At 52.0% G+C, this 120,455-nt stretch overlaps 6 protein-coding genes, 1 long non-coding RNA gene and 1 pseudogene across 8 annotated transcripts; 7 read left to right on the plus strand and 1 right to left on the minus strand.

Moving 5' to 3' along the window:
- Positions 1-14,284: 14,284 nt before the first annotated feature.
- On the plus strand, positions 14,285-26,753 carry LOC132216567 (sialic acid-binding Ig-like lectin 14). The gene is made up of 7 exons (XM_059665844.1): positions 14,285-14,672; positions 14,749-15,168; positions 15,395-15,664; positions 15,887-15,934; positions 16,300-16,554; positions 26,075-26,210; positions 26,405-26,753. Exons 1-7 carry the CDS (start codon positions 14,636-14,638, stop codon positions 26,481-26,483), a joined length of 1,245 nt encoding a protein of 414 aa, XP_059521827.1. The 5' UTR covers positions 14,285-14,635; the 3' UTR covers positions 26,484-26,753.
- Positions 26,754-32,326: 5,573 nt separating this feature from the next.
- Positions 32,327-41,986, plus strand: LOC132216576 (sialic acid-binding Ig-like lectin 5). The gene is made up of 9 exons (XM_059665855.1): positions 32,327-32,442; positions 32,520-32,936; positions 33,153-33,428; positions 33,698-33,745; positions 34,009-34,263; positions 34,349-34,633; positions 34,846-34,945; positions 36,008-36,089; positions 36,604-41,986. Exons 1-9 carry the CDS (start codon positions 32,406-32,408, stop codon positions 36,793-36,795), a joined length of 1,692 nt encoding a protein of 563 aa, XP_059521838.1. The 5' UTR covers positions 32,327-32,405; the 3' UTR covers positions 36,796-41,986.
- Positions 41,987-44,031: 2,045 nt separating this feature from the next.
- LOC132216570 (cytoplasmic tRNA 2-thiolation protein 1-like) lies at positions 44,032-48,520 on the minus strand. The gene is made up of 3 exons (XM_059665849.1): positions 48,434-48,520; positions 46,296-46,844; positions 44,032-44,664 (listed from the first exon to the last, which is right to left on the minus strand). Exons 2-3 carry the CDS (start codon positions 46,801-46,803, stop codon positions 44,108-44,110), a joined length of 1,065 nt encoding a protein of 354 aa, XP_059521832.1. The 5' UTR covers positions 46,804-46,844; positions 48,434-48,520; the 3' UTR covers positions 44,032-44,107.
- A 361-nt stretch (positions 48,521-48,881) lies between these two features.
- LOC132216581 (uncharacterized) lies at positions 48,882-52,674 on the plus strand. Its single transcript, XR_009448769.1, has 3 exons — positions 48,882-49,077; positions 51,409-51,688; positions 52,446-52,674. It is a non-coding gene; the product is annotated as an uncharacterized LOC132216581 (long non-coding RNA).
- A 723-nt stretch (positions 52,675-53,397) lies between these two features.
- LOC132217266 (beta-1,4-galactosyltransferase 3-like) lies at positions 53,398-56,285 on the plus strand (annotated as a pseudogene).
- A 6,965-nt stretch (positions 56,286-63,250) lies between these two features.
- LOC132216562 (sialic acid-binding Ig-like lectin 10) lies at positions 63,251-90,581 on the plus strand. Of its 2 annotated transcripts, XM_059665835.1 has the most exons (11): positions 63,251-63,432; positions 67,923-68,015; positions 68,094-68,465; positions 68,618-68,899; positions 69,087-69,134; positions 69,599-69,853; positions 69,939-70,223; positions 72,075-72,359; positions 87,034-87,139; positions 87,224-87,380; positions 89,238-90,581. In XM_059665835.1, exons 2-11 carry the CDS (start codon positions 67,970-67,972, stop codon positions 89,451-89,453), a joined length of 2,052 nt encoding a protein of 683 aa, XP_059521818.1. In that variant the 5' UTR covers positions 63,251-63,432; positions 67,923-67,969; the 3' UTR covers positions 89,454-90,581. The 2 variants fall into 2 exon arrangements, with proteins under 2 accessions (XP_059521818.1, XP_059521817.1); XM_059665834.1 differs by lacking the exons at positions 63,251-63,432; positions 67,923-68,015; positions 68,094-68,465; ... (3 more) ...; positions 69,939-70,223; positions 72,075-72,359 and adding exons at positions 82,783-83,467; positions 83,587-83,871; positions 84,140-84,187; ... (2 more) ...; positions 86,120-86,377; positions 86,467-86,751 and having other exon boundaries at positions 89,238-90,578.
- Positions 90,582-105,061: 14,480 nt separating this feature from the next.
- On the plus strand, positions 105,062-107,455 carry C15H19orf84 (chromosome 15 C19orf84 homolog). Its single transcript, XM_059665853.1, has 2 exons — positions 105,062-105,186; positions 106,376-107,455. Exons 1-2 carry the CDS (start codon positions 105,152-105,154, stop codon positions 106,905-106,907), a joined length of 567 nt encoding a protein of 188 aa, XP_059521836.1. The 5' UTR covers positions 105,062-105,151; the 3' UTR covers positions 106,908-107,455.
- Positions 107,456-107,716: 261 nt separating this feature from the next.
- LIM2 (lens intrinsic membrane protein 2) lies at positions 107,717-113,587 on the plus strand. Its single transcript, XM_059665854.1, has 5 exons — positions 107,717-107,873; positions 108,342-108,522; positions 111,067-111,216; positions 112,862-112,996; positions 113,221-113,587. Exons 2-5 carry the CDS (start codon positions 108,348-108,350, stop codon positions 113,280-113,282), a joined length of 522 nt encoding a protein of 173 aa, XP_059521837.1. The 5' UTR covers positions 107,717-107,873; positions 108,342-108,347; the 3' UTR covers positions 113,283-113,587.
- Positions 113,588-120,455: the final 6,868 nt, after the last annotated feature.

The following is a 120,455-nucleotide window of genomic DNA, read 5'->3' on the forward strand; positions in this document are numbered from 1 at the left end:
GACTCAGGGGGACCCACCCTCCGGCTGTAACCATTGTGTAAAAGGGTAATTTTAAAATTTCTTCACATCACTCAAATGCTGGAAAGAAGGAATTTAGACTCAACTCTCATGGAGGGTGGAACGCAGGGGAAAAGCTGACGCCTTTTGGGGCACATGAGAAGCACAAATGTGGGTCTCCCAGGGTCTGAGGGACAGCGACAGCGCACAGGCCCCGTCAGAACGGGATGTGTGAAGGCAGATCGCACCCCTTCAGGGGGAGCCTCAGAGGTTGGATCTCCTCACGACAGCAAATTTGCCACCTTACAGCTCAGGAAGCTCCACCTTCAGGGCCCCTCACCTGCTCAGTCCCTTTTCAAAGCCCAGCAGGGGCTCCAGTGATGTGTGGACATAACCTGCAATCCTACTGCTCTTTTATGAAAGAAAGAAACTTGACCAATGGTTTCCCAAATGTGACAATGATGTGAAACCCTTCAGACATTCCCAGTAACAAGTTGTGCAATTGAAACAAGTTCCTCAAACTGTACAGAAGAAAAAAAAATTTCTCTCCACCACGCTGAGGACACACAGAAATCTCTTTCTATTCTCTATACTATATACATATACTATTATAACAATTAATAACGTTTCTTAGTATGATATTAACACATATTAGTATATGACAGGATTATTGTCCTATAAAGAGTCCATCAAATGTATGTCAAAAAATGTGGGGAGAGTGTTATGCAGGTGTTGTAGAAAGGTATGCCATACTACTAATAAAAAAGGTCTATAATTTTTCGGAATTGTCTTATTTTTGGTTCTCAGAATTGTAGCTTTTATGACATGATGTGTATTCTCATTTCAGAAAAATTCATGTGTGCCACATGGTGTATTAGTTTTGAAATAGTGATCTCAACATTTGTACAACTATCAAGCCCCACAAAACCAGGTCTTTCCCTGCCTCAGGTGCAGACAAAGAAGAGGTAACCAGCTCCACCCACCCGTGTATTACAATGACCACCCACCGAGACTCCTCACGTATTACAATGAAGATTGTCCAGTGCAAACAGCGGACTAAAGAAAGCACGATTTCCATGGCTGTGCCCACAATTCCTATCACTGAACCATGTAGCAAATCTCAAGCTGGGATACAAAAAAGACAAGAAGTAAGTGTTGGCAAGAATGTTCAGAAAGAGAACCCCCTTGCACTGTGGGAATGTAAATTGGGGCAGCCACTATGTACTAGTACATCAGTATGGCAGTTCCTCAAAAATTATAAATAGAGCTGCCACAGGACCCAGCAACACCCCTTCTGGGTAATTATTTGGGAGAAATAAAAACACTAACTTGAGGAGATGTATGTACGCCCATGTTCACTTTGGCATCTTCTGCAATGGCCAAGATGCGGAAGCGTCCTCAGTGCCCATCCATAAATGAGTGGGTGAAGAAATGGTACATGTACAATGGGATATTATTCTGTCATAAAAAAGGAAAACCTGTCATTTGCAACAACATGGATGACCATGAAGGCATTATAAGTGAAGTAAATCAGACAGAGAAAGACAAATACCGTATGATCTCACTTAGGTGTGGAAAGTTTGAAAAAATCAAACTCATAGATACAGAGAATACTCTGGTGGCTGCCAGAGGCAGAGGGGCTTGGGGTAGGAAAAGGCCAACATTTTCAGTTATAAGATAATTAATTCATGAGGACATAGTATGTGGGGAGCCGATATAGGGTTGAGCCTCAGACTGACCTGTTGGCAAAGTCACAAACAGGTCTTCTGAGTCTGAAACAACCCAATCCGAGAGGTGGCCACTGATTTACACGCGCTATCATTTAAAAAATAAAAAAGGGGGAATTTGCCGGAAGCCAGTCCATCCTTGCTGCTTGACACAGTCGCTGCAGGGAAGAAACATCTGCACAGCATATGTTTCAAGGGACCTGGCGTATATGGCATACTGTTCTTAATATGTACGCTCCCCTTCTTAGCGCTATGTGTTTTAACCAAGGTCACCTCTCTGAGAAAGGTTGTTTCCCCAGGTGGGTATTTTTCCCTATTGTTAGGGATTAACAGGACTAAGGAAGGGAATCAGTAAAACCCCTTAACTAAGTGCCAGGCGGGTAATTAATCACTTTAACTACGAATAATCACGCTTAAGCTACATAATCTTTACTTAGGATAATCTCCTTCAGTGACTTCCTTGTAGCTTAACGGAACAATAGAGTAGTGACCTTGGAATGGAGATAACAAACGCCCTAATAGAATGGATAGGATTAAAATCAACTGGTATAAATACAGATGTAACAGGACAATAAAGACTGAACCTGGCTAGAACCTGGCTGGAGAAACTGGCTAGAATCTGGTTAGAGAACCTGGCTAGGCTGCTGATCAACTGAACGCTGTCTCCATGTCATTCCTTCTTCACCGACTCCGTCCACACCTTTGGGAACCCTTGGACCTGCTGGGGCTGGATCCCAACAATATTATACAGCATGGTGACTGTAGCTAATAATAGTATGTGTTGATATTATGAACTATAGTAATATAGTTAATAATACTGTGTTGAATATCTGAAAATTGCTAAGAGAAAAATTGTTACAAGTTCTCATCATAAGGGGAAAAAGGTGTGTAACACTATGTGGTGGTGGAAATTAACAAGAATTTTAACATTTTGTGGTGGGCCCTTCACAATTTGGAACTAGCAAAAAGTTATAGGTCAATTCTATCTCAATTATCCTATATAATAAATGCCCAGCGACTGAACAGTGGAATGACCAGAATGACTGTGGATCCTTGCCCTGGCTGAACCAGCCCCCCAGTGGTTCCCCCAGAACTGATCTGGGGGTGGAGCCAGCTGGAAAATGGCCTGCAGCTCCTCACCTTGGTTGGTCCCACCACCAGTCGGCCCCCATCAGGGCCGGCCAGATGGACCCCACCAGTGCACGAATTCGTGCACCGGACCTCTAATATACTCATCCTACTCAGGCTGGGTACTTTGATTAGAGTTAGGACATCCAAACTGCGTCCCTTTCTGCTCCATTTGTGTTCCAACACGGGCACAACAAACTCCTTACATTAAATTCCCGCTGCTGAAATACATAGTGGGGTTTCTCTAGTTTCCCGCTGGCCCTTAACTGATTAAATCTCAACAAGTAAAACAATGAGGACTGGGTGATTTCAAATGCCTTCATGATAAAACTCACAGCCCTCTACACAGAATTTCTCTAATGAGATAGAGGGTGTCTTCAGCAAATGCCACACCTAATGCAGTAGCATTGGGTCATAGAAAGGCAATAAGAATATAGCTTTGAAAATTGAAAACAGATGAAACCGGTTTGGCTCAGTGGATAGAGCGTCGGCCTGCGGACTGAAGTGTCCCAGGTTCGATTCCGGTTAAGGGCATGTACCTGGGTTGCGGGCACATACCCAGTGGGAGATGTGCAGGAGGCGGCTGGTCGATGTTTCTCTCTCATCAATGTTTCTAACTCTCTACCTCTCTCCCTTCTTCTCTGTAAAAAATCAATAAAATATATTTTAAAAAAAGAAAAAAGAAAATTGAAAACAAAGTGTTTTTTTTCATAAATGATTTCATATATAGAAAAATCCCCAAGTATATAATGGATATATTTGGGAAGTTAATAAGGGAGTTAGCAAGGTTGCTAGACACAAAATCAAATTAGAAAAAAATCAAATGCATGCCTATGTCACAGCAATAAACAAAAATTAGGATGTTGTAAAAGATGCCATTGACAATAGCATGGATAATTATTAGATACCTGGAATATATCTATTCAGGCATGGACTCTGTCATCAACGTGTTTAAGAAAATAGATGCTAAAATAGGGGCTGTCACTGTCAACATGTAACACATAAAAAAAGAACCAGGCAGAATGGAATGACTAACCCTCCTGCCGTGAACAACTATCAATCCAGATACAACATGGTTGACAATTGGCTCCGCCTTGCTCCAGGTGCAGCTCTTCCTCCAATCCCCTTCCGTGATGACCAACACCAACACCAAGCCCCCCCCCCCCCCCCCCCAGCCACTGGGCTGTGTGCCCACCGAGGCAACAGCTTCCCCCAGGATTTTCTGTGAGCTTCCCCTTTCGACTCCCACGTTGGGGGCTGGACATCTTGGCTTTTCACATTTTCACAAATAAATGCTGGCTTCAGCACATCCGAAGGCACTGTCATCAAGTGACTCATGCATTTCTGTTTCTCAATTTCCCATTGTGTACAGCAGGGACCATGCAGCCTACTCAGAGCTGGTCGTGAGCGTTGAAGAAGTTAACACACGCAAATGAACCAACAGAGGTCACGTGGTGAGTGCCCAGGGCTGGCTGGTCTCCCTTATTTTTATTTTTAAACAGGAAGGTCCTGCTGGCAAGTTCTCCTCAAGCCGGAAGTGAGCAGGCCCAGTGGAGAGGGGGACGCTTGTTGGTGTCATTTTCCATCCCAGACTCTTCAAAGCCTCCCGACCTGGCGTTCGGCTCATGATGAGGCACCTTATCGTCTCTCCGCGGTCATCTCGCCTCACTTTACCTGTTCATTCTCCCAGCACCTCCTGCCCGTCAGCCCTTCTCTGTCCCACTGAAGGGCCCACAGGAATCTTCCCAACAGCCCATGCGCCGTAACCAGAGCTGACCACGTATTTCATCTCCAAAAAGGACTTATTCAGGGAAGAAGAAAAGGTTGCGACGCCCTCCACAGTTATGGGGAGCCACCTGCATGCACACCGCTGGGAAGAAGCAGGAAGGAAGCCCGTTTTACCGAGGGGAAGCGGAACTTAAGGGGCGGGGCTGAAAGGATCATAGAGCTCTGCTGTAACCATAGAGTGTTTCCTGTAGGGCTCTCAGCGCTGCAGGGGGTGCGAGAGCGCCTCCCACAGGCCCTCCCGATTCCTGTCTGGGTGGCCCATTAGGACAAGCCAGAGAGCTGACCCTGACTCTCTCCTACACACACCCCTTCCCGACTCCCTGACTTTATTATTTTTTTCTTTTAATTTTGTTTTATTGCTTAAAATATTACAAAGAGTACTACATCTCCTTTCCCCCCTACCGCCCCCCCCCCGACCTCCCCCCGGCCTCCCCTACCCCCCAGTGTCTTATGTCCATTGGTTATGCTTATATGCACGCATACAAGTCCTTCGGTTGAGCTCTTACCCCCGGCCCTCCCCCCCAACACTCCCCAGCCTTCCCGCTGTAGTTTGACAGTCTGTTCGATGCTGCTCTGCCTCTGTATCTATTTTTGTTCATCAGTTTATAATGGTCTTTATTATCCATAAATGAGTGAGCTCATGTGGTATTTTTCTTTCTCTAACTGATTTATTTCGCTTAGCATAATGCTCTCCAGGTCCATCCATGCTGTTGCAAATGGTAAGAATTCCTTCTTTTTTACAGCAGCATAGTATTCCATCGTGTAGATGTACCACAGTTTTCTAATCCACTCATCTGCTGGTGGGCACCTGACTCCCAGGCTGTAGACAATACATCACAGGCACCTTCCCCTGGCATTGATCTACTCACTCACCCTTTCCTCGTGGCTTTTGTTCCTTCAGTCTTCCATGAAAGTCTTTGCAATATCAGATCACTCTCCTGGAGCGCATGCGTCCTTGCTTTCATCTGGCGAACACCATTCTGTCCTTCAAACTTGAGTTCTTGGAGGGACGTGGGTTGAGAGAGGGTGGACTGAAGAAAAAGCGCATACAACACAACAGCCAAAAACTCAGTGCTACGGCACAGGTGCCAAAGAATAAGCTCTTTATCATAAGTGGGTGACGCTAAGCTATGGGTGGTCTGGGCTTCCATGTCAAAGGCATCCATCCAGAGGAAGAGCCAGGCTGTCCCACCCATGAAGTTCCCTTTTAGAAAGTCGTGGGTGACCTACATAACTGACTGCTTGCACTAGCCTGCTTTTCCTTCCTTGAACTTTAATTCCCGCTCTTCTGCTTTAAATTCACCAAGAGAGAACCTGCAAAATCCTGGGCACCCCACTTTCCTCCCCAATAGAGGCTGAAAATTAGGTCCTCTCTGTTTCTCTACCTGTGACCTTGCTGAGTGGGCCTCGGTGTGTTGTGTGTCCTCCAGGACTTGTAAGTACAATTGTCCCCCTTCTTCATGGGAGGTATGTCCCAAGACCCCCGGTGGATGTTTTAAACCCCAGATAGTACCAAACCTTATATATAGTACTAGAGGCCCCCGCGATGCACTAAAATTCGTGCAAGAGTAGGCCTTCCTTCCCCCAGTTGCCAGCTCCGGCTTCCCTCTGGCACCTGGGACCCAGGCTGGCTTCCCTCAGGCCACCTGCAGGCACGCGGGACCTGGGCTGGCTTCCCCCAGGTCACCCGCAGGCACCTGGGACCTGGTTGGCTTTCCTCCAGCTGGGCTTCATCAGGAAGGACATCCAGAAGGACGTCCGAATGATGTCTGGTCTAATTAGTATATTACCCTTTTATTATTATAGATGATTTTTTCCCCATACACACCAAGGATAAATTTTGATGTATAAATTAGAGATGAACAATAATAACGAATATTATAATAGAAGAATTATAACATATATACTGTACTGAAGGTTATGTGAATGTGGTCTCTCCCTCTCTCAAAATATCCCCTGATACTCTACTCACCTCCTTCCTGCTCTGATGTGAGATGACACCCAGTGCCTCCGTGATGGGCTGAAGGGCGGTGAATGGCATAGGCCTTGTGATGCAGCCTTAAGCTCCTATAGTTGTGACTTCAACACAAGCACCACGGCACCAGGACAGTTGATTTGACCTAGACGGCTTCTAACTGACTAACAAGTGGGTAGTGTATACAGTGTGGAGACACTGGGCAAAGTAGGCACGGTTCACCTTTCGGCAGGACAGACTGGCACAGTGTGAGATTCATCATACTATTCAGAACACTGAGAAATTTAAAACTTATGAATTGTTTATTTCTGGCATTTTTCATTTTCAGACCTGACCATGGGTAACAGAAACTGTGGAAATCACACCTGCAGAAAAGGGCTGTGGGAGCCACTGTGAGAAACCTGTTTTTTCCAAGTTCCCATGTGGTTGTTGATGACATGTGTCCTATAATCACAGCAAGAACCACAAAGGCTGGTCCAGCCACAACACTGGCTCTGGTGGCCCCAAGCAGTATGGGCCCAGGTTACTGCCCCAGTGAACAAAACAAACACCAAACCCAGATACGTTATTTCCTAAATGTTAGAAAGTGGCCCTGAGGAAAGAAGTGGACATTCACAGTGTGGGACTAGAAGGGCATTGGCCCCCCATCCACTACACAAACCCCATTCTCAGTGTTGTAGAAGTTGATTTGTGACTCTGCTTTTGGTGGTAACAGGTTACATCATTCCATTCCAGACTTTTGCTGGAAATAGCAAAACCCTTGGGAGGGTATGTGAATATAAAAAATAAAATCCCTTATTATAAATGTATAAAATAAGGGAAAGTAAAATTAAATGGAACCTTATTAGGTTAGAATTTTAGAAAAAGCTTGAATCCAGAAATTAGGCAGAATATCTAAACCAAAAAAGCACACACCAAAATTCCCACTGGCATTTGCCCAGACTAATCATGAGAGCTTTGGGTCTGTGGCCTTTGTGGCCTGGAAATGAAACCAAAACTGGTTTGTTCAAGGTGGGGAGTTTCAAAGGAAACCACTCCCACAGTGAGGTTGTATGAGGAACAGAGTAACTCAAAGAAAACCAAAGACAAGGAGGACTTCTGAACATCAACCAGAGAGAAAAAGACTGATTACATTAAAAAGAAGAGCAGTGTAATTTAATGATCAGTAGTGATGATGAAAATCAGAAGAAAGCAAATACTATCTTTAAATATCACTGTATAATTTTTGTGCAGTAGAGATAATGCAAAAATAAGAAAGTAATAGAGATATTTTGGAACAAGTAACTGGGGCAGTCTGGTGATAGCCAGAGGGAAAGGGGAATGGGGGCTAGGTGGAGGTGGGCAAATAAGGGGGAAATGGCGATTGAAAGAGATTTTTGCTTGGGGTGACGGTCACGTGATGCAGTGTGCAGATGATGTTTTGTTGAATTACACACTTGAAACCTGTATGGTTTTACGAACTAATGTCACCCCAATAAATTCAATAAAAATGTGTTAAATAACAAAAATGCAACTGAGTAAATTTGAAGATCTGATTGGCTTTTCAAAAAGGAAAAAAAAACAACAACCCACATTTCCTCTAGAAAAAAAAAAGTTTTTAAATTCTTGACCATAATAACAGCTAAGCCCAAAGTGGTTGTATGGGGGAAATGGATTTAACATTTCCTAATATTGACATATTCCCTGTGAGCTGTTCTGGAAAATTAATAAACCCAAAGGGGAGGAGATCTTGGAAACCTCTGACTTATAGCCTGTTGGTCAGAAGCACAGGTGGATAACCTGGACTTGAGATTAGCACCTGACATGGGATTAAGGAGGAGAGCAGGTTAAGAATTTAGCCTTAAACATGTGGCAGCTGATGCTACATTCGGGTAGATAGTGTCAAAATTGAGTAGTTGAATTGCTTGATGGTGTGGGAGAAATTCCTCATGCCACCCGCAATGGAATTGGTCTCAGAATACCAAAATAGATATTTTACATTCATTTTCTTGTGGTAAGTCCTCAAAGTTCAGTGTGTGTTTTACCTTTATGACTCATCATCTAGCCCCTTACAGCCACCCTTCAAGGGGTCACCTGCCCCAAGTGGCCATTGGCTCCCATGTAGTGTGGCTTTGATCCAGGATGGAAGTGTAGGAGCGGAATTGCTGGGTATGGTGTGACTGTCCTCAGTGTAGTAGAAGATGCTAGTTTTCTCTGAAGCACTGGTACCAACTTACATTTCAACAACCGTCGGCCCACACTGTCACTGGCACTGGGTGCTTTCAGACACTATAATGTTCGTCCACTTGGAGCCAGTGTAATACTATCTTATTGTGGTTTTAACGAGCGCTTTCCCGTTGCTAATGACCTGGGGCTGCTTTTCATTTGTTTACCAGCTGGTTGTTTTCTCTTTAATGAGGTGCAGCTCAAGTGAGCCCATTTTTCTGTATTTTGTTTTCTCATGTATTTGTAGAAATTCTTCTTGGAATTCTGGAGACCGACACTTTGATGCTTGCACGTGTTGTAAAATTCTTCTCTCACCTGATGGCTGATGATTTAGCACTACCTATGGAGTCTTTTATGAAGAGTCCTGAATTGTAACATAGTCCAGATTGTCCGTGCTTCTCTTTATAAATAGTGCTATTTATGTCTTCTTCAGGAATCCCTCCCTACGTTTAGTTCTTGGAGATATTCTGTGATGTTACTTTCTAGGAACTCTAATGTCTTGTCTTTGGTAAAACAGTAGCTCTTCTCCATCTGCCCTGGGTTTCAGTGCCTTGTAGGAGCTGGGGGTGCAATCTCATCCCACTGCATTCAGATCCCTCGCTGCCCACACACATTATTGAAGTTTATCTTCTCGTCACTTCTGTGCATCAACCCCTCTATCATGCATGACGTTTCCTGTGGTTTAGGTCTATGGTATTGCTAGGTGCTCTGTTCTGTTCCGTGGTCTAGTGGTCTAACCCTGTGTTAGTACAGCACCGTCTTGTTTTCTATAACATTTTAATGTCTTGACGTCTTATGGAGCCAGTTCTCATACATTGTTCTTCATGATTGCCTTGGCTGAACTTGGAAAAATTTACTTCAATATAAATTTACAATAGCAATACCAAGTTCCACAAAAGTCACTTGGAGATTGGTGACATGTTGCTTTAACTCTGCAGATTAATTTGGGTATGCTAGACTTTTATACAATACTAGAGGCCCGGTGCACAAATTCGTGCATGGTGGGGTCCACCTGCCTGCCCCGATGGGGGCCAATCAGGGCCGGGCTGGCGTGGGGGAGGGGATGTGGGAGGTTGGCCGCCAGCCCCATCCCCAATCAGGGTGGGGGGCCAATTGGGGACAGGGCTGGCCAGGGGGAGGGGCTATGGGAGGTTTGGGGGGCCAATTGGGGCCCCCATCAGGCCGGTTGGCCCCTTTAGTGAGCCTCATAGCGACCGATTGTTCCAATTGTTCTGGTTGTTCTACTGTTCTGGTCACTTGGCTTTTATATATATAGATTGTTGTCATACCCATTAACATGCATATTGTCTATTTATTTGCATCTTTAATGTCCTCCTAAACAGATTTATAATTTCCTCCATCGAGAAAGGGCATATTATATTTCTATGTAAATCTCTCTTAGCAATATACTCTCTTAGCAATTTTCAAATATACAACACAGTACTATTAACTGCATCATTATAGCTAATAGTATTAATATGCACTATTATTATAAAAATATGTTTATTTATTTCAAAGAGGAAGTGAGAGGGAGAGATAGAAACATCAGTGATGAGAATCATTGATCGGCTGCCTCCTGCAAGCCCCCTACTGGGGATCGAGCCCACAACCTGGGCATGTGTCCTGACCGGGAATGGAACTATGACCTCCTAGTTCATAGGTTGATGCTTAACCTATGAACCACACCAGTGGGGCAGTACCCACTATTATTAACTACAGTCACCATGCTGTACATCACATCCTCATGATTTAATCATTTTATAACTGGAAGTTTGTACCATTGACCACACTCATTCATTTTGCCCAACCCACAGGCTCTGCCTCCAGTAACGATCAATCAGTTCCCTGTATCTCTGAGTTTGATTTTTTCAATGTTTCTACATATAAGTGAGATCATACTGTACTTGTCTTTCTCTTTCTGATTTACTTCACTTAGTACAATGCCCTCATGGTCCATCCATGTTGACCCAAATGGCATGAAGTCCTTTTTATAGCACAATAACATTCCACTGTATATAGAGCACACTTTCTTTGTCCATTCATGGATTGATGGGTACTTAGGTTGCTTCCACATATTGTAGATGCTGCTGCAATGAACATAGAGATGCATGTGTCTTTTCAAGTTAATGTTTTTATTTCCTCTTAAAAAATACCCAGAAGTGGTGTTGCTGGGTCATGTGGCAGCTTTATTTATAATTTTTGAGGAACTGCCATACTGATGTACATAGTGGCTGCCCCAATTTACATTCCCAGCAACAGTGCAAGAGGGTTCCCCTTTCTGAACATTCTTGCCAACACTTATTATTTCTTGTCTTTTCTTTTCTTTTTTTTTTTTTTACATTTTATTTTATTGATTATTTTTACAGAGAGGAAGGGAGAAGGATAGAGAGTTAGAAACATCGATGAGAGAGAAACATCAATCAGCTGCCTCCTGCACACCCCCTACTGGGTATGTGCCTGCAACCAAGGTACATGCCCTTGACCGGAATCTAACCTAGGACCCTTCAGTCCACAGGCTGACGCTCTATCCACTGAGCCAAACCGGTTAGGGCTATTATTTCTTGTCTGTTTTATTTCTCAGCTTGAGATTTGCTAGACCTCTCAGTGATAGGAATTGTGGGGGTACAACCATGGAAATCGTGCTTTTCTTTAGGTCTCTGCTTGCACTAGCCCAATGGTCAGCAAACCGCGGCTCGTGAGCCACATGCGGCTCTTTGGCCCCTTGAGTGTGGCTCTTCCACAAAATACCACGTGTGGGCGCGCACATACAGTGCGATTGAAACTTTGTGGCCCATGCGCAGTAGTCGTTTTCGGCCTGGGCGAGTCTACTTTGAAGAAGTGGCATTAGAAGAAGTGGGGGGTGTTGGTCGGTTGGTCGAGTGACGGGAGACACAGCGCCTGGGGAAACGCAGCCCCGTGGGGGAAGCACGTGCGATTCAAGCATGAGTTGAGGATGGGAGAGTTGGAAGGGGTCGACCTCAGCGAACGTGCTTCAATCAGATTGAGGACGTTTTTAGCAAAAGCCAGCTTAGGGGTACCCTAATTAAGTTAATAACAATGTACCTATCTATATAGTTGAAGTTTAAAAAATTTGGCTCTCAAAAGAAATCTCTATCGTTGTACTGTTGATATTTGACTCTGTTGACTAATGAGTTTGCCGACCACTGCACTAGACAATCTTCATTGTAATATGCGAGGAGTCCAGATAGGTGGTGGGGGGAGCTGGTTCCTTCCTTTCCACCTGCACCCAAGGCAGGGGCAAACTCAGGTTTGTGGAGCCTGATATTGACATAGATGTCAAGATTATTGCTTCAAAAAAATACAAAATCTGCTACACATGGATTTTTCTAACACGAGAAAACATGTTACATCAAGTCACAAAGGCAAAAATGTTTAAGCCCAAAATATAAGACAAATGAAAAAAAGTACAGACTATTTTTTTTAGCCGTACGACATACCTGCCCGGCACACTGGCATAAGGTGTGTTCTCTACAATTTTTTAAATCCTCAATTGAGGACATGTTTATTGATTTTAGAGAGTAAGGAAGGGAGGAGAGAGAGAGAGAGAGAGAGAAAGAGAGAGAGAGAGCGCTATGTGAGAGAGAAACATCAATCGGTTGCCTCCTGCATGCCCATATAGGGGATGGGACCTACAACCTAGGTATGTGCTGTGACTGGGAATTAAATCCACAACTTTCTGGTGTAAAGGATGACGCTCCATCCTGAGCCACCTGGCCAGGCTCCACAGTTTTTAACTGATACTTTTTTATTGACTCTTTATAGGAGATTAATTCTGTCTCATAGTAATAAATGTTAATATTGTATTAAGTATTAATTACTAGAAAATTATATTTATACTAGAGGCTCAGCACACAAAATTCATTCATGGGTAGGGTCCCTAGGCCTGGCGGGGCTCAGGGCTAATTAGGGTGTTCCAGCTGCCAGCTGGGGCCTTCCTTCATTCCACATTACCCCTGGTGGTCAGCACACATCATTGCGGGCAATCAAACTCCCAATCTCCCCATCAAACTCCTGAGGGGACACTTTGCATATTAGCCTTTTATATATATAGATGATATAGAGAATAGAGAGAGAATTCAGTGTTCCCTTCAGCATGGATGTTTGACATTTTTTTTTTCTCCTGTACAATTAAAGAAACGTTTCTTTCTTTCTTCTTTTTTTTTTAATTTTCTTTTTTTTTTATTATTGCTTAAAGTATTACAAAGGGTATTACATATGTATCCATTTTATCCCCCCGCCCTAGACAGTCCCCTAGCCTCCCCTATCACCCAGTGTCTTATGTCCATTGGTTATGCTTATATGCATGCATACAAGTCCTTTAGTTGATCTCTTACCCCCCTACCTCCTGCCCCCCAACCCTCCCCGGCCTTCCCGCTGCAGTTTGACAATCTGTTTGAGGCAGCTCTGCCTCTGTATCTATTATTGTTCAAAAGTTTATAATGGTCTCTATTGTCCATGAATGAGTGAGGTCATGTGGTATTTTTCCTTTATTGACTGGCTTATTTCACTTAGCATAATGCTCTCCAGTTCCATCCATGACGTTGCAAATGGTAAGAGTTCCTTCCTTTTTACAGCAGCATAGTATTCCATCGTGTAGATGTACCACAGTTTTCTAATCCATTCATCTACTGATGGGCACTTAGGCTGTTTCCAGATCTTAGCTATGGTGAATTGTGCTGCTATGAACATAGGGGTGCATATATCCTTTCTGATTGGTGTTTCTGGTTTCTTGGGATATATCCCTAGAAGTGGGATCACAGGGTCAAATGGGAGTTCCATTTTCAGTTTTTTAAGGAAACTCCATACTGTCTTCCATAGTGGCTGCACCAGTCTGCATTCCCACCAGCAGTGCACAAGTGTTCCTTTTTCTCCACATCCTCTCCAGCACTTGTCGAAGAAACGTTTCTTTCAATCACACAATTTGTTACTGGGAATGTCTGAAGTTTCACATCACTGCCATATTTGGGAAAACATTGATCAAGTTTCTTTCTTTCATAAAAGAGCAGTAGGATTGCAGGTTGTGTCCACACATCACTCGAGCCCCTGCTGGGCTTTAAAAAGGGACGGAGCACATGAGGGGACTGAAGGTGGAGCTTCCTGAGCTGTAGGTGGCGAATTTGCTGATGTGCTGAGGGTCCACCTCTGGGTCCCTCCGAATGGGGTGAGATCTCTCTTCACACATCGTCTTCTGATGGGGCCTGTGTGCTGTCACTGTCCCAGGTCCCTCAGACCCTGGAAGACCCACATGTGTGCTTCCCATGTCCCCACAAAGCTCTCAGGCAAAGGGCTTCAATGCTCAAGTTTACGCAGGGGATCCACCCCACAACTGGAGTTGAGTCTAAATTCCTTTTCCTCTTGCCAGCACTGGAGTTGTCTAAAGAAAATTTAAAGTTATCCTTTTCCAGACACATCAGTGGTTACAGCTCAAGGTTGTATCTCCCCCAGAGTCCAGCTCTGACCCCAGTGGCCCCCTGGGTGACCTCCCTCTCCACTTACACATCATCTGCAGGGTGATTACTTTCAGATTCACATCTGGACACACCTCTCAACCTCTGGGGGCCTCAGCATGTCCACCGGCAGGGTTGAGTGGGAGGGGGGAGGGAGACAGGATGAGTTCTCAGACAACACCCACCACCCACCGGCCACGTCCTGTGGAGGCCAAGTTCCCCTCCAGCCTGGCCACAGTCTCTCCCTCAGGGCTTCCTGTTGAGGCATCATAGCCCTCATCACAGAGCTGGGCACTTACCTCCCTGACACAGGGACCTGGACCTGCTCCGCCCTGCCAGAGGCAGACATGGTGCCCCTGCTGCTGCTGCCCCTGCTGTGGGGGGGTGAGTGACTGAGGGAGGGGGGCTGGGCAGGTGGGGGATCAGCAGGGGCAGCCACTGAGCCTCTGTCCCCTCCCAGGGTCCCTGCAGCAGCTGCCAGGCTATGAGCTCCAAGTGCAGGAATCGGTGACAGTGTTTGAGGGTCTGTGTGTCCACGTGCCCTGCTCCTTCTCCTACCCGAGGAGTTCGTGGTCTTCCTCTAGCAAATTCTATACCTACTGGTACCGGGACGGGGACAACACAGCCTATGATGCTCCTGTGGCCTCGAGCAACTATAATAAACCAGTGAAGAGAGAGACCAAAGTCCGATTTCTCCTCCCGGACCCCAGGACCAACGACTGTTCCCTGCACATCAGAGACGCCAGGAGGAGTGACACAGGACGCTACTTCTTCCGAGTGGAGATAGAATATCCTGAATATAATTACCAAGGACATTTCCAAGGATATAAGTCCCAAGGATATAGTTACCAAGATAAAATGTTGGATTTGCAGGTGGCAGGTACGGCAGGGGCCCAGGAAAGGACCCAGGGACATGGTACCCCGTCTTAGAGCAGGAACAGGACACTGGACACTCCCTGTCCAGGCCTTGGGCCCTGGGTGGTGGGAAGATCACAGGGCCTGGGGAGGTAAGGGGCCCTGAGGCATGAATCCCACTCAGAATCACACTTTGGGTCCCCACACCCTGGAGCCCAAGCACCTGCCTTTCTCCCCCGCATCCCTGACAGAGAAACCGCACATCCGTATTCGGGAGCCGTTGGAGTCCGGCCGCCCCACACTTCTCACCTGCAGCCTGCCAGGGGCCTGCGAAGGGGGCCGACCTCTCAGCTTCTCCTGGGCGGGAGCCGCTGTGGACTCGCTGGACCCCCAGACGCTCCGCTCCTCAGTGCTCACCTTCACCCCGAGGCCCCGGGACCATGGCACCAACCTCACCTGTCAGGTGAAACGGGAATGGCCTCAGTTGACCACACAGAGAACCATCCGACTCAATGTCTCCTGTGAGTGTTGGAGGGGTGGCTATGTCCATGGGGACAGTGGGAGCGATGTGTGTGTGTGTGTGTGTGTGCAGGAGGCTGAGCTAACCTGAGAACACCCGGGCATGGATCTGCGTAGGTGGGGAGGGGGCCAGAAGGAAAGAACCCATCCTTCCAGGTTCCCACCACCCTCCTTGGGGTTGGGGTGACGTCCATCTGAAGGGGGGCCCTGTCTTTCTATCCCAGTTGCCCCTCAGAACCTCACCATAGGCATCTCCTTCAGAAACGACCCAGGTAGGAAAGAACCCCTCCTCTCTGGGCTGGGAACTGCCATGGGGCCTGGGTGGGGCAGAGGGGGGAGCAGGAGGTTGAATGCGATGAGACATGGGAAGGGCAAGGATGAAAGTCATCACCCCAGTCCCTCACCTCTGGTGGGTAGGTGCCTGCACACATCTCTCTCTTCTCTCTCTCTCTCTCTCTCTCTCTCTCTCTCTCTCTCTCTCTCTCTCTCTCTCTCTCTCTCTCTCTCTCTCTCTCTCTCTCTCTCTCTCTCTCTCTCTCTCCTCTCTCTCTCTCTCTCTCTCTCTCTCTCTCTCTCTCTCTCTCTCTCTCTCTCTCTCTCTCTCTCTCTCTCTCTCTCTCCATTTCTCTACCCAAAGCCTTCAAGAATCTACAAACCACATCCCTTCTCATTCTGGAGGGAGAGGCCCTGAGGCTTCGCTGTGAGGCTGACAGCAACCCCCCTGCCGAGCTGAGCTGGTTCCGGGGGTCCCCAGGCCTGAACGCCACCCCCCTCTCCAGCACCGCGATCCTGGAGCTGCCTGGCGTGGGGCCTGCACAGGAAGGAGAGTTCACCTGCCAAGCTCAGCATCCGCTGGGCTCCCAAAGTGTCTCTCTCAACCTCTCCATGTTCTGTGAGTGGGGAGTGGACTGAGATGGGTGGCGATGGGGCAGGGGGGCGGGCACACTTGAGAGTAGGTCGCCTCAGTGCCTGGAGATGTTAGAGGCACCGCTGACCCTTCTCCTTGCTCCGCACAGACCCCCCGCAGCTTCTGGGACCCTCCTGCTCCTGGCAGGACCAAGCTCTGCTCTGCAGCTGCTCCTCCAGGGCCCAAGGGGTCCCTTCCCTGCGCTGGCGGCTGAGGGTGGGGCTGCTGGAGGGGAACCATGGCAACGCCTCCCACCCGCAGTTACCTCCTGTTCAGACGGGCCATGGACTGACAGCTCCCTGAGCCGGGGTATGGGGCTCAGTGAGGGACTCAGATCCAGCTGTAAGGTCAGGAATGTCCATGGAGCCCAGGGTGCTTCTGTCCTGCTGCTGCCAGGTCAGGGCCTGCTGGGGGCAGAGGCCATGGAGAAAGGAGTGGGTCAGAAAGAAGGTGGGGCTGGGGGTGGGGGCTGTGTAGGGACAGGGGTATTGCTAGGACAGGGCCCTCCATCTCCTGCCTGAACAGAACTGACAGCGGGTTCTGGGAGGAGGTGGGAAGAGGAGAGACTGAGTCCTGGGAGTGGGTGGTGTCCCCTGAGCTGGTGCTGGAGGAACCCCTGCCCTGAGCCCCTCCAGCCCTCAGCACCAGGGCTCCTGGAGCTGCGCCATGTGGGGCTGGAGGCGGAGGGCACCCGCTGGGCTCCCAGCACGTCTCCTTCAGCCTCTCTGTGCAGAGTGAGGTGCAGGACAAGTGTGGGGGGCCGCCTGGTTAGGTGTCGGGCTGTGGGTGGACTGACAGCTGGACAACACGTCACCCTTCTCCCGTCATCCCCAGGCAGCCCGCACTCCTGCAGATGTGTGACCGAGGAGCAGCAGGGCTTCTGGCCCCTGGTCTTCACCCTGATCAGAGGGGCCCTCATGGGGGCTGGCTTCCTCCTCACCTTACTACACCAGGTGAGCAGGCCTGTCTCTCCCGGGGAAGGTCAGGGATTGGCCCTGAGGTCCAGGTGGGGCTGTGGTGTCCGGCTCTGCCTGGACTTAGAGCGAAAGAGGCCGAGTCTCTGAGCTGACACCTGTGTGGGTCCTGCAGGTGTGGAGGCCCCCGGAACAGGAGGCAGAGCTCCTGATGGATCCTCCCTTCCTCTCAGGATGGGACTGAGGAGTGGAGACCAGGCTAGAGGGACCGTCCTGGGACGTCAATGTCACCTTCTCCCTGGAAGCTCTTGACTCACCTGCCTCCAATGTGCCACTACAGTTTCAATTAGTGGAAGTGACTGAGTGACGGCAAGGGGAGTTAATGCCATGGAGAGAAGACTTTTACTCCTTTCACCTCCTGAGAGGAGGGGCCGCTCTGCTGGCGGAATCCCTGGATTTCCTCAGGAAGCAGATGCAGGTGCAGGGCCGCCTAGTGAAAGCCTTTATTTGGCTTCCCATGGGAAACGCAAGGCAGGGCAGGGTGAGCAGTTCAGGACCAGCTGGTGTGTGTCAGTCTGGGGGAGTTGGATCAGTGGGCGTGGTCTTTATTTGTCTTGTCCCAGGATCTCAGTGTTTTGGGGCAGGTTGGGGAGGCTGGGAATATGGGCTTAGGGTGGGCTGGTTTGTATCTGGAAGGCTGTACCTGGCAGAGTTCTTTGCTGTCTCTGAGAATGGGCCAGCCCTGGGAGGCCCCGTCTCTCCTTGCCCCCCAAGCTGTTAAATGGCTCAAAACATCATAAGATACAGAAATAAACAAGTAATGCACACCCACTGACTGTCCCCTTGTTTCTGCCTGTTTTTCTCTCTCTTGGTTCTGTCCACTCATTCTCCAACCCTCTGCTCCTCTCTCTCCATTCTCAGGCCCAGAGAGGGACTGAATTTGGCACCTTATCCTCCCCTTGCCCGGAAGTTACCTGGTCACCACCTGAGTTTCTGGTCTCCCAAACTGCCCTTCGATGTAGATATCCATACACAGTAGAGTTAGGAGCACAGCTCTTCTCTCCCTATTCATAGGTGCTTACCTCATAATTATTATTATAAAACATCCCAACATTTAATCATAAATGAAAACATTTCTGTGATATCACATAAAAGTTGATTTTACTATTTAGTGTCTGTGGGAGTTTCTTGAGTCAAATTATATCTAGATCTCCTCCTTTTATTGTTGCTATTGTTGAACCTGTTTCAAGTAAGGGGTTTTGTTTATTTCTTGTAATTATTTTTCAATTGGTATTTATATTTATATTTTTTCTTATTTTAAGAAATATTTTTATTGATTTCTTAGAGGAAGGAAGAGGGAGAGATAGAAACATTACTGATGAGAGAGAAGTATTGATTGGCTGTCTCCTGAACCTCCCTTACTAGGGATCAAGCCCATAATAAGGTTGATTAACACTTGGATGATATTCCAATAGCGAACAAACTTTGAAACAATGACTATTTTTGAAACAATGACTATTTAAAAAATTAGCCTTGGAGTTATGTTTCTTTCATGCAGACCTAGGTTTCCATAACAAAATCACTTTCCTCTATGCAAAAATTAACTCAAAATGTGTTAAAGACCTAAAACTAATACCCAAAACTATAAAACTTTTAGAGAAAAACACAGGGAGAGAGTCCATGACATTGGATTTTAGAATGATTTCCTTGATATTCACATCAAAAGCACAGACAAGAAAGCAAACATAGACAAGTGGGACTGTACCAACTTCAAAACCTGTACCCAAAAGGATACTGTCACCAGACTCCAGATGCCAGCTACAGGATGGGAGAGAAAATGATCTGATGAGGGGTTAATATTCAGAATATATTACAAACTCATAAGAGGCAACATAAGAAACCCAAATAACACAACTGAAGAATTGGGCGAAAAACTTGAGTCGATATTTCTCCAAAGATGATATTCCAATAGTGAACAAACTTTGAAAAGATATTCAACACCAGTAACTCTAAAGAACTGTAAATCAAAGCCCTTGTTGGGTAGCTCAGTTGGTTAGAGTGTCTTCCAGTTGGCTGGTTTGGTCCTTTCCAGGGAACATACAACAATCCACCAATCAATGCATACATCAAAACTATAATGAGGTATCACCTCACATCCTTTAGGACGGCCACTATAAAGTAAGACCAACAGCCCAGCTGGTGGCTCAATGTTTAAGCATGGACCTATGAACCAGGAGATCATGCTTGGATTCTCAGTCAGGGCACATGCCCAGATAGCAGGATCGATCCCGGTAGGGGGTGTGAGGAAGGAATCCAAATAATGATTCTCTCGCATCATCGAAGTTTCTATCTCTCTCTACCTCTCCCTTCTCCTCTGAAATAAAAATAAATATATTTTTTAGAAATCAGCAGGAGATAATAACAAGTGCAGGTGAGGATGTGCAATAATTGAAACCATTTTGCACATTTGGTGGGATTGTAAAAGGATGTATCGGCTATGGAAAACAATATGGCAGTCCCTCAAAAAAAAAAAATAGAACTACCATGATATGTAACAACTCCTCTTGAGGTTATACATCCAAAAGAACTGAAAGCAGGACCTCAAAAAGATATCTGCTACCTATACATATAGTGACATTATTGAATACACAATAGTCAAGAGGATTCAGCAATCCAAATGCCCATTGATGGATAAATGCATTTAAAAGGGTCATATGTCTTAGGCTGTTCTGGATGTTTCCACAAAAGACCATAGAGTGGTGGTTTATAAGTAGCAGGAATTTATTGCTCAAAGACCTGGAGACTGGAAGTCCAAGATCAGGGTGCTTGCACGGTTGGGTTCTGGCGAGTGTCCTCTTGCACAGTACTGGTGACCTACTTTTAGTTGAAACATCACATGGTGGAAGGGGAGAGGGAGCTCTCTCAGGTCCTACCTGCTAATATCATCCCTTTGGGTGTAGGGAGTGGCCATAGGGTTTAAGCCTCGGACTGACCTGTGGCAGGGCCACAAACAAGTCCCAGCTTGGAGGGCAGAGCCCTCCCAGCATAATTAAGCTTGACCTTATAGCCCTCCCTAGTTCCTTCCTAGGTAGCTAATGGGCTGTGGGAGGTGCAGCAAGTGCTACCAAAACAAGGTGAAACTCACAAGAACCTTGTAAACATGTTGACCACTACATTGTTGTGATCTGACTATAAAATAAAGCCTCGGCTTGCAGGCTGGGTCTATCTGTGTCCTCATCCAGGTAGAGGAGATCCACCGAGCCCCAGCTGTATTCTCTTGTCTGTCTTCTTTAGTCCTTCATCACCCCTCCACATGTTCACCCTTGGCCGTGCTGGCATGGCACACTTGGGGTTAAGATTTCAAAATTTTTATTTCAGGAGGGACTTCAACATTCAGTCTATAGCATTCCACCATTGATCCCACAAAGTTCAATCTATTGCACATACAATTATTGTATTATTCAGTCCTTAAAAGAAAGAAAACCCCATTAGGTGCTGTGACATTGGTGAACCTTGAGAGCACTGTACTTAGTGAAATAAGCTGGTCACAGAAATACAGCTACTGGATGACTCCCTTTCTGTGAGGTATCTACAGCTGTGAAATTCTTAGGAACAGAAAGTAGAATGGTGGGTACCAGGGATTGGGGGGAGGGACAGATGAAGAGTCATTGTTAAATGGCTAAAGTGTTTCAGTTTTGAGGATGATAATGTCCTGGAGAATGTTTGCACAACAATGTCAATATTCTTAACACTACTGAACTGTAAACTTAAGAATAGTTAAGATGGCAAATTTTATGATATATATGTATATATGTATATGTATATATGTACATATATATCTATCTCCAATATTATAAACTTAATCAATAAACAAACAAAAAGCCTTGCCATTTCTCTTTACCTGAAGAACTTACTTTAGTATTTGTATAGGAAAAGTCTACAGGAATCAAGTCCGTTTGCTTATTTTATACTCAAATATGATTTAATTTAATTTATTTAAATCATCACCTGAGAGTTTCAGTCAAGATGGTGGCATAGGTAAACTCGCCTCCTCCCACAACAACAGAGAAATTACAACTAAAATACAGAACAATCATCATCCAGAACCACCTGACATCTAGCTGAAAGGAATTCCTACAACTAGGGGATTGAAGAAGATGCACATTGAGACTGGTAGGAGGGGAAGAGATGCAGGGCAGACTCTCAGGACCAGCTGGTCTCACACCCACGTGTGTTGGTTTAAAATCAGGAGGGATGTCCTGACTGTGGAGGTTTCCTTGAGGAGCAAGGGTATCAAGTCTGCACAACTTCTGGCTCAAAAAACCAGCGGGGATTGTGGCTGAGTGACACAGAGGCTGCTGGAGCCCCAGGCAGCTCCTTTTAAAGGGCCTGAGCATGGTCTTACTCAGACTCACTCCCTCTGAGCCCTGGCACTTGAGTCACTGCCTAAAAGGAAACTGGCACATTTAGGGAGGAACTAACTTATGTGGAATCTAGGAGAGAGCTGTAGGGGCAGCTTTCTCCCAGACAGAAGTGCTGATAGAGGCCATTGTTCCATAGGCGAGCCCTGAGAGAGAGAGCTATGTGAGAGAGGAACATCAATCAGTTGCCTCCTACATGCCCATACAGGGGATGGGACCTGCAACCTAGGTATGTGCCGTGACCAGGAATTTAACATACAAGTTTCTTGTGTAAGGCATGATGCTCCAGCCAACTGTGTCACCTGGCCAGGCTCCAGAGTTTAGCTGATACCCTTTGATTCCCTCTTTATAGGAGATTAATTCTGTCACATAGCAATAAATGTTAATATTACATTAGGTATTATTTACTAGAATATTATATTTATACTAGAGACACCGTACACGAAATTTGGCCACATGTAGGGTCCCAAGGCCTGGCGGTGATCAGGGCCAATTGGGGCCTTCCAGCTGCCAGCCAGGGCCTTCCTTTGTTCCACACCTCTCCCTGGTGGTCAGTGCACGTCCCAGTGAGCAATCAAACTCCCAATCTCCTGGTCAACTTCCAAGGGATCACCTTGCATATTAGCCTTTTATATATATAGATAATACAGAGAACAGAGAGAGAACTCAGTGTTCCCTTTAGCATGGATGATTGACATTTCTTTTTCTCCTGTACAATTAAAGGAACGTTTCTTTCAACCACACAATTTGTTACTGGGAATGTCTGGAGTTTCACTGCCATATTTGGGAAAACATTGATCAAGTTTCTTTCATAAAAGAGCAGTAGGATTGCAGGTTATGTCCACACATCACTCGAGCCCCTGCTGGGCTTTGAAAAGGGATGGAGCACGAGAGGGGCCTGAAGGTGGAGCTTCCTGAGCTGTAGGTGGTGAATTTGCTGCTCTGCTGAGGCCCCGCCTCTGGGCCCCTCCAAATGGGGCTCTCAGAGCAAAGGGCTTGAATGCTCAAGTTTTTGCTGGGGTTCCATCCCCCAACTGGAGTTGAGTCTAAATTGCTTTTTCTCTTGCCAGCACTTGAGTTGTCTAAAGAAAATGTAAAGCTATCCTTTTCCAGACACATCAGTGATTTCAGTTCATGGGTAGGTCTCCCCAGAGTCCAGCTCTGACCCCAGTGGCCCCCTGGGTGACCTCCTCTCCACTTTTACACATCATCTGCAGGGTGATTACTTTCAGATTCACATCTGGACACGCCTCTCAACCTTGGGGGCCTCAGCATATCCACCGGCAGGGTTGGGTGGGAGGGGGGAGGGAGACAGGATGATTTCTGACAACACCTCCACCCCCCTCCCATGTCCTGTGGAGGCCAAGTTCCCCTCCAGCCTGGCCACAGTCTCTCCCCCAGAGCTTCCTGTTGGGGTGTCCTAGGCCCCACCCCAGAGCTGGGCACTTCCCTCCCTGACACAGGGACCCGGACCCACTCTGCCCTGCCAGAGGCAGACATGGTGCCCCTGCTGCTGCTGCCCCTGCTGTGGGGGGGTGAGTGGGCTGAGGGAGGGGGACAGGGCAGGTGGGGAATCAGCAGGGGCTGCCACTGAGCCTCTGTCCCCATCCCAGGGTCCTTGCAGCAGCAGCCTGGCTATGAGCTCCAAGTGCAGGAATCGGTGACGGTGCAGGAGGGTCTGTGTGTCCACGTGCCCTGCTCCTTCTACCCATGGAGTTCGTGGTCTTCCTCTAGCAAACTCTACACCTACTGGTACCGGGACAGAGACGACACAAATCTTAATGCTCCTGTGGCCTCGAGCAATCAGAATAAACAAGTGAAGAGAGAGACTGAAGGCCGATTCTTCCTCACGAACCCCAGGACCAACGACTGTTCCCTGCAAATCAGAGACGCCAGGAGGAGTGACTCAGGACGCTACTTCTTTCGAGTGGAGAAAGAATATCCTGAATATATCCTAGGATACTTCCAAGGATATAAGACCCAAGGATATAATTATCAAGATAAGATGCTGCATTTGCAGGTGACAGGTACGGCAAGGGCCCCGGAGAGGACCCAGGGAAATGGGACCCCGTCTTAGAGCAAGAACAAGACACTGGACACTTCCTGTCCAGGCCTTGGGCCCTGGGTGGTTGGAAGATCACAGGGCCTGGGGAGCTCAGAGGCCCTGAGGCACGAGTCCCACTCAGGATCACACTTTGGGTCCCTACCCCTGGAGCCCAGGCACCTGCCTTTCTCCTCCGCAGCCCTGACAGAGAAACCCCACATCCGTGTACGGGAGCCTCTGGAGTCTGGCCGCCCCACACAGCTGGCCTGCAGCCTGCCAGGGGCCTGCGAAGGGGGACGACCTCTCACCTTCTCCTGGGAGGGAGCTGCTGTGGACTCGAACCCCCAGACCCTCCGCTCCTCGGTGCTCACCTTCACCCCGAAGCCCCGGGACCATGGCACCAACCTTACCTGTCAGGTCCAAGTCAAAGGATCTTTGGTGGCCACACAGAGAACCATCCAGCTCAATGTCTCCTGTGAGTGTTGGAGGGGTGGCTGTGTCCATGGGGACAGTGGGAGTGATGTCTGTGTGTGTGTGTGTGTGTGTGTGTGTGTGTGTGTGTGTGTGGCAGAGGCTGAGCTAACCTGAGAACACTTCGGAATGGATCTGCATGTAGGTGGGGAGGGGGCCAGAAAGAGAGAACACCACTTTCCTGGTTCCCACCGCCCCTCCTTCCTTGGGATGGGGTGACTCCCATCTGAAGGGGGCCCTGTCTTTCTATCCCAGATGCCCCAGGGAACCTCACCATAGGCGTCTCCTTCAGAAACGACCCAGGTAGGAAAGAACCCCTCCTCTCTGGGCTGGGAACTGCCATGGGGCCTGGGTGGGGCAAAGGGGGGAGCAGGAGGTTGAATGGGATGAGACATGGGAAGGGCAAGGATGAAAGTCATCACCCCAGTCCCTCACCTCTGGTGGGTAGGTGCCTGCACACATCTCTCTCTTCTCTCCCTTCTCTCTCTCTCTCTCTCTCTCTCTCTCTCTCTCTCTCTGCATTTCTCTACCCAAAGCCTTCAAGAATCTACAAACCACAGCCCTTTCCATCCTGGAGGGAGAGGCCCTGAGGCTTCGCTGTGAGGCTGACAGCAACCCCCCTGCCGAGCTGAGCTGGTTCCGGGGGTCCCCAGGCCTGAACGCCACGCCCCTCTCCAGCACCGCGATCCTGGAGCTGCCTCGCGTGGGGCCTGCACAGGAAGGACAGTTCACCTGCCAAGCTCAGCACCCGCTGGGCTCCCACAGCGTCTCTCTCAGCCTCTCCGTGGTCTGTGAGTGGGGAGTGGACTGAGACGGGTGGGGTTGGGGCAGGGGGGAGGGCACACTTGAGAGTAGGTCACCTGAGTGCTTGGAGATGTTAGAGGCACTGCTGACCCTTCTCCTTGCTCCCCACAGAACCACCACAGCTGCTGGGGACCTCCTGCTCCTGGCAGGACCAGGCTCAGCTCTGCAGCTGCTCCTCCAGGGCCCAAGGGTTCCCCTCCCTGCGCTGGCGGCTGGGGGTGGGGCTGCTCGAGGGGAACAATGGCAATGCCTCCCACGTGGTCACCTCCAGCTCAGAGGGGCCCTGGACCAACAGCTCCCTGAGCCGGGGTGTGGGGCTCAGTGAGGGACTCAGATCCAGCTGTAAGGTCAGGAATGTCCATGGAGCCCATGGTGCTTATGTCCAGCTGCTGTCAGGTCAGGGCCTGCTGGGGGCAGAGGCCATGGAGAAAGGAGTGGGCCAGAAAGAAGGTGGGGCTGGGGGTGGGGGCTGTGTAGGGACAGGGGTATTGCTAGGACAGGGCCCTCCATCTCCTGCCTGAACAGAACCGACAGCGGGTTCTGGGAGGAGGTGGGAAGAGGAGAGACTGAGTCCTGGGAGTGGGTGGTGTCCCCTGAGCTGGTGCTGGAGGAACAAGACCTGAGCCCCTCCAGCCCTCAGCACCAGGGCTCCTGGAGCTGCGCCATGTGGGGCTGGTGGCGGAGGGGAGTTCACCTGCCGGGCTCAGCACCCGCTGGGCTCCCAGCACGTCCCATTCAGCCTCTCTGTGCAGAGTGAGGTGCAGGACAAGAGTGGGGGGCCCCCTGTCAGGTGTCGTGCTGTGGGTGGACTGATAGCTGGACAACACGTCACCCTTCTCCTGCATCTCCAGGCAGCCCACACTCCAGCAGATGTGTGACCGAGGAGCAGCAGGGCTCCTGGCCCCTGGTCCTCACCCTGATCAGAGGGGCCCTCATGGGGGCTGGCTTCGTCCTCACCTATGTCCTCACCTGGCTCTACTACACCAGGTGAGCAGGCCTGTCTCTCCCGGGGAAGGTCAGGGATTGGCCCTGAGGTCCAGGAGGGGCCGAGCTGTCCGGCTCTGCCTGGAGTTAGAGCGAAAGAGGCCGAGTCTCTGAGCTGACACCTGTGTGGGCCCCGCAGGTGTGGAGGCCCCCGGAGCAGGAGGCAGAGCTCCTGATGGATCCTCCCTTCCTCCCAGGATGGGACTGAGGAGTGGAGACCAGGCTACAGGGACCGTCCTGGGACGTCAATGTCACCTTCTCCCTGGAAGCTCTTGACTCACCTGACCCCAATGTGCCCCTGGGGTTTCAGTCTGTGGAAGTGACTGAGTGATACCAATGGGAGTTAATGCCATGGAGAGAAGACTTTTACTCCTTTCACCTCCTGAGAGGAGGGGCCGCTGTGCCGGCGGAATCCCTGGATTTCCTCTGGAAGCAGATGCAGGTGCAGGGCCGCCTAGTGAAAGCCTTTATTTGGCTTCCCATGGGAAACGCAAGGCAGGGCAGGGTGAGCAGTTCAGGACCAGCTGGTGTGTGTCAGTCTGGGGGAGTTGGATCAGTGGGCGTGGTCTTTATTTGTCTTGTCCCAGGATCTCAGTGTTTTGGGGCAGGTTGGGGAGGCTGGGAATATGGGCTTAGGGTGGGCTGGTTTGTATCTGGAAGGCTGTACCTGGCAGAGTTCTTTGCTGTCTCTGAGAATGGGCCAGCCCTGGGAGGCCCCGTCTCTCCTTGCCCCCCAAGCTGTTAAATGGCTCAAAACATCATAAGATACAGAAATAAACAAGTAATGCACACCCACTGACTGTCCCCTTGTTTCTGCCTGTTTTTCTCTCTCTTGGTTCTGTCCACTCATTCTCCAACCCTCTGCTCCTCTCTCTCCATTCTCAGGCCCAGAGAGGGACTGAATTTGGCACCTTATCCTCCCCTTGCCTGGAAGTTACCTGGTTACCACCTGAGTTTCTGGTCTCCCAAACTGCCCTTCGATGTAGATATCCATACACAGTAGAGTTAGGAACACAGCTCTTCTCTCCCTATTCATAGGTGCTTACCTTGTAATTATTATTATAAAACATCCCAACATTTAATCATAAATGAATACATTTCTGTGATATCACATAAAAGTTGATTTTACTATTTAGTGTCTGTGAGAGTTTCTTGGGTCAAATTATATCTAGATCTCCTCCTTTTATTGTTGCTGTTGTTGAAACTGTTTCAAGTAAGGGATTTTGTTTATTTCTTGTAATTATTTTTCAATTGGTATTTATATTTATATTTTTTCTTATTTTAAGAAATATTTTTATTGATTTCTTAGAGGAAGGAAGAGGGAGAGATAGAAACATTACTGATGAGAGAGAAGTATTGATTGGCTGTCTCCTGAACCTCCCTTACTAGGGATCAAGCCCATAATAAGGTTGATTAACACTTGGATGATATTCCAATAGCGAACAAACTTTGAAACAATGACTATTTAAAAAATTAGCCTTGGAGTTATGTTTCTTTCATGCAGACCTAGGTTTCCATAACAAAATCACTTTCCTCTATGCAAAAATTAACTCAAAATGTGTTAAAGACCTAAAACTAATACCCAAAACTATAAAAATTTTAGAGAAAAACACAGGGAGAGAGTCCATGACATTGGATTTTAGAATGATTTCCTGGATATTTACATCAAAAGCACAGACAAGAAAGCAAACATAGATAAGTGGGATGTAACAACTTCAAAACCTGTACCCAAAAGGATACTGTCACCAGACTCCAGAGGCCACCTTCAGGATGGGAGAGAAAATGATCTGATGAGGGGTTAATATTCAGAATATATTACAAACTCATAAGAGGCAACATAAGAAACCCAAATAACACAACTGAAGAATTGGGCGAAAAACTTGAGTCGATATTTCTCCAAAGATGATATTCCAATAGTGAACAAACTTTGAAAAGATATTCAACATCAGTAATTCTAAAGAACTGCAAATCAAAGCCCTTGTTGGGTAGCTCAGTTGGTTAGAATGTCTTCCAGTTGGCTGGTTTGGTCCTTTCCAGGGAACATACAACAATCCACCAATCAATGCATACATCAAAACTATAATGAGGTATCACCTCACATCCTTTAGGACAGCCACTATAAAGTAAGACCAACAGCCCAGCTGGTGGCTCAATGTTTAAGCATGGACCTATGAACCAGGAGATCATGCTTGGATTCTCAGTCAGGGCACATGCCCAGATAGCAGGATCGATCCCGGTAGGGGGTGTGAGGAAGGAATCCAAATAATGATTCTCTCGCATCATCGAAGTTTCTATCTCTCTCTACCTCTCCCTTCTCCTCTGAAATAAAAATAAATATATTTTTTAGAAATCAGCAGGAGATAATAACAAGTGCAGGTGAGGATGTGCAATAATTGAAACCATTTTGCACATTTGGTGGGATTGTAAAAGGATGTATCGGCTATGGAAAACAATATGGCAGTCCCTCAAAAAAAAAAAAATAGAACTACCATGATATGTAACAACTCCTCTTGAGGTTATACATCCAAAAGAACTGAAAGCAGGACCTCAAAAAGATATCTGCTACCTATACGTATAGTGACATTATTGAATACACAATAGTCAAGAGGATTCAGCAATCCAAATGCCCATTGATGGATAAATGCATTTAAAAGGGTCATATGTCTTAGGCTGTTCTGGATGTTTCCACAAAAGACCATAGAGTGGTGGTTTATAAGTAGCAGGAATTTATTGCTCAAAGACCTGGAGACTGGAAGTCCAAGATCAGGGTGCTTGCACGGTTGGGTTCTGGCGAGTGCCCTCTTGCACAGTACTGGTGACCTACTTTTAGTTGAAACATCACATGGTGGAAGGGGAGAGGGAGCTCTCTCAGGTCCTACCTGCTAATATCATCCCTTTGGGTGTAGGGAGCGGCCATAGGGTTTAAGCCTCGGACTGACCTGTGGCAGGGCCACAAACAAGTCCCAGCTTGGAGGGCAGAGCCCTCCCAGCATAATTAAGCTTGACCTTATAGCCCTCCCTAGTTCCTTCCTAGGTAGCTAATGGGCTGTGGGAGGTGCAGCAAGGGCTGCCAAAACAAGGTGAAACTCACAAGAACCTTGTAAACATGTTGACCACTACATTGTTGTGATCTGACTATAAAATAAAGCTTCGGCTTTCAGGCTGGGTCTATCTGTGTCCTCATCCAGGTAGAGGAGATCCACAAAGCCCCAGCTGTATTCTCTTGTCTGTCTTTAATCCTTCATCGCCCCTCCACATGTTCACCCTTGGCCGTGCTGGCATGGCACACTTGGGGTTAAGATTTCAAAATTTTTATTTCAGGAGGGACGTCAACATTCAGTTTATAGCATTCCACCATTGATCCCACAAAGTTCAATCTATTGCACATACAATTATTGTATTATTCAGTCCTTAAAAGAAAGAAAACCCCATTAGGTGCTGTGACATTGGTGAACCTTGAGAGCACTGTACTTAGTGAAATAAGCTGGTCACAAAAATACAGCTACTGGATGACTCCCTTTCTGTGAGGTATCTAAAGCAGTCAAATTCTTAGGAACAGAAAGTAGAATGGTGGGTACCAGGATTGGGGGGAGGGACAGATGAAGAGTCATTGTTAAATGGCTAAAGTGTTTCAGTTTTGAGGATGATAATGTCCTGGAGAATGTTTGCATAACAATGTCAATATTCTTAACACTACTGAACTGTAAACTTAAGAATAGTTAAGATGGCAAATTTTATGATATATATGTATATGTGTATATGTATATATGTACATATATATCTATCTCCAATATTATAAACTTAATCAATAAACAAACAAAAAGCCTTGCCATTTCTCTTTACCTGAAGAACTTACTTTAGTATTTGTATAGGAAAAGTCTACAGGAATCAAGTCTGTTTGCTTATTTTATACTCAAATATGATTTAATTTAATTTATTTAAATCATCACCTGAGAGTTTCAGTCAAGATGGTGGCATAGGTAAACTCGCCTCCTCCCACAACAACAGAGAAATTACAACTGAAATACAGAACAGCCGAGACCGGTTTGGCTCAGTGGATAGAGCGTCGGCCTACGGACTGAAGGGTCCCGGGTTCGATTCCGGTCAAGGGCATGTACCTTGGTTGCGGGCACATCCCCAGTGGGGAGTGTGCGGGAGGCAGCTGGTCGATGTTTCTCTCTCATCGATGTTTCTAACTCTCTATCTCTCTCCTTTCCTCTCTGTAAAAACTCAATACAATATATTTAAAAATAAAATACAGAACAATCATCATCCAGAACCACCTGAAATCCAGCTGAAAGGAATTCCTACAACTAGGGGATTGAAGAAGATGCCCATTGAGACTGGTAGGAGGGGAAGAGATGCAGACTCTCAGGACCAGCTGGTCTCACACTCACATGTGTTGGTTTAAAATCAGGAGGGATATCTTGACTGTGGAGGTTTCCTTGAGGAGCAAGGGTATCAAGTCTGCACAACTTCTGGCTCAGAAAACCAGCCGGGATTGTGGCTGAGTGTCACAGAGGCTGCTGGAGCCCCAGGCAGCTCCTCATAAAGGGCCTGAGCATGGTCTTACTCAGACTCACTCCCTCTGAGCCCTAGCACTTGGGTCACTGCCTAAAAGGAAACTGGGACATTTAGGGAGGAACTAACTTATGTGGAATCTAGGAGAGAGCTGTAGGGGCAGCTTTCTCCCAGACAGAAGTGCTGATAGAGGCCATTGTTCCATAGGCGAGCCCTGAGAGAGAGAGCTATGTGAGAGAGGAACATCAATCAGTTGCCTCCTACATGCCCATACAGGGGATGGGACCTGCAACCTAGGTATGTGCCGTGACCAGGAATTTAACATACAAGTTTCTTGTGTAAGGCATGATGCTCCAGCCAACTGTGTCACCTGGCCAGGCTCCAGAGTTTAGCTGATACCCTTTGATTCCCTCTTTATAGGAGATTAATTCTGTCACATAGCAATAAATGTTAATATTACATTCGGTATTATTTACTAGAATATCATATTTATACTAGAGACACCGTACACGAAATTTGGCCACATGTAGGGTCCCAAGGCCTGGCGGTGATCAGGGCCAATTGGGGCCTTCCAGCTGCCAGCCAGGGCCTTCCTTTGTTCCACACCTCCCCCTGGTGGTCAGTGCACGTCCCAGTGAGCAATCAAACTCCCAATCTCCTGGTCAACTTCCAAGGGATCACCTTGCATATTAGCCTTTTATATATATAGATAATACAGAGAACAGAGAGAGAACTCAGTGTTCCCTTTAGCATGGATGATTGACATTTCTTTTTCTCCTGTACAATTAAAGGAACGTTTCTTTCAACCACACAATTTGTTACTGGTAATGTCTGGAGTTTCACTGCCATATTTGGGAAAACATTGATCAAGTTTCTTTCATAAAAGAGCAGTAGGATTGCAGGTTATGTCCACACATCACTCGAGCCCCTGCTGGGCTTTGAACAGGGAGGGAGCACGTGAGGGGCCTGAAGGTGGAGCTTCCTGAGCTGTAGGTGGTGAATTTGCTGCTCTGCTGAGGCCCCGCTTCTGGGCCCCTCCAAATGGGGCCAGATCTCCCTTCACACATCGCCTTCTGATGGGGCCTGTGTGCTGTCACTGTCCCAGGTCTCTCAGACCCTGGAAGACCCACACGTGTGCCTCCCATGTCCCCACAAAGCTCTCAGAGCAAAGGGCTTGAATGCTCAACTTTTTGCTGGGGTTCCATCCCCCAACTGGAGTTGAGTCTAAATTGCTTTTTCTCTTGCCAGCACTTGAGTTGTCTAAAGAAAATGTAAAGTTATCCTTTTCCAGACACATCAGTGATTTCAGTTCATGGGTAGGTCTCCCCAGAGTCCAGCTCTGACCCCAGTGACCCCCTGGGTGAACTCCTCTCCACTTTTACACATCATCTGCAGGGTGATTACTTTCAGATTCACATCTGGACACGCCTCTCAACCTCTGGGGGCCTCAGCATATCCACCGGCAGGGTTGGGTGGGCGGGGGGAGGGAGACAGGATGATTTCTGACAACACCGCCACCCCCCTCCCATGTCCTGTGGAGGCCAAGTTCCCCTCCAGGCTGGCCACAGTCTCTCCCCCAGAGCTTCCTGTTTGGGTGTCCTAGGCCCCACCCCAGAGCTGGGCACTTCCCTCCCTGACACAGGGACCCGGACCCACTCTGCCCTGCCAGAGGCAGACATGGTGCCCCTGCTGCTGCTGCCCCTGCTGTGGGGGGGTGAGTGGGCTGAGGGAGGGGGACAGGGCAGGTGGGGAATCAGCAGGGGCTGCCACTGAGCCTCTGTCCCCTCCCAGGGTCCCTGCAGCAGCAGCCGGGCTATGAGCTCCAAGTGCAGGAATCGGTGACGGTGCAGGAGGGTCTGTGTGTCCACGTGCCCTGCTCCTTCTACCCGTGGAGTTTGTGGTCTTCCTCTAGCAAACTCTACACCTACTGGTACCGGGACAGAGACGACACAAATCATAATGCTCCTGTGGCCTCGAGCAATCAGAATAAACCAGCGAAGAGAGAGACTGAAGGCCGATTCTTCCTCACAAACCCCAGGACCAACGACTGTTCCCTGCAAATCAGAGACGCCAGGAGGAGTGACTCAGGACGCTACTTCTTTCGAGTGGAGAAAGAATATCCTAAATATAATTACCAAGGACATTTCCAAGGATATAAGACCCAAGGATATAATTATCAAGATAAGATGCTGCATTTGCAGGTGGCAGGTACGGCAGGGGCCCCGGAGAGGACCCAGGGAAATGGGACCCCGTCTTAGAGCAGGAACAAGACACTGGACACTCCCTGTCCAGGCCTTGGGCCCTGGGTGGTGGGAAGATCACAGGGCCTTGGGAGCTCAGAGGCCCTGAGGCACGAGTCCCACTCAGGATCACACTTTGGGTCCCCACCCCTGGAGCCCAGGCACCTGCCTTTCTCCTCCGCAGCCCTGACAGAGAAACCCTACATCCGTATTCGGGAGCTGTTGGAGTCTGGCCGCCCCACACAGCTGGCCTGCAGCCTGCCAGGGGCCTGCGAAGGGGGACGACCTCTCACCTTCTCCTGGGCGGGAGCTGCTGTGGACTCGAACCCCCAGACCCTCCGCTCCTCGGTGCTCACCTTCACCCCGAAGCCCCGGGACCATGGCACCAACCTTACCTGTCAGGTCCAAGTCAAAGGATCTTTGGTGGCCACACAGACAACCATCCAGCTCAATGTCTCCTGTGAGTGTTGGAGGGGTGGCTGTGTCCATGGGGACAGTGGAGTGATGCCTCTGTGTGTGTGTGTGTGTGTGTGTGTGTGTGTGTGTGTGTGTGTGTGTTTGTGTGTGTGGAGGAGGCTGAGCTAACCTGAGAACACTTCGGCATGGATCTGCATGTAGGTGGGGAGGGGGCCAGAAAGAGAGAACCCCACTTTCCTGGTTCCCACCGCCCCTCCTTCCTTGGGATGGGGTGACTTCCATCTGAAGGGGGGCCCTGTCTTTCTATCCCAGATGCCCCTCAGAACCTCACCATAGGCGTCTCCTTCAGAAACGACCCAGGTAGGAAAGAACCCCTCCTCTCTGGGCTGGGACATGCCCCGGGCCCTGGTGGGGCAGAGGGGGGAGCAGGAGTTTGAATGGGATCAGACATGGGAAGGGCAAGGATGAAAGTTATCACCCCAGTCCCTCACCTCTGGTGGGTGGGTGCCTGTGTCTGTGTTACACACACACATAACTCTCTCTCTCTCTCTCTCTCTCTCTCTCTCTCTCTCTCTCTCTCTCTCTCTCTCTCTCTCTCCCTCTCTGCATTTCTCTACCCAAAGCCTTCAAGAATCTACAAACCACTTCCCTTTCCATCCTGGAGGGAGAGGCCCTGAGGCTGCGCTGTGGAGCTGACAGCAACCCCCCTGCCGAGCTGAGCTGGTTCCGGGGGTCCCCAGGCCTGAACGCCACCCCCCTCTCCAGCACCGCGATCCTGGAGCTGCCTCGCGTGGGGCCTGCACAGGAAGGAGAGGTCACCTGCCAAGCTCGGCACCCGCTGGGCAACCAAAGGGTCTCTCTCAACCTCTCCGTGGTCTGTGAGTGGGGAGACCCCGGGGGGCAGGACAGCTGGGTTCTGGGGAGATTGGAGGCACCGCTGACCCTTCTCCTCGCTCCCCACAGACCCCCCGCAGCTGCTGGGACCCTCCTGCTCCTGGGAGGACCAGGGTCTGCACTGCAGCTGCTCCTCCAGGGCCCAGCCGGCCCCCTCCCTGCGCTGGCGGCTGGGGGCGGGGCTGCTGGAGGGGAACCATGGTAATGCGTCCCACGTGGTCACCTCCAGCTCAGAGGGGCCCTGGACCAACAGCTCCCTGAGACTCCAACAGGGGCTCAGTGAGGGACTCAGACTCAGCTGCGAAGCCGGAAATGCGCACGGGGCCCAGAGCGCCTCTGTCCTGCTGCTGCCAGGTCAGGCCTGCTGGGGGCAGAGGCCACGGAGAAAGGAGTGGGTCAGAGAGAGGGTGGGGCTGGCGGAGGGGGCTGTGGCCTGGACAGGGGTGATTGCTAGGACAGGGCCCTCCATCTCCTGGCTGAACAGACCTACAGTGCATTCTGGGAGGAGTGGGAAGAGGAGAGACTGAGTCCCGGGTGTAGGTGTCTCACTCCCCTCTCCTCTGCAGGGAAGGCGGTGCCCCAGGCAGGAGTGGTTCCTGCGGCTCTCGGAGGTGCTGGAGCCATGGCCCTGCTGTCCTTGTGCTTGTGTCTTATCTTCTTTTGCATGTGAGCCTCTGGGGCAGGGAGGTGCAGGGCTGAGTACATCAAGATGGGACTGTTTTGAGAGGGCTGGAGGAGGTTGCAGCTTTATTGAGGTAAAATTCCCACATATTTAAAGTGTACAATTCAATGGCTTTTCGTTCAGTCACACAGCTGTGCACCCATCACCACTGTCAATTTTAAAACGTTTCATTTGCTTGAAATAAAAACAAAACAAAACAACAACAACAACAAGCAAAAGAAAACCACATCCCCTGTTAGTTTGTTTCATCCGCTCCCAGCCCTAGGCAGCCACTAACTGCTTCCTGTCCGTTCTGGACATTTCATATAAATGGAATCACACAACACATGGTCCCTTGTGATTGATTTCTTTCACTTAGCACGATATTTTCTTTATTATAATAATTATTTTGTTTGTTAATCCTCATCCAAGAATATTTTCCCACACATTTTTAGAGAGAGTGGATGGGAGGGAGGGAGAATGAGAGAGACGGACACAGAGAGAGAGAGGGATGGAGAGAGAGAGAAACATCGATGTCAAAAAGACACATTTATAGGGTCCCTCCCTACCAGCCCAGACCAGAGATGGGGGTTGAAACTGCAACCAGGATCGAACTTGGTCCTAGACAAAGAATTGAACCTGTGAATTTCAGTGTGCAGGCCAACACTCTGACCACTGAGCCACTGGCCAGAGGCATGACATTTTCAAGGTTCATGTGTCAGCACTGTATTGCTTTTTATTTACAAATATATTCCATGGTTTGGATGGGGCACATTTGATTTGTCCGTTCCTTCATTGACGGACATTGGGTTGCTTGGACGTTTTGGCTGCCATGAATCACACTGATGATGGCTCATATACAAGGCTCTGCGTGTGAGAGGCGCCTCGGTGATGAACATTCAGTCCTGGCCAAACCCCTGGGCATCCAGGGGGACAGGGTCCTCACCTGCATGTCAGGAGGGTCCGAGTCTGGCCTCAGGGTCTGGAAGCCTCCGTTGTCCATCAGGGAGTGGGGGCAGCTGCCCATGTGTGCCTGAGCCATTCTATCTGCTGACTTCTCCCCTTAGAGTGAAAGCCCGCAGGAGGCAAGCAGCCGGGAGACCAAAGGTCACGAATGATGAAGAGCCTGCCATGGGCACAGTCACCTGGGTGAGTGACGGGGTGTCTTCTCATGCCGTGTGGGGGCTGGGCATGTCCATTACGGAGCCCACACTGAGCTCCCCGGTGGTCAGCTGGACAGACAGCTGGGAGTTGACTTCTCGTCTTCATTTCCTGGAACCCATGGTCAGCCTCCTGCCCCAGGCACACTGACCACTGAGCCCACCTCACCTCTCTGATAGGCACAGGCCACCAGAACCATCTCCCCAAAACGACTACTTTCTACCCATTTTGGGCAAGTTGCTTCACCTCTCCTCACCTCAGTTTCCCCATCTGTAAATGGGGATAATGAGTGTCATTCATGCTGGGTTTCTGTGAGGATGAAACGTGATTAGTAGGCCTTCAGTATAATATTACAGAATGTTAAATGCATGTGGCAACAGTTGAGTTCGTAAAACGTGTGTGTGGAATGAGGAAGAATGAAAACTGTTCCATCAGCCCAACTTCCCCTTGGGACCATGTCTGCCTTATTCCTCTCTGACTCCCTTCTCGCCCCTCCACTCAGGGTTCCCAGGAAAGGCTAGGGCCAGGCAGGCCTCCAGACCAAGCGCCCCCCGCCGAGGATGCCCCTCCCTCCGGGGAGCAACAAGAGGTCTACGCCAACCTCAGCTTTTATGAGATGAGGACACAGGAGCCTCGAGACCCAGAGGCCACCAGCAGCCCCGAGTACTCAGAGATCAAGCGTGCAGGCAAATGAGGACTCGCTCCGAGCAGTTTAATTGGCTTTTCAGGAGCAACCATGGAAAGCAGAAGAAAGCAGATACGATCTTTAAATGTCACTTTATAATTTATACTCAGCAGAGAGAATTCAAAAATGAGGAAGTTATACAGATGTTTTGGAACAAATAAATGGGGAAATTATTGCCTGTGGAATAAAAATATAGATTTAAATTCCTGACACTAGTAACGGCTAAGCCCAAAGTAGCTGTGGTGGGGTAAATGGATTTTACATTTCCTAATATGTACATACTAGAGGCCTGTTGCATGAAGTGATTCATGCAATAGGCCTCCCCCTCCCCTGGCTGCTGGCACTGGTTTTCCTCTGGCACCCGGGACCCAGGCCTTCGCTCTGGCCACAGCTGAGAAGCCCAGCCTCTTCATTCTTCAGTCGTCTTCAGTTTTTGCTCCGTCAGAGCCTTCAGTCTTTGCTCTGTGCCTGCATAGGCAAATTAACCGCCATCTTTGTTGGGTTAATTTGCATACTCATCCTGATTAGCTGGTGGGCATAGTGGAGTGACACCAATTTGCATGTTTCTCTTTTATTAGTGTAGATTACCTAGGAGGAGAGAGAAGTGTTCATTTACTAAAACTTGGGTAAGTTAATTATGATGCCGTAATTTTTATGGTAGTGACTGTACATAATAAAATAAGAATGTATAAGTTACAAACTAGAAGTAGTTTTAAATATATATAATTTAGTTCAGAGAGGAAGGGAGAGGAAGGGAGAAATATCAATGATGAGAGAGAATCATCATGGCACAACCTGTCTTGCCCTGAAATAGTGAGGGGAGGTGTGGCTTGGGTTGAGTAAATGATGAAGAGACATTAGTCCTGGCAGAAATGGGGCCATGCAGGTCCCCAAAGCTCCTCCCTATCCTCACAACAGCCCTGAGGTCACCTCAGAGTAATGGTGTTCTGTCCCATTATACAGATGAAGAAACTGAGGCTCCCAGAATGTCCTGGTTCACTCTGAAGGCAGTGTCAAATCTGCTTTGCTCCCTTTTTAAAGTTGATTTTTAGAGAGAGAGAGAGGGAGAGGAAGGGAAAGAGAAACATCAGGGTGAGAGAGAAACATCGATTGGCTGCCTCCTGCATCCACCCTGACTGGGAGGTCCACAATGTAGGTAAGTGCCCTGACAGGGAATAGAACCCACAACCTTTTTGTGTATGGGACGACGCTCCAATGAACTGAGCCACCCGCCCAGGGTTGCTCTGTTCACTTTTGAATCTCTAGCACGTAGCACAGTGCATAGCCATGGCAAATGTTCAACTTTATTTATGAACATATCAAGTAGCTCACTGTCCCCACAATATTTATGGTGTGAGGTGAATTCCTATATTTCTAGTGCCAGTAAGAAAATATGCAAACAGCTAACAGTCTTTCCAGCCGGTGGGCAGTAAACACACTTGATCAATATTTCTTCTTGTCGTTAGCAGTGTCTGCACATTCTTCCTCCTCAGGCCCAGCTCCCTCCCCAGACCCCTGCTGGACCAACGTCCTCCTAAAACTACCCTCTGTGAAGGCCAAACTGACATCTTGATTCTTAATGGTGGCCGTAGTAGATTGGTAGGTCCCCTAAGACATGTAGCAATTCATTGGGGGAACTTCCTCTCTTTTGCGACATTTTGGTGGCAAATGCTAAGTGGAATCTTAGCATTTTGCTGGCATAAGCTCAAAAGAATAAGGCAACCAGAGGGGTAAGAGGAAAAGCACAGAGATGAGCCCAGCCCACTCCCACCGCTTCTCCTGATTTTTCCTTCCCAAGAGGAACCCAGCCTTTCCAAAGCCCCTCGGGGTTAGGTGTCCTGCTGGCCTAAGGCTGGGGACCTTGGCCTTGTGAGTTGGGGTCCTTTGCAGAGCTGAGCCCAGGTGTGCTCCAGAACCACGGACAGCGCCAACCCTCTGGCCAGGAGCTCCCCAGCTGGATGGATGGTCCCCTGGAGGCTGAACCTTGCCCTGTCTCATGTGGAGGTAAGGCTGGGGAGTGAGGCTGTTAACATTCTGTCCGACAGGACAGAGCTGCAGCCAAACTCCTCCTCAGTCTCCCCTGGAACCGCCCTCATCCTAGGGAAGAAGAGACGGCTTCAGAGACACAATGCATTTCTGAGAGGTCACTGGGCCCCTTGGCCCTCAGGGCTGAGCCTGCTCGCACCCCCTCCAGAAAACCTGTCAGACTACTGCCCTGCCCCTACTTCCACCCCATCATTTTGCTTTTGCTTTAAACCCATTTCTTGTACTGCCAGGGAGCTCTGGGCAACAAAAAACATGATCTGAGATCTTTTTCTTTGCCTGACACTGTGCCAAGTCCACTTCTTCAGCTCAGATGAGTGGGGTAAGCAGAGGGAGATTAAATAGAGACAATAAAAAAGGAGAGGCCTAAATGTACTATTCGTTGTAATATTTTAAGCAATAAAAAAGAAGTTAAAAAAAGGACAGGCCTTTTGTGGCTGAAAGAACTGTTTTTTAGACGTTAGAAGGCGTGAGTGCAGGGCTCATGGTGTGCTGGGCTGCATATCTGGCGCTTCGGCCAGACGGGTGTTCTGTGCTTTCTGTTCCTAAAACACATAGATAGGAATGTGCTGAGATCAGGCCAGGCCTTGAGATATGGTCTCATGGCCCCTTCCCAGCATGCTGTACTCTCTGTTCCTAGAACACATAGATAGGAAGGTAATCACTGTAATGATGCTGTACTGTGTCAGGAACTAAGGTTTTGTAACTTTGTGGTTTTTGCAAATAAAAAAGCTGTAACTCCTGCAGTTAGCACTGCAGTTCAGCCTCTGCTTCGGCAGGGTGCTGTAACTGTAGTCCCTGGCCAGCTTAATAAAGGCTCCTAAATTTTGATCTGAGTCCTGGTGGTCATCTCCGCGGGTCACCCCATTACAATGGGAACCATGAGAATGGACTGACAACCACACCCAAGTTCAGTAGCTTTCTAAAGTGAAATTGACACCAGAAACTCACAAACCAGCACACTCGCATCTGCAGCTGAAGCATCTGCAGCTGGATCAGGGCCACTGTTCTGTTCTAGCCTTTGCCCATCAGGGGCCCCTTGGGATGAGTATGAGTTCAGCCATCGCTTCATGAGGCTTCTTGTGTGACAGTAACTGGACTCTGGGCCTGAACAGAGAGAGGATTCAGTGTCAGGTAGGTCCTGGCTTCCAGGCCCTCCTGCTCCCAGAGAGATGTCCCAAGAATTCTGGGAAAGCAGAAAGAGACCACATTCCATCCATTCTCTGAGGGTGCATGAGGATGAACAGTTGGGACAGGTGACAGGAGGGGGGAGTGGGGTGGAAAGTGGCCATCATGACAGGTTGTCACCATACCTGGGGTGAGAAGCTCAGCCTTTACTTCCTGGTTGTCACTGGGGAGAAGAAAGCTCCTGAGAGGGGGAGGTGTTGGGGGGAAGCCCAACCCAGAAAGAGCCATTGATGTCTGCTGCTCTGCCATCTCCCCTGGTCGTCAGAGAGAAAGGACTGATCCGTGATGTCAGCGGTCCTTCCAAGCCCAAGCTGTTGCTGTTGCCCCTGCTGTGTGTGTGTGTGTGTGTGTGTGTGTGTGTGTGTGTGTGTGTGTGTGTAGGATAACAGGGCTGTGGGACTTGGTCCTTGGTCTTCATTGGGGTACAACTTAGAGAAGGACGTAGAGTTGAAGCTGCAAGTATTGAGGATTGGGGACACAGTGTAGGACATAGTGCCTGTGTATCCACATGCTCTGACCTTCTCTCATCCTGAAATTTATGGGTTTACTGTAGAATCATCTACATCTTCTCATTTATGGAAGAGGCCAACACATTCCACAGTCCTCCTATGCCCTGAAGACCAGGCCAAACCTTCAGGAGATGACTGAGGACCTTGGGCTGGAAATAGATGAGACCCCCATAGGGACGGCAGCCGGGTTTTGAATTCCCTCAGTCCTTGATTGGATCGCAGTGACCCACCTGCTACAGGCCACAGTAACTATGCCTGGAAGAGGAGAATCCTACCCAGGGTCTACATTGTAGTCTGTATAATTTGTCATTGTGCATCAGATGCGGTGCGATCCCGGAGACAGCCACCCAGAGAACTATGGGAAGACGGGATTTATTAGAAAACCCAGACCTTAGACCATGTGCCAGGAGCCAGGAAGTGCTATTCTGGAGGGCACAGGAGGGTGAGAGATAGTGTCACGGAGCAGCTCACCTGAAACACAGGAGTGGTGGACATGAGAGAACCGGCCGAGACTATGAAAAGCCAAGGTGTCCAGCTGCCAATGTGGAAGTCGAAAGGGGAAGCTCACAGAAAGTTCTCGGGGAAGCCGTTGCCTCTGTGGGCACACAGCTGGGTGGCTGGTGGGTGTTGGTGTTGGTCATCACGGTAGGCGATTGGGAGGAAGAGCTATATCTGGAGCAAGGCGGGGTGAGTTGCCAAGCATGTTATATCTGGTTTGATAGGTGTTCACAGCAGGAGGGTAAGTCTGGTGCCAGTCATTCCATTCTGCCTGGTTCTTCTTTTAAGTGTTCCAGTTTGACAGTGAAAGCCCCCATTTTAGCATCTGGGCTTTTGTTTAGCATCTATTTTCTTGAACACGTTGATGATCAAGTCCATGCCTGAAACTCCTACATCTGGTTCACCTGTGACCATGTCGATGCTTTGTTTTCCTCCTGGTGTGCAGCCCTTCCGTCCCAATAGGCTTGTAAAGTTTTTACTGAATTGTAGAGATTTTCTGAGGCTCTGGAAAATGTGCCCTCTGGATTCTAGAACAGTCTAAAACAGTGCTGCACAATGGCATTTGGTGATGGGAATGGTCTGTACCTGTGCTCTTCAATGCGGTAGCCACTGGCCGAATGTGGCTACGGAGCACTTGAAATGTGTTTAGTAAGACCGGTGAATGGTGCTTTAAACGTAATTTTAACCAATTTAAATGGAAATAGGACTGTGGCTCGGGCTCCCCTACTTTTGCTTCCTAGCAAGCAGATAGAGTAGGGATCATATTAATCCCTGTGGACCCTGGCCGGTGTGATTGATCATCATCCTGTCTACTGAAAGGTCAATGGTTTAATTTCTGATCGGGACACATGGCTAGGTTGTGGGTTCAATCTCTGGTCAGGGTGAGTGTGGGAGGCAGCCGATTGATGTTTCTCTCTCACATCAATGTTTCTCTCCCTCCCTTTCAAATCAATAAGAACATTTTTTTTTTTTTAAATCCAGTGTGGGATTGAGTTTGAAAGTGGGTTCTGGTCTTCTTGTGGATGAGTCTACTTGCCCGTGACCCTTACTCTAACTTGTAAATCTATTTGGGTCCCAAGCGAGGTATTTACGGGACCCGTCCTTCTGAGGAGACCCTGAACATCGTTTTGTTTTCCTGGAGGAAAAGAGGAGCACAATGCTGGCTCACCCCAATGTTCTTCCCTTGTCCCCAGGATTTTGGCCTCTCGAGTCCTCACTGCCTCAGTAGCTCCAGACTCCATTTCTGTCTCCCGCCCCACGATGCTGCTGAACTCAGCTCCGACTCCCAGCCTCATAGCCTAAGCTTTCTGCCTGCTTCCTTAGCCTTCTGGCCCCTCCTGCAGAATAAGCTGCCCTTTGCTCTGCGATTCTGGCTGCTCTTTGATGTATTCAAATAGACTGCTTTATATCTCTGTGTTGGGTGTGCATTGTTTCCAGTTGGTCTCAGTACAAAGATTGTTCTGACATGAGATAGTCCATCATGGCTGGAAGCCTCCCTTGCTTTGTCTCTACCTAAGTCACCTCCTCAAAGAAGCCCTGATCTCCCAAACTAAAATAGGTCCCTTCACAGCCTTTCCCCTCATATTCTTCCATTTCCTTCTTTAAAAAAAAAAAAAATCCTCACCTGAGGATATTCTTTCCATTTATTTTATTTAGTTTTTTAGAGAGAGTGGAGGGAAGGGAAAAGGGAGAGAGAGACATCAATGTGAGAGAGACACATGGATTGGTTGGTTGCCTCCCCCAACCAGGGCCGGGGATAGAGCAATCGACCCACGACCCTTCAGTTCATGGGCCGATGCCCTCACCACTGAGCCAAACTGGCCACGGCCCTTCATTCCTATTCACAGCACTCATCATCAGACCTCAGAGTACGCATGTACTTCTCTGTTGTCTCTCTCCCATAGACTGTAAGCTCCACAAGTGAGAGGTTTGTCTTTTATTTTATTTATTTATATTTTTACCGCCCCTGTATACATTAGGGGCTCAGTAAATGTTGGATGAATGATGCTGTGCTATCTGGAGGGGAAGGATTTTTGGTCTCTGCCCTCAAAGCTCAGTCCAATTAGGAAAAATGAGACCCAGAGCATGTATGGCCACAGGTGAGGGTCAGCCCAGGGGGTGGGGTGTGGGCGGGGTGGATGACTCTGAGGCTCCCAGGTGGACCCTGGAGGATTTGCACAGGAAGATGGGAAAGGGAGGGGCGTTCCTGACCAGGGACCAGCCCAGCAAAGCTTGGGGGTGGGACTGAATTACCAAGCCCCACCCCCTACCCCACCTCCACGCCCCCCTAAGGCAGGAAGCCTCTGGGCCTCACATCTATGTGGACCCTCAAGCCAGCAACCCTGACCGCCAGAGCTCCCTGGTGGCCAAACCTTAATGTGAACGTCGACACCATTCATGAAGCCCGTTATCCAATCTTCACGGTATTGCTCTGAGTCCATTTTCAGCGGAGGCAACTGAAGCCCAGAGACGTTAAGTCGCGGATCCAGGCTCCCTCAGTTTTGCCTCTGGAACCTGAGGTCTGGGGAGCCCACCCAGCTGCTCCCCACCCATCACCGACACCAGGAGGGATTCAGGTGTGAGAGGGTGGGGAGCAATTCCACCGTCTTGAAGCCCAGTTCCTTTGCTCTCCAGCCTGGGGACCTCAGGCCACAGCTAATGAGATTATGCAAATGAATGAAGGGGGCGGGCCTGCAGGGTGCGCAGGGCTCAGAGAAGCACCGTGATTACTGAGCCGTGTGCCTGTCAAGTCAGGCGGCTTTATTTACCTCTACAGACAAACAGGAAACGCCTGCGCACAGTAGGTGCTCAGGAAGGGCTGGGGCTGTCTGAGAACCTGTCAGAGGTAGTAAAAGCCCCACCCCACCCTCACACCCACACCCAATTCCCACTCGCTCAGGAGTGGAAAGTTGTTCAGCCCCCTCCCCCCTCAGACCCTGGAGCCCAGGCCCCCAGCTCCTGCAGGGTCAGAGGTAACCGGTCGTGTCCCCCTCCCAGAAGCCATGGGCAAAAGTCACTCGGGTTTATTCACAGTGTCATTTACAGGCGCTCCTTGGTCGGGTCCCAGCGGAGAACTGGGGTCCCTAGAAGGTGGGGACAGCGGGAACGGCTTCGCGGGCTGGGGGCTGGACCTGCTCCCGCTCCTGCGAAGTCCCCGCCGCTGGCCCCACCTCGTCCCGCCCCCGGCGGCCCTGGCCGATGGCCAGGCGGGGCCGGCCGCGGTCCAGGCCGTCCAGGAGGGCGCAGGCCTGGCAGAGCGCGCGGCTGGCCAGCGCCCCGCAGCGGGAGCAGGCGCCGGCGGGCGGGGGCCGGGCGGCCGGGGCCAGCGCCAGGCGCTCGGCCGAGTGCACCAGGTCCAGCACCGCCGACGGCCGCGCCGCCTCCAGCAGCTTGAGCAGGTGGCGCGCGTGGCCGCGGAAGGCCTCGGGCGCGTACACGCACTCCTCGGAGAAGTAGTCCAGGCGGCGGAAGTGCGCGTACAGCACCACCTCCTTCTGCGAGGCCAGCTGCAGCGGGCGGCAGCGCGGCAGGGCGCCCCCCTCGCCCGGGGAGCCCAGGCCCCCGCCCCGGGCCAGCCGGCCCGCGTCGCCCCGCAGGAAGTTCATGAGCACCGTCTCCGCCATGTCGTCCGCGTTGTGGCCTGGGGGAGAGACGGGGAGCCGGTCAGAGAGGGCGCAGGGGGCGCTGCTGGTCATGGGGACCCGGGGGCGCAGGGGGTGGGGGGCAGAAGGTGGACACAGTGAGAAAGGGAGAAGACAGGCCCCCGTGGAGCCACCTGGCACCCACCTACCGGGCCGGGCAGGCCCTGTGCTAGATGCGCCCTGACGGAGGGAGTAACAGTGCTTTCAGCTGCAGATGTCATTCCAGCCTCAGTGTCAAGTGCACTCGGGCCGCGCAGCGAAAGTCCTTTGACTTTATGGAGATTCGCAGCAAGCTGCTGAGACAGTGCCCCTGGGGCTGCAGATCGCGGGGAAAGTGACTGCATGACAGTCACCAGAAACTTTAAGCTAAAGCCTATTGACTCTGCATTTGTCTTGGGCTTTTCTATACAGTGAAACCCGGGTCTTCTTAGGGCGTCTCCATCGGCCCACATCCTCTCCGCAGGGCGTTTGCACGAGCTGTTTCCTTTGCTCAGAACACCTCTCCCAACCTCCATTCGTCCTTCACCTGGTTACCCACGCAGCCTTCAGGCCTCTGCTCGCTCCCAAACGCTCCCTTAACCCCGCCTTTCTCCCTCCTCTAGGTCCCCCTGTTGCAAACTCGCAAAGCGTACTTTTCCTTAGCAGCGCCTCTCAGGTTGTAATTATGTTATGTGAGAGCCGGGCAGGAGCAGGCTGACTTGTGCACCATAACCCAAACCTCTGTATCAGGGTCACTGCTTCTCGGCCTCTGGTCTAAGCGCTTCACACATAACTCACCTAACTCTCAGCATCTCCGGGACCCAGGCGTTATTAATATCCCCAATTTAAAAAGAGGAAACCGAGGCTAGGTGCTCAGCTGGAGGCTACATGGCTTGCATCTGGCGCACAGTAAATGGTCAATAATTACTTGTTGAAGGGATGACTGGGAGGGGGTAAGAGAGAATGAGAGAAGCAAACCGAGAGAGAAAAGAAGTTAAAAAAGACATAGTTGCATTGCAGACTACAGAAGGGAGACACCCCTGCACACTCCTCCTTTTGTGAGGGGAAACCTCTCTGGAATGTCATCATCATTATTATTATTAAATAGATTTTTATTGATTTCAGAGAGGCAGGGAGAGAGAGATAGAAACATCAATGATGAGAGAGAATCATTGATCGGCTGTCTCCTACACGCCCCCTACTGGGGATTGAGCCCACAACCCAGGCATGTGCCCTTGACGGGAATCGAATCCAGGACCCTTCAGTCTGAAGGCCAGCACTCTATCCACTGAGCCAAACCAGCCAGGGCTAGAATGTCATTTTTAAAATGCAGAGAACCACGGCTCTAGGCCCTAAAGGTACCCCTCCAGCCCTCTATCTGCCACTGTGTGTGCACCAAGGTGATGGCAGTGACTCAAAAGCTCGCCACGCCTGCCCTGCCCCCCTGCAGGGGCGCGCACATACCAGGCCCCTGAGCCTTTTGGGGGTGGGGGTGTGGGGGTGAGGGCACTCACAGCCCTTTTACTGAGCTCCTCCCGGGTCTCCTTTTCACTTCCCAGGCATGCGCCTCAGTTCCTGTCAGGGCCGCCCTCGCCCGCGCATGCGCCCCTTCCTCCCACAGAGTCCCTCCTGCCGCCGCGCATGCGCTCACCCGTCACGACGTGCGTGGCTCCCACGAGGCGCGCCCCTTCCTCCAGCGCCCGCCGCCGCAGCACCCCGCAGAAGGTGCAGCAGGAGCGGCTGCGGCCCGAGCCGGCCGTGCTGCGGGCCACGGCGTCCATCGTCCAGCCCCCGAAGAGGTCGGCGTAGGCCACGACGGTGAGCGGCAGGTCCCAGCGCGCCGCCTGGCGCCGCACGGCCGCCAGCGCCGCGTCCCGGTAGCCGCCGATGCCCTCGTCCACGGCCACCAGCTGCAGCGAGATGCCCAGGCGCGGCGCCAGCTCGCGCAGCACGTGCGCCAGCACCGTGGAGTCCTTGCCGCCCGAGGCCCCCACGGCCACCACGGCGCCGGGCGGCAGCAGGCGGCCCGCGACCACCGTGTGCAGCACCTCGGCCTCGAAGGCGGCGCAGAAGCAGGCGCTGCACAGCGCTTGGCCGGAGCGCGGGCGGCGGAGGGCGGCGCGGGCCTTGTGGCAGGAGGCGCACTGCGGGGCGGGCATCGCGGGGTCCGGGCGGGTGCGAAGGGTCCGCTTTTCCTGGTCTAGAAGAGAAGGGAGGCGGGTTACAGGTGGATTCTGGATTGCGGGGTTGTTGCCTCCAGGGAGGCTGCCTGGGTAGCGCCCAGAGTAAACCCAGTGCCTGGAACACTTCCCTCAGCGCTGTGCAGGCCAAGCACCTTCAAATCTCAGATGAAGCTTTCACTCATTCATCCATCCATCCCTCCATCCATTCATCCATCCATCCATCCATCCATCCATCCATCCATTCATTCATCCATCCATTCATTCAACAAATACCAACTCAGTGGATCCTGGGCACTGGGGTCACCGCAGAGAACAAACAGGAAAGGTTGCAGGAACTCAGTTCTAGTGGAGGAACCAACACACGGATAAGCAGAAATAACCTCCATACTTTAAAAATAATGAGGAGTGACATGAAGGGATTGTCATGTGAGAGGAAGCCAGAAGGACAAAAAGGAGTCAGGCATTTGGTCAGGATGGAAGAATGTTCTAGAGTTAATAACAAATGCAAAGGACCTGAAGGGTCCTGCCTGTCTGTGTGCAGTTGGTTGGAGGGTGTGTTGTGGCTGAACAGGAGAGGGTCAGGGCCTTGGAGATTGTCACGATGAGAAGCTTGGATTTTCTCTGAATGAGATAGGGACCATTGGATGGTTTTAAGCTGTAGAGTGATTATATATTTATATATAATATTTTTAAATAGATTTCAGAGAGGGAGGGGGAGAGTTAGAAACATCAATGGTGAGAGAGAATAGTTGATTGGCTGCCTCCTGCATGCCCCCTGCTGGGGATGGAGCCCACACATGGGCACAGGTCCTGCCCAGAATCTAACTGAACTCCTGGTTCATAGGTCCCACTGAGCCCAGGCCGACTGGAGTGATTTATATTTTAACAAGATCCCTCAGGCTGCTGTGTGTGAAGACAGGGTGGAGAGGGGCCAGCCCGGATCAGAGAGGAGCCTCCTGCAATGATCCAGGTGGGCAACAATGGTGGCTCAGAGCAGAGGGGAGACAGTGCAAGTAGAGAGAAGTGGTCGGCTTCTGGATCTCTTCTGGAAATAGAGCAGATGGGACTCACAAGACATGGTTGGGGAAGAGGAGTGGATGAGAGACACACAGGACTCGGGGCAAGTCCAAGGGTTTTGGCTTGAACAATTGGAAGGACCATTTAGTAGGTAAGAGGTGAGGGATGGGGAAGAATGGGGAAAAACTGTGAGAGGGTTAGGTTTAAGCCAGAGAATCTGGAATCTCATTTGACCATAGGAGAGTTGAGGTCCTTTGCTCTGCAGTCTTTCTTGAACCCTGGGCTGGGTCTGGCGCCTCCTCTAGGCTCAAACGGCCGCCATGACCCCTAAGCCATCCCTGACCCCTCTAGGCGGTAAGGGAACAGAGGAGCGTGCGCTTGCACTGCACCCAGCTTGGGTGGTGGGAAGCAGGAGTCAGACCCAGCTGCTGAGTCTAAAGCGGGTCGCCGGGAGACAGGCATTGGGGGATCACGGAGAGGAGAGCGATCTCTGCAGGTATGGCTACCGGAATGCGTGGGAGACAAACATGGAGAACACCAGCTTCTACGTGACAGAGAAACAAAGGGCCGAGTCCAGCCCGCCACTCACCTGAGCAGAACCCGCGCTGGTAGGTACAGGCTCCCAGAAAACGCGGAAGTGGATAAACAGACTACGACTCCCAGAAGGCTTTCAGGTCTACCCGCCTACGACTCCCAGGTGCCCGCGGTAGGAAGCGCGGGCTTTTCTCGGACAGACTACAACTCCCTGTGAGCTTCGCGCGCTGACGTCACGCGCCCCGCCCACCGGCCTCAGAAGCCTGGGGGCCGCTCAGATCCACTTTGCGCCTGCGCCGGGAGCTGGAGCGGCGCCTGGTTTCTGTGTTCTGTTGCGCGCTGTGTACTGTGCAGTTTATTCCAAAGATGGAGAGGATATTTTTCAGATTTCGTGCTTTCTTGGGAGTATGATAGAGCTTTCGATGGGGAGGCTGCGGGGTGGGGGAGGAATGGGTGGGTTGCGAAAGGCAGAGGTAGCGCTGGCGCTGGACAGCTTCCGAGGGGACACTGGGTGCGCACCCGGCGGGGTGGCGGTTGGGTGCGTGCGGGGAGCGGATAGGGTCGGGTTTACGGTTCTCTGCACGAGCTGCGGGCTCGGGGCGTGGATCCCGTTAGCGGTGATGCGCAGGTGTGGTCCGTAACCAATGCGCCCGCCTTCTGCCTGGTGGCGTTGAAGGCAGAGCTCGGGATGGAGGACAGGTGAGACCCGTGAAACGGAGGGTTCCCGGGGGCACAGGCCCCCAAAACAATAACAAAACAACGGAGGGCCTCCCCAGATCCAAGCCCCCTCTCCTGTGTGTTATTGTCTGAGTTCCTCTTGTGTCTAACCCAGTGAGGTCCTTGATCGGGAAGATTGAGAGTGACGGATGATGGGGTCTCCTATTGTAAGGCTTAAACCCTGGTCATTAGACTCATTCATTTGTTCATCATTTCCTGAGGCTTCCTTCGTGCCAGGCCCGTCTTGTGAGACACGGCTGCATCCGGACTGGTTGGGGAGATAGGGATGATAAAGCCCAGAGGTTGTAAGTGCTGCTGACAGGACTTGGGGGGCGGGGGTGGGGGACGGTGGAAGCGGGGGAGCAGCACTGACTGAGCAGTCCGCCTGTGCCAGACACCGCTCGGCACTTCCCACGCACCATCTCAGATTCCTGCGCTGTAAAGAGGGGGTGACGATAATAGTACCCACTCAATGAGTTAACCGGGAAAGTTACTGTGTATTGACCGAACAGTAAGCTTTCATTATCTTCATCTCATTTAATTCTCATAATCCGGGAAGGCTTTCTTTTCTGGGCCTGGCATTGCTATTCAGTGTGTTGCCCACTGGCCACACATGGCTAATGGGTATTTGGACGGCAGCTAGTCTGAATTGGGCTGTAATGTAAGTGCAAAATACGTACCAGGTTAGAAGGTTTTATGTGAGAAAAGGATGTAAAATCCCTCACTAGTTTTATCTTGATTGCATGTTGAAACAAAATTTTTTATGTATTGGGTTATTGTCACATTAAAATGAATTGTGCCCGTTTCTTTTCACTTTATAAATGAGGCCAATAGAAAATTTAAAATTAACATCCATGATCTATTCGGCCCTGCTCCAGACCACAGTCTCAGCAAATAGTAGCATCACCCGGCCACCCTCCCCTTTTCACTTATAGGTTTTTATCACTCTCTGAAGTTATCTATTTTCTTGCTTGTCTTTTCCACCAGAAAGTAGGTTTCATGGAGGCAGAGGTTTTTGTTGATTTTGTTTCCAGTTGTTTCCTTGGTTCACACCATAATGCCTGGATGCTTAATAACTATAGGTGGCTAAATAAGTGGGTGCTCAACTTTTTTTTATGGGTGATGATGGGGGCCCACAGATGGGTCATGCCCAAGGCCTACCCTCTCATGGCTCCCAGGCTGGTGAGGGAGAGAAACTAGATACATATCATTCCAGTTTGGTGACCAGAGCTGTGACAGCAGAGATACCAGGGACCAGGAGAGCCCAGAGTGTAGATGAGAATAAAGGACTTAGACAAGACAAGGAGCATTTGTGCTGGCTCTTGAAGGATGAGTAGGAGTCTGTCAGGTGGAGAAGAGATCTATCTGCATTCATTCATTCATTCATTCCTCCATCCATCCAATCATCATCCATTTCCTGGGGCCTCCTGTGCTGAGAAATGCTGAGGACCCAGAGATGAGTCCGTCCTGAACCTCCTCTCCTCAAACCCCTAGTCTGATGGGGAGGTTGACATGGACAGTCACAATCCACAATGATCAGAGTGGGTGAAGGGAATACTGAGGCTGTGGAAGCCCCTAGTGGCAACTTGGTGCTTGTGGCATGAAAGGGAAGAGCACCCAGAATGAGCAGGAGTAGGGCTGGTCCCTTCTATGCAAAATGCTGGAGATAGCTCTAGCAGGTTTGGCTCAGTGGATAGAGCGTCGGACTGTGGACTGAAGGGTCCCAGGTTCGATTCCCGTCAAGGACACATGCCTGGGTTGCAGGCTGGTTCCCCGGTAGGGGGCGTGCAGGAGGCAGCCAATCAATGATTCTCTCTCATCATTGATGTTTCTATCTCTCCCTCTCCCTTCCTCTCTGACATCAATAAAAACATTTTAAAAATGTTGGAGATAAGAGAGAACCTGGGCCATTCCTGGAATGACGCTGAGTTCCTGTCGCACCCTGACACAAGCACGTTGCCTGTCTTGGCCCGATGAGCCTGACCCAGCAATAAACCTCATTTGACAGACAAGGACGCCAAGTGTCAGGGAGGTTGAGCTGCCCGGCCAAGGGAGCAGTCCGGCTGGCACCCAGTGTGACCGGAGTGTTGAACCGGGCTGACGAGACGAGGCTGCAGACGTTCACAAGACAGGTGTTCCGCACAGATGGTGTGGCCTTGAGTGGCCTTGGGAAGTGTCTCACTCTGGTCTCCCCGCTGGGGAGTGTGCAGAGCCCGTCAGGGAGGAATGGCTGCAGGAGCCTGGGCCTGAGACCCATGGTGCAAAAGCGAGGGGTTTGCAAAATGGGAGGAATGACCTTCTGCTTTTCCCCAGAATGGAACAGCAGAGGGGGCTCCTGTTATTACTTCTGGGCTTACAGCTGCTGCTGATGGGGCATTACTCTGCCCAAACCACCACCTCCATGGCTTCACCTCCTCCCTGCGCTTCCTCACACAAGACAAGCCGGAGCGGGGAGAGGAGCTGCCCTTGGTGGTCCAGGTCTCCTCGCAAGGAATCCCTCACCAGGATGTGTACTCAAACATCAGCCAGATCCACCGTGTGGACATCAGAAGGGAGGATTTGCCCAGCTGCCCCATTGTCTCACCCTACATCAGTAAGCTTGTGGGAGGCCTCCTATGCCCCCACCCCCACTTCGGGCTTTGGGGAGCTGGCTTAAGGGGGTGGGGGTCAGAACCTGGAAGCAGAAGCTGTGGGCTGGGAGCTGGGGGTGATGGGGAGAGAGTTGGTTATCTATTACTGAATCATAAGGAATCATCCCAAGACTTAGTGTCTTTAAACATTCATTGACTCTCCAAGTTTATGAGGGCCAGGAGTATTGGGAAGGGCTCAGGTGAGTAGTGGTCCATGTTTTTTTTTCTTCTTAATCATCACCCGAGGGATCTTTTTTCCATTGCTTTTTAGAGAGAGTGGAAGGGAGGGAGGGAGGGAGGGAGGAAGGGAAGGAAGAAGGGAGGGAGAGAGGGAGAGAGAGACTGATTGATTGCCCCCTGCACGCGCCCTGACTGGGACTAGGGATCAAACATATGATCCAGGTACATGCCCTTGACCTGGAATTGAATCCGTGACCCTTCCGTGTGTGGGCCAATGCTCTAACCATTGAGAAGCTCTGGCCAGGGCCACAAGGCCTTCTAATAAGGACACCAGCCATTGGCTTCAGGGTCAAACCTAATCCAGTAGAACCACATTTTAACCAATTGTGTCTGTGAGGACCCTATTTCCAAATAAGGTCACATTCTGAAATTCTGAGTGGATAGGAAATTTGGGGGTGGCGAATAATTCAACCCAGTAAAACTGGGGTGTGGGGTTTCTGGGGTAGGTTCCTGATCATCTCTAGCCTCTCCCTCTCTTAGGTGGCCCCTTGAAGATGATGATCCCAGAGAACTTGACAATGGAGCAAGTGGTGGAAAAGAACCCACTGGTGGAGCTGGGAGGCCAATACCAGCCACCCAACTGCTGGACACGGCACCACACAGCAATAGTGGTACCTTACTATGGGCAAGCCCAGCACCTGCAGCACCTGCTCTCCCACCTGCACCCCTTCCTGCAGCGCCAGCAACTACATTATGCCATCTATGTGGTGAATCAGGTGTGGCAGGAATGGGGAGGATCAAGGACAAGAGGGCAGAGGGCTTTTAGCATGAGTTTGAACAGTCAGAGCTGAAGTTGTCGCTGTGAGCGGAGAGTGTCTGGGTCACAGAATATCTGGGGGGCTGGATTTATGAGTGCAGATCTTGAACTGGTAGCAATCAGAGCCAAGGACTATAGGTTTGGTCTTAACTAGTTGAGTTTGGGATCAGCTTGAATGGCTGCCTGTGGGAAAGGCTCCGTCTGATTCATGAAGTCGAGGCCTCTCTGAGACCGGGGCTGACCAGACTGGGCAATAAAGATAAGGGGTGAATTAAAGGGGTTTGGGATCAGTTAGATGCTTGTTTGAATCCTGGTCTGGTCCATTACTACATGTGTTATCTGAGTGTGGGACCATGTGTCCATCCATCCATCCATCCATCCATCCCACTGTTATCGAATAACTATGTATAATAAACTTGGGGAACTTACCTCTTTGCCATGGTTTTCTCCCCATGAGACAAAAATGATAATAACACCTGCATTATTGGGTCGTGGGAAAAACTAATCGACTTAGTGAATGTATAGCAGTGAGGCCAATGCCTGGCACATAGTAGGCTCTCAATAAATGATATGATGATGATGATGGTGATTTTGATGATGGTAATGACTGTTTTGATGGTGATGATTCTGGTAATTACGGTGACAGTTAAGATGCTGTTGCTAACAGTGGTGACGATGATGGTGACAGTGGCGACAGTGATAATTGTGCTCATGGTGATGATGATGGTGATGCTAATAGTGATAATGGAGTTAATGTGATTATGTTGAGGTAATGAAGATAGTGGTGATGGTAATGATGATGGACATGATGATAATAAGTGATGATGTAACAATTAAGCTGGCGGTGATGAAGAAGATGATGATGATGATGGAGGAAGAGGAGGAGGAGGAGAGGCAAATCCTGTCATGGTTCCTGGGCATCAGACCCAGTCATTGGTCAGAACAGAAACAGACCCAGTGGTCCCTGATTACTCCTAAACGCCGCCTCCCTCAGATGACCTCTTGAAGGTGATGATCCTTGAGAGCCTTGAAGATGGCTGAGGAGGGAGAGCTGAGAGGCTGAAGTTACTGACTCTGCCTAGGATGGTGGGGGGTGGGGATCCGAGAAAAGTTTCCCAGGGGAAGTAACCTTTACATTGTACCTTTCTGGGCAAGTGTGGGTTTTCCAGCTCCACAGTGGGAATAAGAAGGGGTTCCAGGCAGGAGAACAGGACTTGAATAGGTGAGAAGGATGGGCCTGGCAGGTGAGAGAACACTACTGCACTGAGCATCTCTGTCCACCCAGGTGAACAACACCGCCTTCAACCGGGGCCAGCTTCGCAATGTGGGGTTCTGGGAGGCCATGCAAGAAGGGGACTGGGACTGCGTCTTCTTCCACGATGTGAACCTCCTGCCAGAGGACAACCGCAACCTCTACATCTGTGACATCTTCCCTGCCCACGTGTCCGTGGCCATCGACAAGTTCAACTACAAGTAGGTTTGCCGGGAGTCGGTCCATCCTTGCTGTTTCAAGGGACCTGGCATATATAGCATACTGTTCTTAATATGTTTGCTCCCCTTAGCGCTGTGTGTTTTAACCAAGGTCACCTCTCCGAGAAAGGTTGTTTCCCCAGGGAGGGATTTTTCCCTTAAGTTAGGGAGGGAATAAAACCCCTTAACTAAGTGCCAGGCGGGTAGTTAATCACTTTAACTACGAACAATCACGCTTAAGCTACATAATCTTTACTCCCTGGAATGGAGATAAGAAATGCCCTAACCTTTGTAATAGAGATTGATAGGATTGAATCAACTGGTATAAATACAGATGTAACAAGACAGAAAGAGAGAGAGCTAAGAAGACAGAACCAAGAAGACAGAACCTAAACAGAACCTAGAGACAGAAGAACTTCGCTAGAGAAAACATGGCAAAAGATCCTGGACAGAAACTGGCAACAGAACCTAGAGACAGAACCTAGCGAGAGAACATGGCAAAAGATCCTGGACTGAACCTGACTACAGAAATTGGCAAGAGAACCTGACTAGAACCTGGTAACTGAACCTGGCTGGAGAACCTGGACAGAACCTGGCTGGAGAACCTAGCGAGGGAACATGGCTACAGAACCTGGCTGGAGAACCTGGAGAACCTGGCTGGAGAACCTAGCAAGAGAGCATGGACACAGAACCTGGTTGGAGATCCTAAGCAGAACCTCTCTGGAGATCCAGACCAGAACTTGGCTGGAGATCCTGGCTAGGCTGCTGATCAACTGAACACTGTCTCCGTGTCCTTCCTTCTTTGCCGACTCCGTCTACGCCTTTGGGAACCCCTGGACCTACTGGGGTTGGACCCCGGCATAGGTGGAGGGAGGGGGCCTGTTGGCCAGGCCCTGCTCTTCCCTGAATCATGCCCGGTTCATATGTATGATCCAGACCCTGATCCCTGGGGTTGAGGCAGGGAGGGGACGACGGGGCTTGAGCAAAGACCTCATAGACAGTGAAGAATCTTCCTCGTGGATGTGGATGCCAAGTAGGGATGGAATTGGTTATTAATATGGGAGTCAGGATGCACCTAATAAAGTGGTAGGCAAACAGGTTTTTAACTGAGGTTAGAGGATGGGAATGAGTGATAGGAGGGGCCAAGTAAGGGTCAGGAAGGGGGCCATCATTGGGGTCACAAGATGGGCTTGTCAGATGATTCAGGGAGTGGGTATGGGTCGGAGGAGAGGTGATCACAGGGGTGAGTGGAGAAGGGCTAACCCAGAAATTAACCTTGGAGATCCTGTCCAGGAAAGGATCAGGGCCTATTACCTGAACTAATTTGTGTTTCCAACTCTCTCTGCCATCTCTAGGCTGCCCTACTGAGGCTACCTTGGAGGGGTGTTTGCCCTGCGTCCAGTTCACTACCTCAAGATAAATGGCTTTCCCAACACATATTGGGACTGGGATCGTGAGGACAATGACATCGCTGCCAGGTGGGGAGGCCTTGCTCTAGGGACCTAGCACAGGGCTGCAGATTCCCCCGTGGTGTGGGAAGTACAAGCTGCCCTAGACAGAGGGGGGCATGGGCCACCCTGGCCCGAGAGGGTGCGCTGTGGCCTGGGGATCCTATCAGGGGAGACAGGCATTTAGCCTCTGCCCTCTTCCCTCTAAGGCTGGAACTAAACGGGGTGCTCCTCTCACGACCCCATTTGCTCTTTGGCCGCTACCACATGCTGGAGGAGGGGCTGGACCCCAGCCATGAGCAGAGTCCCAAGAGGTGAGTCAGGGTTGGAATGGGGTGGCTGGTTCTGGGTCATCCCTGAGCCCTGGGCTCACATGGCTATTGCTCCCCCCAGTCCTGGCTTCCTGGCTGAGATCCAAAGCAGGTGGCAACAAGATGGCGCGAACTCACTGGGCTACACGCTGCTCTACAAGGAGCTGCAGCCTCTCTACACCAACCTCACTGTGGACATCACCATCCCAGCCCCAGGAGCCCCAGTGCCAAGCTGAGGGTTATCTGGAGGCTGGAACAGAATCCCTAAGATGGGCTGCGGGGAAGCCCTCTGACCTGCCTCACCTGGTTTCTTATTAAAGGAGAGTTTATTTTACTGGATTCTTCTGACATCCCTAATCCTCCATCCATCTATCCATCCATGCATTGTCCCACTCAGATTCACCAAGCGCTGATTCTCCCCACACAGTTCCAAGTGCTTAACACACACACACACACACACACACACACACACACACACACACACACACACACACTTCTCATGCAAACTCATGGGGTAAGCACTATTATAATCTTCCTCTTGAAAACCAGGACAGATGAATTAAATGACTTGCCCAGTTGATGTAGAATTAAATACAGGAACCTGGATCCTGGGCCTGTCCACTTAAAGATGATGCTATTCTGCTTTTTGTAGTGAACTGGAAAAAAAAAGGGAGAGGGGGAGAATGAATAAAAAATGTGAGGATGGTTGGATAAATTATAGCATGTCCACATGATAGAATACCATGCAGATATTGGATAGCTGTATTGTGTGAAAAGAACAAGTACACATGTGTATGGTATGATTTGGTATTTATAAAACAGGAAAGAGTTCCTATGTTGATGTATGATTATGAGCATACTAGTGAGTGTATGTGGATAACAAATGTTGGCAAACTTCTTCTGTAGAGGGCCAGAGAGTATATATTTTTGGCTTGTAGATAACATGGTCATTAACACAATCAACTCTGCCACTGGAGCACAAAAGCAGCCCCAGACAATAAACAAGTGAATATGAATGTGTTCCAATAAAACTTTATTTTAAAAAACAGATGGCAAAGCAGATTTAGCTGATGGCCAGTTTGCTGACTCCTGGTGTGTATGTTTAGGAGCCTGTATAAACATATGAAAGAGTCCATAACCAGTCCATACACTGGTTATCTATGAGAGGCTCATCACTGCTTTCTGAACCTGGTGATATTTAAATCACTGCCCAAGATATTCAATATAAAATATCAGAATTGTGTGGAAAAACTTATCTGTAACTCTCCAATGCAGCTTAACAATGTTGCTTAAAAAAAAAGTCCAATTGATTTCCAAATCCAAGCATATATTTATGTCTACTATCCCCATTTTTTCCTGCTCCTTTGTTTAATTTAAAGTTGCTTCATGGACCACTTACAACTGCTAAGCCCATAAAATTGCCTTCCAATGTCACTGTACTTCTAAGGTGACACCACTTTTTCTGACCTTCAAAAGCAGTCATTCACTATGCCCCCTATTTTGATACTTATATTTTGAATAGCTTTCCATTAAATAGACACGAGGACTTCTGTGAGGATCAAATGAGATGAGGCACATGAAAACGCTTCACAAACATTTGGTTAAATTGTAAAATGTGTGTACCTGGCTATAAAGCAAGTCGTCTTCCTGGGCTGAAGAAACTCCAAGGAGGCTAGTTGCTAGGGAGAGGAAGCCAGGTGTTGCTCTGTGATGTCATTACCCGGCGCCCACAGCAAACGTTTCTGGGCTGGGCTAGGCTGTGGGCCACATTTTGTGCCATGGGGTCTTGGCAGCATTGGCTGTGATTTGGTGGGGTGTCGCTCTGGGATGGTGGCAGGGCCTGTGTCCCACTTGGGGGAAGCCGAGTGTTGGTTTGTTGGCGCCAGGTCTGCGGTGCCGTTTATTTTTAAATGGCCAATGCGCATCATGGCAGCTCCTGCATTCAGCATCTGCCCCCTGGTGGTCAGTGCACATCATAGCTACCGGTCGGATGGACACTTAGCCTTTTATATGTATAGATAGATTATACATTATCTATCTATCTATCTATATATATGTCTATATAGTAGGTATTAAAGAATAGATGAAAACAATGAAATAGAGGATGAATAATAAAACTATTCAGTACATTTTAAAATTGATAGTATGTGGCCATGATGATAATGTCACTGAAATAGCTATATTTTTGCATAACTGTATTTTGTACCAAAATATTTTTCATTTAAAAAGTAACAAAATCTCAATATTTGTGGTAATAAAATCTTAAATAACCTAATATGTGAATTGTCCCCTTGACCAGGAGTTGGACCAGGGGGTTGTACCCGCCAACCGCCCAGGGCCCCTCGCCCTGGCTGGCCCCACCTCCAATCAGCCTGTGGCCCCTCCCCCCAGCTGACCTCGCCCCGATGGTCCCCTCCCACTCCAATCTGGGGTGGGGCTGGACGGCCAACCTCCCACATCCCCTCCCGGAAGCCAGCCTAGCCCAATCTGCTCTGACTGGGGCAGCTGGCCAGATCCCAACCGTGTATGAACTCGGTATTGTGTGTTCAGCTCTCCAAGTCAAGTCTCCTTCCATTACCATTTATCTCCCCCCTATACTCTCTTCTGCCTCCCTGCACCCTATAATCATTATTGTACCCATTGTGTGGCTAAGGAACCTGAGACCGAATTGTGTTTCATAATTTGCCTTAAGGTCACTCAGTCTGCAAAGGGACTCAATCCTGTGACTGCCTCATTCTAAACTGAACAAAGTTGCCACTATCCAGTGTGGTCCCCTACAAGGACAGAGTCCCCAAAAACATCCTTTTTGACCTCAAGAAACCCCCAATGAGCAGACCACAGGACTACCAGAAGGTCACGAAATGCCTCTCAGCCACTGACATAGGCTCTTTAAATCATTACTACCTTCATCGTCAATAAATGTGTCTCAGAGAGTGTGGTTTCCACAGGGCCTGAAATAACTCCCAACATGGGATTCCAAATAACGCCCCCAATGGGAAACCATCACCTATCTGCTCAGCTGCCAATCACTGACCCTTACCCTGTCCACAGGCACAGCAAGGAGAAACCAACACTGACCCTACCATCCATCCCCAAAGGACCCCAACACTCAGTGCCAGAGAGCAATGCAGTCAACTGGTTCCCATATGCTACCCTTAGCACCCCGCTCTACCCATTTCATTAGGTCCCCAATCACTGCCCCCCCAGCGGAGTGTGTCACAGTGTGACCCTCAAAATCCTCCAATCACAGAGGCTCCCGCTCCCCATCAATCACTGCCTCCTTCAGCGCCTCACTTCCCCAAATGTCCTCAAGGGACATCAACTTAAGGCCCCTTAAGTTGCGCCTCAAATGATCAAGTTTTATGGGACAATATAAAATCTATTAAAGTACACTTGGAATTTGTTACAAAAAAAATACTTATATCCATACAGAAAATACACAAGGAATGAAAATTAACGAGCCAATCTTCCACCTTCAATTCGAAACCCCCTCTGACCGCGCAGAATCCCCACTGCTAACCTTCCACAGCACCTCCGCGACCCTCAAGCAACCGATGGTTAGATGCAGTTGGTGACGTCAGCAAAAATGTTCTAGTGAGCATGCGCACAGTTCACCCCAAGCCGGAAGCGGGTGAACTGTGGACCGGAAGTGGGTGAACTGTGAACCGGAAGTGGGTGGACTGTGCACACGCTCACTAGACCGTTTGAAGCCACAGCCTGCCAATGGTCATCATGGAGAATTACGGTGTCTCTCCATCCCATGGTTCATTTCTTCCTGGGACTGTCATTTCTTTCTGGGACTGTCTGGGCGAACGATATGGCCGCGCCCACTGGGATTATGACACTGGAGGCCGCCATTTTCCAAGAACTTTCATTCCATACAGCCAAAGTCTTGGGGGTAGTCCTTCCACGTTGGCAGGAGACCTATTAAAAAACCGGGATATATTCATTTCTAGGAGAAACTGGCATTGTATATTCTGAAAAAATACCTTTTCTCTGTATTGCCACACTGACGTAAGGCTCCGCTCTCAGAATCCAGGAATCCGGCCCCTCTTCTCTCCCACCACTCTTTGCACAGAGAAGCTAATGGAGACGTGTTGGGAGCCCCGTGGGTGTTGAGCTTGGCAGAACTCCCCTCCATCGCCAGCTTCCATTGCGGGGCAGCTGCAGGACGGAGGCTCTGAGCTTGGCTCTCCAGGGTCCAGCTCGCTCTAGCAAGGAGGTTGCTGTCAATCTCACACACCAAACACAGGGACTGGTCCTCATCCAGTGCCCTGCAGGTGGGAGAAGAACATGGTAGAGACAGGGAAAAGGGGAGACAAGGACGCACAGAGATTCTGCAGCTGACTGCCAGGGGTTGAAGCCAGATGTTCACGTTTCAGCAAGTTAGTTAACCAATCTGTACTTCAATTTTCTGTTTCATAAGGTTGTGAGGATGGAATAATTAAACAAATGATCTCGTGCAAAATGTTTAAACAGCCCTCATTGGTTTGGCTCAGTGGTTAGAGCGTCACCCTTGGACTGAAGGGTTTCTGCTTGGATTCCCATCTAGGTCACAAACCTCGGTTGCAGACTTGATCCTGCACCCCCACTTGGGGCGCCTGCGGCAAGCAACCAATCAATGTGTCCCTCCCAGATCAATGTTTCTCTCTGTGTGTCTCTTCCCTCTCCCTTCCATTCTCAAACTCAATGGAAAAAATATCCTCCATGAGGATTAACCAAAAAAATAAATATTTAAGCAATGCTGTTACATAATTAGAATGAGCTGTTACATGAGAAAAATAAGATTTATTCTATTTCACCTATTCAACAAGTATTTGTTAGGATTCTATGATGTGCTTAGGGAAAAAAATTACTTAAGGTCAATGTTTGCAAAAGTGTGAAGATTTCAACATTTCCCCTCCAAAACCATTAGTAAATGCTTTGACATTCAGTTTGTTCTTTTTTGAATCATCATGTCATCATTCTTGTTGATTTTGTTATAGTAATAGGTCTAACTCTTCTGGATCCTTCCAAATACATGGCGTTGGCAAATTTTCCAAACATCACTTTTCATCCTTGATCTCATGAAATCTTGCATCTCTTGAGAAAGGTGCAACATTACCTGTTATTCTTTGCACTGTATTCACATTGCATTGTAGGAGGTTTTCATCATTGGACAGAGAGACTGAGATAGATATTTTTAATATTATGATTTATCATAAGAAATACAATACAAGATATTTAGTCTTCATCCCTGTTCCTGGCAGAGCTCCCCAAATCCTTGGAATTTCCCAAGTGATGTAAGCTATAAATGTGTCTTCTTAAAAAGTTGATCGAGTGACTTTGGGAAAGCACCTAAGGATGGGGGCTGGTTGCCTGGGGAGCAAACTATGTGATTAGAGGGTTGGAACTTTCAGTCCCACACCACCTCTCCCCCAACTCTGAGAGGTGAGCAGCTGGAGGTAGAATCAGTTGACAATGGCAGTGATGCAATCAATCATGTCTATGTTATGAAGCCTCCGTAAAAACCCAAAAGGACAGGGTTTGGATAGTTTCCAGGCTGGTGAACATGGGGAGATTGGGGAGCGTGGTGCACCGGATTGGAAAGAGCATGGAAGTCTGGCGCCCTTTCCCCATACCTTGCCCTATGCATCTCTTTCATCCAGCTGTTTCTGAGTCTTACCACATTCCCTGGCTCAGGAAGCTCATATAATCAGAAGGGAACTTGTGGCTTCATGTAACACAAGCCAGATGGTTTTCAGTGAGGCAGCTTAGCAGGCCCGGAGTCTACTGTGTCAAGAGGATGAGGAAGGGGACTTTCATGGTCTCAATGGATGGAGTCTCGGAGGGTGAGGAGCTGGATGACCTGAGAAAAGGCTGAATCTTCAGGACCTGATACAAGAGCCCATGAGACTATAAAATCTGAGAAAGAAGAGGTGTGAGGAGGAGGCAGAGGAGGGGTTTGGGGTAGTGAGAGCAGCAGATGGTAAGGCTATCTTGGTCCTCTCTGGGAGAGGAAAACCACATCACAAAGGCAGAGCTTGTGGGGAAACCCAAGGAGGGTGTGTGTGTGTGTGTGTGTGTGTGTGTGTGTGTGTGTGAGGCAGGCTCTTCACTGAACCTATGGATGAAAAAGGGGCCACATATTAAACCTGACAAGCTCAGGGGTGGCATGTGTTGTGGCCTTACAAACTCAGAGACCTAATGTAACCGCATAGGATGGTCTGAAATGAAAACTTCTTATCTAAAAAGGAGTCATGGTGGGTAGTCATGTCCTAGCAGATATCTTCCTTGACAAAGGTTCATCTTTACCTTAAGTAAGTGTGTCTATTGTCTGTTTGCATCTGCAATAACAGACCTTTGGAATGTCAGAGTAATCCCCCCTTTTCGAGACCCCTCAGAGCACAATCTCTCACCAAAGCAGGAGACCATGAAACCCTCATTGTTACCTTGTTGCCCCAATACCATCTCCATGTGCTGTAAATGTTAATCGTTAACTATCCTATACCCGCCAATGCAAAGGAAGTATTTGTCTCTTCATTTTATTCATCATCCAATCTCAGAGAATTCCCCACTTTGCTTTCTCCCGCCTCCCTAATTTACCACCAATGAGTTTCGTGTAACCCTTTTTCATACCTTCTTCTTTGATGGTAACGTATAAACTACAAAACTGCCATTCTCTGGAGCATTTTCTCAATCCGTTGAGCTTTTGCTCCTTGACAATTATCATCAATTTGGCTCAAATAAACTCATAAACATTCTAACAGGTTTGGACGTTTCCTACACGACCCTCCAAACTCTGATCTGTTGAGTATTGGCCTTTGTTTTGAAGCATTGGGCACACGAACCTTCGGCCCGTGACAAGAGGAGTTTGGGAGCTTTGGCCAGCGCTTCACAAGGCTTCCTACCTGGGCTGAGGATGAGCATGGATGGGAGGATTTGGTCCCAGGAGAGTCCCCTGCATGGAGAAGGGCCTCCAGGAGGTGGTGTCTGTGTGGGGAAGTGAAAGCAACAGCGCTCCCTTGTGAAGTGTCTTTGGGGTGAAGTGGCTTAACCTTCACTTCCCCTGCAGTGGTTTTGGGTGTTCCTGTCGGAGAGGAGCATTGGAGGCAAAACCCACAAATAGATGTCAGATATCTAGCAGGACGGGCTAATCAGATTGTGTTAAGTTGTGAATAGGCCCTCCGGTCTCAGAGATATCACGCCTGCCACTACGGCTGTCCTTGCGATGGGAAGGTGAGTGGGCTGGGGCAGAGGAGGGTGGGGAGCGTCTGAAGCTAAAGTCCCAGAGATACATGTGGGGCTCTCCACAGTGTCCCTGGAGGACCATGCAGGGTATGAGCTGCAGACACCAGGGCCCGTCACCGTGCAGGGGGGCTTGCATGTCCTGGTGCCCTGTCCCTTCTCTTCCCTTCAGATGGAACCACTCGGACCCACTTTCCATCTTCTGTTTCCTGGAAGGGGCCAACGACCCTAGGACTCTCAACCAGACCAACCAGGTCAGCAGCTGCAACAGAGAACCCTGGGCTGCTTCCATAACCTCAGGGACTCCCCAGACCAACAGCTGCTCCCTGAACGTCAGAGACGCCAGGAGGGAAGAGGGCAGGGTGTCCTCATTTTGGTTGGAGAGTGTGATGCTGGGTGGCTCCCGGGGAGGCCAAGGGAGGCCTCAACCTGAGACTGGGGTCCAGGTTCTTGTCACAGCCCAAGGAAGGGTTTGAGAGCATGACAGAAGGATTTAGCAAAGCACAGTAAATTTATGAAAGCCATAGTATGCTTTGCACTTGAGAAGTGAGAGATGGCGACCTCTGAGAATGGAACACATCGATGGGGTCTGCGTGGAAGGTTTTTAGTAAATGCGGGCCAGGGGGGTGGATAGGGTCATGACCGGCTTCTGAAGCTGGTGTGGTGACTGCTGAAGGCAGCTGGTCCTTGTCCCTCCTTTTCAGACAGCAATTTCTCTCTCTCTCTCTCTCTCTCTCTCTCTCTCTCTCTCTCTTCTCAATACAGGAAATTTGGGAAGGGGAAGTGGGGAACGGGTCAGTGAAGATCACGTCTTTGATGTCTGGCCAAGACAGAAAAGGAGAGGGGTAGAGCTTGAGGCCTTTGTTCCCTGTTCTAAATTTCCTGCCCTAAGGGCACCTGTTGTGAAGTTTAGTTTCAAGTATAAGACTCGGTTTCTGAATGTGACGGGTAGGACAGGGCCCCTGCATATAGTGTAGGGGCAGGGATCAAAGTGAGAGTAGGTGTGCCCAGAAGCCGAGACTCAGAGGGGAGGGATTTTGGGGGCTGATGCAGAGGCCACTTCCAGAGTCACACCTTGGAGTCCCCTCTCCATGTCTTGGGTTTCTTCCTCTGTCCTTTCCAGCCCTCACCCAGACACCTGACATTCAAGTCACGGCCCCTCGAGAGTCTGGCCAACCTGGGACCCTGATCTGCTCCGTGCCAGCAGCCTGTAACTGGAGGAAGCCCCTGACCTTCTTCTGGATACGGGACACCCTTATCTCCTTGGGTCCTGGATCAGCTCACGTGTCAGAGGTCACTATCATCCTGTAGTAGAAAGTCAGATAGGCACGAGCAGAGTGGGGACGATAGGCCGGCTGCAGAGGGTCACCAGGGCGGAGAGCCCCAGGTGCCTAGCAGTGGGCAGAACTACAAGCCCTCACATGACCGCTCCCTTGAGTACTAGCCCCATAGATGACATCTAGGCTTCATCTGTGTTTCAACTTCAGGCCCAGAAAGGCAGAAAAACCAGGGAGAGCAACTCCATGGCTGACCTCAGGACCAGCTGCATTGAGGCCCTCCCCTGAGTCCTCCAGAGAAAAGCCATCAGGATGGAAAACAAAGCCCCCAGCACACTTTCTCTACCAGCACACCCGTGCCTTCCTCCTGCCCCTCTTTCCCCAGGGTTCTCACTCTCTCCTGAGCACAAGGTGCGTTTTCCTTGCCCCTCTCTTTCTCTGAAGCTCCCAGGGCCACTCTTTTGCCTCTGTAACTTGTTTCCCAAGCCCACTTCTTCTGCGGCTCACTTCTTCTACCTCTATGTCTCTCTAAATACATTCCTTCTTATCATTTGAGTCTTGGCTCTGGATTCTTCTCTTAGCCAGAACCCATGAACTGAGTTTGCTGAACCAAGGTCTAACACCTGGGGCCGTTTTTGCTGCCAACAATCCCATAGCCCCTGGCACCATGACACCAATGTCACCTACCAATTGACCTTACTGAGGTCCCATGTGACCGCAGAAATAACCATTCAGCTCATTGTCTCCTTGTGAGTTTGGGCCACAACTTCTGGGTTATTGTGAGTAATAACAAGAGAGTCAGGACCTGAGGCAAATGGAACTGAGGACTGGATTCTGACAGGAACAGGGGGCCAAGGGGACGCTAAAATGGACACTAACTTCAAAACTGAAGAGGATGCTTCTGAATTCAGATGCTCCACAGAACCTGACCATCAGTGTCTTCCGTGGAAATAATACAGGCAGGAGAGACCTTGTCCTTTGCAATGCTGTGATGGACATGGACAACAGGGGGATGGAAGCATGAGTGTGCAGGGGGCGGGGGGGGGGGGAGGTTGGGGGTTAATGGGGGGGATGAGGACACATTTGTAATACCTTAACTAATAAAAAAACAAAAACAAAAACAAAATTAGTCTGAACATTCAAACAGTGCTTAATAAAAAAAAAAATCTTATGGAGACTTTGCATCCTCACTTCTATGGACCACGTGGAGGGATCTTTTGTTTTGGCAGCTGACTTCTTCTTAAACTTCTCAGCTCCCTCCCCAAGGGCCACATTCAAAGATCAGATGTTGCCTTTGAAGACTCCTCATGATCCTATCTCTTCACCCAGCCTCACCTCTTTAGTTGACAATCCTTTCACTTTATTTCCCCCTGGCATTTTATTTGCATGGTCTCATATATTCAAAGGGTTCAAAAGAGCATGTAGTAGAATGTACCTCTGCTCCTCACCCCAGTTGCAGGCTCAATCCCCCGTGTGGGGCATGTAGGAGACAGCCATCAATGATTCTCTCTCATCATTGATGTTTCTATCTCTCTCTCCCTTCCTCTCTGAAATAAATTAAAAAATATTTTTTTAAAAAAGTGTTCACCCAATGCTTCCTGGGGCATCTGGGGTACTCCAGCCCTGGGAAGGGTTCTGCACAGAGAGGATTTGGTCCCAGAAGAGTCTTGGAATCCCACTCTTCTGTCCCCATGAGTAGGGCTCCAAGAAAGCTCTCTGCAGGAAATTGACCCTCAAATTCCACATCTGTCTTGAGGGAAGTGGGTGTTGGTCTTCAGGAGGTGAGAGGCAGGGTTTCCGGGTACAAGAAGAGGGAAGGGTCCACCCTGCTGTGGTCCAGGGGGGAGAAGAGCTCAGCTTTCGCTTCCCCTGCAAAGGCCCACGGGAGAGAGGGGAATTTCTGTTGAAGGGAGAAGTTTGGGGCAGAGACCATACATCTCCATCCAGAAAGAGGCTCCAGGTCTTTTACCACCAGCAGTGGCCCCCACCTCCAGGCTGAGAGTCAGATGGTGTCAAGGGAATGTGGACTATTTCTCTGCAGCCCAGAGATGCCGATGCTGCAGTGGCCACAGCTGTGAGGGCTACTGAGGTCTGAGCAAGAGGTTTCCGGGCGGGGCTGCAGTCAGATACCGGTCCCTGGAGGATATTGCAGGAACAGTGTGTGACCTTCAGTCAGTGACACAGCAAAGGGGAGCCTGCCTCTGCCTCCTGTCCCACTCTCCAGTCCAACCCATGGGTTCCCTGGGCTAACGTTAGCCCACTCCACAACCACCTTCATTTCCTGGAGGTGACCAACAGACACCATCACCCCCTCTCTGGCCACCGGCCCTATCAAAACCTGGATGAGAGAACCTGGGCCAATTCCACCAACTGGGGGACCGAAGGGCCCACAGTTGGTCTCTGAGCATCAGATTTTCCAAGATGCGGGGAAGTGGGAATACTTCAGGATAGAAAGAGATTATGTGAACCATGGCTCCCAATATATGACATTGTCTCTGAATGTGGCAAGTAGCCAAGGGTCCCCAGGAAAGAGCCCCATGAGCCAACTCTACTGTCTTCCTACAACTTTCTTCCCAGCTCAGCTCTTCCCATTTACTGTGCTCTTGGAGATGGTACCCCCATGCCCTCTGTTGCTTTTGTCAGGGCTCTGGGAGTCACTCTAGGTGCCTCCCTCCCCCACCCATCACACCTCCCCTCAAATTTCACTTCCTCAAAGTGTCTTCCACCTCAAATCTTTCCTCCACAACATGCAGATTCGGTTCTCACCTTCTTAAACAACCACAATAGTGTTGATCTCTCGCCTCTTGATCTCCCGCCTTTCCCTTCCACCTCCTTCTCTATCCTAGCCTCAGAGAGACCGTGTTGATACCTATATGACCCTGATCCTTTCTTGCTTAAGAATCTTCCACGGTTTCCCCATTGCCTTCAGATAAAGCTCTAGCCCATCAGCTGGTCTGTCTTCCCTCATTGCTTGAACTAGTTGAAGGTCAGGACTGACTTAATCATTTTTGTGAGTTTGCAAAGGCGTGAATGAAGGAAATGAGTGGTGGTGTGTGGTGTTTTTGTTGCCTCCTCTAGACCCTGTTCTGCCACTGGTGCCGATATAGGCTATCCCGAGGCCCATCCCTAGTGGGCCACCTCCATGAGAGTCCCAAAGCCATGATGGTCAGAGAGCTGGCCAGGTGGGACCAGCTTCTCCAGTACAGATGATGGCCCGTGGACCCAGGACATGGGGGCTCCCGTCCGCCCTTGCTATCTTACTTGGACAAGCCTCTCGCTTCCTCTGAGCCTCAGGGTTCATTTGCCACAGGCAGAAATGGGCTGGACAATCTCAAAGACTCAATCATAGCGGACTCTCTGAATCTGAGGTTCCCTCTTCTGGGCTTGTGACCTTTGGTTCTCACCACAGGTTTCCTGTCGAAGCTTTCTCTGCCCTCCCTCATCTGCATCTTTCCACTCTCTCGCAGAGGGACCCAGACCGAGTAGACAGACTGTGTCAGGGTGTGAGGAAGAGATGTTGCTGAGGCTGCTGTTGCTGCTGCTGCCCGTGCTGTGGGGAGGTGAGTGGGCCGAGGGGAGAGGGCAGCCCACTCGGGGGAGGCCCTGGAGCTCCAGGCTGAGTTTTTCTCTCTCCTTAGGAGCCCTGGCTAAGGATTCAAGCTACCGGCTGGTACTACAGGAGTCTGTGACAGTGCAGGAGAGTCTGTGTGTCTTTGTGCGGTGCAAGTTTTACTACTCCTGGAATTTGGGTGGATACCCCTACCTGTATTGGTTCAAGAAAGAATGGAATAAAAATCATGGTCTTCTAGTGGCCACAAACAATCCAAAAGAGAAGCTACAGGAGACGATCCAGGGCCGGTTCTTGCTCCTCAGGGACCCCAAGTCCAATGATTGCTCCCTAACCATCAGAGATGTCAACAAGAGGGACAGTGGGACGTACTACCTTTATATAGCAAATAGTCTCTATGATCATACATATGAAGATAAAATGCTCTCTCTGAAAGTGACAGGTATGGTAGGGGCCCAAAGAAAGGCCCCCTGGTGTCAGGTACCAGAAATGGAAAAATGAAGGGCCCTGGGGTTGGGGTGGGGACAGCCATGACAAAACCCTGGGGCAGGCTGACATGCTGAGGGGTCCTCACCACCGCTCTCTTCACTCCAGCCCTGACCAACAAACCTGGCATCCAGATCCCAGGGCCCCTGGAGTCCGGCCGCCCCAAGAAACTGAACTGCTATGTGCCCTGGGCCTGTGAGGAGGGCACGCCCCCCATCTTCTCCTGGATATCAGCTGCTTACACCTCCCTGGGCTCCAGGTCTCATCATCTCTCCTCTGTGCTCACTCTCACCCCACGGCCCCAGGACCATGGCACCAACCTCACCTGTCAGGTGCATTTTCCTGCCACTGGTGTGAGCATGGAGAGCACCATCCGGCTCAATGTGGCCTGTGAGTTCTGGGGCAGGATCCCGGGCCCCTAAGGGGGTGTGGCCAGGGCAGAGCTGGGCCAGGGCAGAGCTGGGCCAGGGCTTGAAATCAGGGTCCTGATAGTCCACCAGGAAGGGAACCCCCTCTCCTGGTTCCATGGCTGCTGGGGAAAGGCCCAGTGCCCACCATGGGTGTCCTTCTGTTCCAGATGCTCCACAGAACATGGCCATCCGCGTCTTTCAAGGAAACAGCACAGGTAGGAAGGGGCTTCTGTCCTCAGGGCTGGGAGGGACACAGGGTCTAGGTGAGTTCCGAAATACGTGGAATATATAGGGGAGGCCAGCTACTGAGGACAGACGGAAGGCTCCCCCCAACACCTCACCTCTCTAAATCTCTTGCTCACCCACAGCTTTCTGTGGCCAAATAAAAAGGAAGCTTGCATCCCTCTTGCTTCGCCCTCCTCTCTGAAGTTTTGCCTCCTCCTGCTTCGTTACCTCCTCTTTGGCCCATGCCTGCGTTTGTTTTTCATATTCCATGTCCCCTGTCCTCCATCTGTGAGGCAGCCAGGCGACTTTGGGCCCCTTCGGAAGGGCTGAGGCCAGGGGGTGTTGGTCCTCTCCTCAGAGCTAGTGTGGACATAGCAAGGAGGAGAGACCCCAGCTTTGTCCTCTCTCTCTTTCTCTCTCTCTCTCTCTCTCTCTCTCTCTCTCTCTCTCTCAGCCCTCAAGATTCTGCAAACCACTTCCCTTTCCATCCTGGAGGGAGAGGCCCTGAGGCTGCGCTGTGAGGCTGACAGCAACCCCCCTGCCGAGCTGAGTTGGTTCCGGGGGTCCCCAGGCCTGAACGCCACCCCCCTCTCCAGAACCGCGATCCTGGAGCTGCCTCGCGTGGGGCCTGCACAGGAAGGAGAGTTCACCTGCCAAGTTCGGCACCCGCTAGGCTCCCACAGCGTCTCTCTCAGCCTCTCCGTGGTCTGTGAGTGGGGAGACCCCGGGGGGCAGGACAGCTGGGTTCTGGGGAGATTAGAGGCACCTCTGACACTTCTCCTCGCTCCCCACAGACCCCCCGCAGCTGCTGGGACCCTCCTGCTCCTGGGAGGACCAGGGTCTGCACTGCAGCTGCTCCTCCAGGGCCCAGCCGGCCCCCTCCCTGCGCTGGCGGCTGGGGGCGGGGCTGCTGGAGGGGAACCATGGCAACGCGTCCCACGTGGTCACCTTCAGCTCAGAGGGGCCCTGGACCAACAGCTCCCTGAGCCTCCAAGCAGGGCTCAGTGAGGGACTCAGACTCAGCTGTGAGGCCCGGAATGTGCACGGGACCCGAAGCACCGCTGTCCTGCTGCTGCCAGGTCAGGGCCTGCTGGGGGCAGAGGCCACGGGGAAAGGAGTGGGTCAGAGAGAGGGTGGGGCTGGGGGAGGGGAGCTGCGCGGGCACAGGGGTGATTGCTAGGACAGGGCCCACCATCTCCTGGCCAAGCGGAACCTACAGCGGGTTCTGCAAGGAGGTGGGAAGAGGAGAGACTGGGTCCTGGGAGTGGGAGGTGTCATGCTGGGAGGGAAAACCCTCAGAGCCTGGGGTCCTGGGGCCGCCTGGGATGCAAATGGAACAGCAAGGTGAATTCATCTGCCGAACTCAGAACCTGCTGGGCTCCCTCCCTATCTTGCCAAGCCTCTCTGTGCCCTGTGAATGGGGGGGGGGGGTTCTGGGTTACCCAGGGGCAGCACACCTGGGTCCTGGCGTTGGCAGCACTGAGAATGGCAGCAGGTGTTAGGCTGGTGGGGTCGGTCCGAACCTTGGTTCAGCAACCTCAGTTCTTGAGTTCTGGCTAAGAAAGAATTCAGAGCCAAGACTCAAAGTATAAATGGAAGTTTGTTTAGAAAGCCAGAGAGTTAGAAGAAGTGATCCGTAGAAGTAGGGGGCTTAGAAAACAAGCTACAGCAGCAAAAGAAGGGTCCCTTGGCACTTAGGATAGAGAGGAATAAAAGGTAATGTCCCTGTGTGTGAGGGGGGTGGGTGAGGGAGGGGGAGGGGAAACCCTGGGTATGCCCCCCGGCACACTGAGTCCCCGTCTTTTTTAAAAAATATATATTTCTTTATTGATTTCAGAGAGGAAGGGAGAAGGAAAGAGAAACATCAATGATGAGTGAGAATCATTGATCGGCTGCCTCCTGCACACCCCCCACTGGGGATCAAGCCTGAAACCCAGGCATGTGCCCTTGACCAGAATCGAACCTGGGACCCTTCAGTCCGCAGGCTGACGCTCTATCCACTGAGCCAAGCCGGCTAGGGCTGGGTCCCTGCCTTGAGGGTGTTTATCTGCAGGTCCAGCATGGAGGGAGGATCCCAATAGAATGTTCATCAGGTTCATCAGGGTGTGTCCTTTCGGGGTCATGGTGTCCACTGATTGGTGGGTCCCAGGCAGGAGGTCACTGGTCGCCACAGCTGGTCCTGAGGTCAGCCGTGGTGCCACTTCCTCTGGCTTTGCTGCTGGTTCTGGGCCTGCAGCTGAAACACAACCGAGGCCTCGATGAGTTTGACGGGGTTCAGAACCTCCTTGTCCTGAAGGCTTAACGCTTAAGGGCTATTCTCTGTTGACCCCATGACCACCAGCCACAGGCCGGGGGAGGAAAGGTCAGGGAGGGGTCCGAACCGCATGGCCAGCGATATGCTAAAGGAGGACAGTGTTAGGTCCCCGAAGGAGGAACGCACGCGGCCAGGGTGGTGAGAGATCATGAATTTATTCCATTATCCACACACCATGTGGCTGAGCTTGGATGGCTCCAGCACCCAGTGACAGGAGTCGGTAGCTTTTAAAGGACTTTTGGCGCCTTTTTCTGGATGGAGACTTCTCTGTGCAGACCCGGAGGGGAGATCATGGGATGTGGTCCCCACAAGTGAAATGTGGTCTCAGCAAAGGGAATGTCCACAGTGAAATGGCCTGAGAAGCCAGGTCCCGGGGGAGGGGTAGCGATTCCATTATTTGATCGGACCCAACAGAAAGGTCACCGTGGGCTGAGGTCCTTGGCTTCCTGGAACCAGCTCAGCTTGGCAAGGGGGTTGCTGTCAGCAAAGGGCATCCGGGTTTTCCTGCCCTGGTGGTTTTCCATACCTGGCCCATCGTCCTCGCTCTGCTCAGGTCTAACTGCCAACCAACTGGGAGGGCAGAGGCACCGCTGACCCCTCTCCTCGCTCCCCACAGACCCCCCGCAGCTGCTGGGACCCTCCTGCTCCTGGGAGGACCAAGATCTGTTCTGCAGCTGCTCCTCCTGGGCCCAGCCGGCCCCCTCCCTGCGCTGGCGGCTGGGGGCGGGGCTGCTGGAGGGGAACCACAGCAACGCCTCCCACGCGGTCACCTCCAGCTCAGAGGGGCCCTGGACCAACAGCTCCCTGAGCCTCCGCCAGGGGCTCAGCTCTGACCTCAGACTCAGCTGCGAGGCCAGGAATGTCCTAGGGGCCCAGAGCGCCTCTGTCCTGCGGCTGCCAGGTAAGGGGGCCTTTTGAGGTCAGAGGCTTAGGGAGAGAGGAGTGGGTCAGAGAGAAGGTGGGGCTGGGGGTGGGGGGCAGCTGCTGGGACCCTCCTGCTCCTGGGAGGACCAGGGTCTGCACTGCAGCTGCTCCTCCCTGGCCCAGCCGGCCCCCTCCCTGCGCTGGCAGCTAGGGGTGGGGCTGCTGGAGGGGAACCATGGCAACGCGTCCTACACTGATCTACAGGGTCACCTCCAGCTCTGCAGGGACCCTGGGCCAACAGCTCCCTGAGCCTCCTGGTGGAGGGTGGGGCTGCACGCTGGACTCAGACTCAGTTGCCACTTCCTTCCCTGTTCATTAGGCCCAGAGAGCCAGTGTCCTGCTGCTGCCTGGGGCCTGTTGAGGGGGTGACGCCTGGGGGAGGAGGAGCCCCGACACTGCAGTAGGTTCCCAGCTGCCGTCACCAAATACCTCCAACAGGGAGGCTTAGTCAGGGAGACTTGTGGTCTCACCGTTCTGGAGGTTCTGGAGGCGGGAAGTCCGAGGTCAGGGTGTCAGCAGGGTGGAGTCCTTCTGAGGCTGGGGTGTGTTGCAGGTCTCCCCTAACTTCTGGAGGGGTTGCTGGCAATCCTTGGCGTTCCTCATCTTGTACAAGCATCACTCCAGTCTCTGCCTTCATGCCCTCCTGGCGCTCTCCCTGTGCGTGTCTGTGTGCAAATTCCCCCATTTTATGAGGACACCGGTCCTATTGGATTTAGGGTCCACCCTAGTGACCTACCTTGTAACTGTCACTTCTGTAAAGACCCTATCTCCAAGTCAGGTCACATTCTTTTTTTATTATTATTAAATATATTTTATTGATTTTTTTATGAGAGGAAGGGAGAGGGATGGGGAGTTAGAAGCATCAATGAGAGAGAAACATCGATCAGCTGCCTCCTGCACGCCCCCTGCTGGGGATGTGCCTGCAACCAAGGTACATGCCCTTGACCAGAATCGAATCTGGGTCCCTTCAGTCCGCAGGCTCTATCCACTGAGCCAAACTGGTTAGGGCTCAAGTCACATTCTGAGACACGGTGGGGGTGGGGGTACGGAGGGCTAGGACTGCAACATACAAATCTTGGGGGCACACAATTCAAGCCCTAACAGCCCCGGAGAGAGGGAGCTGGGAGAGAGGCATTTTAAGGCTTGGACGGGAGTGGCTGATGTGTAAGCTCCTCAGTCCTGAGGTCAGGGAAGGGGGTGTGGAGGGGAAGGGTCTGGTCCAGGGTCTGCAAGGAGACAGAGTGCCAAGTGACCGAGTCCTGGACAGAGAGTGTCCACTCACGGGCCAGACAGAGACAGAAATGGCGAGTTTGGAGGATGCTATGGATTGGGGTTGGAATTTACACAAATCTCAAACTACCTCCAGGTAAACCGGAATCCAGGGCCGGTGGAGTCCTGGCAGTGGTTGGGGGAGCTGGCATCATGGCCCTGGCCCTGCTTTCTCTCTGCCTTTGTCTCATCTTCAGGTGGGAGTGAGCTCCAGGGACAGAGGGCGGGGCCTGGGGTGGGAAGGACTTAAGGTCTGGGCATCGCAGAGAACCTGAGCTGGAGGACCCCGGGCTGGTGGGAAAGCCAGGAGCCAGGGGAGGGAGGTCGGGCGCTGGCATGAAACAATCTGTAATCTACTGGGCCAAGTAGATTGGGGTCTCTTCCCAGCTACTCTATGTCTGGCGCTTGGGTTCGGGGAGCACCTGGGGACGGGACCCACCCACCTCGTCACGTGCTCTTCATATAGACTAGGGGCGGTCTGCCCATTCCATGCCCCAAGTAACAAGGCTGAAATGTCTGGGGTTGTTTCCGTAGAGTGAAGACCTGCAGGGAAAAGGCAGCCCAGCTGATGCAGAGCATGGACAAGGATGTGCACCCAGGCGCCGGCTCCGGGGTGAGTGACGGGACGTAGCCCCCATTCAACACTACACCTTTTGGATGCTGCCCACCAGAGGGGCTTTAAGACATTTCAGTGTTAGATGCCCAACACTTCCTGGAATTGCACAAGTGGTTATTTAATTTAACTTATTTTTTTAAAAAAATAGATTTTTATTGATTTCAGAGAAGAAAGGAAAGGGAGAGAGAGAGATAGAAACATCAATGATGAGAGAGAATCTTTGATCGGCTGCCTCCTGCACGCCCCACACTGGGGATCGAGCCTGCAAGCTTGGGCCTGTGCCTTGAATGGGAATTGAACCGTGATCTCCTGGTTCATAGGTCGACGCTCAACCACTGAGCCACGCCAGCTGGGAATTGACGAAACATTTTTGTTGTTGTTGTTAATCTTCACCTGGGGATATTTTTCCATTGATTTTTAGGGAGAGTAGAAGAGAGAGGGAGACAGAGAGAAACATCGATGTGAGAGAAACACATCCATTGGTGGCCTCCTGCACGAGCCCTGACCAGGGCACCGGGCAAAGGGGGTGGGGGGTGGGGAGTCTGCAACCGAGGTAGGTGCCCTTGACCGGAATCGAACCGGGGACCCTACCCACTGAGCAAAACTGGCCAGGGCCATGACTACACCTTTTAAAATAAATGGACTGGTAAACGATAAAACTCCCCCCAGTCCCAATCTCAGCCTGGCCCTTGGCCGCTCTCTTCCAGACCCTTCTGAGCAGCTGGGAACCCTTCCTCTTCTCTCCACTCAGGCACATCAGCACCCGTTCTGGATGGATAGCCCTGCGGCTCCCCCAGCGGCTCCCCCAGCCCCTGATGGTGCTGGCTCCCCCACCAAAGGGGAGCCGGAGCTCCACTACGCTTTCGTCAGGTTTCACAACCGGAAGCCGCAGGGAAAGGAAGATGCCAACACCGTGTACTCGGAGATCAAGACACACAAGTGAGGAACTGCTTGCTCCGGGTCCCGAAGGCGGAAAACCTGAGATCAACGTGCCAGCAGGCCGGGTGCCTCGGTTTGCAATGGCCGTCTTCTCTCTGTGTCCTCCATGGCCCTCCCTCTGAGTGTCTGTGTCCTAACCTCCTCTTCTTATAAGGACACCACATATACCGGACTAAGGCCCACCCTAATGACCTCACTTGAACCGCAGTATCTCTTTAAAGACTCTATGAGGAAGCATAACCGAACTGTAAGGAAAAACGATGAGGTACTGGGTTTAGGACTTCAACCAGTTAAGTTCATGATTTTTTTTCAGCCCATAACCTCGGTGTCTGATTATTTTTAAATTAACGATTTTCTTGGCAGTGGTCTGAATCCTCTGGTATATATGAAGGACAGGAGGACTTGTGTCCGAAAGAACTGAGTTCAAATCCATCTATACCACCTATCGAGTGAGTCAGTTTATTTCTCTGCTGTTCTGCAAAGCAGGGAAATCGTCCCTATCTAACCAGGCTGTTGTGAAAGACCAATAAACAGTACCGATGAAACAGTTAACAAAAGCACTAACACACCCAAGGCTGGTGTTCTCAGTGGTTAGAGCATTGGCCCAGGCACTGAAGTGTGGTGGGTTCGATTCTCAGTCAAGGGCACGTATGGGTTGCAGGTTTGATGCCCGGCCCCAGTCGGGGCTTGTGTGGGAGGCAACCAATCGATGTCTCACACTGATGTTTCTCTCTCTCACACTCTCTTTCTCTCTCCTCCCTTCCTGACTTCCACTCTCTCTAAAATGGGAAAAATATCCTCAGGTGAGGATGAACACATCTATATATATGAAAGCCTAAGCTACCGGCCAATCAGCTGGTAGCTATGATGCACAATACCACCAGGGGGCAGATGCTCAAAGCAGGAGCTTCCAAGTGACAGCAACTTTGCAGAGCGCCCTCTAGCACTCCGGGACACCTCAGGAGATGCCAGACTGCCAGTTTTGGCTTGAACCCCACAGGGACCCCACCTGCCGGAGGGACCCCACTCACTCCCCAGACACCCTTCGAGCCCCGGCACCACCCCAGGTGTGGCTGGCTGGGGTGGGACTGTGGGAGGTGGGCTCCAGGGCATGTCTGGCCCATCTCGCCCACTTCCACCCCATCAGCCACCTTCTAATTAATTTCAATGTGCATAAATCCGTGCACTGGGCCTCTAGTAAATAAATAAGTAAATAAATAAAGTGCGGACAAAGCTTTTTGTGACCTCTGAACACGTGTGGGTCAGGTCTTTTGTTAGTTGTTACAACAAACTTCCTGATAATAATTCTCCCCTCTGGCCTGGAGGGGCCAGTACCAGAGGCCACAGCATCCAATGTTTGTGTCACAACCGGCTCAGAAGGTCCCAGGTTCGATTCTGGTCAGGGGCACATGCCCGGGTTGTGGGCTCGATCCCCAGTGGGGGGCATGCAGGAGGCAGCCGATCAATGATTCTCATCATTGGTGTTTCTCTCTCTCCCTATCTCTTCCTCTCTGAAATCAATAAAAATATATATATTTTTAAAAATAGTATGTATAAAATGTTTAGTGGAAAACTAAAGTGGTTATTAGAAGAAATATATATAACTTTAGATGTCTATATCAGAGATGAGTTTATTTTTCAAACCTTAGGAAAATAACAGTAAAATAAACCAAAAAGGATCTTGAAGGAAGGAAATCTCAAACGATAAGAGCACATAGGAAAAATATTCAATAGAAATGAACAACATCAGGAACTTTTATTTGATTCGGACACTAAAGCTGACAAAGCTCAGTTAAATCCAGAAATATATATAGAAGGCAAGAGCAACCAGCATCCGGGAACATAAAGAGGACATCACTCTACGTAGCAGCAATTAGAAAGTAATGAAAATCCTTAAACCCATAAAGTTAAAGTCTGTAGAGTCAATGGGCAAATGCCCAGACAAATATATTATTCAAACCTTCAGCCTTTGTTCAGTGAGTATTGGTTCTCATGGCCATCTCTCAGCCCAGATGAAACGCAAACCCAATGTACCGACGAAATTCGGCCACTAGATGGCGGCGCCTCAGCGTTCTTTCAGGTTCCCTGCCACTGGGTAACTGTCCACTTCTTGCTGTGCCCACCTATTATCAGAACTATTTGTAAACCAAGATAAAAATCTTTCCTCCTCGTAGGATGGGCATAAAGGGACACAGGGCCATACTTCTTCGGAGCGGAGCGAGGCCACGATGAGAACCAGCTCTCTGTACGTGTGACGGGTAAGGAATGGGTTCAAGGACAGGGCACGTGGATGGGTCCTGAGGCCTCCTGGGCCCGGAAGGAACCCATTTCTTCTTATCGTGGGAAAGCCCCAGGGAATCATGGGGGCAGGACACTGGGCTGGATAGAGGTAGAGGCTGCTATTAGGGGGCACCCTTGGGGACCCCGCCTCCAGGACCTGGGTCTGTCTCTCTTTTCTTCAGCTCTGTCAAGGACACCCGACATCCACTTCTACGGGTTCCTAGACTCTGGGCACCCCCAAGAACGTTACCTGCATGGAGCCCTGGTCCTGTGAGAGAGGGGCGCCCCTTCCATTCTATTGGATTGGGGTCACCGTCACTTCCCTGGGTTCCAGGATGTTCAACTCCTCAGTCGGTCACCTTCACACCAGGGCCCCAGGACCGCGGCGCCAACCTCACCTGTAGAGTGGCCTTCCCTGGAGCTGAGATGGGCACGGGGAGGACCATCCGGCTCAACGTGTGTGTGAGTGCTCAGCCAGGACCACGGTCCCTGGGGCTCCGTGTCAGGGTGGGGCAGCGCCCTGGTGGAGGAGACGTGGGGACTGTTCTTGGACGCATGGCTGGAGTGAAGGTGAGAGAACACCCAGGCCCACCCCCTCGCTCATGACCAGCCCATCCTAGTGCAGGGGGTCAATTACTTATTTCTCTTCCAGGTGGTCCACAGAACCTGACCGATCGCATCTTCGGGGGAAACGGCACAGGTGGGAGAGGCCCTGGAGTCTCCCCACCCACCCCCTTCCAGCCTGCTACAATTCAGGCCCCAAAATGATCTCTCCTTACCCCAGAAGCGACCCTGTCCCTTCCCAGCTCAGAACTCACCATGGCACCCTCATCCCTCAGTGCATCCCCTGTGCATGAGCAGGCAATGACCAGGCCTACTGTGTCAGCACCTCTGCACAATGCCACACACAAAGTGCTTGGACTTGTGCATATCTCCTCCAGCTAGAACAGCCGTGGGCAAACTACGGCCCGCGGCCCGTTTGAAATGAATAAAACTAAAAAAAAAAAAAAGACCGTACCCTTTTATGTAATGATGTTTACTTTGAATTTATATTAGTTCACACAAACACTCCATCCATGCTTTTGTTCCGGCCCTCTGGTCCAGTTTAAGAACCCATTTGTGGCCCTCGAGTCAAGAAGTTTGCCCACCCCTGAGAAAGAATGAAGATACATCCTTTAGTATATATATTCAATCAAATCTTCAAAAGGCATAGCATTCAAGTGAAAGAAAATTAGCGTTAAGATAGAGGCTATCCTAGACCTGTCTTAAAAAAAGAGGCTGATAATAAAAGAGCTGTTAAAAATATTGGGCACCATATACAAGTAACTTGACTGCCTTCCAGAAAAAGAACCAGTGTTCTTCAAAGAAATACAACAAAACCAAGCAGTCAACCACCTAAAACTGACAATGTCCACCATCCAGTGAAAAATTACTAGACATGTGAAGAAATATGAACCTGCCACACTTCATAAGAGAAAAACTTTTACTAGATGATGCTCAGACATGACAGAAATGGACTTAACAGACAAAGACATTAAAATACTTCTTACAAATATGTTCTATGTATTCAAGGATATAAAGAAAAACATTACCATAATAAGAAAAAAAAATAAAAAGATTAAAAACTAAAAAACTGTAACTTCTAGAGAAGAAAATACATTAATCAGAAACGCAAATGGTAATTTTTTTTTTCTTTTTAGAAATTGTTCTTGCCGAAACCGGTTTGGCTCAGTGGATAGAGCGTCGGCCTACGGACTGAAAGGTCTCAGGTTCGATTCCGGTCAAGGGCATGTACCTGGGTTGCGGGCATATCCCCAGTAGAAGATGTGCAGGAGGCAGCTGATCGATGTTTCTCTCTCATCGATGTTTCTAACTCTCTATCTCTCTCCCTTCCTCTCTGTAAAAAATCAATAAAATATATTAAAAAAAAAGAAAAGAAAAGAAATTGTTCTTGCTTGGCTTCGTGGGGCTTGCGTATGTCACTAGTTATTTTGCAAACAACTCAACCTTGAACCCTTTCTCTGCCAGGCTGTTTCCTGCCTAAAATTCTGATGTACACATTTTAGCCATCACAGTCTTCTTACTGTCCAATTTTTGACTCTTCAATCAGTGAAATTTCAGTCTTCATGTGTGTGAGAAGAATGGGGTAATTATAAACCTCATCTTGTGTTTTTTATTCTCTCAAGGATCACGGATATTCCCTGTTTGTGTTTCGTGTGTAAAATTATATGTTTCCTGCCCGGCCAGTGTGGCTCAGTGGTTGAGTGTTGACCCCTGAACCAAGAGGTGACTGGGCTCGATTCCCAGTCAGGGCACATGCCTAGTTTGTGGGCTGGATCCCCAGTTGGGGAGCGTGCAGGAGGCAGCCAATCAGTGATGGATAACGTTTCTTTCTTTTTCACGCCCAGTTCTGAAGCTGGAAAGTTCAAGATCAAGGCACAGGCAGATTAGGTGTCTGAGAAGGGCCCAATGTGTGGTTCGTAGGCAACGCGTTCTCAACGGGTCCTTGCATGGAGAAGGAGGAAAGATGCTTTCTGAGGTCCCTTCGATGAGGGCACTAAATTCATTCATGTGAGCTCCACCCCATGACCTAATTAGCTCTGAAGGCCCCACCCGCAAAGGCCCTCATGTTAGGGTTAGAGCTTCAACATCTGGGTGTGTGTGTGTGTGTGTGTGTGTGTGTGTGTGTGTGTGGTGGGGTGGGCACAACGTTCAGTCCATAGCAGCGACTGACGCTATAGTTGGTCCATAATCAGCAGTCATTCCTGTAACCCTAGAAAGAGGGGCGTTTGCCCCTTTTGCGGCTTTGACAAGTTCTTGCTTGTGTCTGAGACGTGACTGGAGCAGTCTTGTTCCACCGCAGTCTGGTGTGACATCCTGTGATGTTGTTCATGTTCAATAGGAGAACCTCGGGGCGGGCTGTGGGTGTCAGCAGGGGCTGCGTTAGTCTGCCTGAAGGGGTAATTTTGTAAAGTAATGGAGTAAAATGTTAGGAAGTTGGAGAAGTCAAACAGGGATCAGGTCCCAGACATCCTTAGGTTGCAACAAAAAAATTGGTATTGCCCTAACCCAGCGGTTCTCAACCTGTGGGTCGCGACCCCTTTGGGGGTCGAACGACCCTTTCACAGGGGTCGCCTAAGACCATCGGAAAACACATATATAATTACATATTGTTTTTGTGATGAATCACTATGCTTTCATGATGTTCAATTTGTAACCATGAAAATATATCCTGCATATCAGATATTTACATGACGATTCATAACAGTAGCAACATTGCAGTGATGAAGTAGCCACGAAAATAATTTTATGGTTGTGGGTCACCACAACATGAGGAACTGTATTAAAGGGTCGCGGCATGAGGAAGGTTGAGAACCACTGCCCTAACCGGTTTGGCTCAGTGGATAGAGCGTCAGCCTGGGGATTGAAGGGTCCCGGGTTCGATTCTGGTCAAGGGCACATGCCCGGGTGGTGGGCTCGATCCCCAGTAGGGGGCGTGCAAGAGGCGACCGATCCATGATTCTCATCATCGATGTTTCTCTCCTCTCTTCCTCTCTGAAATCAATAAAAAATATATATATTTTAAAAAGAATGGTGGCCCTGTTTAAGAGACCCCGCAGAGATCTCCTGCCCCCTCCACCAGGTGAGGATCGACTCTATGAAGCAGGAGGTGGGCTCTCACAGACACGAACCTGCCCACACCTTGATCTCGGGCTTCCAGCCTCCGGGACTGAGAGAAATGAATGTTTGCTGGTTGAGCCACCCAGTCCGCGGTGTGCTGTGAGAGCAGCCCCGAGGTCCTCAGACACCTCAGGGACACGTGGTGGCTGTTTTTTCATGTAGACATCACATGGTGAGCGCATCGGGGTGGCTGTGGTTTTAGAACGATGCTTTGAGAGTGGGATGATACGGAAATGTTCTACATTTGGAGGCGGGTGGGCCTGCAGGGGCCAAGCCAGGTGGTGGTGGTGACAGTGTCTGATCTCAGAGGCTCCCCCTGGCAGAGACCCCGTCCCATCGAGGTGCAATGAAAGGGGCCCAGTCATCATTTGTAGGTGCAATGAGAATGAATGCAGCATTTTTGGAAGAGCAAAATTTGCAAACGTGTCCAGGCCTGGGAACGTACTCCCTGCGGAGCTGCAACTCTCCAGCGCTGTGATCCCCGGATCCTGGGGCCTGGGGTTCCCCGGGGGGTGGGGGTGGGGGCGGGGGGGGGTTGGGGAGGGGCGCATGGTCCCCTGGGGGCCAGACAGGGTGTCTGATTTGCCTGCATGTCGCCCGTATGCCATGTGGCACCCGCCACACCTGAGGGCCCAGGATGTGAGGTTGAGCGGACACACACAGTGTCCCTACACAACCCAAACAGACTCATTTGAAGAAGAAGAGCTGGGACAGGGAGACAACAGGTCTGGGAGTCTATCCCACTCCCTTCACACCTCCCATGCCCTTTACATGGCCTGCACCTCCCTCCCACCCCCAGCCTCACCTCTGGGTGCAGGTGACCTTGTCACAACAGGTGTTACCAGTAGGAGTCACCTGATGGCGTGACAGAAGAAGAGGAGGAGATGGGAAGTGGACTCAGGTCTTGTGGGTGGGTGCTCCTGGGGGACCAGGGTCAATGAGCCACCCCCCACCCCCATGAAAGATGATGGGGTGCCCCTGAGACCAGCCTGCACTTGCCAGATTTAGCAAACATGCCTGGCTGCTGTGGCTCAGTGGTTGAGCGTTGATCTATAAACCAGGAGGTCATGGTTCGATTCCGGTCAAGGGCACATGCCCAGGTTGCGGGCTGGATTCCCAGTAGGGGGCGTGCAGGAGGCAGCCGATCAATGATTCTCCCTCATCATTGATGTTTCTGTCTCTCCCTCTCCCTTCCTCTCTGAGATCAATAAAAATATATTTAAAAAACAGAAGGCACCCGCTTCCATTCGAATTTCAGATATAAACAATGGGCAATATTTGGGACATACTTATACTCAACAAAGAGATTCCTTGTTTATCTGAAAGTGAAATTCACTGGGCACCTTGCATGTTAGCTGCCAAGAAGGGCCCTGCTCCCCACCCCCATGAACCTACCTTCCCCTGCATGCTGCCCCCTCACCAGCCCCCAACCCCCACTAAGGAGGGCCCACTGTGAGCTTTCACTTCTGCTTTGGCAATGACCCGAGCCCAGCAGGGGAGCCCCATCTTCCACCCACAGCCAGGCCCCAGGGCTGGACACATGCCCCCCACGCCCTCCCACAGAGGCGACCCCGGGAAGGACCAGCTGAGCCAGCCCAGCGCCAGGCAGCCGCCCGCCCACCAGGAAACACAGACCGAGCGTCCAGTGGGCCAGATGGGGTGGGGGGTGGGGAGAAGGGGAGATCCCCGTGGTTTCAGAAGAGAAGCTCATTTTATGCGTCAGTCTCCAAGGCCCCACTTCCGCCTGCCTGCCCCGGGGGCTTCCTCTTCTGTCCCTGCCCGTCTCTGTCAGAGCATCGCCAGGGGATGAGCCTGTCTCAGGGCCGGGCCCAGCGTCTCCGGGGCAGACATGCTCTTGCCGCTGCTTTTCGGGGTGCTGTGGGGCGGTGAGTGGGCCGAGGGCCTGGGCCCCAAAAAGGCGCAGGATCCGGGTAAAGGATACCGGCTGACGATGGAGAAGGAGGTGACGGTGCCGCAGGGCCTGTGTGTGCGGGTGCCCTGCTCCTTCTCCTACCCTCAGGGCAGCAGCACCAAGAGTGCCCCGGTTCAAGGCTACTGGTTCAGAGACGGGACCGATGCCCTCAGCGGTTCTCCCGTGGCCACAAATGACCAGTCTCGGAGGGTGCATCAGGGGGCCAGGGGGCGCTTCCAGCTCCTGGGCAGCCCTGGCGATGGCGGCTGCTCCTTGCTGCTCACCAAGGCCCGGATGGAAGACAGAGGGTTGTATTTCTTTCGGGTCGAGGGAGACACTGCCGTGCGATACAGCTTTGTGCACAATAAGTTCCTTCTGGATGTGACAGGTATGGAGCTGGCTGGGATGGGGTGGGAACTCCCCCTGCACCCTCCCCCTGCCTCGTGCTGGGAGGGCCCTGGGGCATGGGCCAGGGGGCGCTCCCTGAAGTGCCCGCTCTCCTCCCAGCCCCAACACAGGAGCCAGCCGTCTACGTCCCCGAGACCCTGGAACCTGGGCGCCAGGCGACAGCCGTCTGTACGTTTCAGTTTCACTCGGAACACTGTCCAGCCCCTACTCTCTCCTGGAGGGGGGCTGCCCTCGCCCCCCAAGAAATCGGCGAGACAACGGCCTACGTCTCAGTTCTCACCCTCACGCCCAGACGGCAGGACCACGACACCGACCTCACCTGTCGGGCGAGCTTCTCCAGAGAGGGCCCGAGCTTCGAAGGCAGCGTCCGGCTGAATGTGGCCTGTGAGTCTGGTGGCCAGCCGGCCCGGTGGGTGGGGACGTGGGGACGTGGTGGCCCTGGGTGGCTCTGGGGGTGGGGTCCACAGAGAGGAAGGGGTAGGGTCCTGAGCTGGGAGGGTAGGAGGGGGAGCGAGGCCATCTGATTCTCCACCCAGAGGCGTGCCTGTCACTCTTCTGTCACTAATCTTCACGGGGGACGGTCACACTGTCTGTCCCATATGTTGGGCTCGCTGGGGCCCCTCCCCAAAGCCAGCTCACGATCTCGTTGCAGATGCCCCCGAAACCCCGGTTATCAGCATTTCCTGGGACAACAGACCAGGTACTGAGGCTCAGCAGGGTGGGCCAGGACTGGGCCGGCCCTCTTTGGAGGGTGGGGGATTGGGGCTCCTCCCTCTCGCTCTCTCTCTTTTTAATATATTTCTATTGATTTCAGAGAGGAAGGGAGAGTTAGAAACATCAGTGAGGAGTCCGGCCGCGGTGGCTCTGTGGTTGAGCGTTGACCTATGAACCAGGAGGTCACAGTTCGGCTCCCGCTCGGGGCACATGCCTGGGTTGCAGGCTGGATCCCCAGTGTGGGGCATGCAGGAGGCAGCTGATCAATGGTTATCTCTCATCATGGATATTTCTCTCTCTCTTCCCCTTCCTCTATGAAATCAATAAAAACATATATTTTTTTAAAAGGAAACATCCATGATGAGAGAGAATAAGAGACAATCATTGATCGGCTGCCTCCTGCACGCCCGCCACACACTGGGGATCGAGCCCAAAACCTGGGTCTGTGCCCTGACCGGGGATCAAACCGTGACCTCCTGGTTCATAGGTCAAAGTTCAACCACTGAGCCCCTCCACGGGTCTCCCTCTCTCTCCTCCCCTCTCTCCCTCTCCGCAGCCCTGGAGCTCCAGGGGGACAGCCCACATCAGGAAGCCCAGAAGGGCCAGCTCCTGCGGCTGCTCTGTGCTGCGGACAGCCGGCCCCCCGCCGCCCTGAGCTGGGCCCTGGGAGACAGAGTCCTCTCCTGGTCCGATCTCCCGGGCCCCGGGGGCCTGGAGCTGGAGCTGCCCGGAGTGCAGCCCGGGGATGCGGGGCGCTACTCCTGCAGAGCCGAGAACAGGCTGGGCCTCCGGAGCCGCACCCTGAGCCTCTCTGTGCGCTGTGAGTGTGACCGCGGCCTGGCGTCCGGGGGGGAGGCGAGGCGGGAGGGCAGGGGCTGGGACAGGGTCCCAGAGCTCCAAGGAGCTGGAACCCGGGCCTGCGGGACTCACGACTCTGATTCCAATTCCGACCACCACCACAACCACCAAGCAATTCTCTGACACCAGCTGGGTGTCCGGCAGTGCGACTCAGTTCCGACCCTCTGCACCCAGAGGTGCAGGGGCCGCGGGTTAAGGGCTCGGTCCCACAGGACTGCCCACCTTGGACACCATAGCAAGTCCGGTTGCCGCCTGTGCTGCTGACTATAGAGCAGAGGCGATAGGTGGGAGCTTCCCACGACCCCCTCCTCAGAGGCCTCTAACTTGCTAGATCAGCGGTTCTCACTCAAGGGGTCAGAGAGCAGCATGTGGCTCGAGAGCCGCAGTTTGCCGACCACTGAATTCTATACAATGTACAAGATACATTATAAATCACAATAGCACAGGGACCCACCCTTCTTTTTTTAAAAAATATTTTTATTGATTTCAGAGAGGAAGGGAGAGAGGGAAAGCGATGGAAACATCAATGAGGAGGGAGAATAGTTGATCAGTTGCCTCCTGCACGCCCCCTACTGGGGATCCAGCCCACAACCCAGGCATGTGCCCTGGACCAGAACCGAACCTGGGACCTTTCAGTCCGCAGGCGAACGCTCTACCCACTGAGCCAAACCAGCCAGGGCAGATCAGGCTGGTTCATAGGTCAATGCTCAACCACTGAGCCACCCCGGCCTGGCAGGGACCCACCCTTCTTACCCACCCATTTCCTTGGGTGCCTTGTGTCGGTGGGTGATTCAATCCTCCTCCCCTGCCTGCCGCAGTCATGGGTCCGCAGGGACCCTTGGCCCAGAGCGAGGCCCCGGCCCGCCTAGAGCTGGTACTGTGTCTTTTCAGATGCCCCGGAGAACCTGACGGTGACCGTCTCCCGAGCAAACGGGACAGGTAGGAGAGGAGGACAGAGGCCTCTCAGCGCCCAGTGGGGGGCCCGGGCGTCTGGGGGTGCTCCTGCGAAGGGTCCGGATGCCCTCAGCTGTGTGTCTGTCCTGCCCCTTCTCTCCCCTAGTCCTGGAGACGCTCGGGAACGGTGCATCCCTCCCGGTCCTGGAGGGCCAGAGCCTGCGCCTGCTCTGTGTCACCCACAGCAACCCCCCAGCCTCGCTGAGCTGGGCCCGCGGGCCACAGACCCTGAGCCCCTCCCAGCCCTCAGACCCCGGGGTCCTGGAGCTGCCTGGGGTACGAACGGAGCACGAAGGCGAATTCATTTGCCGCGCTCAGAACCCGCTGGGCGCCCTCAGCGTCTCGCTGCGCCTCTCTGTGCACTGTGAGTGGGGGGATGGGGCACCAGGGGGCAGGACACCGGGGTCCTGGGAGGACAGAGGCACCTCTGACCCGTCCCCTCACCCCCCACAGACCCCCCGCAGCTGCTGGGACCCTCCTGCTCCTGGGGGGACCAGGGTCTGCACTGCAGCTGCTCCTCCAGGGCCCAGCCGGCCCCCTCCCTGCGCTGGCGGCTGGGGGCGGGGCTGCTGGAGGGGAACCATGGCAACGCGTCCCACGTGGTCACCTCCAGCTCAGAGGGGCCCTGGACCAACAGCTCCCTGAGCCTCCGCGAGGGGCTCAGCCCTGACCTCAGACTCAGCTGCGAGGCCTGGAATGTGCACGGGGCCCAGAGCGCCTCTGTCCTGCTGCTGCCAGGTCAGGGCCCTGGAGGTGGGGCCTGGGTGGCGGGGGGCGGGCGGTGGGAAGGGGGGGCGCAGGGGCGGGGTCCTGTGGTTGGAGCCCGAGCTGGGGAGGGGAAGGGGGTTCCGAGGGGGGAAGGTGCAAAGCCTGGGCCTGGGGTTTGAAAGAAAAGGAGCGGAAGGGGTTGCAGGTAAGGAATGGGAGCTGGAGGCCGGAGAGCCGGGGGCGGAGGGCGGGCGGGAGGACCCGCGTGGGGGTGGGAGCGGCTCAGGATCGCCTGGCGGTTTCCACGCGCAGAAGAGAAGGACCTCATCGCGAAGGGCTTCTCTAAAGGCGTAGCTCTGGGCACCGGCGTCACCATCCTCCTCGCCCTCGGCCTCTGCCTCTGCCTCATCCTGGCCGTGTGAGTTAGGAGCGGGAGAGGGGGTGCGGGGCCGGGGCGGGAGGTGCCGGGGCGCACACCGAGGCGGGCCGGGCGTTTCCTCAGCGTGAAGACTTTGAGGAAGACCCAGACCCAGACCCCAGCGGAGGAGGCAGCTCCGGAGGCGGAGACCCCGGCGAGGACAGAGACCTGGAGGCCCAGGCTGACCCGGAGGAGCACCATCCTGGATTACATCAACGTGGTCCCCAACGCCCGCGGCCTGGTGAGTGGCCCGGGCCGGTGCCCCTTCCCCGCCCTGCCCCCGCCCTGCGCCCCTGGGAATCGAGGTGGAAGAGAATGGCTGTTGGATTCAAAGTCTGGCTCCGCACTTACTGCCTATGAGGCCTTGACCACAGTCGCCGGCTCCCTCTGAGCCTCCAGGTCTCCCTCCGTTTCCTTTGAGAGCTGGTCAGAGGAGTCAAAACGCGCCCTTGCTCGGTTCGTAGCAGCTATGCCGTTATCACCACCACCATGGACATTACTGATTATAATGAACTAGAGGCCCGGTGCACGAACTTTGTGCACTGTAGGGTACGTAGGCCTGGCGGGTGATCAGGGCCATTGGGGCCTTCTGGCTTCTGGCCAGGGCCTTCCTTCCTTCTGCACTGCCCCCTGGTGGTCAGTGCACATCATAGTGAGCGATGGAACTCCCCGTGGAAATCCCAAAGGGACACTTTGCATATTTGCCTCTTATGTATAAAGGTGATGTAATATTATTAGCATTGCTGAGAGGCAGTGTGTCCTGGTGACTAACGGCTGGGCTGCCGGGGTTCAGACCCGCGTTCATTGCTGTGTGTTCTTGGGCAAGTCACTTAACTTCTCTGAGCCTTTTCTTGAACTTTAAAAAGGGAGGAATAGTAGACTCACCCCTGAGCCCTAGACTCACCCCTGAACTCTAGACTCACCCCTGAACCCTAGACTCACCCCTGAACCCTACACTTATCCTTGAACCCGAGACTCACCCCTGAACCCTAGACTTACCCTTGAACTCTAGACTCACCCCTGAACCCTACACTTACCCTTGAACCCTAGACTCACCCCTGAATCCTACACTTACCCTTGAACCCTAGACTCACCCCTGAACCCTACACTTACCCTTGAACTCTAGACTCATCCCTGAACTCTACACTCACCCTTGAACTCTAGACTCACCCCTGAACCCTACACTTACCCTTGAACCCTAGACTCACCCTTGAACCCTAGACTCTTGGGCACCTCTCCAGGCAGCATCTCCCTGGGGTGTCTAACAGGCACCTCAAACTTAGCCTGTCCAAAGGCAAACCTATGAGTAACTACACCACTTGCACGTCTACTCCATCCACCCCATCACAGCAAATAGCATATCTTCCCAGCTGCTCAGGCCTAAAGCCTCAGTCACCTTTCACACCTCTCTTCTCCATCAAACCGCCCCCCACCACCCTCTCCAATCAGTCCATAAGCAAAATCCCTTCAAACCACTTCTCCTCCTGCCTCCCTCATCCACGTGGACACCACCAGCCCCTTCTGTGGGTCCTCTCTGCCCCCACACCCCCAATCAATTTCTCTGCACATCATATCCATTTAAAGCCCCAATAGGTCCACCAACCCCCTTGGATGCAATCCGAAGGAAGGAACACATGAGTGATACTTGCTACCGACCAGTTAAATAGAGCTTCTTAAGGCCAAAGCATTTTTTTCAGTGCTGATCTCTAAGGGTCACAGGCACATGATTCCACGTACATAACACTCTTGAGAGGATGAACTTGCAGAGCTGGAGAACAGATCAGTGCTGCCTGGGGTTAGGGCCAGGTCTCTGTGGGGTTAGAGCCGTCTGCCTCCTCATGGTGGTTACAGGAGCCGACCTGTGTGAGTCTGTGTGGCCACAGCAAAGAGCCACAGACTGAGTGGCTTAGACCACAGGCACTTAGTTGTTCATTGTTTCTGTCCCGAGATGGAATGTGGGCTCAGTGAGAACGGAGACTTTGTTTTACTCCCTGATGTAACCCCAGTGCCTCCATCAGTGCCTCCCACATGGTACCCACAAGTATATGCTGGATGAATGAATGAATGAATGAATGAATGATGGTCGTTTTCCCTTTAGGCTCCGAATCCAAAGGCCAAGCCCAGCAGCCCTTCCAGGGCCCCTCCTGCAGCTGCTAACTCCCCAAGACGGAACATGTCCCCTCCAGCCCCAGAATCAAGGAACAGCCAACAGGAGATCCATTACGCTGCCCTCAGCTTCCCAGGCCTCCGGCCGCAGGAGGCCCAGCAGGCCAAGGACACCAACTCCGCATATGCAGAAATCAGGTTCCACTGACAGCCCCCTGGGCGGCGGGACGGGGACCAGGCTGGGGAGAAACGCAATCACCGAGAGGATGGAGGACAGAGGACAAGGCCTCGCTCTCTTTCTTCTGTCGACCCCTCCAAGGATGGGCCATCCATTCCCAGGCCAGGCATCTGCAGCAGCCTGACCACTCTCTCCAGAGTGACCTTCTCTGGATACACTATTCCAGGGGTGGGCAACCTTTTGGTGAGTGCGTGCCAAACCCAGCGAAATCTCTGACTCAAAATTCTTCTGCGTGCCGGCCCTAATTTTTTGAGAACATGTTACGCCTACTTGATATCTCTTAAGGCGTACGTATGTGAAGAACCGTGAAGAAATAATAAAATTCATTCGAGCGACAAAAACACAGTATATGAGGATGAAAAATGCAGTTATTTTTTAATGTATACATGTACACTGATAGTCCGACAGAAAACTTTATGATTCCGTTTGATATAATCAGTGGGACTTTTGCTGCTACATCACTGATGACAGAGATTTTACATCAGGTTTGTATTTCGTGACCTTCAGAGATATGCACGGGCTACTACTTTCGTCCCTCAGGCTACTCCTATTACGAGACTTAACAAAATTCATCACTGAGAACAAAGATTCACCATTGTAAATGGAAGATTATAAGGGAGGGTTTCGCGTGCCAGCAAAAGTTACTGGCGTGCCATGTTTGGCATGCGTGCCAGGGGTTGCCCACCCCTGCACTATTCTGAGGACAAGAATACATTTTTTTGTCTCAGAAGCCCAGACACCACCCTCACTGATTCCTCACAGTCTCACTTTTCTCCAAGGTGGGAGAACCTTTTGAAAATGGCTCGACGGTGGTCTCTACGAGGCAAGCGAGCTAACCTCCCAGGCCAAGCCTGGCCCCAAGTCTATTTTCGTGCCACTCGAGAGCCAAGTTTTAAATGGGGGAAAGAGCTGCCTGGCTGGCGTGGCTCAGTGGTTGAGCGTCAACCAATGAACTAGGAGTTCACGGTTCGATTCCTGGTTGGGGCACATGCCCGGGTTGTGGGCTTGGTCCCTGGTGGGGGGCGTGCAGGGGGCAGCTGAAGACTGATGATTCTCTCTCATCATTGATGTTTCTCTCTCTCTCTCTTCCTCTCTGAAATCAATAAAAAAAACCAACCCACATATTTTATTAAAAATAAATGGGAAGAGTCAAGAGAATTTTTTTGTGATGCATGAACACATGAAATTCAAATGTCAGTGTCCACTAACAAAGTGTTGCTAGAGCCCAGCCGCGTCCACCCCCTGCTTTTCTGCCTCGTCCTCTGTGGCTGATTTCAGGCAGCTGCAGAGCCGAAGATACTTAGCGTCTGGCCCTTGACAGGAACAGTGTGCCGATCTTCATCTAAAATAAACGCGCCCACTCGGTCTTGCAGAAGAGGAACCAGAAGCCGAGCTGCAGAAAGGTGTCAAGAGGAGCCAAGGCCGGCGTGACCAGCCGCAGGGCTGGGGGGGAGGTTTCAGGCCAGGAGGCGACATGGAGGCTGGGGGTGAACGCATCCTCGGCCTGAAAATCAGGGGAAGAGCAAACATGTGGTTGCTTGGGAAGCGGGAACACCGGCAAAGGGGAGCCAGGAGGGAACGGACAGCGTGCTCCCAACCGACCAGCTGGTGACGGGGACCGCTCGTAGTAGAGACCACTGTCGAGCCATTGTCAACCAATAACGGAAAGCCACTGACCCCTGGTCAAACCTGTTGCCTAGCAACACAGCCTTATATAACATATAATCTTGCAATTCCCCGGGTCAGAACCCTGGGCCCCCACCCCCGCCCCCTTGGTCCCTTCCCCGAGGTCACGGTTGTGATGGCTTCATGGACAGTCCTCGCGGGGGATGGTTAATAGTCACCCAGAAAACTGGGGAGCCCAGAAAGGACGCTGGCCTTTGCATTAGCCCTGGCTGGTTTGGCTCAGAGGATAGAGCGTCGGTGGTGAACTGAAGGGCCCAGGGTTCGATTCTGGTCAAGGGCACGCACCTCGGTTGCAGGTTCCCTGGCCCTGGTCAGGGTGCATGCGGGAGGCAACCAATCGATGTGTGTCTCTCATATCGGTGTTTCTCTCTGTCTCTCCCTCCCCCGTCCACTCTCTCTAAAAATCAGTGGAAAGAAATCCTCGAGTGAGGATTAACAACAACAAAAAATTCCCTGGCCAGTGTCTCAGTGGTTAGAGCGTTGGCCCATGCACCGAAGGGTTGCGGGTTCCATTCCCCATCAAGGGCAGGTATCTAGTTTGTAGGTTTGATCCCGGCTCCAGCCGGGGCATGTACAGGAGCCAACCAATCCACGTATCTCTTTCACATTGACGTTTCTCTCTCTCCCCCCCCCCCACTCTCTCTAAAAAAACAACAACAACAAAAAAACAAATAATGGAAAAATAATACCCTCATTGAGGATTAACAACAACAAAAAAGTGATGCTACACGTTGGGAGAGCAGAAAAAAAAGTAGAAGTAAAGCAGAAGAGGTTGTAAGGAAAGCTGAGAAAAATATGGGTAAAAATATGGGTAAAAAGCAGCGTCGTAGCAGGAGGAAGGGAGGATAGGAAATTCGTGGGTTTTTGTTGTTTAGAGAGCGTGGGAAGGAGGAGGAGAGACAGAAATACCAGCACACCTATTGGTGGCCCAGACCAGGGCCAGGGATCAAGCCTGCAGCCTGGGCATGTGCCCTTGACCGGAATTGAACCCATGACCCTTTCGTCCACAGGCCAACTCTCTATCCACTGAGCCAAACCGGCCAGGGCAGGAAGCTCATATCTGTAAGCACTACCTATGTATCACATTGTGAGTCAATGACTTATAATTATCTCCTCCGACAATAGCTGTGGTGTGTGATTCACCGGATCTCCACTGTGGAGAGATCGCTGAGGCTCAGAGAGGTGAATTCATTTATCTGAAGCCACACATGCTGACTGGACACCACAGCTTCCCCCTCCCCTCCCCAGGCTTTGCATTCCTTCCTGAAGGGGGCGCTCCTGGGTGAAAGGGACTCAGAACCGCAGGCCAGAACCCAGGCAGGACCCCCGGCGTGGCTCTGGGGAGAGCCTGATCTGGCTTGTAGGCAGCAGGATCAAGATGGGAGGGGGGTTTTGGGGGATGGAGGTGGAAGAGATTTAGAAGTGCCAATTGCCCGCCATTAAACCAGTCTTGGGGATGTGAAGAACGCAGGAAATCTATATATATAAAAGCCTAAGCGACCAGTCGACCGGTTGACTGGTCACTATGACGCACACTGACCATCAGGGGGCAGATGCTCAACGCAGGAGCTGCCCCCTGGTGGTCAGCGCGCTCAGCTGACTGATGGGCTCCAGACGCAGGGCTCACAGCTGGCTGCCGCAGCCCAGAAATCACAGCGGAGCAGCAGCGAACCTACTAAGCGGTGGTGGCGGCAGGCGCAGCAGGGCCGGGATGAGCAGGAACAGCAGGCAGGAGTGGCAGGCAGTGTTGGACTGCCCGTTTCGGCCGATCCCCGCAGGCCATGCTGGGGGACCCCACTGGTGCACAAATCCGTGCACCAGGCCTCTAGTACAGTCGATAAGATTGCAGTGAGTCCTACCTGGTTTGGCTCAGTGGATAGAGCATTGGCCTGGGGACTGAAGGGTCCCTGGTTCGATCCCAGTCCAGGGCACACGCCCCGGTTGTGGGTTCGATCCCCAGTAGGAGGCAGCGGATCGATGATTCTCTCTCATTGTTCACGTTTCTATCTCTCTTTCCCTCTCCCTTCCTCTCTGAAATCAATAATAATATATTTTGAAAATATATTGTCATGACTGTACATGGTGCCAGGTGGGTACTAGACTTATGGGGGATCACTTCATAAGGCATACGCATGTCTAATCAGGGTGTTGTATGTTTGAAACGAATGCAATATTGAATGTCAACTGTAATGGAAAAATAAGTTTTAAAAAGGAGGCTATTTAATTGGAACAATGGACATCTTTATAAAATCCAGTCAATATTTTACATGGTCTTTCCTCTCACTTATTGTGTCCTTTGAGATGTTTGCTCTATATAATGCTTTATAACCTTTTGCATAGAAGACATACATATTTTTGTTAGATTTCTCTTGAGGTACTTAATAGTTTTTGGTTCTATTAAAACAGCATATTTCGGGGGTGGGGGTTGGGTGGAGGGGGCAAAGGTGGGTAAATGGGGGCATCTGTAATGTGTCAACAATAAAAATAAAGGGGAAATGACATATTTTGGTCAAGATTGGTATATAGAAATACACTGGAATTTAAAAATATATATTTAAATATATTTTTATTGATTTCAAAGAGGAAGAGATAGAAACATCAACAATGAGAGAGAATCATTGATTGGCTGCCTCCTGCACGCCCCCCACGGGGGATTGAGCTGGCAACCCAGGATGTGCCCTTGACTGGAATCGAACCTGGGACCGCTTCAGATCGCAGGCTGACGCTCTATCCACTGAGCCAAACCGACTAGGGCTACAGTTGAATATTGCACATTAACCTTGAATCTACCAACTTTGAGAGGTTTGCCTATTTTAAATAATCCACCTGTAAATTATTTCGGATTGTCTATGCAAAAAAATATATCATCTGATAAACATTTCTTTTTTTTCCTCCAAAGGGGAAAATAAAGACATAAATAAATAAATACTTAAAGGATGCTGAAGAGCAGGGCGAGATTTAGAAGGGAAGGCATATAATGTCAAAAGGTGACAACCCAGACCAGCGGTTCTCAACCTGTGGGTCGAGACCCCTTTGGGGGTAGAACAACCCTTTCCCAGGAGTCGCCTAAACACATCCTACATATCAGATATTTACATGACGATTCATAACAGTAGCAACATTACAGTTATGAAGTAGCAACGAAAATAATTTTATGGTTGGGGGTCGCCACAACATGAGGAACTGTATTAAAGGGTCGCGGCATGAGGAAGGTTGAGGATGAAGCCGTGAGCGGACAGATCAGCGTTTCTGAGGACATTCAGGGGGGAGTGGCGGACGGGTGTCCTGAGTCATGGTGTCCTGAGCAAGGGCAGGAGAGAGGACTCCGGAGATAACACGCACTTGAGACAGACCCCCTCCAGTTCCAGAGCTGTTGTCCTGTGAAAGTGTTCACAGCGCTGACTGACATACAGCCAGCACTTACCCCATACACTGCTGTTTCACGCTTGTATCGCTCCCACCGAATGCAGAAAGTGAAGGACGCTTTTGGCCAAAGACCCTCTTGCCAAACCCTAGTTAATCAGGGGCCTTGAGTTGGTAGTTACCGGGGAATTGAAGATTCGGGGAGGAGGCCCCCTCTGACATGTGCCAATGTGCCCATGCCTCTGGGTACTGAATAAAATGAAAAAACTGGTCCTGACTATGTGGCTCAGTTGGTTGGAACATCATCCCGTACACCATAAGGTTGCAGGTTCGATTCCCCGTCAGGGCACATACCCAGATTACAGGTTCAATTCCCGGTTGGGGTCCAAACTTGAGGCAATTAATCAATGTTTCTCTCTCTCTCTCAAAATAAAGAAAAAAGGGCATATACTTGGCCCTAGCCAGTTTGGCTCAGTGAATAGACCGTCGGCCTGTGGACCGACCAGGCACATACCTCGGTTGCAGGCTCCTCCCTGGCCAGGACCCTGGTCGGGGCTCATGCAGGAGGCAAGCAATCTATGAGTTTCTCTCACATCCATGTTTCTGTCTGTCTTTCTCTCTCTCTCTTTTCCATTCTCTCTAAAAATCAGTGGAAAAATATCCTCGGGTGAAGGTTTAAATAAACCTAAACACGGAATGAGCTTGAAGGACTGAAGTGGCCCCAGAAGCCGGGACACGCACAGTAATGGCATTACAGACTCACGGATGGGGTCGCCCAGCGCACCCACCTCCTTTCAGAGATATGGGCCTTCGAGAGGGGCCAGGTCTTGCTTAAGGTCACACCGCAAAATAGCAGAAGTGAGATCCGATCTCAGGCCCTAAAATAGATAGCACTGCGTCAACTTAGAGTGGGGAGGGCGCTAGAGGAGCTTCTGTTTCCCTCCCTTGACCCAACCCCCCGGCCCCCGAACCCCGAACCCCCGAACCCAAACCCCACCCCCTGAGTCCTTCCAGGAGAGCAAGCCTTCCACGTGTGTCTGACCTGGGGAATTGCAAGGTTATATAAGGCTGTGTTGCCAGGCAACAGGTTTGACCAGGGGTCAGTGACTTTGAAATGTGTGTGTGAAGGTCGTGGCTTGTGCAATCATGGCTTGGGACTGGGAGGGAAGGAGGAGAGCTGTTGTCCGGTTCTCTCCGGGAAAGGCAATGCTGTGTCGATGAAAAGGACAAAAAAAAATGATAATAATATGAACAAACACACACCACCAGGCCCACAGTCCGAAGACCCCGCTTGGACTTTCTGCATTGCCATATATTCTCGATCACCCCTTATCAGAGACTATCAACTCCAGGAAATATAACTATAACAGCTCCGTATTTCTTTTCTTAGATTTTTTTTTTTAAATTGGTTTTCGAGAAGAAGGGAGAGGGAGAGGGAGATAGAAACATCCATGATGAGAGAGAATCATGGATCGGCTGCCTCCTGCATGCCCCCCACTGGGGACTGAGCCCGCAAGCCCGGCATGTGCCCTGACCTGGAATCAAACCAGTGGCCTCCTGGTTCATATAGGTCGATGCTCAACCACTGAGCCATGCTGGCTGGGCCACAGTTCCATATTTCTGATCACTGACTCTGTTGTTTTCTGTTGAAACTTTTTTTTTAAAAAAATAATATACTTTTATTGATTTTTTACAGAGAGGAAGGGAGAGAGAGATAGAGAGTTAGAAACATCGATGAGAGAGAAACATCGATCAGCTGCCTCCTGCACATCTCCTACTGGGGATGTGCCCGCAACCCTGGTACATGCCCTTGACCGGAATCGAACCTGGGACCTTTCAGTCCGCAGGCCAACGCTCTATCCACTGAGCCAAACCAGTTTCGGCGAAACTTTTTTTTTTTAGCCCCTGACAGTGTCTTGGACATTCTGTAACTTCCCAGTCAGTTCTGATGGCAAAAATCAGCCTGATCTGCCCTAGCTGGTGTGGCTCAGTGGATAGAGCATCAGCCTGGGGACTGAAGGGTCCCGGGTTCGATTCCGGTCAAGGGCACATGCCTGGGTTGCGGGCTCAATCCCCAGTAGGGGGCGTGCAGGAGGCAGCCAATCCATGATTCTCTCTCATCATTGATGTTTCTATCTCTCCCTCTCCCTTCCTCTCTGAAATCAATAAAAATATGTTTTAAAAAAAATCAGCCTGATCTTACACCTTCAGCTCAGACTTGGTTTAAATCCCGTCATCCCCCCTCTTCACACAGCAGAGGTCCAGGCTGGGGCCTGACTCCCTGGAGGAGACACGGAGACCAGTTGTCCCCGACACACCTTCCCTTCATTCCCACTGCGAGCCCTTAGTTTCCCAACGTCTTGGGGCACGGAGGAAGGACAGGTAGGCATGGGGACAGGTGACGCTCGACCTAACTGGCCACAGCTCTGGCCTCCTGTTGGCTGAAACGGCCTCTTTGGCTAACCCTCTGCGTGGCAGGTGTCCAAACACTGGGCTCTCTCGTGGAGCAAAAGTGTGAGGACTTGGCCGGCTGAGACTTTCCTGGACACGAACGCTGTGTCCTCCTCCCACAGTGCAACGGACAAAACCCCTCCTGTGTTGTTCCTCTTTCCCTCCCACACTTGTGACCCCTGATCTGGGGGTTTTCCACACATCAGAGAGTCTTTGACACCAGCTGGGTGCCCTACAATTGACCTCAATGCTGACACCTTCTACCTCAAGGCAGCACCGGAACCCACAGGTGAAGGGTTGAGTCCTGCAGTCGGCCCTTCTCCCGACGTCAGCCGCCAGACACAAGCCCGCTTGCCGTATGTGCTTCTGGCCTGTCGGCTGTAGGCTGGGGGTTCCGACGACCCCCTCCTTGGGTTGGATCATTTCATAACGGCTCACAGATTTCAGGGAAACCCTTACTTACATGTGCTGGTTTATGACACAGGGATGTTACAGGGAGCAGCCAGGTGGGAGAGATGCACAGGGCAAGGGTGGGCAAGGGGTGGGGAACCTCCATCCAGTTTGGCTCAGTGGATAGAGCATTGGTCTGCGGACTGAAAGGTCCCAGGTTCTATTCTGGTCAAGAGCACACGCCCAGGTTGTGGGCTCGATCCCCAGTAGCGGGCGTGCAGGAGGCAGCCGATCAGTGATTCCTACTCATCTCTGAGCCCCGTAGGTTGAGATTTTTATGGAGGCTTCATCATGATCCACCCTTAACTCCATTTCCAGCCTCTTTCTCTTCCCCAGAGGGGAGAAGGTTCCAGGCGTCTATGGAACTCTATGGCTTGGTCTTTTGGGGGACCAGCCTCCATCCGGGAGCCCACCCAGTCACCTCCTTAGAACAGAAGACATGCCCATCATTGAGGAAATGATGAGGTTGCAGGAGCTCTGTGCCAGGAACCTGGGGCAGAGACCAACCTTGCTGCGTGGAGAGGGGAGATGTTGGGATTTAAGCCTGCAACCCAGGCATGTGCCCTTGACCGGAATTGAACCTGGGACCCTTCAGACTGGAGGCTGATGCTCTATCCACTGAGCCAAACCGGGTAGGTCAGATCAGGCTGACTTTTGTCATCAGAACTGACTGGTAAGTTACAGAATGTCCAAGACACGGTTAGGGGTGAAAAAAAAAAAGTTTTAACAGAACACAACTGCATCAGTGACCAGAAACATGGATCTTGCCCAGTGGATAGAGCATTGGCCTGCAGACTGAAGGGTCCCGGGTTCGATTCCGGTCAAGGGCCTGTACCTCGGTTGCAGGCTCCTCCCAGGCCCGGGCCCTGGTCGGGGCGTGTGTAGGAGGCACCCAATGGATGATGTTCCTCTCATATCATATTTCTCTCTGTCTTTCCCTCTCTCTTTCACACTCTCTAAAAATCATCGGGAAAAAATATCCTCAGGTGAGGATTGAACAAACCAACAAAAAGAAAACGGAGCTGTGTCATAGTTATATTTCCTGGGGTTGATGGTCTCTGATAACTGGTTATAGAGCGTATCTGGCAGCTCTAGATACAGCAGGAAATCGGAGCTGGGTCTTCCTACTCTGGACCTGGTAGTGTTTGTTCCTTTTGTCTTTTCTGTCCTTCTCATTGGCACCGCATTGCCTTCCCCTGAGAGAACCGGACAAGACTCCTCCGTCCCGCCAAGTCCCAGGTCATTATTGCACAAGCCAGGGCCTTCACACACACACATCTCACCACCAGCTCACACCGCACAGCCCCCCGCTGCCTTCCTGGGTGAGATGCCTTCTCGCTGGCTTGACACCTAGCCACCCTGCCCAGGGCCCACTTGACTCACACATCCCAACCACGCTGGACTGTGGGGTGTGGGCTGCACTTCCTCTGCCCCCACTTCAGTCGCCTGCCACAAGCTCAGAGGTCCCAGGCCACCAGCACTTGTGACCAACGAGCTACAAATTCAGAGGTTCCCACGACCTTCTCGGGCTCAGTAATTTGCTCTGTTGACCCTGAGGACCCAGGAGAGCACTGCCCCTGATTACAGTTTTATTATAAAGGACAGAAGTCAGGGTGAGCCCCGGCCGCTGTGGCTCAGTTAGGTGAGCACTGCCCCATGCACCGAGAAGTCGCTGGGTTTGATTAATTGTTTTACCCCGAATAACAGGTACCCTGTCCCATCTCCGCTGAGACGGCTCTCAATCCTCTCTTCTCCAGAAGCCATCACCAGAGGATCCCCCTTCACAGGTGGGTTTCCACCTCATCCGTCCGCTTAAAATTCCTTCACTTTCCTCAAGAAATCAAACCTAAGAAAATGCATAGCCAGAGCAGCTAAGAGGGGCCATGCACGAGGGCATTGGAGATCTTGCTCCCTGGCATGTGTCATCAGTGTGGCTCAAATAAACTCTTATAACAATTTTAAAACACGCACAAAAAAGAAAAGAAATGCCATACATTTAGCTGTATGACCTTGGGCAAGTCATCAACCACCCCATGACTTAGTTCCCGCCTCTGTAAAATGAGAAGAACAATACCTATTTGGGCTGTCGTGATTGAATTAGATAAAAGCACTTGGGATTAGCCCTAGCCAGTTTGGCTCAGTGGATAGAGTATCGGTCTTCGGTCTGAAAGGTCCCAGGTTCGCTTCCGGTCAAGAGCACACAAGCCAGCCGATCGATGATTCCCACTCGTCATTGACGTTTCTCTCTCTCCTTTCCTCTCTGAAATCAATAAAATTACTTAAAAAAAAAAAAGCCCTTGGAATAGAGGCTAATTCCTTGTACTTCTTCAAACATATGCTTTACTATTATTACTTTATTCCTATATCACCATCATCGTCATCACCACCATCATCACCATCATTATCACCATCATCACCACCACCACCACCACCACCGCTGGTCCTGGAATGCAGTGTATGGAAGGAAAAGAAGTCACAATGACAGGTGTAGTCCTGGCCGGTTCTGTTGTGTGTTTGCCAACATGACATAAGTCACTTCTCTGAGCCATGTCTCATTGATCAGTGAAATGCAGGGAACTAACCCACCCATGGGTGACGCCTTGGCAATCACCTTCGCAGGTCTCAGGGGCGGTGGCTTCTCAGTTTTGCTAGACGAGGCCAGATGGTCTTCCAGAAAGATGCTGGGTGTCTTCTTAGAGGTGACTCTGACAAAGGGTCAGGCAGGGCAAGAGTGTCTGAGGGATGACAGGGTGTTCCGCGTCTTGTTTGTGGTCACGGTCCCGTCGCCGCATGCATTCGCCGAGACTCGGAACTGTACGCCACGAGGAGTGAATTTTACTGCGTCCGAAGATGACATGAATAGAAAATATATTGACCTCCTTTTCAGAAATTGCCGGGGTTCTTGTTCCAGCATCTAGAAGGGTTCAGCAATCTGGAGAAGGGCTGTGTGTAACTTAAGAGACCAGAGACAAAATATAATTTTGAAAGGCATTAGGGAGTCAGAGGAGCTTAGCGCAAAGGAACTAAGTTCTCCTCGGCTCAGGACCCCATGCTTTTTATTAACACAAATTGCCCGGAGGCGAGGCAGAGATATACACTTCAAAGGGTCGATCGCCCCTTTCACAGGGGTCGCCTAAGACCATTGGAAAACACAGATATCATTACATATTGTTTTTGTGATGAATCACGATGCTTTCATTATGTTCAATTTGTAACAATGAAATTGGGGGTCACCACAACATGAGGAACTGTATGAAAGGGTCGCGGCATTAGGAAGGTTGAGAACCACTGGTAGAGGATGCAGGTCCTTCCATGAGGGTGAGGAGGCCAGTATCGGAGGAAGAAGGCTCAGCCCTGGCCGGCTTGGCTCAGTGGATAGAGTGTCGGCCCCGGGGACTGAAGGGTCCCGGGTTCGATTCCAATCAAGGGCACATGCCCGGGTTGTGGGCTCGATCCCCAGCCAGGGGCGTGCAGGAGGCAGCCGATCCATGATTCTCATCATTGATGTTTCTCTCTCTCTCCCTCTCCCTCTCTGAAACCCATAAAAATATATTTTAAAAAAGAGGAAGGAGGCTCAGGGAGGGGAGACTCCCAAGGTGAAGGGCAGCCCTGAGGTCACCCTCTGAACCGGGAAGGTAACTCAGGGGACAGTCAGTGAGTCTGGGGGGTCCTCTGTGGGAATGTTCAAAACCCAGGGAAGCCCCAAAGGTGACCCCCTCAACACGGGTAACTGAAAAGACAACGAAAAGGACTGTCCCCACCCTTGGCCGGTTTGGCTCAGTGGATAGAGCGTCGGCCTGCGGATTGAAGGTTCCCAGGTTCAATTCCGTTGAAGGGCACGTGCCTGGGTTGTGGCCTTGATCCCCAGTGGGGGGTGTGCAGGAGGCAGCCGATCAATGATTCCCTCTCATCACTGATGTTTCTATTTCTCTTTCCCTCTTCCTTCCTCTCTGAAACCAATATATATTAAAAAAGAAAAAAAAAAAGGATGGTCCCAAATGTCTGTCAAAGGGGGAGGGGCAATTCCCAAGGGGGGAGAGGCCCTGAGGATAAGCCCTGAGCAGGGGAGGGAGGAGGAAATGAGGTGGGGGGGGAGCCCCTAGTTAGGCAGAGTGGGGCTCACAGGGCGGGAGACACCCCTTTCCTGTGAAGGACGCCCTGGGGCACCTGGATGTGAAGGAGCTGGCAGTGAGGAGGGGGGGGCCTTCAGGAAGTGGGGGGGGCTTCAGGATGGCTTCCTGAATTTCAAAAATGTCCATAAAACATCTATAAGGGGGGGCAGGGAAGGGGAGAATGGCATTGGGGGTGGGCATTAAGAAGGGGGGGGGGAGGAAGCGGAAGGGATATGGATCGGAAGGTGGAGGTTCCCCTGGAGACCACCTTCCCTGGACACTGAAGGATGCCTGGGCGCCCCTGAAAGAGTGGGGGGCCCTCAGTTCCAGGACTTCCCAGGAAGGAGCAGGGAGACTAGGGAAGCGGAGGGGGGGTTGGGGGGGAGGCAGAACTGAGGGTGGGGGGTCCTGACCTTCACCCTCAGGGGCCCAGACGTTGGGGGGCCGCGGGGGGCGGGAGGGCGGCGGGGAGGCATAAACCCCAGGAAGGATGGGACCCCTCCTTGGAGTCCACAGGGTTCCCCCCGGTCATCTGAGGGGCCTGGGCGCTAGAAATAAGGGGTGCAGAAGCAGAACTCTTGGGTCAAAGTCTCAAGGTGACCCCTGGGCCCTGAGGGCCCTCCAGCGGGAGGGAGGAGGGATGGAAGGCGGGGGGGAGGGGAGGCAGCAGTGACACGGGACCCCAGTTGGGAGGGTTGAGAGGGTGGGGAAGGCTCAGGGGAGCGCACGGGGCCCCGGGGTGTCCGGGAGGGGCCGGAAGTGGGGGGAAGGGGGCCTTGGGGGGAATCCGTGAGCCCTGTGGTCTGGGAAGGCCCTAAAGATCAACTCTCGCATCCATGACAGTAAGATGCCTGTGGGGGGCGGTGAAAGGGGGGGTCGGCGCTAAGGCGGGGGTAGGGCAATGGGGCTCCGTGGGCGGGATTCCCCCTCAGCCCCGCCCAGGGCCCCCGTCCTCTCCCACCTTCGATCTGAGGGCGGCGGAAGAGACCGTCCCCGAGCGGATAACCGCCACCGCTAGGGGCCAAAGCCAAAACTGTCCGTTACAGCCCGAAACACAGGAAAAAATCCAGCCAATCAGAGGGTGAGAAAGAGGCTCGCGCTCAGGAATGTAGCCAATCAAAGAGCGGAAGAGGGCGGGGCACTGGGACGCTACTCAAGCTCCCTCTGCAATCAGAGTCGAGGAAGCTATCTCCTGCTGCCTCCCGTAGCAAGGAGTGGGCGGGGCCAAATTGGTCCCCAGCGAATCGGAAGCTTCACTCCTTCCTCCGCCTCCACCCCCTCACCCCGACACGGGAATTTATTGGTCACTTTTCGGAACTTGCCTGTCAATTTTGAAAGACAGGCGTTTCTTGAGAGACGCGAGATCCCGCCTCCTCTCTCCCAGCGTGGGGGGAGAGCCTTAAAGGGCCAGCTACGAGGTACTTGCAGAAGTCAGACTGTGATCGCGGACATAGGAGGAACCCGCCGCCTGCACCCCCGCCCCCCCGCCCCGCATCTAAGCTGGAATTGAGCAGAAGCGCTATTTCTCTGCAAAGAAACGTTCACTCAAAACGCCTAAGCAACTTGCTGAGTAAAATAGCAGCGATTCGAGCCCTGAATTTACAAACCCTGCCTAGACGTGTAAGCTGCCTGTTTGGGATCAGAGCTAGGAGGCCCCAGGTTCAAATCCCTGCTGTGCCCCTTACAAGCTCCGGGACCTTAGGCATCTAACGTGACCGCCCTGAGACACAGTTTGGCCCTCTCTGAAATGAGAATTTCATGAGTTAGAATTATTAATTGAGACAGATCTCTATTTTATAAAATAGCTAGTAGTATTCCTCAAAACCGTCAAGACTGTGGAGGCGGGGCGGAAAGACCAACTGCCGCAGAGCAGAGACTACAAAGGAGACGCGATGACCCGGTGATATCCTGCATTGGATTCTGGAACAGAAAGAAAGAAAGAAAGAACAAGAACATTCGTGTAAAAATGAGTTCATAGTCACGTTGGTCTGTTACTGCGACAAGTGCTACACAGCGGCGTGACAAGCTAACATTAGGGAAGCTAGGGGAGGAGTATAAGGGGACTCGGTATTTGTAAGTTTTCTATAAATATAAAAATATTCCAAAATAAGCCATTTATTTAAAAAATAGAAGAGGGAGATGAAGAAAAAGGTAAAGATAAAAATTATGAACAACTACATATCTATCAACAAGTGAATCTAAAAATCAAGTGAATAAATAATCTGATGAACGGATTATCTGATGAATAGAATAGAATAGAACAGAAATCTGATGAATATGATAGAATCAGGGGCATAGAAAGGGAGTGGACTGACAATTCTTGGGGGGAAAGGGGTGTGGGGGTGCAGGAAGAGACTGGACAAAAATCGTGCACCCCTGGATGAGGACAGTGGGGGGGTGGTTAAGGGCAGAGGGTGGGGTGGGAACCGGGTGGAGGGGAGCTACGGGGCGGGGGGGGGGGGGAGAGGAACAACAGTAATAATCTGAACAATAAAGATTTAATTTAAATAAAAAAATAGACCGTTCCCTCTCCTTCTCCTTGGATCCCTCATCCGGGCCCAGTCCCTCCAACACTATATACCTACGCCACCCTCGAACCTTTGCACGTGCTGCTCCCGCCACTGGGGATGCTCAGGTCCCAGGTCTGCGGGCGCCTTCCCGAAGCCTCCCATCCGAAGCAGCTGCTCCCTGCGCCGCTGCACCCCCTTCCCTGGCTCCACACCCTCACGGCCCTTCTAGGAAGTGTGTTGTTGTGTCTCGTCCACCTCCCTCAATGCATGTGGGAATCGGGGCTGCATCTGTTTGGTCCCGGCTGCACCCCCGCGCCCGGCCCAGCATAGAGCAGTGAGTGGGCGTTCCTTACATGAATGGATAGAAGAACGACTATTATTCCTCAATAAAACACGACCGTGACCGCCGGCGGTAATGACCAGTAAGTCTCACTTGTTGAGATTAATGATAGTTCCGATTCTGTGTTGACTACTGGACACACCTGGGGTCCTCGTAAGCTTCCTAAGAACCCGGGGGGTAGTGTAGCCCCGTTTCTCAGAGAGAGAAAGCAAAACATAGAAGTTAAAGTCACAAAGGAAGACGGAGACAGAGCCCAAACTGGAAGCCAGCCCCTGAAGCTCCCAGCCCAGCTACTAACCCCTCAACACCGGGAGGGTCCAGACCTCCAGATTGCCCTGTCTCAGTGCTCCTTCGGTCCTGGGGAACACCACCCAGCCCCCAGGAAACAGGGGCACAGATGCAGCCAGAGGAGGGGCTGGGGGCCTGGACCCCTGGGTCTGAGGGAGGAGGGGCTGGGGGCCTGGACCCCTGGGTCTGAGGGAGGAGGGGCTGGGGGACAGGACCCCTGGGTCTGAGGGAGGAGGGGGTGGGGGCCTGGACCCCCGGGTCTGGGGAAGTGGGAGCTGAGTCTTGGGCCGGGTGGGCTTGGGGAACTGTGCTCCAGCCCTGCATGGTTTCCCATGGCTCCCCACGCCCTTCAGGCCACGCCCCCTTTCTGACACGCCCCGCCCCTTTCTCCCCGGACCCCTCCCCCCTCCCTGACCTGGAGAAACCCAGCGGAAGGTGCTAGAAGGGACTCCAGGGACCCTCGTGCAGATGGAGCAGCAGAAGGAAGACACGGGCCCAGACGGGTGAGAGACTGAAGACCTCCCTCGGAGGACAGAGACCCGGGGGGTGGAGGGGACGGAGACAGTCAGAGGGAGGTGAATGGACCCCCGAGAGCGTCAGAGAAACAAACAAAAAGAGAGTCTCGGGTATCGGCGCACAGAAACAGAACCTTGAAGGATCTTGGTGACAGATTGAGCAAGATACTCAGGACTAGGGCAGCGATGGCGAAGCTTCTGAGCTCGGCGTGTCAGCATTTGGAAAAACCCTAACTTAACCCTGGTGCCGTGTCACATACAGAAATTTTTTGATCTTTGCAACCATAGTAAAACAAAGACGTATATTTTTGATATTTATTTTATATATTTAAATGCCGTTTAACAAAGAAAAATCAGCCAAAAAAATGAGTTCGCGTGTCGCCTCTGACACGCGTGTCATAGGTTCGCCATCACTGGGCTAGGGAGAGAGCTAGAAGCAGATATTCCTGGAACAGAGAGGGATTTCGAGAATGAACCAGGAGACTGGGAAATGCCAGGAACAGCCATAGGACTGGAGAAAGAATAACAACAACAACAGTAATAATAATAACTGCCTGCATTTCTTTTTTAAGAAATATATTTTATTGATATTTCAGAGAGGAAGGGAGAGGGATAGAGAGTTAGAAACATCAGTGAGAGGGAAACATCGATCAGCTGCCTCCCGCACACTCTCTACTGGGGATGTGCCCGCAACCAAGGTACATGCCCTTGACCGGAATCGAACCTGGGACCCTTCAGTCCGCAGGCCGACGCTCCATCCACGGAGCCAAACCGGTCAGGGCCTGCCTGCATTTCTTGAACACGGCCCAGGCCCAGCGGTTTCGCAGGCACCTTGGGCACCACGGAAAGGCAGGCTTTGGTAGGAAAGATCAAGGTTAGCGTGGGAAAGTGATCTGGCCTGAGACGCATCAGGAGCGAGCCGGGCGGGCAGCCTGGACTGGAGCTGGCATCTCCCTGATTGCTCAAGTGCCAGCTCAGCTGCCCGTCTCTCTGTGAAAGGAGAAACAGAGAGAGGGCGGGAGGAGAGAGGGGCAGGGAGGAGGGGGGGAGGGCGCCCCAGGTGGATGCAGAAGTCAGGGCGGAGAGATGGGCCCCGGGAGGCACAGAGGCCTCCAGGCTGCCCTGGGAAAAGTGTGCGGATGGTGGGAGCCGCTGACCGGTCCTCTTACCATTCCAGGAACCACCTGCCACCGCCCGGGACGGGGCCCTGGCCCCCCCTGCCCTTCCCGGCCCTGCCATCTTCTCTCCTGGGCACCCCAGATCCAGCACACCTGGGGCTCCCCGAGAGCCTGGCCTCCGTCACTGTGCCCATCCGCCTGGATGCCCTCTCCTACCTCCTGCACAGCGCCTTGCTGGGGGCCTACAACCTCCAGCAGTCCCTGCCCTCCTGCACCTGCCACCCCCAGGCTCCCGACCCCCAGCCCCCCGCCGCCAAGAGGCCGTTCAGGGGGTGTGGGGACTGGGACGTCCCTCGCAGGCCAGGCTGGGGCCGGGGCCGGGGCCGGGGCCAGAGGCGACAGGGCCCTGGGAGGTCTGAGCAGCCAAAGCCGTTCTGGGCAGGGGACTCCGGGGCTGGCCCCAGGACCCCACCCACGACGCCGTCTTCACCCCCAACACTGCCCACCCAGGATGGGAAGAAGGAGGCGGGAGGTCCGGAGCCACCCCTGGCCACGCCGCCTGCCGCTGAGGACTGGGACACGGAGTACTAAGCCCGGAGGGCCCAGCACCTTGGCTTCTCGGGGTCACCAAGAGGGTCCCGGAGCTCAAGGGGGACCTCAGACCTGTCAGAGACACCCGGCCCCTCCCCCCAAACCAGGGCCCCAACAGGGGGCCTGGGAATCCCCTGTGAAACCTGGACCTGACTTAGCATCCCAAGCCTTGCACCTCATACCCAGCAGCACCCCGACTACAGCGACAACCCTCAGCTCATTCTCTGTCGGGATCCTGACCCCATTGTCAACCCCAAAGCCATTCACCTGCCTCTGCCACCCCCTCCCACCCCCACGCGGTACCACATTCCCATCCCCTCCATTCCCAGCTGCTTCATCCTCACCCCCCACCTACTGCAGGTCAACCCAGCTCCGTCCTCAACTTCATCCTGAACTCAGCCCCAGTCCCAGCCCATGTCCCACCCATCTCATCCTCAACTTCCTTCCTGTCCTGGCCCCAACTGTGACATGCCCGCTGGCCTCATCCACAAAGCATCCCCCCAGGCCCAGTATTCCCAGACACCACCCCATTTCCCTGCCCTTGGGGGGGGGGGCTCCGTTGAACAATAAATGGATGCGTGCCCCTATGTCTTGTGTCTGTGTGTGCGCTTACGCAGCTCAGGCTGACCCAGTGGGTGCTGTGAGCAAGGCCTGTGATGGGCGGACGGGGGTGGGGGGGTGGGAGGGTGGGGGGGGGAGGTCGCTGAGGGTCACAGAGAGAGGCCAGTGGGGCCTGGGGGTGCAGGGAGGGAGGCCCGGATTCCTGCTTCAGCAAATTCCATGTGGGGCCTCTGCCACCGTCGCACTTCTGCTTGCTAGAAGCTGCTGGGCTGTGGGGCCATTGTGTGGGGAGGCTTAAGGGATTTGGGGGGCACAGGGAGCAGAGAGGCCAGCGACCTGGCTCGGCTCAGTCTGCACAGAGGGGCCGAGGCAGACGGAGGGCTCAGCACAGGCTCTGAGACTCAGGTAGGAACCGGGCATGGGACCCACAGTCCCTCCTCCCCCAAGACCTAGGCATTCAGTCCTCCAGCTCCTTCCTTTCCCCGAGGCCTGATGAGGTTCCAGCCCCAGCCCCCTTCACACCCGGGACCCAGGAGTCCAGGGCCCCAGCCTCCTCTTCCCCCAGGGATTTTGGTGCCCCAGTGTCCACACCACCTCCTGGCTTAGGACCTGGAAGTCCAGGCCCCCAGGATCTTTCTCCCCCAAGACCCAGGGGTCTAGCTCCTCAGTTCCTCCTCCCTCAGACCCAAAAGTCCAGGCCCCAGCCCCTCCTCCCTCAGACCCAGGGGTGCAGGCCCCCAGCCCCTCCTCCCTCAGACCCAGGGGTCCAGGCCCCCAGCCCCTCCTCCCTCAGACCCAGGGGTCCAGGCCCCAGCCCCTCCTCCCTCAGACCCAGGAGTCCAGCTCCTGCCCCATCTCTCCCCTTCCCCACAGATCGCCATGTACAGCTTCATGGGCGGCGGCCTCTTCTGCGCCTGGGTGGGGACTATCCTCCTGGTGGTGGCCACGGCGACTGACCACTGGATGCAGTACCGGCTGTCGGGGTCCTTTGCCCACCAGGGCCTGTGGCGGTATTGCCTGGGCAACAAGTGCTACCTGCAGTCGGAGAGCGTGGGTGAGGCTCCGGGCGGGCGGGGTCTGGGCTGTGCCTGGGGCAGAGGCCACAGGGCACAACCTTATAGGCCAAGGGTGGGCTGCCCCTCCCGCAGATGGAGAAAGCAGTGGCTCAGAGAAGGAAAGGGTCAAGCCAAGGTCACTGAGCCCGCCAAGGGGCCAAGCTGGGGTTTCAGCATTCCTTCCCAGGGCAGGTGCAGCACGTATCGATTGAGGGGTTCAGAGGGGAGAGGGGACATGTCCCACACAAGTCGAGAACAGCCAGAACAGCATTTTCTAAGTATTGATGATGGATCAAGAACTATGTCAATATGCTGAGTGGCATATGTCAGGAAAAGACAAGTACCATACGATTTCACTTATACGTGGAATCTAAAAAAGAAATTAAGTGAACAAACAAAACATAAACAGACTCAGACACAGAGAACAGACTGATGGTGGCCAGATGGGGGGGGGTGGTGCGGGTGGGGTAACAAGGTGAAGGGCTCGAGAAGTACAGGTTGGTAGCTTCAAAGAAGATATGGGATGTAACGTACAGCACAGGGAGTATAGGCAGCAATAATGTGATACCTATGTAGGGTGCCAGTGGGCACTTGAATTATCGGGGGATCACGTCTTCAATTATATAATTCTCTAACCGCTATGTTATATACCCAAAACTGATCTATACTAATAATAGGGTCATATGCTCATTAGACTGACTGGGTCAACTGGCCATCTTCTTGGCATCCGATTTCCTTCCAGACAAAGCCATCTTGGTGGGGGCTGAGGTAGAGGCCATTAGGGGCGGTCAGGCTGGCTGGGGAGGGCAGTTGGGAGCAACCAGGCTGGCAGGGGAGGACAATTAGGGGTGATGAGGCAGGCAGAGGCAGTTAGGGGTGATCAGGCCGACAGGAGAGGACTGTTGGGGGCTAGATCAGGCTGGCAGGGGAGGGCAGTTGGGGGCAATCAGGCCTGCAGAGGAGCAGTTAGGCATTGATCAGGCTGGCAGGGGAGTGGTTAGGAGATGACCCAGCTGTCAGGCAGAAATGGTTAGGGGCAATCAGGCAGGCAGGCAGGCAGGTGGTTGGGAGCCAGCGGTCCCAGATTGTGAGAGGGTGCAGGCTGGGCTGAGAGACACCCCCCCACCCCCAGTGCACGAATTTTGTGCACTGGATCTCTAGTATAAAATAATATTGATTGTCAGCTGTAATTGGAAAAAAACAACCTGTTAGGTACTGGGGGATACAAAAGCAAGATAGACCCTAAATTTGCTAAATACTGGATGAGGTATTATACTTGCTATGTGCCAGGCTATGTAATATATATGTACATAACTCTATGTATATATGTGTGTGTGTGTATGTTTGTATATATTACAATATATGTTATAAATATGGGGATAAGAATATTACTTACAGTATAGGGCTCTGGCAATGTATATTATACACATCTATACTAATAAAAGAGTAATATGCTAATTAGACCAGGAGACCTTCCAGAGACCTTCCGGACGTCCTTCTGGACAAAGCCAGGGGCTTGGCTGGCCTGCAAACTGCCCCCAAATGGCCCTTGGGGTGGGGGGGAGCTGGGGCCAATCAGGCAGGCAGGCAGGTGAGCGGTTAGGAGCCAGCGGTCCTGGTTGTGAGAGGGATGTCCGACTACCCACAGGGATCGGGCCTAAACTAGCAGTCGGACATCCCCCAAGGGATCCCAGATTGGAGATGGTGCAGGCTGGGCTGAGGGACACTGCCCCTCCCGCCCATGCATGAATTTCGTGCACTGGGCCACTAGTATATTATATATGTATATGATATATTATGTCATATACTACATCTCTGTCTATGATATAGTATATTACATAGTATACACTTTATGGAAAGAGAGAAGAATGATCCCCAGTGTTCAATATCCTTTCCTTCCACATGCTTATTGAGTATCTGTCATGGGCCAGGCACCAGGTGCTGGGGACAGAGCAGTGAATGAGAAAGCAAGACCTTTGTCCTCACAGAGCTGAGAATTCCGTGGGGAGAGACAGACACCGTAAACAAGTTAAAAACAAACAAACGCGGCGTTTTCAGATATGGGCAAGTGGCATGAAGGAAATGCCATAGAGCCATGGGAGCGAGGATAAAGAACCATCAGCAGGACAACATGGGGAATCAGCAGCATTCATTCACTCGCTTACCCAACAACCATTTCCCCGGGCCCCGCGCAAACCAAACCTATGCTGGCGGGTATTCGTGACGTAGAATCAACCCAGTCCGTGTCCTCAGGGAGCAGTCAGACTGGAGGGGGAGACAGATGAAGAGTCACAACCCAGAGCAGGGGGTGAGGATGATACCTGAGTGGCAAAGGGATGCTTCCTAGAGGAGGGGATTTAGGAGCTGGGTTTTGAGGGATGGATAGGAGTTGGCCAGGTGAAAAGGAGGGCACTAGCTAAGAGGTGAAGGAGAAGCTAGAGCAGGGATATGGAGAGGGGTAAGGCATTCCCGCTCTCAGAGGCAGCAGCTTCCACCACTGAGGGCAGGGGAGGCCCAGGAGTGACTGCCGGGTGCTCCCACAGCATACTGGAACGCCACCCGGGCCTTCATGATCCTGTCCTCCCTGTGTGCCACCTCCGGCATCATCATGGGCATCCTGGCCTTGGCTCAGCAGCCCACCTTCACCCGCCTCTCCCGGCCTTTCTCCACCGGCATCATGTTTTTCGCCTCCGGTGAGTGGACCCGCCCGACCCTCTCCCTCTCCCTACTCCCTGCCCATCCCCAACCCCAACCCATCCCCACCCCCAACACCACTCTCATCCCAGACTCCTCACTCTCAACCCCACCCCCACCCTCATCCCAACCCCACAACCAACACCAACACCCAGGCCGTTTCTGATACCACCTATTCCGACATTGCGATTCAGTTCTGGCATTAGCGTCGGACTCCATAGGCGTCAGGGCACGGCTCCCGACAAGACTGCCCCGACTTCAGCTGCAAGGGGGGTCCCCAAGCCACCTGCGTTTTTGACCAACTGGCTACAGAGCTAAGGGTTCCCAGGACCCACTCAGGGTTGAACGTTTTTGTTGGAACAACTCACCAAACTCAGAAAAGCACTGTACTTAACAATGACAGTTTTATTATAAAGGGGCGGGGAACGTTTAGCCCGCGGGTCACACGTATCAGGCCCCCGAAATCATTAGGGCTGGCCCTGCCCAGGCATTCGGGGTGAGTGAATTACGTGTTTGAGCAAATACAGCAGGCTAATGTTTAAGTTGATCATTTTGTATGGCCTGCGAATGAAAACAGGTTCCCCACCCCCTGTTATAAAGGATCAACTCAAGACCAGCCAAATAAACAGACGCAGAAGGAGACGCCTGAGAGGGACCGGCACCCTCCACCCCCCCCCCCCCCACACACACACACACACCCATGTGTTCAGCAACCAGGAAGCTCCCAGCACTTGGCCTCCAGTGACTGAGTCACTGGACATGTGATTGGACTCAACCTCCTCCCCCTCCCCTCCCCAGAGGGGCTGACATCAACCAGCTCAAAGCCTCAACTTTCCGTTCTGGTTGGTGGTTGGTCTTTCTGGCGACCAGCTCCCTTCCTGAGTCATCATCTCAGCTCAACAACAGGTGTGATCCCAGAGGCTCAACAATGGCAAAGACACTCATAACTCAGGAAGTTTCAAGGACGTGGAGTCCTCCCAGGAACCAGAGACAAAGGCCAATCAAATTCTCTACGACAGAGCAGGGCCCTGCCCCATCTCCACCCAGCCCCACCCCTCCCTGTCCACCTGCCCTCCCACTTTCAGCTCAACCCTGTCCTCACCAGATCCCCATCCCCACCCACCCACCCCACCCCACCCCTCCCTGTCCACCTGCCCTCCCACTTCCAGCTCAACCCTGTCCTCACCAGATCCCCATTCCCACCCACCCACCCCAGCCCCACCCCTCCCTGTCCACCTGCCCTCCCACTTCCAGCTCAACCCTGTCCTCACCAGATCCCCATTCCCACCCACCCACCCCAGCCCCACCCCTCCCTGTCCACCTGCCCTCCCACTTCCAGCTCAACCCTGTCCTCACCAGATCCCCATTCCCACCCACCCACCCCAGCCCCACCCCTCCCTGTCCACCTGCCCTCCCACTTCCAGCTCAACCCTGTCCTCACCAGATCCCCATTCCCACCCACCCACCCCAGCCCCACCCCTCCCTGTCCACCTGCCCTCCCACTTCCAGCTCAACCCTGTCCTCACCAGATCCCCATCCCCACCCACCCACCCCACCCCACCCTACCCCGCTCCTCAATCTCACGTCCACCCCCATCTCCAAGCCCAACTTCATCCCAGTTTCCACCCCGCCCTCCTTCCCCAGCTGTTTTTGTCCTGCTGGCCTTGGCCATTTACACCGGAGTCACCGTCAGCTTCTTCGGCCGCCGTTTCGGGGACTGGCGCTTTTCCTGGTCTTACATCCTGGGCTGGGTGGCCCTGCTCATGACCTTCTTTGCAGGTACCTGGGCTTGGGGGTGGGGAGGGCGGTGTCTGGGATGAGCAAGCATACTCCCCAGGGTGAGATGACAGGGTGTCTCCCATGGGCTCCCAGCACCCAGGCAGAAGGCAGACTCCAGATTCTGTGGACACCCAGGGGGCTTGAGAGGCGGTTCGGGGCGGGAGGGTGGGGTGGGGGGTGGGGGAGGGGCGGTGGAGTGTCCATTGGGACCTTTTCTCGCACAGGAATTTTCTACATGTGTGCCTACCGGATGAATGAATGTCGGCGCCCGTCCACTCCCCGCTGAGCCCAGGGGTATCCACCAACTTCATCGGGAAGCTAAAATGAGGTCACTGAAGAGGAGGGGGAGGGTCTAGAGGCCTGAAATCCTGGGGGTATGAAGGGGCTCGGTCCTGGACTCTGGGTGGGGGCCCCTAACCCCTGAGTCCCACGTGGAAGGAGAAAGAATGGGGTCTGGTGGGAGGGACCTGAGAAGACTCAAGGCTCCACCCCCAGGGAGATGGGATGGGGAGGGGGCAGGGGGGGGTGTTTGAGAAATGGAATATCTATTAGAGCGATTTTTTGGATTCTAATAAAACTGATGTGAAACTACCACAGGGTGACTCCCTGAGGGGTGGGGGTGAGTGTGGCGAATGGGGGGTGTATGATGGCAACCCAACCTGCTGTTTCTGTAGACACAGGGACAGAGATAAGTCATGCAGCCCCACATAGATGACAACTCAACTTCTAGGAAACGGGTGTGTAGGTCCCACTCTGACAACAATTCCAATGGGTATTTTTTCTTCCAAGCAATGAATTCAATTCGGACATTATCTACCTGGAGATACTATCAGATCCCACAGGTTAATGGCCCAGTCCTGCAAGACTGCACCCCCCCCTCCCTTCAGATGCCAATCATAGCCTACCAGCTTCTGACCACCAGCTATAGGTTGGAAGTTCCCATGACCCCCCTCCTCAGGTTCCATTAATTTCTTCGAGCTGCTCACAGAACTCAGAGAAACATGTTCCTTCCTACATTGCCAGCTTATTATAGAGGACATAACGCAGGAGCAGCCAGATGGAAGAGATGCAGAGGGCCAGGTGTGGGGAAGGGACTCAGAGCTTCTATATCAGTGACGGCGAACCTTTTGAGCTCGGCGTGTCAGCATTTTGAAAAACCCTAACTTAACTCTGGTGCCGTGTCACATATAGAAATTTTTTTATCTTTGCAACCATAGTAAAAACAAAGATTTATATTTTTGATATTTATTTTATATATTTAAATGCCATTTAACAAAGAAAAATCAACCAAAAAAAATGAGTTCGAGTGTCACCTGACACGCGTGTCATAGGTTCGCTATCACTGTTCTACATCCTCTCTGAAGTCATCACCCTCCCCAAATCTCCCAGTGTTCACCACCCCTGAAACTCCCCGAGGAGGTGGCATGACACACGTGTGATTGATGAAATCCTTGGCCATTGATGCGTGAACTCAACCTCCGGCTCCTCTCTCCTCCCCAGAGGTCAGGGGTTGGGACTGGGAGTTCCAACCTTCTAAGCCAGTGGTTCTCAACCTTGGCTGCACATTAGAATCACCTGGGAATCTTTTTAAAATCCTGATTCCTGGGCCTCACCCTCCGGAAATTCTGTTTCTTTGTTACTAATGTGGTGGCCTCACCCCATCACAAAGAAACAGAATTTCCGGAGGATGGGGCCCAGAAATCAGGATTTTATTTCATTTATTTTTTTAAAAAATATATTTTATTGATTTTTTACAGAGAGGAAGGCAGAGGGACAGAGAGTTAGAAACATCGACCAGCTGCCTCCTGCACACCCCCGACTGGGGATGTGCCCGCAACCAAGGTACACGCCCTTGACCGGAATCGAACCTGGGACCCTTCAGTCCGCAGGCTGACGCTCTATCCACTGAGCCAAACCGGTGAGGGCCAGAAATCAGGATTTGAAAAAGATTCCCAGGGGATTCTATTGTGCAGCCAAGGTTGAGAGCCGCTGCTCTAAGCATATGGTTGGCTCCCCTGGCAACCATCCCCCATCCTCCAGCGGGGTCCAGAAGTCACCTCATTTGCATCTCAATGGCTTCCGTGATTGGGAAATTCCAGGGCTTTTGGGAGCTGCCATCATCAGGACCCCCAGATCAAACACACATTTCTTATTAGAAATCACAATATGGCCGAACCGGTTTGGCTCAGTGGATGGAGCGTCGGCCTGCGGACTGAGGGGTCCCGGGTTCGACTCCGGTCAAGGGCATGTCCCTGGGTTGCGGGCACATCCCCGGTGGGGGGCGTGCAGGAGGCAGCTGATCGATCTCTCTCATCGATGTTTCTAGCTCTCTATCCCTCTCCCTTCTTCTCTGTAAAAAATCAACAAAATATATTTAAAAAAATATTTTTAAAAAAAGAAAGGAATCACAATATCACAGTAGGATGATAGGATAACTAGAGAGCTCAGTGGGAAAAAAATAAACAAACTAGCTTCCTTGTCCACCTGCCCCCCCATCCCTAGTTGGCTCTCCCAGCCTCCTCTCCCCTCCCCAATGGGCTCCAGAACTCTGACCCTTCACCTCCTTCACCCACCTCTTCACACGCTATTCATGAGCGTGACCTTGACCTTGTCTTCATTCGCTCAGTCACCCAATAAACGGATGTCGACGGCCCTGACATGTACGGACGCCAATCATAAAATAATAAGGCTATTTAGCACGGGCAATTTCAGTAATATTTATCACCGCCTATGCTATTATTAATAGAGGCCGACTCCCTAGAAATACGATTTATTGGGGCCTCCTCAAATCACAATAATGCTATGCTTATAGAGGCTTTGTCCAAAAAAATAATGGCAATTGAGGCCTTCTCTAACCCTGCTTGACGGAGGCCTCGTTAAGTAGAAATATTTACTGAGGCTTAGTATTCCGGCAATCATATTTATAGGGGCTTACTCTCGCAACGATGATGATGTAACTGCAGGCTCATACCTCCAACTTCTTACTCCGCCTTTCCACTCGAAAAGAAGAGGCACCTCACGCCTCACCACGCCTCACCTCTCTGACGCCGGGTTCCTGGTCCCGCTCACACCCCACACCTGCTCCTCCCATGGTCTCCCCATCTTAGTAAAGGACAGCTCCGTTTTTATCCAGCTGCTTTCTCTGTTACATTCCACATCCGATTCATCAGCCAAGAGTGTTGGCTCTATCTTTAAAATGTGTCTGGGAATTTGACTCTGGCTTCACCAGTGATCCCCCTAATGCAAGCCACCGTCCGTCGTCTGTCACCTGGTTTATTGCCACACCCTCCTAACCAGCTCAGCCCTTACCCCGCCTGCCCTCCTGCACCTACAATTCATTTTCTATGCAGCATCTGGAGAAATCTTTATTAAAATCATGTCACTCCTGCCCTGGCCGGTGTTCCTCAGAGGCTAGAGCATTGGCTCGCACACCAAAGGGTGGCGGGTTCGATTCCTGTTAAAGGGCAAGTAGTACCTGGATTGCAGGAGGAAAACAATCACTGTGTCTATCTCACATCGATGTTTCTCTCTCCTTCTCTCTCCTTCTCTCCTCATTCCCTTCCACTTTCTCTAAACATCAATGGGAAAAAATATCCTCAGGTGATGACAACAAAAAATAAATCATGTCACTCCCACTCTAAGCCCTCCAGTGGCTCCAATCTCAGGTTAAAAAACAAACAAAACTGAAGTCTATCCAGATCATTCAAAATGCCATGTGCTCTGGCCCTGCTAACTCTCTGAGTTAATCCCCCTCCACTCACTACAGTTCAGGGGTCCCTGAGACCACCCCTGGGTTCAATGAGTTGCTAGAAGGACTCACAGAGCTCAGGACAACGGTTGCACTCACAGTCAATTTATTACAGCGAAAGGGTACAGTTTAACATCAGCAAAGCAAGGAGTGGCATCCAAGTGAGAGCAGGCACCACCAGGTCCCAGTTGTCTCCCCCCAGGGGAGTCGTGCGGACAGCACTTACTTCTCCCAACAATGATGCGTGAGGACACCCACAGTCCTGCCAACAGGAGAAGCTCTCCCAAACCCTGGTGTCCAGGGTTCTCATGGGGGGTCAGGCAAGAAGCACCCCCATGGCTGGCCTTAGTTATTCAGTTTCCAAGCATCTCCAGGGGTCAAACGGATATAGTAGACCCCCCCGCCCCCCACAACCACGTTGATAGCATAAACTATCTGGTGTGGCCCAAGGACTCCAGGTAAACAGAGACACTTAGCAGACATGAGGTTCCTCCCAGGACCAGGCAAGGTCAACCTTTCGTTGGTCAATGGTAGTGGTGGGACTTAGGGAGATGAGAAACAGTTACAGCCTTGAACTTGGAAAATGGGATGAACATGAAATGGGGTGGAGTTGAGGTAGGACTTATAGGGGTTGGGGGGAAGTATAAGGAAGGAAGTGGATGTGGGATTGGGGATGGAGCAGGGATTGGAAACCGTCTGGTGTGAGGATGGCAATGAGGATCGGGTTAAGTCTCAGGATGAGGATGGGTTTGGGTTTGTAGATGGGGATGGGGTGCGTTTGGGGTCGGGTTTGCCAATGAGAATGGGGTTAGGTGGTGGGATAGGGCTGGTGTTCAGTTAGGGATTGGAGCTGGGGTTCAGAGATGGGCTGTGTTTGGGGTTGGGATGGGATTGGTTCAGAGCTGGTTTGGAGAATGGGGTTGGGGTTGGAGCTGAAATTATTCATGGGGTTGAGAGAGGGTTAGGACTGGGTTGAGCTGGGATTGGGCTCAGAGGTGGGCTTGGACGTGAGCATGGGTTTAGGTGGGGAATTGGGGTGGGGTTGAGTCTGGGGTTGGAGCTGGGGTTGAGAATGAGTTAGGTTTGCAAATGAGGAGGGGGTTGGACTGGGTGATAGGGATGCGGTTAGGATGGGGGTGCGTTGGGGGATGGGGTCAAGGTTGCAGCTGGGCTGTGCTCAGACCTTCCCCGCACCACACGCCCATGGCCCAGGCATCCTGAGGCCTGTCCAGCGCTCCTCACGGGAGCCATGTCCACGGCCATTTTGCGCTGCTCTCCCTCCGGCTCATGACCTGGATCTGGCCCTGAGAGCCTGTCCTTGTGTCCAGGTTCTTGGGAATGGCCAGTTACCTTACTGGTGAGGGTTTGAGTGAAGGACGGGGGTCTGCCAACTGGAGACTCCAATATAGGAAGAGGACCGGCCTGCTGGGTCCCCGGGTCTCCCCTCTCCAGCTGTCCTGGGATTGCTGGCTCCGTTTGTCTTCACATCAGAGGTCCTCTTCAGGGCCATTCCAGCTCCACAGCGGTCAAGTTTGCCTGGACCTTCTCCCTGGGCTGTGGCACCTTCACCTTCTACCTGCTCACAGGTGAGGTGCGGCCCAGGGCCTGATACTGGTGTGGGAGGAAGACGCTTGGAGGGCCGGAGGGCCCTGCACTGACATCCCTGGGCCCCTGGCAGGTACCGTGACCCTCATGGTCAAGCCGGCCATGCTCAGAGCGGGGCTGTGTGAACCGACACATCAGAGGAGGAGGTGGGTGTGTTTTCCCCTCCACAGACTTTTACAATCCTGATTCTCTCCCTTCTGCCGGCCCTGAGGGAGGACCTGGAGGGGCCCTCCTTCAGGTCCCCCCAAGGTGCAGGCCCGACCTCAGCATCCCTGCCTGGGACAGTAGGACCGTCCCCCCAGGAGTCACTGATCAGGAACCCCCCTACCTTCCAGAGACCTCCATCACCCAGTGGGATGTCCCTTTGGCCTGTCCAGTGCGCCCCCCACACCACACCCCCACACCCCCACTTGTGTGACTCACAGCCAGCTCCCAGGGCTTCCTGGAAGCAGAGTGCAGAGGGGGTGGGGGTAGGGAGGCTGGGTTAGGCTCTGTGAGGCAGCAGGAGTTCCAGAACCCCCTCTCCCAGCAGCCATTTAAAGAGATAACCACCTACCCACCCATCCACACAGGCATCTCCCAGCAAAGGGGCAGCTCAAAGCCAGACGGTAGGTCTGTATGGAGCCTGGGGACCAGGACATGGTAGAACACATCCTCCTTAAAACTTCTCTTCCCCTGACCCATAAGCACTCCTGGTCCCCAGATCTGACTGTCCCTTCCAGACCCCCCACCCAGGCTCCTGCCCTTCCTGCTCCCTGCATCCTGTACCTTCTACCAGCTTCAGTGGCCACGATGCTCTGAGGCCATCCCAGGCTCCATCGCTAGCCCTGGTCTGTCTCCTGAACCTTGGCCTGGAGCCCTCACCTGCTCCTGGCCATCTCCCCGCCCTCAACACCTCCCGCCTGAGCTCAGCATCCTCCACCAAACCAGGAATGACCCCACCCTCTCACTCCTTGGCACTGTCCTGGCCCCCTTCTTGCTCTTCACCCCACAAAGCCCTTGGATCCCCAAGGCCGGTCCTCCTGCTCCCTGAATCTTTCTGGCTACCTCCCTCCTTTCCACCTCATGCCCTGTTCCCTGTCAGCCCTCGTCCTCCCTCATGTCCTACCTGTTGGTAGCCTTGCCAAGCTCCTTTCTCGCTCTCGGCCTCTCCGGAGACCTCAGAGAGGGCTTGCTGGCCCTGGGGGCTGACACTGTCCCGCCCCTGCTCTCCCCCTGGCTCCCCAGCCCCCTTGAGAGAAAGTCAGCTGTGGCTTTAGGGGTCCTGGCTCCCACCCACCTCTCCATTCTCATTTCCTCCCGCCCACCCCACAGCCCACTTCCAGCCTTTTCCTGCCTCCTTCTCCGCATCCCTCCTCCTGGATTCCCTTTCCTGGGCCCTCAAGAAGTCCCTAAACACCCTCTCCCCAGAGAGCTCACCTCCACCCCCCACCACACCATCACCCTTTGTCCCACATCCTTCCTGGGCTGTGCCTGTCCCCTGGCCTGTGTTACCTCCCCTCCCCCACCTGACTTGCCCCCCCCTGCATGGGCATCACCTGGGTCTGACTCCTGTCAGCATCCCCAGCCCCCAGCGAGGCCCAGCAGAAAGGATGTGCTTGGGGAAAGCCAGCAGAAGGCGAGAATGAATTACTGAGATGAGCAAGGAGAACTACAGCGCAGGTGAGGGCCCAGAGGGAGTGAGGAGGAAAGTGCTGGAGCCAGGGCAGAGACCAGGGCCAGGGAGCCGGCCAGCAGGGCCAGGGACCGATAGGGCTCCATGGGGGTGAGCGCTGGGCTCCTGGGTCTCTGAGAGAAGAGGCTGTGGACCCAGACTCTTGGGTCCTCTGAGCCCCCCCCCCCAAAAGCAAAGAAGCCAGCAAGCAGTTGAGGCAACTTGGGGGGCCCTGGGCTCCTTAGGACCAGACTGGTTCTGTTTCAACCATTTCAGTTCCTGGCAACGGATTCTCACACGCCCTCCCTTCCTGGGTTGTCTCCCCTCCCCGAGGTCCTGGTCCCCGACTCACAGTGTGTGTGGGGCAGGGTGTCACCGGTGGTTTGGTCGGTGGTTCAGAACCTGCCTCGCTATCTCAGGTTCTGTTGCTCTCACCCTCAGAGCCTTGCTCA

The sequence above is a fragment of the Myotis daubentonii genome, chromosome 15 (assembly GCF_963259705.1).
Source record: "Myotis daubentonii chromosome 15, mMyoDau2.1, whole genome shotgun sequence".
Lineage (NCBI taxonomy): Eukaryota > Metazoa > Chordata > Mammalia > Chiroptera > Vespertilionidae > Myotis > Myotis daubentonii.

Coding starts and splice junctions, on each gene's coding strand:
- LOC132216567 (XM_059665844.1), top strand. CDS start 14,636: ATGGTGCCCCTGCTGCTGCTGCCCCTGCTGTGGGGGG. Junction 15,935..16,299: donor CTCCTTCAGAAACGACCCAG/GTAGGAAAGAAC, acceptor CTCTACCCAAAG/CCTTCAAGAATCTACAAACC. Junction 16,555..26,074: donor TCTCAACCTCTCCATGTTCT/GTGAGTGGGGAG, acceptor CTGCATCTCCAG/GCAGCCCACACTCCAGCAGA.
- LOC132216576 (XM_059665855.1), top strand. CDS start 32,406: ATGGTGCCCCTGCTGCTGCTGCCCCTGCTGTGGGGGG. Junction 32,443..32,519: donor GCTGCCCCTGCTGTGGGGGG/GTGAGTGGGCTG, acceptor GTCCCCTCCCAG/GGTCCCTGCAGCAGCAGCCG. Junction 36,090..36,603: donor CCATGGGCACAGTCACCTGG/GTGAGTGACGGG, acceptor CCCTCCACTCAG/GGTTCCCAGGAAAGGCTAGG.
- LOC132216570 (XM_059665849.1), bottom strand. CDS start 46,803: ATGCCCGCCCCGCAGTGCGCCTCCTGCCACAAGGCCCGCGCCGCCCTC. Junction 44,665..46,295: donor AGCCACGCACGTCGTGACGG/GTGAGCGCATGC, acceptor TCTCTCCCCCAG/GCCACAACGCGGACGACATG.
- LOC132216562 (XM_059665834.1), top strand. CDS start 83,017: ATGCTCTTGCCGCTGCTTTTCGGGGTGCTGTGGGGCGGTGAGTGGGCC. Junction 85,022..85,950: donor CCTGAGCCTCTCTGTGCGCT/GTGAGTGTGACC, acceptor GTGTCTTTTCAG/ATGCCCCGGAGAACCTGACG. Junction 86,378..86,466: donor GCTGCGCCTCTCTGTGCACT/GTGAGTGGGGGG, acceptor CACCCCCCACAG/ACCCCCCGCAGCTGCTGGGA.
- C15H19orf84 (XM_059665853.1), top strand. CDS start 105,152: ATGGAGCAGCAGAAGGAAGACACGGGCCCAGACGG. Junction 105,187..106,375: donor GAAGACACGGGCCCAGACGG/GTGAGAGACTGA, acceptor TTACCATTCCAG/GAACCACCTGCCACCGCCCG.
- LIM2 (XM_059665854.1), top strand. CDS start 108,348: ATGTACAGCTTCATGGGCGGCGGCCTCTTCTGCGCCTGGGTGGGGACT. Junction 108,523..111,066: donor CCTGCAGTCGGAGAGCGTGG/GTGAGGCTCCGG, acceptor GTGCTCCCACAG/CATACTGGAACGCCACCCGG. Junction 112,997..113,220: donor GCTCATGACCTTCTTTGCAG/GTACCTGGGCTT, acceptor TTTCTCGCACAG/GAATTTTCTACATGTGTGCC.